At 42.2% G+C, this 144,179-nt stretch overlaps 2 protein-coding genes, 1 non-coding gene and 2 pseudogenes across 6 annotated transcripts; 3 read left to right on the forward strand and 2 right to left on the reverse strand.

The window, feature by feature from the left end:
• Nucleotides 1–5,484: 5,484 nt before the first annotated feature.
• On the reverse strand, nucleotides 5,485–89,367 carry COG3 (component of oligomeric golgi complex 3). Its single transcript, XM_008145562.3, has 23 exons — nucleotides 89,068–89,367; nucleotides 68,521–68,667; nucleotides 64,692–64,753; nucleotides 63,206–63,371; nucleotides 62,158–62,232; nucleotides 58,090–58,182; nucleotides 57,337–57,462; nucleotides 55,495–55,575; nucleotides 53,540–53,583; nucleotides 48,969–49,095; nucleotides 48,280–48,371; nucleotides 47,079–47,218; nucleotides 45,155–45,315; nucleotides 42,482–42,587; nucleotides 39,252–39,376; nucleotides 35,137–35,226; nucleotides 28,206–28,326; nucleotides 25,709–25,797; nucleotides 25,471–25,605; nucleotides 20,293–20,368; nucleotides 14,190–14,317; nucleotides 13,312–13,410; nucleotides 5,485–8,128 (listed from the first exon to the last, which is right to left on the reverse strand). Exons 1-23 carry the CDS (start codon nucleotides 89,239–89,241, stop codon nucleotides 8,099–8,101), a joined length of 2,487 nt encoding a protein of 828 aa, XP_008143784.1. The 5' UTR covers nucleotides 89,242–89,367; the 3' UTR covers nucleotides 5,485–8,098.
• Nucleotides 65,278–65,829, forward strand: LOC129149942 (60S ribosomal protein L17-like; annotated as a pseudogene).
• Nucleotides 85,053–87,866, forward strand: LOC103289670 (60 kDa heat shock protein, mitochondrial-like; annotated as a pseudogene).
• Nucleotides 89,368–94,502: 5,135 nt separating the features above from the next.
• On the reverse strand, nucleotides 94,503–143,173 carry SLC25A30 (solute carrier family 25 member 30). Of its 4 annotated transcripts, XM_054719808.1 has the most exons (10): nucleotides 143,102–143,173; nucleotides 135,003–135,122; nucleotides 132,136–132,283; nucleotides 130,142–130,236; nucleotides 128,991–129,076; nucleotides 126,735–126,830; nucleotides 125,764–125,888; nucleotides 122,023–122,161; nucleotides 120,967–121,047; nucleotides 118,618–119,797 (listed from the first exon to the last, which is right to left on the reverse strand). In XM_054719808.1, exons 2-10 carry the CDS (start codon nucleotides 135,064–135,066, stop codon nucleotides 119,756–119,758), a joined length of 876 nt encoding a protein of 291 aa, XP_054575783.1. In that variant the 5' UTR covers nucleotides 135,067–135,122; nucleotides 143,102–143,173; the 3' UTR covers nucleotides 118,618–119,755. The 4 variants fall into 4 exon arrangements, with proteins under 4 accessions (XP_054575784.1, XP_054575783.1, XP_028007394.2 ...); XM_054719809.1 differs by lacking the exons at nucleotides 118,618–119,797; nucleotides 120,967–121,047 and adding an exon at nucleotides 94,503–94,542; XM_028151593.2 differs by lacking the exon at nucleotides 135,003–135,122.
• On the forward strand, nucleotides 134,145–134,208 carry LOC129150138 (U7 small nuclear RNA). Its single transcript, XR_008556870.1, has one exon. It is a non-coding gene; the product is annotated as a U7 small nuclear RNA (small nuclear RNA).
• Nucleotides 143,174–144,179: the final 1,006 nt, after the last annotated feature.

A 144,179-nucleotide genomic window follows, 5' to 3' on the forward strand; every position in this document is an offset into this window, starting at 1 on the left:
AATCCCCGGGACACAGCGTATTTCCCAGGGTGATCTCAACTGCAGCCTAAACCAAGGCAGGGAACCCCTTCTGGCAATTAGCCCTTCCCTGCCATGAGCCTGGTGCCTGCTCTCCTACTCTCACACGGCCTGCCTCCACCTCTCGCCAGCACCCCAGGCGCGAAGCTGCGCAGCTGGGCTGGGACGAGGGTGCTGAGGCCGGCAGGGCATTCGTTACACGGTCACTTCCACTGTTTGACTCGCACTTGTTGGTGAACAGTATCATCAGCTGAAACTACAGTTCCTACCACACATGGCGTGTAGCTTTGCAGGCCACCCCCAACATGCCCGTGCCCCGGGTTGGTTGGGCACCTCCATTCGGCAGGCGGAGAAGCCCCTTTCCTCACGGGCACTAGAGACAAAGCTCCTGCGTCGCACTTGGCAATGAGCAAGTCCTTCCAAGCTTGCAGCCGGGTCCCCAGATGTCTCTCCCGGGACTGAAGGCCTCGGACCTGAAGGCAGGTACGCCCTGGAGTCAGACAGGCCCGGCTGGCCATCTTGGCAGCACCGTTTGGCAGCTGTGGGGCCTTGGCCAAGGCAGTGAGCCCCCTAGACTCCGTTCCCCACCTGTAATAGGAAGTTACAGTGACGTGAAAGGAGATGGCATCGGTAAAGCGCTGGGCGTGGCGCTCAATAGATGCGGCTCTTTACTGTTGTCAGCCCGTTCCTCTCTGGTCTTCCTCCTTCACCAAACCTGAACACAGGCTTCCACTAGTACAGAGCTGTCAACAGGTAGCCTTGCAGAGGCATTTTGTCTCGTCAGTCCCATTTTAAACTATGTTGTTGACAACATTTTTTTAAATATATTTTTATTGATTTCAGAGAGGAAGGGAGAGGGAGAGAGAGATAGAAACATCAATGATGAGAGAGAATCATGGATTGGCTGCCTCCTGCACATCCCCCACTGGGGATGGAGCCCGCAACCCAGGCATGTGCCCAGGACCGGAATTGAACCCGGGACCCTTCAGTCCGCAGGTGTACGCTCTATCCACCGAGCCAAACCGGCTAGAGCTGCCAACATTTAGTAGATGGGAGATTTCCAGCCGCTCCTGTAACGGCTGCTCTATGCCAGTGTCAAAGCCTGGGCAGAATACCGAACTCAGGATCGTTTCCATCAGGAATCACCTCACAGACTGGGCAGTAAATACTGACAGCAGCCAACCAGCTGGCCAGGCCTGTAAATTCCCGACCCCACCCCTGTGTCTGCCCGGGCTGCTGGAGCCACGGACCACACGCTGAGCAGCTGGAGCCACGGAGACGGATGGTCTCGGCTCGGGAAGCTGGAAGCACACAGTGCAGGGCTTCCGAGCAGGTGCGCGGAGGGTGTGCAGTCGGGCCTTCCTCCAGCTTCGGTAGCTCTTTGGCTTGTGGCAGCATCACTCCAGTCTTCACATGGAGTTCTCCCTGTGTGTCTGGGTCAAATTTTCCCTCTCTATGTGGACACCACTCATAATGGGCCAGGGGCCCAGCCTACTCCAGTCTGGATTCCACGCCCCCCTCTCCCACCCCCGCAGACCCCCCGTCTCAGTCTGCTCCAGTGTGCCTCAATTCACTAGTGATTACGTCTGCAACAGCCCTTTTTCCAAATAAGGTCTGTGGTACTGGGCATCAGGGCTTCAACATATGAACTGGGGGGACACAGTTCAAGCCTAACACCATGTCTGCCTCACACCCCAGCCCTGCTCAGGCCCTGCACTTCCTGAGGGGACGAGCCCTCTTGCTCATTATCATTTTATCTTCAGTGACTTGGCAGGAAACGGTGCTTCTCCGACAAACAAAAATGAACTCAGTTGGGCTGTGGATCAATACTAACTGTTCAGTGGCACACAAGGGTTTCCGGATGGGCATCCTCATCAGTGAATGCCCCAAGGCACACGGAGGCTCGTCCAGGGCCTACAGAAATTACTAATTAATTCAGTAATCATTACACCACGTAGTAAGTATGCACTGGGCGCCCACCATGTGCTGAAGGTCCAAAGAGAACAGGTTGTCTGCCCTCGGGGATCAGCAAGGGCGGAAGGACTGCTTTGTGAAGGCTCAGTGGAAGCAGAGGCGTCACCTGGGGGAGGCGGGAGGGGTGGCAGGAAGCCTCTCTGAGCCAGGGCTGAAGAAGGACGGGGGCGGGGGGGGGCGGGGGGGGCGGGGGGGGGGGGAGGCGGGCTGGGAGTCCCCGGGAGCAGCACCTGTCCCTGCAGAGACAGAGTGAGCATCTAGGGCAGACAAAAGGCACCGGACAGGGAGACGTGTTGGAGAGTATCTTCTTCTAGCTGCACAACCCCCCAGCCCCTTCCTTTAAGGGGAAAACACTCTTCTGAGTATTTACTTGTGGGCAGCCATGCCCTGCTTGCCAGGACAGAAACCAAAAAGGTGGTATCAGTCAGGGGCCAATGAGGACCCAGGAACCACATCAGTAATTCCAACAGGGCAGGTGTAACCAAGTTTAGCAAGCTAATACTAAAAGGGACCTGAAAGAGAGCTCTAGAAACCCAGGAACAGCAAATGTAAGACACAGTGTTCTCCCTCCCTCCCTCCTCTCCCCGTCCCCTCTCTCTAGAATGTGCCGGGAAGGGAACCAAGACCTGACGGGGCAGATGTGACTGCAGCCCTGGCTGTGGGGGGTTCCGGGGCCAGGGAGCTGGAGCTGCTGCACAGGGTGTGGCCTCCAGGTCGCAGAAGCTGCTTCACAAGAAGCTTTCTGCCGAGTGCCAGGACAACTCGCCGGAGGGTGGTGCGCCAGACTCCCATGCAGTGCTGAACGCCCGAACAGAAGGAAAACGGATACGACAGAGCCCCGCCCGAGGCCTCATACACCTCCAGCACCAGCAAAGCCTGCTCCTGCACCAGCTGGCACAGGAGGCATGTTCTCAGGGCCCGGCTCGGAATCTCAAAGCCAGGCAAAAGGGTGGATTTGGAGCTGATAGGAATAAACCAGTAACTAGCCCAGAGGCCGTCTTCCTCTATGTTCCAACACTGTATTGAAGCATGGACTGACTCTCTCTCTCTCTCTCTCTCTCTCTCTCTCTCTCTCTCTCTCTCACACACACACACACACACACACACACACACACACACACACACGGGTGCCTCACAGGGAGTGACCTTGGCCAAGATGAAAGCAGTTGAGTGGTGCCCACCCAATCCGGGACTCTGCCACAGAAGGGGAAGACTGGACCAACTCTTTCTGCTTTGAAAAAAAAAAAAATGCATCTATGATGCTCCCTGTTCTTATCCCTTTGCTCCTCCAGCACCAGTCTGTCCCCAAGCCCCCACTTCCTTCCAGTAAAGCCATCCTGCTCGAGGTAGACAATGATGTCCTCTGTTGCTTACACTCAAGAACCCTGACAGATGAATAGTGAGGGCATGAGGCTGGGTAGATGGGCAGGGGCTGACTGAGACAGCGTCGTGTGCCATAGGAGTTAAAGTTTTATGTTCTGGAGAAAGGGGAGGGAAGATGTTAATAACACTGGGCTCTTGTAGTAAAGATACTTCAATATTCCAAACAAGGATATTCAAAACGAGGGTCTTGACGTGGACAACGGCAGTAGAAATACAGAGAAGGGGAGGAGATAAAGAAAGAGCTACATAGATAGGAAATAGTCACCTGGGATGGGGAGGGGAGGCTACGTGACTTTGGCAACAGAGTGGATTCTTTCATTCATTCGCCTGCTGCAGGCACTGTCCTCGGGGCTAGGTATACAGCAATAAACAAAACCAAGCTCCCCTCCATGCAGTTTACAATGGGTTGAGGAAGACAGAAAAAAAACACACACACAAATAAGCAAAATATCTCCTGTGCCGTTTGCAAACAAGTAAGCCAGGTGAGGGAAATAAAGTCTAGGGATTGGAGGTCCCTAAAGTGTATGTACAGCAGGGTTTGCGCTGGCAAAGTATTTGTGGTGAGAGGCTGTCCTGTGCATCGTAAGACATCCAGCAGTCCCGGTTACTTCTACCAACTAGGAACCAGTAATATCCCCACATACCCGTCATGACAACCAGAAACGTCTTCAGTCATTGCCAAGTGTCCCAGGGCAGGGCGAGGGAAGGTCACCCCTTGTGGAGAACCAGTGCTGTAGATCAGTTTGGGGTTTGTTTTATGGTGCAGCATATGTCTATCTTGGCAAATGTTTCACGTACTTGAAAAGAATGTATTCTGCTATGTTAGGTATTCTGAAGTTAATGAGGAAACACAGGCACATCTTTCCATAACTTGGCTACACTTTATAAAAAATGCCATGAAAATAAGCAAAACCTAACGAGGAGTTGTATAAATTAAAAAGGACTAAAGAGACACAACCACCAAATAAAATCTAAGAGCATGGATAAAAGCTATGGCACATTTTGGGGGACAACTGAAACTAAAATATGGACTATTAGAGACTACTGCATACTTTTAGGGATAGTGATGGTATTCGAGTTACGTAGGAGAATGTCCTTAGTGTTTGGAGATGCTGACGTATTTTAGGATAAAATGTCTTCAACCTACTTTCAAATCATTTCCACATGCATGTGTATACACTGATAACTAAACCCACTTGGTTGAACTGTGTGAAAGAATTCAATCTTGTAAGAAAAATTTTTAGAGTATACATAGACAAACCCAGATGCTATATGCCAAACATTTCATAGCAATTTGCCTTTCAGGGTTTATTTATTAAAGACTTTCACAGTTTATGTTAAAATTCAAACACTACAGAAATGTCTAATACTGAACATTTTTAAAATCAGAAATAGTTTTAAAAACTATTTCAAAAAAGAAAAAAATGTATTCATCGGGTCACTATTTAACGGGTGCCACTATTTCAAGTTCCCAGCAGCTGCCGGGCCGGCTGCTGAGGGCGAGCAGGCGGCGAGCTGGTTAGCGGGAGGAGCGCCGAGAAGGGCGCCCAGGAAGGAGGCAGGGAAGCCAGTGCCTCTGAGTAGCGTCTCTCGCCAGCATCCCAGCTGCCTTTAAGGAACGGCCTGTGACAAACTGCGGTGACACTATTCTTTCTCACTTATAAGGCAGTAAAAGAAGAGAACTTAAGCTATGGAGTTGTTAAACCAGGGGGAAATACACATTTGTTGTTATTGCTACCTCAATAATGCTAAATTTCAACACAACCATTTGTGCTGACAGTACTGGGGAAATTGGCAGTTTTGTAAACAAAGAAAAATTTAAATTCCTTCAACTAATGAAGCATTAAGATGCTTCAGAAATGTCTTTCCACAATATTCATCTTGCCAAAAGAACCCACACTGCAAGTAAAAGTGGGGGAGTCGGAGTAGGATTGGCGGAGCACACCGACGTCAATATCCTGCTTGTGATGTAAAGTGTTACAGTTTTACAAGATGTTACCACTGGGATCTGTCTGTATTATTTCTCACCACTGCACATGAATCCACAAGTTAGTGCAATAACAACTTCAATTAAAAAATTTTTTAAAGAATCCACACACAACACACACGTTAGGAAGCAAAAATCTTTGTTTTTTTAAAAATTCACATTTCTTAAAAACAGCAATTTCTAGCTAAATAATATAAAGCCTTTTAAATTAATTATTTGAAAGTATGTACACTCTTTGTATAAGTAAACACTTGAAACTGTACAGATTTAAACAAATATTCATTTAGCAAACAAGTTGGACCACTACCACCTACTCAGCACTTGGTAAGGTGTTTGAGTGTTTCAGAAATAAGATTCAACACGAGAACAAGTGCTGTCAAATATTTTGATCCTTAAGAACACACACTGCTCTGTACATCAAATTACATCAATCATAGTATAGTACATTAATCATGCCCTTATTTCTTTGGAAAGGCTTTTTAAAAATCAAATATACAACATAATACACAAAACTGGGTATTTTACAGTATATTTCATTAAACATGTATTTTAAATAGTAAATGGAAGTAGATTCAATCTTCCTATTTCATTCATTTCATGTCAAAGAATGAATATGGATCTTCTTTACCTTCCCAAAATATAGCCCTATCAAGCAACATACATCACTAACTTAAACTGAGTTGAAAAACGAGTGACCTGTTTAAAATGACAGACATGTAACCTACCTACACACTGCGGGCATCTGCTCTAAGGGGATGAGAAAGCCTGCTAGTCACGCAGAATGAGGTCTGCTGGCCACATTCCACAACACCTGTCAGTGCTCCATCTCTAGGCTAGTGTGTGAATGCTCAAAATTCCTTTCAATCTAAAAAGCAGGCTGCATTGACTCTCAGAGGCAAAAGTAACCCACCCAGGAAATAGGTATTTGTAGGAAAATTCAAAGAAGTGCATAATGTATTTGACGATCCCTGATACAGTGTGGTAGATGCTAAGGGTGGGCCATCCTCATCCTCCTTGTCTTTGTTAGTAAAATGTATTTGCTGTAGCGGGTACAGGCACAACCACTGAATATAAAGAACTACTAAACCTGAAGGCAGTGTACAGAAGGCTGGTAACCTTGACCTGCAGGCATGAGATATGCTATTCATCAGGTTTCCTTCTCTCCTGTGTGTACAGTTAGCACACATGACAGTACTTCCCAGGCACAAACACTGGCTGTTGTGCCATGAAAATTCACACTAGATCCTGCACATGTGCAGGCTGCAACCCCCTGCAATTCAAGGAATACAGACACTGGGACCTTCCCTGAGGTCCCTGACTCTTGAAACTAACACATCAAAAACACAGGAAAAGGGGTGGGAGGAGGTAGAAGAGGGCAAAGGGAGGGCAAAGGGTGGCAGAAAGAGACTTGATTTTGGGTGGTGAGCACACGATGCAGTGTGCAGAGGACATTACAGAGTTGTACACTTGAAACCTGTATGATTTTGTTAATCAATGTCAACCCAATAAATTCAATAATAATAATAATGATGATGATGATATTTTACCTTCCCAAAATAGAGCCCTATTGGCGTGGCTCAGTAGTAGAGCACTGGCCGCGCACCAAAGGGTCATGCATTCAATTCCTGGTCAAAGGCATGTACCTGGGTTGCAGATTTGTTTCCCAGCCCCATTTCAGGAGCATGCAGGAGGCAAACGAGTAGTATATCTTTTTCACATCAATGTTTCTCTCTTCCCCTCTCCTGCCCCGCCTTTCAACTCTCTAAAAAAAAAAAAATCAATGGAAAAAATATCCTCTGGTGAGGATTAACAAAATAACAATCTATATATATATAAACGTCAAGCGACTGCAACGACCAGAACTACCGGTCGCTATGACGCGCACTGCAGCCAGCCAACCAGCCCGATCGGGGGCGGGGCCGGCCGGCCAACTCCTGTGGCCCCTCCCCACAGGAGGCTCCCCCTACCCCTTGCCAGCCCAGCCCTGAATGGACCCCGATCAGGGCCAGGGCCAGCAGCCAACCTCCCGCAGCCCCTCCTCCCGGCCAGCCCAGCCCCAAACAGCCCCAATCAGGTGGGCCGGCCGGACCCCACCCATACATGAGTTCGTGCACTGGGCCTCTAGTAAAAATGTATTTTTTAAACACAGGAGATAACACCCTGAATTCCCAGAAAAGCAGCATGTGTTCTCAGAAGCATCCAATCTACTCCTAACTAAATTTCAATGTGACAGGAGAAACATTATATTGAATGTAGAAATAACATTTCTAGAAGTAAAAAAATAATAATAATCACTGTGGAATGCTCAGTGGTTAAAAGTGTTGCAGTGTTTCACGCGTTAAGAAACCTTACTCTTAGAAGCTTCCTAATTAGCAGTATTTCCATAAAGTTCTTCTCCACACTATCTATTGCAACCTATTTTCATTGCACATCTTTTGCAGAGAACCATTTCACCGCGTGCTCACCATGGTTACCTCTTAAAAACTTACATTTCTTGAGGCCATTTAAATGAAGCAAGTACTGCTGCTCATAGATTAATCTTTGGCATTTTGATGTTTTTACAAGGGAAACAGCCATTTTTAACCCCCTGCTTGTATGTCACCCTGCAGTCCGCGGGGAGGAGCACGCCTGAGTGGTTCTCGGGGACATTCCCAGGACAGTGCCTCGCGTCCGCAGCCGCCTGCCTCTCAGCCGCTCCTGGACAGACCACTTACAAGCTCCGCCGGACTGGTCTGGTTACTTAGAAACTGACAGTAAGAGGTTCAGCTGTAAAACAAGGTGAAAGGCGACGTTAGTTCTGCTGTGGAATACCACGGGAAAGTTGTTTAGAGCCTCAAAAACAGGATGAGAGGAAAAGTCTAAGATTTTTAAGAGAACGGGTAACATGGCTGTAAGGTATGAACTGGACCTGCGATGCTGACCTGATTGCTGAAGCTGCCACTGGGCACGGAGTTTGATGGAGGCCCGTGGGGAGTTACACACATCACCTAATCCAGACCCTCAACTCATTCAGAGTCCAACGAGGACGACAGAAAAAACTACAGACCGACACTGACAAGGGACAGAAATGCACCTAAATCATCAACTCCACCTTTTTCTGTGCAGAGTGTGCTTTCAGAGGAGTTGTATGAATGACAAATTCTTTGAAAGACTCTCAAAAGCATAAGAACAGGCATGACAAGTGAATTTCCGCTCACACGCTCATTCTTACTGAACCCAGGAGCAGGGGCCCTGGCCACTCTGTAAGGGGGCTGTGACACGGAGCCTGCCAGAAAGCCAGAGACATCCACCTGGTGACAAAGGGGAAATGACAGCCTGCACACGGCAGGTCACCCAGGCCCTAGCAAGACTTTCAACTAAATGAACAGAGCAGTGAACCCTTCTATAAACTATTTTGATAATCAAAATAATCATGCATCCCTGGCCAGTGTGGCTCAATTGGTTGGAGCGTTGTCCTGTGCACTGAAGGTCGCGGGTTTGATTCCTGGTTGCAGGTTTAATCCCCAGTTGGGTGCGTACAGGAGGCAACCAATCCATGTTTCTTTCTCACATTGATGTTTCTCTCTCTCCCTCTTCCTTATTTTCTCTAAAATGAATATTTTAAAAAAAAATAACCCTATAATCCAGTACAAGGAACACAAAATCACCTCTGTGTTTTTCCTGACCAACATATAAAACCTGGATCTAACCATGAGAAGAAAGACAACTTCAAATTGAGGGACATTCTACAAAACAACTGGCCTGTCAAGGCAAAGAAAGGCAAAAAGGCTACAGAACTGCTCCAAATTAAGAGAAACTAAAGAGCTGTGACAAGCAGCAGCATCTGGGCTGGAGCCCTGAATATGGACTGTGGGTTAGATAATAGTATCAACGTTACATTTCCTGTTTTGAGCATTGTGGGAGGGCAGAGTAAGAGAATTCCTCATTTTTAAGAAATACACTGAAATATTTCCAAATAAAGGAGCACAGTGTCTCCCAACTTCCTCTCAAATGACTTAAAAAGAGGGGCAAGGAGGGAGAGGAAAGGAGAAAGCAACAATAATAAAGCAAACTAAACAGCTGAGTCAAGTTCCTTATTACCATTCTTGCATTTTTCTGCAGGTTTGAAATTATAAAATAAAGTTGCAAAAATATTTGTACAGATGCTCCTCGACTTACAATGGGGTTATGTCCTGATAAACCCACTGTAAGTTGAAAATATCGTTAAGTTAAAAATGCATTTGATACACCTAATCTACCAAACATCACAGCTTAGCCTCGCCTACCTTCAACGTGCTCAGAACACTTACATTAGCCCACGGCTGGGCAAACGCATTTAACACGGTGCCCACGGTAGAATGTCGGTTGTTCACCCTCGTGATCTGGGAGCTGTGGCGCTCTGCCCCTGACCAGCAGCATGAGAAAGTATTGTGCCACATATCACTAGCCCAGGAAAAGATGAAATTCAAAATTCCAAGTACAGTTTTTACTGAATGCATATCACTTTCACACCATCGTAAAGTCAAAAAATCGTAAGTTGAACTATCATAAGTCAGGGACCGTCTCTACTGCCATACATTGGGTCTTAAGAAAACGGGTCATTGGAAGGAGACTTGACTTAGGGTGGTGAACAGAGTACAATATACAGTTGATGTATTATAGAATTGCATCCCTGAAGCCTATAGAATTATATAAACCAATGTCACCCCAATAAATTCAATTATTTTTAAAAAGGAAATGGGTCACAAAAATTCAATTTCCAGGGAAATTTAAAATGAGCAAGGAAGTGAGAGTAAACCAGATGGTTCCCTCCAGGAACAATGCATAGCATGGAAATACAAGGTTCTGGTTTCCACCAGGCAGTTCTTAGCCAAGTGACTTAACCTCTCAAGGGCACAGCTTCTTCATAAATAAAATGGGGTAAATATAGGAAGGTCAAGCGAAGATTAAATGAGATGATACATGGCAAATGCTTAGGACAGCACTTGGCAGCAGGCAATAATACCAGCTATTATCTAGAAAATGTTAACAGTTCTGAAACAGAATCAAGGCACAGAAAAAATGAGGGTCACAAAAAAAAATGTTTTTCAAACTGTAGGTTTCAATCCACTGGGAAATCATGAAAATAATTTAGTGGCTCAAAAGAATAAGGAACACAAAGACGAAAAGCAAAGCAATTGAGTTGCACAAACTGTAAATCTTTTAAAGTTACAGATATATGCACACATACACTAAAGCATGCATCTCGCTGACAGGAGTCACGTGAAAACTCAGGAATTCTGTTCTTAATAAGTCCTGCCCCGCTACTCCCCACTTACAATCATGCAGCTGACTATGACTGAAGGAAAAAAATTAGACAACTATGTTGAATGGTCTCTCTTGGATTTGTAACCACTGAACTCAACTGAGCCTTCCTCCTCACAGCTTTAGCACCTCACTCTCAGCGGTGACCTTCCTGTTTCACTCACACACGTGAAGCAGAGGACAGCTTCCATGAGCTCCCAAGACATCCACTACTCCCGCACATGTGCCCCCCGCTCAGCCTTCTCTCCTTTTCCACAGACGGAACCCCAGGCATCTAACAAAGGCTCCACCTCCCAACAGCTCCTGAGATTCCATCCCCCTTCTCTACTCAAGGACGTTTTTCCAGCATAACTTTTTCCCTCTCTTTGGTTCTTCCTCATGAACAAATAAACATGCATTTCCCCCATTTTTCAAAATAAAAAAGGAAGGTTAATAACAATGACAAATAAAAAGTTACCTATAGTTCAATAACAAAAATATTATCTACAGGGGGGAAAAGGAAAAGGCTGTAGGGTCCTGGAATGGGAAGCAAGACATCTCCAGATTTACCTTGTCTATAATTCTGACTTGGAAACCATGTAAATATTTTATCTAATTAAAAAACAAAATTAAATCAAAATGGGGGAAAATATCTCTAAATATTAAAAACAAACCTAACTAAATTATAGTTAATAATATAATCACAGAATATAATTACTTCAAATAACTTATAAAAAGTCTATTAATGTACAACCCTAGAATTACAGAGATAGCTTTTAAACTATGATCCATTTTATCCATACAAAGGAATATATACAGCCATGGGAAAAAACAAAGTTCTGATGCATGCTACAACATGGATAAGCTTTGGAAACATGCTAAGAGAAAAAGACCAGTCATAAAAGGCCAGAGTAGGCAAGTACATAGAGACAAAAAGTAGATTAGTAGAAGAGTAGAGAATGGGGAATCTGCTAATGGGTATGGGATTTCTTGGGGGGGATTAGGAGGGGGGGGGCATGAAAATATTCTGGAATTAGCCCTAGCTGGTTTGGCTCAGTAGATAGAGCGTAGACCTCCAGACAGAAGGGTCCTGGGTTCGATTCCAGTCAAGGGCACATACCCAGATTGTGGGCTCAATCCCCAGGAGGGGGCATGTAGGAGGCAGCCAATCAATGATTCTCTCTCATCTTGAAGTTTCTCTCTCTCTCTCTCTTTCCCCCTCTCTCTTCCTCTCTGAAATCAATAAAAATATATTTTTTTAAAAAGGAAGGAAGGAAGGCAGGAAGGAAGGAAGGAAGGAAGGAAGGAAGGAAGGAAGGAAGGAAAGAAATGTTCTGGAATTAGTGGTGAAGGTTGTATAATTCTGTGACTATATGAAAAACCAATAAACTGTCCACTTTAACGGGTGAATTTTATGGTATATGAATTATATTTCAATAAAAAATGACCCATTTCTCCTCCAACTACCACCCCATCTTTTCTCTCTCCATATAAAAAATCCCTCAAAAGATTTACCCACACGCTCTACCTCTAATCTCTCTCCTCTCAGTCTCCATCCACTCCAATTAGGCTCTCACCAACCTTACCACTTTCTCCCAAATTCTCTAGTTCTTACTATACTAAAATACTAAACTTAAAATATCATCTATAGAACCAGCTTACTCTTAATACATAATAGGTTAAAAACTTGCTGACTGAACCAAATGAATCACAAACTAAGTTCTATATTGAGTTTTCTAAAAACAAATACTTCTAACATCTTATCTCTAAAATAACATTTTCATTTGAAATGTGGGCCTCTTTTCATAACATTGCAAACAAAATTATTCAGCAACCTAAATACCACTATTTGAATCTTTCACAAACAGTTCATTCATCTTAAACACACCAACTTTCAATACTAGAAAGGATTAAAAAGCAACTGAAAATTCTAAAACTGAAAGGGGGCAGAAATAGAATGTTGGGGAACCAGCTAGTACTGTAATAAATATTAATCCTGCTCTGTTAACTGTGATTGTTTTGTTCTGACTAAAGAAGGCACATTCTAACTTGGCTGGCAGCTGCACACAGGACCTGGGAGCTCACCTGGAAATGTAGCCCGCCCCCTCCCCCCCTATTTGGAGCTGCCCATCATCATGGAAAGATTAACAACTTTATTGTAGAAACCAGAGCCAGAAACCAGAATCGCCAGCCCTTTGAAGATCCCCAGACCTTTTGCATACCTGCAGGCCTTTGCAAATCTCCAGCCTACTTACCTGTTAACTGCTCATTCTGCATACCCTTGGCTATTTCCCCATGTAACCCCAGCCCTTGCATATCACTAGGCCCTTTGAAGATCCCCAGTCCTTTTGCATATCTGTAAACTGCCGATTTGCCCTTTTGCCTACTTTCCTTTGTACTTCCACCAATATAAGCAGCTGGCTTACGGTGGGCTGCAGAGCCGATTTTTGTGGATGACCTGCTACTCTCCCATGCTGCCGGCAATACTGGAATAAACGCTCATATATGACTCAACCCTGTCTCTGCTTAATCGGCTCGGGTAGTGAGAGGCAGCATGGACCCATTGTTTTATTATAAAACCATCACCAAAAATTTGACAAAGTTTGAACTCTTGCTCATCAGAATAAAATATTATACAATATTTACTCAAAAAACTAAATAACAAGAATCTTCGGACTATGGATTACCTGTTCCATAGTAGGACAAGCAATGATGTGGATATCTTCAGGACTGAACTCTTCCTTTAACAAAACATGGAGCTTCTGGAAGACTTGCTGAACATTATTCTGAGAAAGAGAAAAGGCAATCATATTAAGTGAGTCACTAAAGACATCTACAGCCATCTTAAACATGGAGCACTAAGAAAGTTAAATCGTAATGATAATTGCCAAAACGAGTGAAGGAAATGTGTCTTTCATGGGATTACCAAAGACATAGTTTGCACTTAATATTTCACATGCTAGCACAACCCAAGTAAGACTTATCATAGAATGCTTCCTGGAAAAACCAAACCATAGCAAGTCCTGTCCCCCAGAGAACCTTCAGCAGCAATTTCTTAACAAAAGACAATCAAGTTCCTAGACACAAACTGTACTTTAAAAATCAGCCAACGCCTTGGGTAAGGATGTGAGCCCGAAGTAGAGCTGGAAGTTATGAGTTCTAAATTTGCTCTGACATTTAATACCTTAGTGGCTGCTACAAGCCATTTATTTCCATTACTCACCAGTAACACAGGTGTAATCCCTTAAAGACTGCTCTTTCAAGTGTTGGGCCACACATCCAATGTGAAGGTCTAATTATTTATTTATGTATTTATTTACTAATTTCTACTTTTAGGGAGAAAGTACTTCAGTGACAAAGTGAGGGGGATGGCAGGTATAATCAGATAAATGCCTCTTGTAAACCTTTCAAGAATCACAGAGATTATTAGTTAACTTCACCAGAATAGTATGCCAACAGGAAGTTATAGTATTTTTAAGTATCTACAGGAAGAGGAAAATGGTAGACAAGGCCAGAACACTTGAAGAGACTGGCCAACATTCAAATAAATTATCATGATACTCACCCTAACAGGTTTAAACAAGATGAACTCGGTATCTTTATTGGATAGGTACAATGACATACTTCTCAAGGTCAGAGGCAGCTTTGCTTTTATGGTCTTGTAGACACTTGCCACAAGGTCACTGACCTTTGCTGGAAAGAAATTAACCTCATTTGTGTCACAAAGAGAAGAAACATTTCCATTTTAATTCAGAGGGGAATATAGGGAGAGAAAAATAACAAAAGACTCTTCATTTCCCCAAAGAATTCTTTCACTTTTCTTGTTTATCAAGTTTAATCACAAACTCTATAAACAGTAATAAACTTCTAAATACAAAATCCTAATCCCCAGGGCTAAGGTAGCAAGAAGAATTCCTTGGCATGCGTCAGGACATTCACTGGGGCTGTAATGTGGGTGTTGCCTTTGGAACTTGGAGATTAAGTGCTAAGGTAAATGAGCTTATTCATCTGCAGAACTGACTCACAGTAAGAGATGCTCTCTGCCTTACAAGATCATTCAGAAAATATCCACATACACTGAATGGGAACTAAATATTCATTTGTTACATTCTTATACTGTATTATCAAAAAGGGAATAGAATTCCAGAAAATTCTAACTGAAATAATTATGTAGCCAAAGTGTAGTGTCTGAAAAAAAAGTTAAAATAGAAAAGAAGAGTAGCAATCTGTACAAAAGTATTTAAGAGAGGAAATTAACCTAGAAAGCTACAAAGGAAAAAACTGATTAATAATTCAAAGATGCTCAACCTCACTCATAATTAAAGAAATGCATATTAATATATTTTCAGATTAGCAAAAATTAAGATTGTGAATATCCACATTTGACAGGGGTATGGGGAAAGACTCCGTCATCCACTGATGATGGGAGTACAAATTGGTTCAATCTCTTTGGAGGGATATTGAGCAATGTCTAGCAAAATAAACAATAACCTTTCTACTGCTAGAAATTTACCTTGGATGTACTCACAAAATAAAATATGTGTGTACAGGGACATTTCTTAAAGAGTGTATGGAAAAACAAAAATACTAAAAATAACTTAAGTACCATTAATAAATGTATTAAAAGAAATTGTGCTACAGGGATATATTCTGTGCATCCATTAAACTGAATGGATGGAGCTGGATAGATTGGTACAGAAAGGACCCAAGCTACAGAGTAAGTTAAAAATGCAAAGAATAAATATAATCTTATTTATACAACATGTTTTAAGTCCATATAAGTTAGTATATACATAAATAATATGGGGAGGCCCAGCTGGCGTGGCTCAGTGGTTGAGCGTCAACCTATGAACCAGGAGGTCATGCTTCCATTCCCGATCAGGGCACATGCCCAGGTTGCAGGCTCAATCCCAGTATGAGGCATGCAGGAGGCAGCCAATCAATGATTCTCTTATCATGACTAGAGGCCTGGTGAACAAAATTCATATACGGGTAGGGTCCCTAGGCCTGGCCAGCGATCAGGGCTGATCTGTGGGGCAATCAGTGGGGCGATCGAGGGGCCCCCGCTGGCACCTGCCTTGGCCGGCCTGGCCCAGCCCGCTTGCCAGCCCCGCCCCCTCTGGCACCCACCTTGGCTGGCCGGGGGGCCTGCGGGCTGGGGGCAGCTCCTGCGTTGAGCATCTGCCCCCTAGTGATCAGTGTGTATCATAAGCGACCAGTTGTTCCACCAGTCATTCCGCCATTCGGTCGATTTGCATATTAGGCTTTTATTATATAGGATGTTTCTATCTCCCTCTCCCTTCTTCTCTGAAATCAATAAATATATTTAAATAATAATAATGGGAGGAAATCATTACTCATGGTTACCTCTGAGAGGATTAGTATGGAGGTGGAGAACAGAATTACTTTTCATTTTATACTTTCTCACAATTCAAATTTTATATCATATCAAAAAAAAACTTTTTTTTTAATTGAGGACAGTTGTGGTAGAGCTGGATAGGAAAGTGCCAATGCTCTCAAGAAGAACAAATAATCCAGAAAGGGGTTATTTTTCGTAAAATACATGAAAGCTCCTTTAAGACCATTAATTCCACAGGCTCTTGTTCTGTCATTACTAACACACTTCAAGGTTCACTAACAGTTTTCAGAGCTCTTGATCACCAAAAGGTGTGTCTGGAGCCTGGTAAATAAAGTACAGTAATCCTCCCTTATCTGAGGTTTCACTTTCCACATTTCAGTTACCCTCAGTCCACCAAGGTCCAAAAATATTAAATGGAAAATTCCAGAAATAAATAATTCTTAAGTTTTAAATTGCACACCATTCTGAGTAGTGTGACAAACTCTCGCCATCCGAGCCAGGACATGAATCACCCCTTTGTCCAATATATCTACGCTGTATTTGCTTGTTAGTCACTTAGTAGCCATGTCCGTTATCAGACTGACTTTTGCAGTATGGCAACGCTTGTGTTCAAGTAACCCTTATTTTACCTGCAGTGATGCTGCTAATTTGGATATGCCAAAAAGAAGCCATAAAGTGCATGTAGGAAAAAGCATAGAATTTACAGGGTTCTGTACTATCCTTGGTTTCAGGCATCTACTGGGGGGTCTTGGACTGTATCCCCGGTGGAAAAGGGGACTACTGTATCCTCCAATTCCTAAAAAGACATTATTTCCCAGAGTAAATTAACAAAATGACATCCTAATTTATAACTGGATCTCCTGTGAGTTTATCATGAAATGAACCCTGTAACCTGATCAATCTCATGAACCAGTAACGCTGGGTTTCTAGAGGCCCAAAACAACTCCCTCAATTGTTTTTGATGCTCCCATCTCAAAAGCTACAAAACCTGTCTTTGACATTTAAGTGTGGGCTTCTTGTATTACAGAGCAAGAAAAAGCAACTCCACAGCCAGCCCCAGTGGCTAGTCAGAAGATACAAGTAGGTAAACTGAAGTCCTATCATTTGCCAAGATCTCCTCACTTAGAAAAAAACAAAATGGGTTAATAACAAAGCAGCAAGCCCGATTTTAATCTGTTTTTCTGTCAGCTCCCTTTCAGCGACAACTCTAGTGATGCTTAAGAGCACAACACACCAACACTGGGGGGTTCTATTCAGATTCCACTTGAGGAAAGGACCTTTCCAAAGGGCACCATGCATCAAGCCCCTGGGCGTGGCTGCACTAAATATAAATATGCCTGGGCCTACTTGTTGGTTTCTATCTATCTGAAGGAAGATTACACCCAAGAGTTTCATTTACTTAAACACTCAAAATAAAATCAGCTCCTATTTCGAGATAAGCTCTGTAAGTGATTGAACCTTCGCCCAATTAATCCAAAGATGATTAGAACTCTTTCTAGAACAATGCTGAATAATGCACTAACAAATCTGCTCCTGAGCGTGAGGGGTCAAACATCTGGTCGCCACCAGGTCAACCATGCTTAGAATTTCCAGTACTGTAAGAGAATCTGGCTTTGCGTCTTCTGACAGAATGTGCTGCGGCATCGAGTACGCTCTCTGTCCTTCAGTAAGGTGGCAAAACCCCAAACTCATACAATAAATTGAAGGCCTAAAGCATGTCACAAAGTTCACTTGCAATAAAGCAAATCAATGCAAACTTATATTGACATCAACAAAGTTCACATTGCAAATTTTTGAAATAATACCCTGTCTTCCTTTCAGTACAATTGATAATTCTCTACATTTACAAATCTTCCTAAGAGATACAGAGCTACTCTTTCAACTTCTTAGTTCTAATTCAACTTTAAATTAACATGAGGCAGCACAACTGGCATGACTCAGTGGTTGAGCATAGGCCTATGAACCAGGAGGTCATGGTTCGATTCCCCACTGGGACACATGCCCCAGGGTTGCAGGCTAGATCCCCAGTGAGGAGGCATGCAGGAGGCAGCTGATCAATGACTCTCTCTCATCATTGATGTTTCTATCTCTCTCTCCCTCTTCCTTCCTGAAATTAATAAAAATGTATTTTAATTAATTAGTTAATTAACATGAGGCAAATTGACCATCACTCCAACAAACAGGATGGCCACCCCCATGGCCATCCTCCCCAATAATATGCAAATTGACCATCACTCCAACAAACAGGATGGCCACCCCCATGTGGACACAAGATGGCTAGCAAAGGAGGGCAGTTGGGGGGGACCAGGCCTCTAGGGGAGGGCAATTGGGGGGGACCAGGCCTGCAAGGGAGGGCAATTAGGGGCAATCAGGCCTGCAGAGGAGGGCCGTTGGGGGTGACCTGGCCGGCAGGGGAGGACAGTTGGGGGAGACCAGACCGGCAGGGGAGGGCAGTTAGGGGCAATCGGGCTGGCAGGGGAGCAATTAGGCATCGATCAGGGTGGCAGGGGAGTGGTTAGGGGGTGATCAGGCTGGCAGGCAGAAGCAGTTAGGGGCAATCAGGCAGGCAGGCAGGTGAGTGGTTGGGAGCCAGCAGTCCTGGATTGTGAGAGGGATGTCTGACTGCCTGTTTAGGCCCGATCCCCTAAACGGGCAGTCGGGTATACCTTGAGGGGTCCCAGATTGGAGACGTTGCAGGCTGGCCTGAGAGACACACCGCCCGTGCATGAATTACGTGCACCGTGCCTCTAGTCTATATATATAAAAGCCTAAGGGACTGAACGACCGAACAACTGGTCAACCAGTCTCTATGACACACACTGGCCACCAGGGGGCAGACGCTCGATGCAGGAGCTGCCCCCTGGTGGTCAGTGTGCTTCCACAGTGGGAGCGCCGTTCAGCTGACCGACGGGCACCAGACGCCAGGCTCACGGCTGGCAAGCGCAGCTGTGGCGGTGCGAGCCTCTACTGCCTTCGCAGCAGCGCTACCGAGCGGCAGCTGTGGCAGGAGCAGTGGGGCCAGGATGAGCAGGAGCGGCGTGGGGCCCAGCCCAGGTTCAGGCTCCTCCCTGGCTGCCTGCTGATTCGCACACTACTACATCCCTCAGGGGATGTTGGACTGCCGGTTTCGGCTCAATCCCTGCAGGCCAGGCCGTGGATCAGGCCGAAACCAGCAGTCTGATATCCCCAGAGGGGTCCGGATTGCGAGATGGCACAGGCCAGACTGAGGGATCCCACTGGTTCATGAATCTGTGCACCGGACCTCTAGCTAAATAATAATAACTGAAAATTTTAGAATGGCATCAGTTCTTTTTCCCAAAAGAAATACCTGACAGACATAACATTCATTTATGTGGAAAACCAATCATATTAAAAACCTAATTCTAGATTATATGCTTATCGACAGCCAATTCTTTGTAGATGCTAAACCAGAATCATTCTTTGGATCTCCCTCACAGTGAGCAAAAAGCTTCCCTACCAATCTGGACACAGATTATCCCAAATTAAAACACTGATTTTTTTCGCCATTTTGCCCTTTTCAGTTTCAGAGAATCACTATCACGGTATGAGCCGGGGACAGCCAAATATACCATCTAACAAAATTATTTATTCAGGTTTATTGGCAGCTTAAAATATCACAAAATGTACCTAAAATAACTCACAAAGTTAGTCATGATTTTAAATGTGTAATGTCTAATGCTAAAGATAAAAAACAACAAAAATAACCTAGCACACATAAAAATGTACATTTAAGAAAGAGTAAGATTGGGAACATTTCAAGCGTATCTGCCCACTCCCAACTGACACTACATTTTTTTACCATTTTTCTCAAACACTCTAAAACACTGAACAGAGGGTGCAGCTTGCATAAAATGATGAACAAAATAATGTACCACATTCCTTTATAATACTTGAAAAATAGTAGCATTCATTCTATATACTATCATCTACAGTATTTTCATCAAAAGTGTATAACACAATGAAAAGTGGTTGTATAGAAACCAGCAGCCTCAGTGACTCCATCTAAGCCACATTTTATTTTTAACTGTGTGTGTGTGTGTGTGTGTATGTATGTGTGTGTGTGTGTGTGTGTGTGTGTAAAAGTCTTCCTTCCTTGAAATGCTTGTTGAAATGCAGGTAGTGGTGGCGAATAAAAAAAGACCTGTCAGCTCGAAACTGCATCTTGTATTAAGCCAAACCACAGTAAGAGCAGGAAACCTGCTCCAAGCTGTCAGAGCAAGGACTATATAAATGGAAATTAATCAATATCCTAAAAAAAAAAAAATCCCAAATAGCAAAATGTGAATACCTGGTTGTGCCCACGGCTGCTGTGAGAGAGTGTACTTGGGTCCTCCCTGACTGGCCATTGTTTTTAATGCTGAAACCTAGCAAAAGAGACAAAGAAAAAGTTTCATTTCATTGATGACAAATTAAACTAGTACTTCTCTCAAAAGATACATACCACTATTTGAACCTATCTATATATATTCTATATATATAAAAGCCTAAGTGACTGTTACGACCGAACAACCAGAACAACCAGACGACCGGCCGGTAGCTATGGCGCACACTGACCCAGACCTTGCTGCTGGGGCCCTGACAGCCCCGAATCCGGTTCACCCGCACCCAGACCCAGACAGGAGGGAGGAGGGAGCCCGATTCCTCACAGAATTGGCCTTTGGTTAGTGTGCTACTGGGGCCTGACAGCTCCGAATCCGGTTCACCCGCACCTTGGACCCAGACAGGGCGAGACGGCCCCCATCAGCCCTGATCGCCAGCCAGGTCTAGGAACCCCACCTGTGCATGAATTCGTGCACCGAGCCTCTAGTTAAAACATAATGAGTCTGGCCAGTGTTACTCATGGTTGAGTGTTGACCTATGAACCAGGAGGCCATGGTTTGATTCCAGGTCAGGGCACATGCCCAGGTGGCAGGCTTGATCCCCAGTGGGGGCAAGTGCAGGAGGCAGTCAATCAATGATTCCCTCTCATCATTGATGTTTGTATCCCTCTCTCCCTCTCCCTTCCTCTCTGAAATCAATAAAAATATATTTTTAAAAAATAAAAAATAAGTCTTCTGACAACCTAAGAATGTTCTCTACACACTCACACATTTTATTTTACTATGCAAGCCCATATCCTATGTAATAAAAGCCTAATATGTTAAGTGTCTGGTCGTCCGGTTGTCTGTTCAACCAATCAAAGTGTAATATGCTAATGATATGCTAAGGTCACTCAACCACTAGCTATGATGTGCACTGACCACCAGGGGGCAGACAGTCAACCAGTCAACCAGTCGCTATGACGTGCACTGACCACCAGGGGGCAGATGCTCTGACCGGTATAGCTTGCTGCTGGGGTCCAGCCGATCGAGACTGAGCAAGATGGGCTGCACACACGCTGGAGCCCTCCTGCAGTCCCTCCCCAGCTGGCCAACCTCCCACATCTCTTCCTAGCCCTGATCATGCATCAGTGGGGTCCCTCGGCCTGACCTGCGCCTTCTCGCAATCCAGGACCCCTCAGGGGATATCAGAGAGCCAGTTTCAACCCGATCCCGCAGGCCAGGCCAAGGGACCCCAGTGGTGCCTGAATTTGTGCACCAGGCCTCTAGTATATTTATAAAATCTGTCCAAGCTTTAAAACAAGCTGAGGACATTTTGTTGATGAGACTTAAATCCAAATGGTAAGTGCTGAGACCCACAAGAAATACATCCAAATGAAAGATGAAATACTGTTTCCTTTCTGTACCTACGGATGCTGTTTTTCTTATAATTATTTATCAAGGTGCAAGCACTGGTTGCCTTATAAAATGCCAACTATAATAAAAAAGGCACAAAAAACTTCACTTACAGATTTGCTTTTAAAAATCATTTTAGCCCAGCCAGCATGGCCAGAGTGATTGAGCATCGACCTACGAACCAGAAAGTCATGGTTCAATTCCCAGTCAGGTCACATGCCTGGGTTGTGGGCTCAATCCCCAATGTGGGCGTACAGGAAGAAGCCAATCAATGATTCTCTCTAATCACTGATGTTTCTATCTCTCTCCCTCTCTCTTCCTCTCTGAAATCAATAAAAATATATTTTTAATAAAAAATTAAAAATCATTTTAAAGTTTTTCAATACAACACTCACTAGGAAAAAGTGAAAATTTGCTCCACAAATTCTAAGAAGCCACGTCTTAAATGATCACATATATCTATGTGAACTCTAGTGCTTACATTTTATGCTTGTGTGTATGTGTATGCATGTGTGGACATGCACATGTGTCTATGGTGTATATCTTTAACTCTGACTCACTCTATGCCAACAGGACAGAGGAAGGGACCTAAATTTGGAGTAAGATAACATAGAAGGGATGCTCAGTCCTCAATAAATATGTTGACGGGAAATTCATTAAGGAGCAGTGAAGGGCCAGGGTTGGAAAAGGAAAAATTAGGCACCATAGAATGAGGAGAGGGGATGAATTGTCTTCTCAATGACGATTAGAAGAGGGCCGTTCCCTCACAAATCCCACAGTGAGGAGAATATAAAAAGAGATACATGAGCCCTTACTGGTCTGGCTCGGTTGGCTGTGTGTCTGGTCAGGGCACATGCCTGGGTTTAGGACTTGATACCCAGTAGGGGGCGTGCAGGAGGCAGTTGGTCAATGTTTCATTCTCATATCAATGTTTCTCTCTCTCCTTCTTCTTCTTTCCTCTCTCTCTTAAAATCAGTAAAAATTTTTTAAAAAAAGGAGATGCATGACCAGCATAGCTATATTTAGGTCTCCACTAGAGACACACAATATGTCCATGGAGAACCATTATATAATTCAGACTTGGAATACATACATATATATATATATATATATATATAGATATATAGAGAGAGAGAGATAGAGAGAGAGAGAGAGAGAGAGAGAGAGAGGCAATATGCAAATTAGGCCGGGATGCCGTAATGTTCACGACCAGCTCAGGAGGAGCTGCATCATGATGGCTCAGGAGGAGCTGCACGCGCAGATGGGGGGGAGGGGACTGCGTTTTTCCCCCAGCCCCAGCAGACACACACAGGGGGGTGGGGGGGGCGTGCTCCAAGTGGCCGCAGCACGGCTCAGAGCACACCCTCAGTGGGTGGCGTGGCAGCCGGAGCAAAGCAGCCTGGGTCCCAGGTGCCTGGCAGGGGCAGGAGCAAAGTAGCCCAGGTCCCGGTGGGTGGCCGTGGCAGCCGGAGAGAAGCAGCCCGGGTCCCAGATGCCGGAGGGAAGCTGGTGCTGGCAGCCAGGGGAAGGAAGGCCTATTCTTGCACGAATCTTCGTGCATTGGGCCTCTAGTTTCTACATAAGCCTCTAATGTTTAAAAAATGTTCATCATGTCCAGAGTCTTTTAAAATGTACAACTGTATAGTTCTACCAGATTTATCAAACTTACACTAATGTCAGCTTGGAGGATCACATCAGTCAATTTTCATTCTCTTTATTTCAAGGAAACTGTACTTTTCTAGAAAAACCCTTTAACCCTAGATTTCATCATAATCAACTTGTTTCTATGGGAAGTTTCACTCTGCTGCTGTTATTGCAAAATATTCATCTACAATATTTCCCACCAGCCGAAACCGGTTTGGCTCAGTGGATAGAGCGTCGGCCTGTGGACTGAAGGGTCCCAGGTTCGATTCCGGTCAAGGGCATGTACCTTGGTTGCGGGCACATCCCCAGTAGGGGGTGTGCAAGAGGCAGCTGATCGATGTTTCTCTCTCATCGATGTTTCTAACTCTCTATCCCTCTCTCTTCCTCTCTGTAAAAAATCAATAAAATATATATTAAAAAAAAAGAAAAAAAAATATTTCCCACCAGTATTAATGTGGAATCTTCTCCCAAAAATACAGGGTGGGGTAAAAGTAGGTTTATAGCTATGAGTACACCAAACAGGTTATTTTTGTATTATTATTTATTAACTATTGTATTATTTTCCATACAAACAACTATAAACCTACTTTCGCCCCATCCTGTACAAACTATAATCTACAAACTGGTTTTACATTAGTAAAAACTATGATGACTTATGAATAAATTACAAAGTATCAATACTTGTACCATTTTTTAAAAGTTGAAACCTAGGGAAAACATTTCCACCATCTCTTTTTAAATTTACATGGTAGAAAACTCTCTCTCTCTCTCCAAATACTTGACATGAGTGGACTAAAATCCACTAAATAGTAACATACCGTAATGATAAATAGAGTAGTTTGACTGGTTTAACATTTCTATATTTGCTTTTTTGGTAATTATTGTTTTTTAAAACTAATCTATTCTGTTTTTATCACAAGCTCAGGTATTAGTGTTGATGCCTGCAACAAGTCACTAATGAACAATTTGCTTAGCTATCTTCTGTTCATTTCATAGATACATCTTGTCTCCCAGTTAAGACTTCGTTAAGTAAATTTGAGAGAAAAGTCTGTGAGACTTCTATTCTTTTTATGATGTTTTCTAATAAAAGTCTGGACAAGCAGTAAAGGCTCAATAAATTACAGTTAATTTCAAGACTTTTTAAACATCTTTATGAGGCAAGTCCTTAGTAACAACACTTAAATTTTTTTAATGATTAGATTGGAACAGGAAAGTCAAAATAGTCATGATCTGAATTTTTCAGTGGCTGGCAATAGATAGTTAATGGATTTTAACTAGGAGACAGAGAGATAAACAGATGGTTATAAACTCATATATCTGGTGATTAACAACGCAATGAGCCCTGACCGATGGTGCTAAATGGTTAGAGCATCTGCCTGTGCACTAAAGGGTCTCGGGTTCGATTCCTGATCAAGGGCACGTACCTGGGTTGCAGGTGTGATCCCCAACCCTCAACCCCAGTCAGGACTCACGAGGGAGGCAACCAATCAATGTGTCTCCCTCACACCGATGTTTCTCTCTTTCTTTCTCTCTCTCTCTCTCTCTCTCTCTCTCTCTCTCTCTCTCTCTCTCTCTCTCTCTCTCTCTCTCTCTCTCCCCTCCCTCCCTCCCTCCCTCCCTCCCTCCCTTCCACTCTCTAAAAATCAATGGAAAAAATAAATATCCTCCAGTGAGGATTAACAACAACAACAAAAAACACAATGCAATGATACAAAATCAATTTTCAATTATCCGTGCAAAGGGAAGGGAGAAATAGCATGTAAGACAAAGAGGAAAATAGTTCACCCACTTAATAGGAAACCCTGATAAGCAGGACTGCCATGCAGGTCCTAATCTAGGAAAAGTGAGAGTCCCAGATCACATGCAGATGCTCTCAATGTGGACAACAGAACATAGGTAACCAGAGGTCTGCTATAAGCAGTTTTTATTTAAAAGTTCAAAGCAGAAAGCTTGTATAAAAAGAAACAAGGTGATGTCCTAGACGAAATCATTAAGACTTGGGCTTACCATCTCTTTCTGCCAGAGTTTCACAAGAGAGTAATTAGTTGAAAAGGAAATCTAGGAAAGAATTCAAAATTACTTTACTGAATATGCACCAAGGTCTATACCTTTGTCATGAACTCCTCCAGCTGCTCTACAAACTGCTTGGTCTGCTGCTGAATGAACTGTTCACAGGCCGATTTCAGATGACGGTCTACATCTTTTTTAGAGTCGAGATAATGTTCTCTTATCTCAGGAGTGCCCTAAAAGAGACAATTTCCTCCTGCTTTTATATGCTTAAAAATTACCAGATACGTAAAGAATGCCGCTTATCTCCCACCACAAATGAAACAGATTCCTTCTTACCTCCAACAAGAACTCTATCAAGGCATTGTTGCTATTCAGCCTAAAAAATCTTGGAACAGTCATAGGGTTCAGGATTTTAAATGCTGCATCTGTGAAACAAAATTACTCATCCAGTGAATATGTACAATTTCAAAAGAAAAACTGAGTTACTGTTTCAGTGTTAATAACACACACTAGTTCTCTATTACCACAAAGCAAGAACAGTTTCGTTTTCACCAACTCATCTCCATGATGACATTGAGATTAGTGCCAAGATGGCCACGGTACCCACATATCGTTATTTTCTAGAAGTCAGAAGTGCAAAATGACCATTAAACTTAATTATTCACTTATAGAAAAAAAGAAAAATGATAATCAATACCTGAAAATTTCGCTGCTTTACTCTTACGATGCTTAATAGTTTGTTTTTTAAATATTCATATACTTACCCAGCTTCTTTTGTTATGATCCTGGCTGGCACAGAAATTTATTCATTTGAAGCAGAGTGAATAAACTAATGTGTCAGCCAGAAAGAAAACACCAAAAGGACATATTTACCCCTTAACCTCTAGACCAACTAGATCTATATGAAGTATTAATTGAGGTCTCATTGATGTTCAAATGCAATAAGATATAACGTTAGTTGTGAAAGGTTAGAGGCTTAAAAATAAAGATAGCAAATATTATTAAGGGATAGTCAGAAAAGACCATTTTTTTTGCTTTGCTTTGCCAGACTGGAGAAAGCAGAGCATGCAATGCTTCCAACTGCGGTTTTACCACAATTGCACTTACTGCCCTGACCCTGATCTTACTGAAAAAGAACCTCGCTATCAGATCCAGTGTTCAGAGTAAGGTTTTAGTAAATGCCTCTTTGTGTCTGCTCTCTTTCCTACAAGATACCTGACCGAGTGTCTGCAATAAACAGAATCAAATCAGCATATGGTAGAATTACATATACTTTCGAGAAAACATACTTTAAACCAATATTTGCCAAATTTTAGTATATTTCATTTTTTCACACCTCAGTGGATCTATACTAGAACCCAGCAGCAACAAATTATGAACTTTAAAAAGTGCCAGAAAGTAGATCAGCCCTGCTTTATCCCACCACGAAAATAAAGTAAGGACTCTCAGCGCCTGGCATTCTTCAAGGTTAAGAGCACTATTCCCACATCTCACACTGAAAAGAAAGAAGAAAATCAACTAGAATGGTTGAGAGACAGAAGCTTCTGATGAGAATAAGCTCTAGAAAAAATATGCATTCTCTGAGGATAAAAGCCAGGAAATTGGGCTGCTGTTTAAAAAAAAAAAAATCACCAAATATATGAATAACACACAAGTTTACTATCCAAATTCCAACAGACTCAAAGAGCATTCTTTGTGGTGGAAAGAAGACCGCATTAAGAAAAAGAACAAACTGTTTTAATATGATTCATGATAAGACCACGTTGGTTCTCAGGTGAGTTAAATAAAGTCTACTAATTTATAGACAGTCATTAGGGAACGTCCTACTACGACCCTTGGAAATCCTGAACTTGGAGTTCCACTGAACCACAGAATACAGAAAATAATCTGAGTGGCTGAATTTTCTCAATTCCCCCAAGACATAAGAGAGAAGTTCATCATTACATAAATGTATGGCTTAAGTCATTAGAGTTGAATTCTCTTGAAAATGATTAAGAAAGGTAACGTTTAGATAATTTTGTAAGTAATTAAGAAAAATGAAGGATATGTGTGGTATACTCTTCACTGCTTAAGATCAACATCTTAGAAAATAACTACTTTGGTCTTTTAGAAATCATCACTTATTAATTCAGAGACAAATGACTAGGATAGATGAGGCATCTTTCCCAAGATGATCCTATATTACCAACTCAAAGACCCTATCTACATTACTTAACAACAAACTGATTTAATAACACCACTTACATTAAACGCCTTAAGCTTACAAAGCACTTTACATATATTTTCATTCTTAACAATCTTAATTGATTTGATAACCTGCTAAAGGTATGATATGTTGATTATGCTCTTTTTACCTGGCATAGGAAAGCTAAGACACCTATTCAAGATCACGCAAGAGCCAGGAAATGATGAGCCAGGAACAGAACCCGACTTTTTCAGACTCAAATAAACATTCTTCCCTTTTACCCAGCTGCTTTCTGAATTTTAATGGACTGACAAACTCAATGTTTAAAGCCATTCCAATTAGCTGACACTGTAGGTAGCTGTTATACTGATCTTCCATTTCTTAACTGGTTATGGTAGTAAGTGGCAGAGTCTAAGAGAGGTAATGATATAATACAAATTGAAATGCTCAGATATAGTTCCCTTCATAAAGGAAATACAGCAAGTTAGATGTAATCAGGATGCTAAGTTTAGTATAAACAAGTGACATGCTTAGCAAGCACAGCATGCAAAAAAATTGCAGATGAACATAAAATAAACCTATAACCTGTGCTGATACATTTGGACAGGTTGAACACACCCAACTGTGCCAGCCAGGACAATAAAGTACCTCTAGTTTTCTTGAGGTCCAGGGAAATTTCCTTAATGGTGAATTCAGTGTGAAATGGAGCAATTTGTTCACGAAGAATCAAAAGATGCTTTATTAAAAAAAGTTGTCCATCAATCTGAGTCTAAATGATAAGACAGAAAATGGATATTATCACAGATTACATAAAAATATGAACATATAAAATACATATGTTATTAATTAATATTAACCTAAGTTTATGGGCCCTAACCTAACTTTTTACTCTTAACATAACTTTATGGCACCAAAACTCCTTTGTTGTGCAATGAATTTTCCCCATATTATCCAGATTAGAATTATCTGGAAAAATCTCACTGCAAACTGTTACTAACACTGTTACCAGCTCTACTTAGCATATTCTAGAAAGTAAATCTGACAGAAGGTTGTAAAGCAACACAGAAAGAGAAGTCAAACCTATTTTAACTTGGTGCAAAAGCAGAAGAGAACACGCAGCCTAACAGCACAGAGCAGGAAGTAAAATAAAAGTTCTAAGTGTGAGCACAATTCTGTCCTCTTGTGCCTTTCTAGCTTCTCTTCAGTAACACGGCTTTCACTATTTGGTCAAAGTGGTTTCAAAATCCAGAACATCAGAAATAATCATATTTATACAAAAGTACAAAAGGAGCCTCCAAACGTACAATGATTTGGGCTTGCCATTTTAGATTATCCTGCCACCAACAGAGCACTGGCTACCTGTACCCCTGAAAGTCTCTGCATCTCCTTTTGTCCTCTCAGGACCCATCCACAAGAGTCTGTGATTCACCCTGAGTTCTCAAAGCTCTGACCCAAAGAGTGAATAATCACAGCTCTCACTTCAGAAAAGAGTCACTATAAAGCAAGAGCAAGGCTGGTTGTTCCTCCTCAAAACAGAACCCTACTTTGAAAATATTTCAATGAAATTATACTACACTAGAAGCCCTGAGCACGAAATTCGTGCCTGGGGGGAGGGGTTTCTGGAGCCCTCAGGGATGTCTGACTGATGACTTAGCGAGGCCACGGAGGCAGTAGAGACTCCCACCACCACCGCTGCGCTTGCCAGCCGTGAGCCCAGATTCTGCCATCAGAAGGCAGCTCCTGTGTTGAGCATGTGCCCCCTGGTGGTCAGTGTGCATCATAGCGACCAGTCATTCTGCCTTTCGGTTGATTTGCGTATTAGCCTTTTATTATATAGGATAGGGAAAAAATAAAGGGGTTGTGAAACAAAGTGACTCCTTTCTGGCCTCTCCCCACCTTCTAAGTACACACATAAGTATGACATATGGAAACTACCTTTGCACTTGGAACAGAGCATTAGGTAAGTGGGGAATGCTGCACATTTTGAATACTTGCTCTCCTTTTAAAAGAACTAGCAACTCCAGCCCTGGCTAGGTGGCTCAGTTAGTTGGAGCATTGTTGCGTACACCAAAAAAAGGTTGCAGGTTCAATTCCGGTCAGGGCTCATACCTAGGTTGTGGGTTCAATCCCCAGCGGGGGCAAGTTCGGGAAGGCAAGCAATTGATGTTTCTCTCTCACGTCGAAGTTTTGTTTTTTTTTTCTCTCTCTCTCTCTCCCCCTTCCTCCCTCTGAAATCAATAAACATATCCTTGGGTGAAGATTTAAAAATAATAAAAAAAATAAAATACAAAAGAACTAGCAACTCCAATGGACAAAATAGTATAATATCGATTCAATTTACTTTACTAAATCTGTTGTGATCCAGAACAGTATCATTTTAGTTTAATGATATAGTGGGTGCTCAATTTAAGTATACAAGAACAATTTCTTGCCTTAAAAAACTCCAAGACATTAAGTGATCATTTTCACTGATCACTTTTTAAAAAGTTGAGGAGGAATTGGGATCTGGTTCTCTAGCATATTTGTCAGTTTGGTTCAAATAAACTCGTATAAAAACGTTGTACAGATTTAGATGTTTTCTCTTCATCAACATTTACTCGGCATCGTCAGCAGCATTCCAAAGGAGCCCACCAGGAGCACCCTGCGGATCTGGACCTGGTGCTGGGTACAAGCCAGGGCCCCTGTGCCCCACCAGCTCCCCACTTGGACCGGGTGAACTTGGGTGACTCTCTCAGAATTCCGGGCCTCCTTGCTTCAAGTAGCGGTCATGACTTTATTTGAACTGTTCTTAGAAAACCCTCAAGGTGGTAAGGGTTGAGATAACTCAAGGAAAGGGGGGAAATGGGGTACTGCTTTTAATCTCGGCTTTTTAATTGGATTGCTTACTGAGAATGTGAACAAAATCTTCCCTGGTTAAAGAGAGACTGAAATCTCTTTAGCTCCAAAAGAGAAAGGACACTTGCTTCCCCAAACCAAGTAGCCATTGGGGTGATAACAGTTGTTCAGACCCCGAAACCAGAGTGCGGAGATGGGCGCCGGGAGTGGCCCCGTGCAGTAGTGTAGTTGGCCCCAGAGAAGCCTGGGAAGAAGGGCAGGGGGTCCTGCAATGAGTTCACCCTGAGAAAAGGGATAGAGAAGGGCCTGTGCCTTGGAAAGAGTCGTGTTTCTCGCAGCATCTGTTAACCTCTCTCTGGCCCTTGCTTGGGTATTCTTAGGTGACTAATAAACTTTGTGGGGTTGCCCGAGAAAAATTTCCTCTAAGGTGTAAAGCAGTCCCTACAGGGATATACCCTGCATTTGCCTCGTGCACATAAGGGCTAGTTTTTCATAGATGTTTGTTCAGACTTTACAGATCTCAAAATTAACAGAGGAGCCCTGGCTGGGTAGGTCAGTTGGTTAGAGCATCATCCTGTACACCAAAAGGTTACAGGTTCGATTCCCAGTCAGGGCACATACCTGGGTTGCAGGTTCAATCTCCAGTAAGGACGCATACAGGAGGCAACTGATTGGTGTTTCTCTCTCTCTCTCTCTCTTTCTCTCCCTCCCTCCCTCCTTATATTTCTAAAATCAATAAAAACATATCCTCGGGTGAAGATAAAATATTTTTTAAAGCCCAGCCGGTATGGCTCAGTGGTTGAGGGTCAACCCACGAACCAAGAGGTCACTGGTTCGATTCCGACTGAGGGCATATGCCCAGGTTGCAGGCTCGATCCCCAGTAGGAGGTACGCAGGATGCAGCTAATCGATGTTTCTCTCCCATCAATGTTTCTATCTCCATCCTTCACCTTTCCTCTCTCTCTAAAAATAAATAAAAACATATTTTTGAAAAAAGAAAAAATAAACAGCCCTGGCCAGTGTTGCTAGGTGGTTAGAGCATCGGCCCAAGTGTCATAGGTTCCATTCCCAGTCAAGCTGGGTTGCAGGCTCAATCTGTTTAGGAGGCAACTAATCGATGTGGCAATACATGAATGTCTCTCTCTCCCAACCTCCCTCCCACTCTCTCTAAGAATCAATGGAAAAATCTCCTCGGGTGAGAATTAACAAAAACAAAACTAACAAACAAACAAAACACAACAAAAAATTAACAGGAGAAATCATGCCTCTGAGGCCAACAAGTCCCACAACAGTCAGCCTCCTGTTAATACTAAGACAGCCAAGATGAGGATCCTCTGATACTTCTAATCCTTGCACTCACTATTAGAAAAAGCCGGCTATGAAACTAGGCAGAAAGAATGGAAAGCACATTTAATTGGTCTCTCAAAGCTTCAAAAAGAGGATTTACATAAATGAATCAACCTATGATGTCATTTAGGTGTCAACCCATTCCTTTGAGGTATTAAAATGCCTGTGCTATTTTAAAAGGGGACCCAGCCAGTGTGGCTCAGTGGTTGAGCATCGACCCATGAACCAAGAGGTTGCTGGTTCGATTTTCCGTCAGGGCACATGCCAGTTGGAGGCTCAATCCCCATGGGGGCCGTGCAGGAGGCAGCTAATAGATGTTGATATTTCTTTCTCATCAATGTTTCTATCTCTCTCTCCCTCTCCCTTTCTCTCTAAGTCAATAAAAACATTTTTTAAAAGGGGGGGATAGGTCATTTGGAACTTGACTTGTCAAGGACAGATAGAAATGATAAGTTTCTCCAAAACAAAACTTGGATCCAACTGTTCTCTGTCTGTGTCTGTCTATGTATGTCTATATATGTAGTAAATGTGAAATAATTTTCTACCTCCGGATGGTATTGTTAAAATCGACTTAAAAGCAAGTGCTTGTAGGGATTGGGTATTCTAAAATTCTCAGAAATACAGAAAATAATTCAAATGCTTTTCAAGTTCACATATCTAAAATTAATCCTTAGTAAATAAAAGCTAGTTTAAGTTTGTTGGTTTAAGTAAAACAGACATGTCTTTATTTTACCTGGGCTTTACAAAACTAAGTCCATGTTAATAACTGACATTGATATCTATGAAATATGTTTCTAGAGGTTATAAAATGTCCTCATAAATCAGCTAAGCTAAAGAATGCAAATTGCTTACTTCTTAATTTTCATTAGAAATTGAGTTTTAGGGTTAAAATCTCAATATACACAGGGATAACTTTGCAGTGTACCAGAAGGGCCCCGGGAACACCTCAAAGGATCTGTTTTTTATGTTAAATTGTATGAGAAACATCGTAAAATAACTGATGAAAACTTCTAGGGTATATTATATGGGTAAACAATGACTGTAAATTAAATACTAGTCGAGGCTACAGGAAACTCACAAGAGCTGGTTGGTTCTTTTCCCAGCTCCCTGGCAAACCCCATTATTTGTTTTTTATAATCCTTTATGCATCATTGTGCATTTAAGCTGAACTCAAATGAAGGAACCTATGAGCTGACATTATTGAAAGGAGACATCTTACGCTATTGCCAAGGTTTGATAGAGTCACTTAAAGAAAATGCCAAGTTGATAATGGCTTCCTTTCACAGTGAGCTCCCAGGAGACAAAGATTTAGATATTGTTTTTTACAAAGAACATCAAATAAAAGACACTCTCCAATCTCGCTGGAAGAGAATTTATCAGGAAAATAACCACAAATGGACAGCTACCCATCTCTGACACTCACCTCCACCTACAATGGACATCAAAGACTCCTCAAGGATGAGAATTGCTAACATCAGAGATAGACAGCTATCCCAAGACATCAACAAGACCTGTACACCTACTGATTGATATTGAACTCAGGATCCATTTTGCTTCATTGTCTTTACTTGTATGCTAATGATATTAGTCATAATAACAGTTACTGGTATAGTTGCCCTAGCTGGTTTTGCTCAGTGGATAGAGTGTTGGCCTGTGGACCAAAGGGTCCCAGGTTCAATTCTGGATGCATAAAAGAAACTTCAAAACTGTTATTTTTCAGAGCATTTGAGAACTTACTCCCTAACATATATCATCTATTTGGCTCAAATAAACTCATTTTTTAAAAACCTGAAAGGCAAAAGTATACAAACTCAGCCATGAAAATAAATTAGCTAATGCTTACCAAAACTGAGGGCTCCCTCATACATACTTACACTCCTTATAATATGTAGAAAACAGAATGAGATATTACTGGCAATGAGGGCAAAGACTGACTAATCAAAAGGCTCTTAGCCTCCCTTAAAAAAAGAGGTACAAAAGGACATAAGCATATGAACTTTTTTAAAATTAGGACTTTTTTTTCCTCCTGATCCAATAAATGCATGCTCATTGTAGAAAATTTGAAAAGTTAAATGAAAGTGTAGGGGAAAGGAGGAAAAATTCACAGTCACTCAAAAGCTTTCAATGTTACATTTTTCTAATGTATGTTTTCATTACATACTTATGTATATTTCACCTATTATAAAAAATAGGGCCCTGGCCAGTGTTGCTAAGTGGTTAGAGTGTTGGTCAGCATACCGAAGGGTCACAGGTTCAATTCCCGGTCAAGGGCACATCCTTGGGTTGCAGGGTTGCAGGTTTAATCCCCAGCTGTGGTTGGGGTATGTGCAGGAGGCAACCAATCAATGTGTCTCTCTCACATCGATGTTCCTCTCTTTCTCTCTCTCTCTCCCTCCTTCTCCCCCTGTCCCTACCACTCTCTCTAAAATCAATGGGAGGATTAACAAAATCAGACTTGGAAATACTTTTAAAAACTCAAACCTGCCTGTCTATAACTTAACTTTCCATCCTCTTGTAGTGCCCGTATCAACATGTCATTTCCTTCTCCATTCCACAAATGGGAGAACACAGTGGTCACAAACAAAGGTAGAACTTTTCTAGCAACTGGGTCCCAATCTCTTTTGTGAGAAGATACTTTTTTAAATTTGTCTAAAGCCTTGAAATCAAGTTTATAAATCTGGAAGACCAGAAAAGTTAACAAGGTTTGAACACTCCAGGCAGCATAGAAATCTTAGCTGGAAACAGCCGCACAGCTCCCTCCCTGTAGGCAGCAGTATTTTAAGTGAAGAGTTAGCAGAGCAACACTTCCAACCATGCTGTACTTCTGGGGAAAGTCTCAGGGGCCGTGGAAGAAGCACATGGCAGCCGTTTTCAGCCCCAGATCCCTTACTGATTAAAACTATAAGCCACAAAGTCATGGCAATGGACTCTATCAAATAGCTCATGAGCCACAAAAGCCTGTCTTCCAAACCAACTGGCTGATTTCCTCCAAGTGAGGCCATTTAAACTATTTAAAACACCAGTGTAAAATAAAACATCACTGCAGGTATTATTATACTAGTCATTTGCTATGTTTCCTTGAAAACCCCGTTTTGGTATTCTAAGGAAAACAGCAATCCAGCACCTCCCCAGTTGCTAAGGCTATAACAAGAAACTTTTATACTACAGAATTTATAACCTAATTATTATTTTTGGTGCTTTAGCAAACTTAGAGTTCTCTTACACAGTATCATCTTTATTTAGCACTACAATGAAATACTAGCTTCTCTCAAAATTAAGTCATCAATCAAAGAAATCCTCCGGCCAAATTGCCTTTAAATGTATGTGCCTATACATAAATGCTGAATTCCCCAATATTATTATAGGTAACAAGGTTTCACCTAACACTTCATCAAACCTTGTTTTTGCTGATAGATTCTGATGCTCCAAGTAACGACTGAATGCAGGCAGACAAGGCTTCCTGTGATAATCCTTGGAACACCGCCCTCTGGTGAAATAAAAGAGAAACATCACCCTGTAGCACTTCACAAACAAACAAAAAATCATAGGTTGAGTACAGGGAGGGATTGGAATCATTTATATTACTGGCAACATTCCTCCTGGAATTTCCTATTCCCATGCAACCTTTCTAGACCAACACAAAGTTTTGTAATTTGCATTTCTCAAAACACTCATGTGACCCTTTACGGATATTTCCTGAGCACCTATTTCATGCCAAACTTTGTGCTGTTGCTAGAAGTACAATCAGTGGTGGGGAGACAAGGCTGACGTGGTTCTGACCTCATAGAGCTCTCACTCCAATATGATCTCATGTTGCAGGCGGTTTTTATAAACATAAAGCCAAGCCGGCCGGCGTGGTTGAGTGGTTCACTGTCAACCTGTGAACCAGGAGGTCACGGTTCGATTCCCGGTCAGGGCGCATGCCTGGGTTGCAGGCTTGATCCCCAGTGGGGGGCATGCAGGAGGTAGCCAATCAATGACTCTCTCTCATCATTGATGTTTCCATCTCTCTCTCCCTCTCTGAAATCAATAAAATATAAATTTTTAAAAAACATATAAAGCCAATTTTAAAACAAACCCTCAATAAATCTACTTCTAAAAATTTATCCCAAGTAATTAATGAGTAGTGTATTTTAGGAGTCATGTATGTGGCTCTTCATCACAGTATTATTTAAAAGAAAAAAAAAACTGAAATAACTTAAATGTTCAATAATGAAGGGGCTGACAAATAAAATACAAGTAAATCTAAATTATAGAACACTGAGCATGAAATCAAAAAATGCTAGCCCTGGCCGGTTTGGCTCAGTGGATAGAGCGTCAGCCTGCAGACTGAAGGGTCCCGGGTTCGATTCCGGTCAAGGGTATGTACCTTGTTGTGGGCACATCCCCAGTGGGGGGTGTGCAGGAGGCAGCTGATTGATGTTTCTCTCTCATCAATGTTTCTAACTCTCTTTCCCTCTCCCTTCCTCTCTGTAAAAAAATCAATAAAATATATTTTTTTAAAAAATTTAAAAAAGAAACAAAGAAAAAAGAAGAAATCAAAAAATGCTAAAGGAAGTCATGTAATCTTATAAAATATAATTAAGTTTTAAAAATCAGGTTACAAAATAGTTTGTTAAATATGATTCTTTTTTTTTAATCTTTATTGTTGAAAGTATTACATATGCCCCTTTCTTTCCCCCATTTCACCCCTCCAGGCCTGCCCTCCCCCCGCCCCAGACCCTCACCGCCCCGTTGTCTGTGTCCTCGGGCCATGCATATATGCACCCACCCACCACCATTAACTTATGATTCTAAAATTAATTCTGTCATTTCTCTAGCTTCCCAGAGGTGTGGCATGCTGGTCTGGGCAGGGACTCCTGTCAGTGCCCTTGCTTCCCTCCCTGCATCCATTCCCCCCAAGATGGACTTAAGATAGGTGAGTATGAGAAAAGTATGTATTAGGCCACAGTCCTGGGCCCTGGTCTCCTTCTTTATGCTATGGTCTTTTTGGTCCCTCTCTTTTCTTTCCATGTTACTGTAGTAAGAAGAGATCAGGGCTCCCTTTGCTAGGTCACTGGTCCTACTTTAAGGAAGACTGAAGACCCTCTCTTTCCCCTGCTCAGCCTTCATGGGGTTTTCACTGGATTTGTCTTCCCTTGTCTTTGATGGGTAAGACCGAAGGGATAAGACTGGATTTAAGCTAGGTGAAAAAATAATAGGCAGGCCTAGGGCATAACATAAATGCAGGCACAGTAGCATCCCCGGGCCTACTGTTTGGCTAAAATCCCTGTTAAGGACTTAAGAGGCTTCACTAGGGCCTGTGATGACAATGGGTTCTATGTGGAATATGCCCCCTGCACATTTCCCTTGGGATCCTGGCTCCACTGTAGGAAGTTTCTGCATCCAGCATAATACCACCATTCAATACACCTACTGGGGAACCTGGGGAAAAGTAATGCCAGTGTCCAAACCTCCCTCTGGAAGAGACCTCATCAGCTGGGCAAAAAGGCTGAGACATCTAACTCTGTACTCCATAGAGGAGACCTGACCTCACCTCTAAAAGTCCCAAAACTGGGCAAAAGGCACGTCGTGGTTGAATTTCAAAATCTCTATTGAGTAGTGTGCACTATACTGAGCCAATGAAACAACTACGCAACTTTGTCAGGCCTACGCTGAGGTGGAGCATCTTCACAGTGAGAGGGATGCACAGACCCCTTTGACCATACTCTTAAGAAACAGTGGCATCTGGACAACAATTACATGACTTGTATTTAGTAACTTCTCTATATGTATATATGCTATTTGGATTATAACAAATTAACTTTTTAAAAATGAATTAAAACCACTGAATTTTGACCTGGTTGGTATGACTAAGTTGGTCCTATCCATGAAGAGGTGGAGGGTTTGATTCCCGGTCAGGGCACATACCCAGATTGCAGGTTCAATCCCTAGTCTGGATACGTGGGAGGCAACCAATTGATGTTCCTCTCTCACATCGATCTCTCTCTCTCCCTCTCCCTGTCCTTCTCCCACTCTCTAAAAATCAATAAAAATTAAAAATAAAACACTGAATTTTACAAACTATTTTGGTTCAGCAACAAACACTAGCCATAAACAACTGTAGACAAATCTGATCTTTCAGGGACTGATAATCAGAAACTGCAATGCTTAAAATAACTGTTACCTGAAATCAATGCACAGTATAAGTTGGTGCTAAAAAAAAAAAAAAAGTAGGGGAGAGGAGGTACTGCTAATTTCAGCAAATAACTAAAATCAGTCCATGATTAGAAAAGCATGTAGTCTTAACACTACTTGTTAAGGAAGGTGATTTAAACTGAGTGCAAAACTAAAGTAGTTGCATTTAATACCTAATCTAAATACTAAATGTATATTATACCTATGTAACATTGTACATATCACTTAACTGTCTACATCTCTTTTCCTTCATCTACAAACTAAGACAAATGAATTAAGTTTAATTCTGAATTTATTTGTCACCCTCTTTATAGCTCTATAGCCCTTCTCCTCAGAAAGACACAAATGTAAGTATACACAATTTTACCCACAACATCAAAGTGTTCACAGACTGTCCAGAGCCCAATAGTGGAGTCTAAGGGTCTACAGAATGCTCAGGTTAAGAATTCTTAAATTAGACTGATCTTAAATTTTACCTAAAAACTGTATGATTCTAACCTAAATATCAAACAAAATACTGTATCAAGATCTTAAAATAGCCCTAACCGGTTTGGCTCAGTGGGTAGAGCAACAGCCTGCGGACTGAAAGATCCCAGGTTCGATTCCGGTCAAGGGCATGTACCTTGGTTGCGGGCACATCCCCAGTAGGAGGCGTGCAGGAGGCAGCTGATCAATGTTTCTCTCTCATCGAAGTTTCTAACTTTCTATCCCCCTCCCTTCCTCTCTGTAAAAAAAATCAATAAAATATATTTAAAAAAAAAAAAAAAGATCTTAAAATAACCTTTAGAAATATTTCTAATGAGCCCAGCTGGCATGGCTCAGTGGTCGAATGCCGACCTATGAACCACAAGGTTCAATTCCCAGTCAGGGCACATGCCTGCATCCTCAGTGTGGGGTGTGTGGGAGGCAGTTGATCCATGATTCTCTCTCATCATTGATGTTTCTGTCTCTCTCGCTCCCCCAACCTTCCTCTCTGAAATCAATAAAAATATATTTTAAAAAAATATTTCTAGCCCTAGCCAGTTTGGCTCAGTGGACAGAGTATCGGCCTGCGGAGCAAAGAGTCCCAGGTTCAGTTCCAGTCAAGGGCACGTACTTTGGTTGCAGGCTCCTCCCTGGCCCAGGCCCAGGTCAGAGCTTGTGCAGGAGGCAACCAATCAATGTGTTTCTCTCACATCGATGCTTCTCTCTGTCTTTCCCTCTCTCTTCCACTCTCCCTAAAAATCAATGAAAAAATATCCTTGGGTGAGGATTAACCAAAAAATAATAATATATACAGATATATGTATGAAAACAATTTACAGTACAGACAAGGATAAAGCAATTTACACGTACATCTATGCATCTGTACAATTTAGAGAGACAGACAAGAGTTCGTCGAACTGTAGGATACCACATTCCATGAAGATCTGCTGGAGAAATTGTGGTCTGTGGTCTAGGATTGAGAGATTCTGTTGAACCTAAAAACCCAAATGGAAAAGAAATTGCATTTCACTCACATGTAGATTTGTCTTATTTACACAGCAACTATAAACTGTTCTCATTAGCTACCATTAACTAGACGCATCCACTTTCTCTAACCTCACCTTCAATCAAGAATGCCATAAGAAACCTAAAACACTGACAGGTGAGATTTATCACAGTATGTATATACTAGTACTAGAGGCCCGGTTCACGGATTTGTACACCAGTAAGGTCCCTTGGCCTGGCCTTCAGGGATTGGGCCAAAACCAGCCGGGTGCATGGATTCATCCAGGGCATGTCTGGCCCATCTCGCCCAGTCCCGATGGGGCCAATCGGGGCCAGGGAGGGACTACGGGAGGGCTCCAGGACATGTCTGGCCTGTCTCACCCAGTCCCGATTGGCTGGACCCCAGCAGCAAGCTAACCTACCAGTCGGAGCGTCTGCCCCCTGGTGGTCGGTGCGTGTCACAGTGACTGGTTGAACGAATGGTCGGACCCTTAGCATATTAGGCTTTTATTATATAGGATGTATGTATTCACGTGTGCTCTCACATACTCAACCTAATTGCTTTTCCCAAACTGTGATCAATAATCTTTATGGAGTAAGTGAACAGTATACACATGTTATGAATACCATGCAGCCATTAAAAAGGAGTTAGATCTATATATAGTCACATGGAAGCAAGTGGGAATCCATGGAGGTCAGGGAGTGACAAGCAAACAAAGCATTGTTAAACAGGAATATTAGTCAAAGCTGTTTTGTCCAACAGCTTGCCTTCCATGCTTTAAGCAGTATCATTTATAGACCTTCCCAACTCCAAAGATCTTCACTTCCATCCCTCACCACCTACCATGCAGACAGATTTTCTTGACTTTGTTTCAAAATTACTCTCTACAGACTTTCTTATTATACTCCAAAATACCTCGCCTCTTAATTGTTAAATCTTAGAATCCTACTCTCTGACCACAACGTGTTCGTGATTTTCTATTTCTCACCTGTTTACTCAAAATATACTGTCGACTCCTCCTCCTCTGACTTCAATCACACCCTAGACTCTTGCCTGCTTCTGACCTCTCTGACTACTCTTTGTCAGTGAACCCATAACATTCCTCTACCTCCATTCGCTCCTTAATGTCAGCATCTGCTGAGACACTCTCCCCAGATCTGCTATTATTACTCTCTGTCTCGGGGTGATCAACTACCTCAATCTTTATCTCTAAACCAGTCACCCTCTTTATAGCTCTAGAGTAGCCTTTCCAACAGAAATATAATGTGAGCCATAAATGTGACATTAAAATGCTACATTAAAAAAAGTAAAAAGAAATAAATGCAATTAATTTTAATACATTTTACTTAATCCAATATATCTAAAATATAATCATTGTAACATGTAATCAATGTAGAAATTACTAATAATATATTTTCCATTCTTTATTTTATACAAGTCTTTGAAATCTGGTGTGTATTTTACGCACTTGTGCACATTCAGACTAGTTATATTTCACATACTCAATGCCAGGTGGCTACCATACTGGACAACAGTCCTAGATCCATATAGCACAGATGCTCTGTGTTATTCCATATGGACCTTACTCAATCTTCTTCAGGCCCACACCTAGAGTGTCATCAAATTCTCTTGATTCAAACCTCAACCATATCTTTTATCTATACACTTCTCTTCATCCCCCTGTCACACCCTGGTTCAAACCACCTTTCTTTCAAAAGAAACAACCTCCTAACCAGTCTCTACAGTTCTGCCAACAATACCTTATTATAAAGCCAGCTATCAGTTAAAGAATAGGCTTCTTGGGGGAAAGGGAAAACACACAAGGACAGGGTTGGTAAGACAAAAATGTATTCTAGTCTCCAATAACTCTTGAAGAGATTTACTAGGATTAAGGTGAATACTAGGACTAAGATATATACTAGCACCAAGAGAGGTACACTAGGATGTGCCATAGACTCTATTTCAGAGGACAAAATTCCAACCCCTGTGGGTCTCTCTTCCTAGCAAGCATAATAAAATAGTTTGGGGCAGAGGTCACCAACCGGTGGTCCATGGACCACTGGTGGTCCGTGAGGCCCGAAAGGTTGGCGGCCACTGGTTTGGGGAATACCCAGGCTGCTCAGCAATCTGGGTATGGAGCTGACTCAGAATACTTAACACACTGTGGACCAGTGGTTTTATTGCTGGCTTTACCCAGTGGCCAGATAAGTTTCTATTGAACGAGTACAAAAAACATTTTACATAAATGTTAAAGGCATGCTTTAAAATTAAATACCCATTGCATTTTGAAGTTATTTATTACATGTTCTTACAAGCTAATTATCTTCTAAAGTAGGATACTTTCTAAAACACTGTGTAATATGAAGTGAGAATTCTCATGATCCATCCGCCATGTGTTCATAATACCCTAAACCTGGGGGTTTGGGAGGCTTGGGCTCTTTTAAGTCCATGAAGTTTCAGTGTCCCCCACTCACAGCCAGTACAAATGAGAGCTGAGCTTTAGTGTTACCTTTACATCTAGGGGTGGGGAGAAAGGATGCCTTACTTCCCGTCTAGCTTGTTGTCTAGGTAACTCTTGAGTACCCAGAATTACTATTGGACAAGTGTGCTCCTTGCATAACCCGAGTCCAAGTTATCCCCTACATTTCCATTAATTTTTTCTACCCCAGTCCCAGGCCCTGACTTCCCAGAGCAGCCACCGTCTTCCAATCCCACATGCCACCCTCCATCCTATTCCATCTTAACCTTACTTCACCTGGCTTTCTCACACTCACCTTTATAAACACTACAGCTTTCAGACACCACACCTCTCACTGAACCAACCTTCCTGCACTCAAATTTCATCTCCCCTCATAATTTTTTTCCCCTTTATAATTCTGATGGCCCTTTTACATGGTCCAAGAGTGCCCTGTGCATACCTTTAGCATGTCACCACTGAATTACTGGTATGTCTGTGGATTGTCAATCTCTCCCCACTAAAGAGTGGGCTCCACAAAAGCACAAGCTGTTTTTCATGCCTGGGATATGACAAGTCCTCAATCAAAGTTTTTCAAATGAATACATAAAAGTTGGAAGTTAAAATATTACAACATACCAGATTTTGTCAGATTATTAGACTCTGTTTCTTCTAACCGAACATCTGAAAATGAAGCTTCTGAAAGTACCTTCTTCTGTTCATCTTTTAAACTCTGTGCAATTTGCTACATAGAGAGATCAGAAGAAACATTAAAGTGTAGTTTTCAGCTGCTTGGCAACATGAACATAACTATTTCTATAAAGTAAAAAAATACTAATAAATAAATGGACTAATTAAGAGAACTATGCCAAAACAAAACTTGGAAAAAATTAAATTAGTATATAGAGTAGCTCTGTTCTCATAAGCGTATACATAGCCTTTTCTGAACCTCTAATTTCAGAACTACTACAAGATACCCAGTAAGAGCTCCAATATACAAGATTCATATAAGAAAGACAATTTTCAACTTTAAGTTCAGAAACAAAGTATTCAAATTTCAAATATCATAAAGAAAACAAAGGAGGGAGGGAGAAATGAGAGAGAGCACAGATCAGGCTGAGAAACAGACATAGTCCTCATCATATCCACTTTGTGGCCTTAAGAATCAAGGTAACTCCTGCAAATGGACTGTCCATCTGCTCCCTGGAGTTACTATTAGCAATCCCCAGACACCAGAAGATAATTTCTATTACGAGCCTGCAGAATAATAAAAGCTGTTTCTATCTCTCCCTCTCCTTTCCTCTCTAAAATCAATCAAAATAAAAAAATTTAAAAAGATACCGGGACATGTTAAAAGGACAAAGAAGCCAATCTAAAGGGGCTTCCACTCATCAAATTTGGGACAATTTTAAGCATAAAAAAGAATAATGATGGCAATGAATTATAACGCCTCTTTCTTAAAAATCCACTAGTGTACAGATGGGGAAGGAAAGGAAGAGACGGGGACAGAGAAATTGATTCTTTACAACAGAAGGCCAACTAATAAATGTAGAAGAAATGGCAGATATAAAAATCACCATTTGCCTGGCTAGTGTGGCTCAGTTGTTAAGCATCGACCTATGAACCAGGAGGTTATGGTTCCATTCCCAATCAGGGCAAATGCCTGGGTTGTGAGCTGGATCCCCAGTGGGGGGCGTGCAGGAGACAGCTGATCAATCTCTCATCATTGATGTTTCTATCTCTCTCTCCCTCTCCCTTCCTCTCTGGAATCAATAATATTTTTTAATCACCATTTACTACCCTCAACATAATAACTGGTTCAGGAAAAAATCATTAATAGTTGCAAAAACTTTTTGGTGAAAAGATGTTGGGGAACTCACATAATTTCATAGTGGAGAGAGTTAACAATCACTACCTTAAACAATAGTATAACAACCTGACATTATGTGCCATTAATGCAATAAAGTCAGAAGTACACAACATCAACTATGCAGTATTCTTACAAACAAACAAACAAATAAACAAATAAATAAATAAATGGTGTTTAACCTTGACTCTAAACATGAGGAAAACAGGCAAAGCCAGAATGTGGTACATTCTACAGTAAAACTGGCTTCCTCTCTTCAAAAATGTCAGTGTCATAGGGGAGGGGAAAAAAGGTAGGGCAAAGAGTCTGGGTTTGATTTAAAGAGACATAAAAACCAAATGCAACACAAAAACCTTGACTGGATGCCAAATTTTTAAGTTTTTGATCCAATTAGAAGGACAACTGGGGAAATGTGAATATGGACTGTACATAAATAATATTGTTGAATTCATGTTAATTTTCTTAGCTATAAAAACTACATTGTGATTATGTGGAGAATGTTTTTATTCTTAGGAAAATAAGAACTGAAGTACTCAGGAGTGAAGTATCATGATGTCTATAACTTATTTTCAAATAGTTGAGCAATAAAACACAAACACAAAAATTAAGTAAATGTGACAAGACTTCAAAACTGGTGAATCTGAATAAATTCTAGATTCAACTGAATATTTAATGATATGAAGGAATTATAAATAATATTTTAGATGTGATCATTGTATTATGGTTGTGTTTAAATAAAAAAGTGCCCCTACCATATAGTTACCTACTAAAGTATTTACTAATGAAATGATGTTTAGAATTTGCTCTAAAATAACTAATGGTGGGGAGGGGAAGCAAGAGAGGTCTAAGTGAAACAAGATTGGCCATGTTGAAGCTGGGGTAAAGATATGCAGGAGTTGATTATGTTATTCTACTTTTTCTTACATTTAAAAATTCCACTTAAGAAGTTCTAGGTTCTAATTCCAGTTTAGCACTAATATCCTAAGCATTATTTAAACTCTGTCTAGCACTCAAAGAAAGATTAGTGAGATAAATCTTAGTCTTCAAACCATAAATTGAATAGCAGTACTGTATAATTTTGAGGAGATAATCTCCAGGGTTCTGTGAGACAATGACATGGGGTTACTACATAACCATTAACTGTGGTGGCTCCTATGTTATCAACACACTTATAAAGAAAAAAGAAAAATCACAGGAAGCACTAATTCAAATTAAAATTTGAGAATGCATATTTCCTGGAAATGGGGAAAGAAGTGAATAGAATGTTTATCAAATACAACTTGAAAGAGAAATAACCTAACAAATTATTTGTTCAATTTTTTCACATTTTATTTCCTATGATTTTGTGGCAGGTTTATCTTTATTTTACATTTTAAGTGAGAATTAAAAAGAAAAATCCTGAAAATAGTGAAGGGGTAGGGATGAGATCAGTAAGGAGAACCCACCTCCATCATTACTAACTTATCAGGATATGCCAGATCTCCAGGAGCCGGCTTGTAGCCAATGATGTCTGTCTGAATGTAGATGTGGGTTCTGTAGACGAGCCGCTCTTGTACATCTTCCAACATCTGCTTTACTCCAGCTGCAAATGCCCCTAGTTGTTCAGCTGATTTTAAAAAAAGTACAATCACCCATTCTTTCAGATTTAGAAAAATACTTTCTTTAAAAGCAAATATATTACTAAATTGTCTAGTAACAGTATGAACCACTTTTGCTTCATGGCCTGAGGTTGTACATATCTATTCTATTTCAGTGTGACTCAATGACCTTAAAAAATTTAATAAATGTCTTTCAATTTCCTCAAATTTACAACTGGGAAATAACTTTGCCCTTGCATCATCTTCCTGGGACTCTGTGGAATTATTTCTATTATTAATATGCATGAATAATAAAATTTGACTTTTAAAGTGTTTTGTACTTTTTAAGATATCTCATATAGCTTCAGACCAATCCTGAGAGATAGCTAAGCCAGCTTATTAATTGGGTTATTATCCCCATTTTATAAATAAATTGAGTCCCACAGATATTAAATGACTTGTTAATATTTTCACAAAAAATGATTAAAAATAAAATGAGATATGATTTTATATAGAATTTCTTCATTTCTAAGATGCCATCAATGTTAAAACACACCAGTAATTCAGTAACAGCTTCCCAACAGCTGGGGAGTTGAAGACACTACACAATCACATAAATATTCACATTAATTTTTAAAATCATCTTTAATTCAGAAGCATTAAAACGTAAGAACATGCCCTCCTTAATTTCAAATGCATAAAAGAAACTGCAAAACTGTTATTCTCTGGAGTATTTGATCTTGCTCGCCAGCATATGTTATCAGTTTGGTTCAAATAAACTCATAAAAACATTAAAAAAAATGAGAACATGTATGTATTTGAATAAAGTAAATGCAGTAGAATAAGAAACTTTGGAAGAGTAACAAACCTATAGTATCTCCTAAGGAAAGTCAAATAATTTCTGCCAGTAAAATGATTACTTGAAGGCTATTTTTTTAAAGGGACCTATGTATCATTAGGAAAATCATTTGACAAATCAAATATTGAGGAGTGTACCACATATATAAAACAAATCTGTTTTAGAGAATAGCTTTTCTTTATTTGTAATTTCAAAAAAGATGAATCATTATTATGTATGTATGCTGAAATAATTCCTGTTTTTTAATCAAGAGTGTACAATATAGCCCTGACTGGTGCTGCACAGTGGTTAGAGCATCAGCCCTCGCACCGAAAGGTCGAGGGTTTAAAGATTCCTGGTCAGGGGCGGGGCAGGTTCCTGGGTTGCAGGTTTGATCCTTGGCCCTGGCCCTGTCAAAAGACATTTTTTATTATTTCCAGCCAATAAACATAGTAAAAAATCTACTAGTGCAAGAGGCAGCCAATCAATGTCTCTCTCAATGTCTCTCTCTCTCTTCTCTCTCTCTTCTCTCTCTCTCTCTCTCTCTCTCTCTCTCTCTCTCTCTCAATGGGGGGGGGGGGGGAGGGAGAAGGGAGGACAGTATACAATATAGTCAATTACTTTATGTATTCTGGTAACTGTGTACTAGAAATGCCTAAACCAAAACTGATGGTCCGTTCTCTCTGGATTTCAGATGCCAGAAAGAAAAGTAACTATAATTATTTTATTACTAATTTTATTCAGATTTAAAATGCTCTCCCCATTCAATTTGTACATTTAGTCACAGAATAAGGTACATCTTAATTCAGAAAGAGACATGGCATCAGTCCAGGCTTCAAAATGTTAAATTTATATAGGTGGGAAGGTAGAGGGAGAAAGAATTAATCTTTTTCAAATTCACTGAGCCACAGATATAAAAGGCCTTTGAAATTATCACTTGTACTTATCATTTACCATTGTTCTGTACATGATCTTCCAGCACCTCATTTTTAAGAATCCCACAAAGTTCTGAAAGCGTCTCTAAGTGAATAACATGAATGATCAATGGCCTGAAGACATCATACAATGACACACACAGTTTCTCCAAAAGTTCACTAAAATAAAGAAATAAAACATGGTTTAGTAGCAATCTTTCCAGTTTAAAAGACATTTTTTATTATTTCCAGCCAATAAACACAGTAAAAAATCTACTAGGAAATAGTATGGGGAACATTATATAATGAAGATGAAAGGCTGAAAGTAATTCTGTAAAGTGATATTTTAAAAGCCAAGAATCAATAAACAATGAGCAATCAATTCAAATTAGCTGCCTCCAGCCAAATGTCAATTTATTACAACTTTTACTTATTTCAGTAATAACTTTGTATATGTCCCTTCAAAAACAATAAAAAGTAATCAGTAGACTTAATTATCCTTTTATATTCTACATCACTGTGAATCAAATGGTAACATTTTCCCCAGGAAAGATACGTTCAGAATTCTTGAATACTTGCAGATTCAGATAAACAAAACGCAAAGTACTCTGTACATACAAGTATTTTGACAAAAACATTTGAAAAGAAAAAACTATGTTGTCTACATTATTCATACTGTCAATAGTATTCTTCTATATGCAGTGTTTCATCAAAAGTGGTCAACCCAATCAAAATAGTATGATACACTTGTCTCTTCACCATTACAAGAATCACAGTCTTGGACTCTTTATAGCAGTCCAAGCTGCCAATAAGAAGAAACCAAAAGTTAATAGTAGTGGATTGGAAAGACACTTTGGGAAAATTTTTTAAAAAGGATATTAAATAGTGTCTGTATTTTTAAGTGTCTTTCATTAGTTAGAAACACAGAATATTTTAACTAGAAGGATTTATTTACTTGGTGGAGATAAAGGGATCCCAAGACTTAGTTCTCTATATAGAATTCTTACTATCATACCATACTATCTCCATAATTATAACAATATGAAAGCACGTTGGCCTTTAAATTACACATTCATCTTAAAATAAATAAACACTGTCCCACTCGACAGTATTCTGTTCACACACCCATAAAAGTTAAAACTTAAAAGTAATTTAAGAATACTCCCATATAATAATAAGCCATTATGATCATTAGCAAATTAAATCTTAAAAACACAAGTTACACTCTGTGTACTACCTACTCTAATTTTGATGTTGGTTTTGTGAAAAATTCATTGTAAAGTTGGTGCTCATCCTGGCACACATGGACCATAAAGGCACAGCCACTGCGAATCTGCAGGAAACAAATACACACCACCTACAGTTAAAGATACACAACAATTCTAGTGTTCATGAAACAAAGCAAGTATTTTATTGATAAAGAGATTATGCACATATATGCATAAAACAACATATTTAAGCACAGAAAAGTATTGGTTTTCAATAGCTGACTGCATAATGTGAATATGGGTGATTTTTATTTTCTTCTTTATGCATTTTCTAAACTTTTGACAATGAAAATAAATTACTTTTCTAGTTGAATAGGGGGTACTTAAAAAGAATCTTTATGTACTTTTTTAATAGTGTAAACTGAAATCACACTAAACAAGAAAGCACTTGTGCAGCAAAAGCTAAGATAAATCCACAAACTTGAAACTTCATCTTTCAAGGAACAATACTTGTTTGTGAAATTTCATACATCAAAAAGTAGATCAAAATGAGAATATTTTGCCAAGTTGAATGCTAATTACTAAACTAGATTTGTCATAACTGAAAGAAAAACTCTCTAAGTTTGTATATATGGAAAGCAAAACTTATTTAGCTAAATATAGCTTCTAGGGTATCAAAATATTTCAGAGGAAGGGTTAAAACAAAACAAGCAGAAACTTACCAAGGCACAATGATCTCTGTTATTCTGGCTGGTTAACTCTGTTACAGTACAAGTAATACTAGGCCCCAAAAGGAGCTCCCGCTGATCAAGGTAACACTGATGGATGTCATTTAGCACTTGTTGGTATCTGATGAAAAACAAATGAGATGGGTATAAACTTTTGATTTCAGATACATAAATTAAATCTGATCTTAAGTCCCAGATTAGGTTGCCAAACCTTTAATGCTATAAGGTCACCTCTCATTTGCCCACATTAAATACTAGAAATATTTATGTATATATATATATAAATATATATATATATATAAAAAGACACACATAGCCCTAACTGGTTTGGCTCAGTGGATAGAGCGTCGGCCTGTGGACTGAAGGGTCCCTGGTTCGATTCCAGTCAAGGGCATGTACCTTGGTTGCAGGCACATCCCCAGTAGGGGGTGTGCAGGAGGCAGCTGATTGATGTTTCTTTCTCATTGATGTTTCTAACATTCTATCCCTCTCCCTTCCTCTCTGTAAAAAATCAATAAAAAATTTTTTTAATTAAAAATAAACAAACAAATAAAAAGATACACATAATAAACTATGGTGTCATGACCTTTATATTTTTGTTTTTTAAACCAAATATGAATGTGTATTCATTTTGTAAATTAAATTATCTAATCTTGGAGTTTAAACCTTTATTTTTTAATGAAAGATTTATCTTCCAAGAGTAGACATCTTACATCTACCCAAATGAAAAGAAAATCCTGCTATGGGAAAGAAGAGATGCCTTGCTGAAATGTACAGCATAGCAATTATAGTTAACTAGAGGCCCAGTGCATGAAAATTCATGCACTGGAGTGGGGGGTCCCTCAGCCTGGCCTGCCCCCTCTCACAGTCCGGGAGCCCTCAGGGGCGGGAGGTGACCCAGCGATCAGGGGAAGGCGACGCCCCCATCACACCTCTGCTGCTGCCACTGCCGGCAGCGTAAGCCTCGGCCGGCTCTGGTTACCTGAGCCTCGGGCGGCCCTGGGCAGCTGGGCAGCCACCATCCAAGGCTTGCCTCCACCTCAGGCATCGGCTGGGCAGTCGCCATCCGAGGCTTGCCTGCGCCTCGGGTCGGCCCTGGGTGGCTGGGGGGCTGAGAGGACTGGGGGACTCCAGAGTCCGGCGCGCAGAGTGGCCGGGTCTGCCTGGGGGCAGGCCCGGCCTTGCCACATGCCTGCCGCCCCGGTGGGGCTGAGGGGACTGGGCACCGCCATCTTCTGGCCGTGGGATCTGCCATCTTTGAGGGCATGGCAGTCAATTAGCATATTCCCTCCTTATTGGCTGTGGGCACCACCATCTTTGAGGGTGTGGCAATTAGCATATTCCCTCCTTATTGGCTGTGGGGGCCACCATCTTTGAGGGCGGGGCAGTCAATTAGCATATTCCCTCCTTATTGGCTGTGGGTGCCACCATCTTTGAGGGCATGGCAGTCAATTAGCATATTCTCTCCTTATTGGCTGTGGGCGCCACCATCTTTGAGGGTGTGGCAGTAAATTAGCATATTCCCTCCTTATTGGCTGTGGGCGCCACCATCTTTGAGGGTGTGGCAATTAGCATATTCCCTCCTTATTGGCTGTGGGCACCACCATTTTTGAGGGCATGGCAGTCAATTAGCATATTCCCTCCTTAATGGCTGTGGGCGTCGCCATCTTTGAGGGCGCGGCATTCAATTAGCATATTCCCTCCTTACTGGCTGAGGGCGCGGCCATCTTTGAGGGCGGGGCAGTCAATTAGTATATTCCCTTCTTATTGGCTGTGGGCACCACCATCTTTGAGGGCATGGCAGTCAATTAGCATATTCCCTCCTTATTGGCTGTGGGCGTCGTCATCTTTGTGATGACGTGAGGGTCAATTAGCATATTCCCTCTTTATTAGATAGAATGCTATTACACTGCATATTTAAAAGTTGCTGAGAGTAAATCTTAAAAGTTTTCATCACAAGAAAAAAATTAAGAAACCAAGATGGCGGCATAAGGTAAACACCTAATTGTTGCCTACCACAACAATTTTAAAACTACAACTGGAAAACAGAGCGGACACCATCCAGAACCACCAGAAAGCTGGCTGAGTGGAAAGCCTACAACTGGAAAAAAAGAGAGGGGAACGCTGAGCCTCAGGAGCTGTGGAGGTGCGGAGATCCGTGAGCGCGGAAAGGGCGGGCGGCTGAATACGCAGCAGGCTTGCTCGCGGCGCGCGGAGAGGGAGGACAGCAGACGCGTGGCTAACTTTCTCGTTAGGGAGGAAAACAAAACCTCCCGACTGCACTGATATCCAGCTGTGGTCGGGGAGAAACTGGTCTGTCTGGCAGTGGGCGAGGCTCGAGAGCAGCCTTCTCTCAGAGGTGCGTAGCCATTGTTTCGGGACACGGAGAAACAAGCCCTTTTAGGGCAGGGCTGATGGGAAACCAAAGTTTGTCTGCGCCACCCTGAGACTCCACCCCATCCAAGCTGAGCACAGCCGTCCCAGTGGCTAGATTTCTCATTCGGGAGAAAAACAAAACCTCCCGACTGCACTGATATCCAGCTCCAGTCAGGGAGAGGCTGGTCTGTCTGGCAGCGGGCGAAACTCAAGAACAGCCTTCGCTCAGAGGTGTGCAGACATTGTTTCTGGACACGGAGAAACTGGCTCTCTTAGGGCGTGGCTGACGGGAAACCAAAGCTTGTCTGCACCGCTCTGAGACTCCGCCCCATCCAAGCTGAGCACAGAAGCTCCCCCAGCAGAGACACTGCTGATCCTCACAGCCAACTGGCTTGGAAAGCAACTCCCCCCAGTGATATCAACAACAAGCACAGCTTAACTACAACAAGACTGCACATACAGCCCACAAAGGGGTGCAACAAGAGGGTCCACCACAGATAACTGGGGAGGCTGAACTACTGGGCCCTGCTAGGACACCTAACACACAAAGCAACTCCATCAACTCAGGGAAGCAGCCAAAATGCGGAGACAAAGAGGCAGGCCACAATTGAAAGAAATGGAGGAAACCAAAACACTGGACATAGAGTTCAAAACCACAGTTATAAGGTTTTTCAAGAATTTCCTAGAAAAGGTCGATAAGTTAAATGAGAACCTCGAGGATATTAAAAGGGATCAACTAGAAATTAAGCATACACTGACTGAAATAAAAAATATTATCCAGAGACCTAAAAGCAGACTAGAGGATCGCAAGAATCAAGTCAAAGGTTTGGAATACCAAGAAGCAAAAAACACTCTTCTGGAAAAGCAAAAAGCAAAAAGAATCCAAAAAGTTGAAGATAGTGTAAGGAGCCTCTGGGACAACTTTAAGCGTACCAGCATCCGAATTATGGGGATCCCAGAAGAAGAGAGAGAGCAAGATACTGAAAACCTATTTGAAGAAATAGTGACAGAAAACTTCCCTCACCTGGTGAAAGAAATAGACCTACAAGTCCAGGAAGCACACAGAACCCCAAACAAAAGGACTCCAAAGAGGACCACACCAAGACACATCATAATTAAAATTCCAAGAGCAAAAGACAAAGAGAGAATATTAACCCTTTGCACTCGCTTGCTTTTTTCTCAATTCCTTTATTCTAATGCTAACTGTGTCGAGTCACACTCGACATCCGAGTGCAAAAGGTTAAAAGCAGCAAGAGAAAAACAGTTAGTTACCTACAAGGGAGCACCCATACAATTATCAGCTGATTTCTCAACAGAAACTATGCAGGCCAGACGGGAATGGCAAGAAATATTCAAAGTGATGAATAGCAAGAACCTACAACCAAGATTACTCTACCCAGCAAAGCTATCATTCAGAATTGAAGGTCAGATAAAGAGCTTCACAGATAAGAAAAAGCTAAAGGAATTCATTACCACCAAACCAGAATTATATGAAATGCTGAAAGGTATTCTTTAAGAAGAGGAAGAAGAAGAAAAAGATAAAAACTATGAACAACTAATACGTAACTATCAACAAGTGAATCTAAAAATCAAGGGAATAAAAAATCTGATGAACAGTATTAACTGGTGAATATAATAGAATCAGGGGCATAGAAAGGGAGTGGACTGACAATTCTCGGGGGAAAAGGGGATTGCGGGGTACGGAAAAAGACTGAACAAAAAGCGTACAACTATGGAGGAGGACAGCGAGGGGGGGGGGTAAGGGCAGAGGGTGGGGTAGGAACCTGGTGGAGGGGAGCTATGGGGGGAAAAAGAGGTACAATTGTAATAATCTGAACAATAAAGATTTATTATTTAAAAAATTAATTTTATAACTATGCATGGTAATGGATGTTATCTAGACTTACAGTAATGACATATTGAATCATTATGTTGTATACCTAAAACTAGTAAGTTGTGTATCATTATTCCTCAATAAAAATAAGTAAATAAATAAACAAACAGAGAGAGTGCACCTTGAACATTCACTATATCAGGTCTCCAACCGCTCCCCACAATAAGGGATGTGCTACAAGAAGAAGCTTGTGTAGTATGCAAGGTAATTGCTCAGAAAATTACGTAACAGACTGGGGGAAATAGTACTTCAAGAGGAAGGTAATTTGGAAACTGAAGAACATCTAGGTACTCACTCAGGTATTTTTTCAGATCGCTGTTCTATTTGTTCAATAAGAGTCTGCAGAATAAAGAAAAACACATTAAAAATCTATCTGTTTTAGCTATGGACTATTAACTACTTTCTGATTATAACACATGCTATTAGAAAATCTGTAAATTCAAAAAAGTTGAAACATAAATATCACCTGTAATACCACAAAATAATTAGTTAATATTTTAGAATAATCTTTCCGGTTTTTTTGTATATACACACTATAGTTAACTATATTTTTCTTTTTTTAAATCCTCACTGAGGATATTTTTCCACTGATTTTTAGAGAGAGTAGAAGGGAGAAAGCAGGGAAAGGGGGCGGGGGAGAGAAACATCAGTTGGTTGCCTCTCGCACGGGATCAAACCTACAACCCAGGTACATGCCTTTGACAAGGAATCAAACCGGGGACCCTTTGGTTGACACTCCAACCACTGACCCACAATGGCCAGGACTATATTTTTCTTTTTTTAAACAAAACTATAATTATACTAAATATCCAGCTTTATAATCTGCTTTTAAAAAATTAACTGTATTTCAAAAAACATTTTCCTATTATTAAATAATTTTCATTATCAGATGAAAATGTACATAGAAAACCTTAGCATAATGCCTGGGTATCTAGGAAACACTCAGTGAATCATCATTATAAATATTATTTAAAACATTTGTTTAGCCCTAGCCAGCTTGGCTCAGTAGATAGAGCATCGGCTTGCGGACTAAAGGGTCCCAGGTTCGATTCTGGCCAAGGGCACATGCCTGGGTTGCAGGGCTCAATCCCCAGTGTGGGGTTGTGCAGGAGGCGGCCCATCAATGATTCTCTCTCATCATTGATGTTTCTATCTCTCTCTCCTTCTCCCTTCCTCTCTGAAATCAATTAAGAAATATATGGAAAAAAAATTTTTTAATAAATAAACATTTGTTTAGTCCTAGCCAGTTTGGCTCAGTGGATAGAGCGTCAGCCTGCGGACTGAAGGGTCCCGGGTTCAATTTCAGTCAAGGGCATTTATCCGGGTTACGGGCTCAATCCCCAGGTTACGGGTTCGATCCCCAAGTTATGGGGTGTGCAGGAGGCAGCTGATCAATGAATCTCTCTCATCACTGTTATTTCTCTCTCTCCCTCCCTCTCCCTTCCTCTCTGAAATCAGTAAAAATATATTTTTAATGAAAAACAAAAAACATTTGTTTAATGACTACATAATATTCCCTAGGGTAGATGTACCATAAAGCAACCATTCTTCTACTGTTAGACATCTTGGCCAGTGGTTAAGAGCTCTGGGTCTAGAGAAAAACTGAAGGGTCTGAGTGCCACCTTCCCAGTAGCTGTTTTGAGCCCAGGAGAGCTAGTTCACTTCTCTGAGATTCCACTTTCTACCACATAAAGCTGATATAGTAATAGTTACCTACTATCCAAGGGGGAACCCCCAACACTGGGTCATAAGAGATAAATATTTTTATAGGCCCAAAATATTTTTGAGAAATTGCTTTACATCCCTATTAGCAGTATTGCCTATCTCATTAAATCCTCAAAACCACTATTATACCTTAACCTCCCAGTTTCTAACAGACAAAAAAAAAAAATGCCACCTAACCTTAAATTGAATGTATTCTCCACTGAAGCTAAACACGAGCTCATATTTATTAACCATTTGTATTTTCTATAAGTAATCCCCTCCAATCCACTATAAATCTGAGTAGTTTAAGCTCAAATATCTCCTTCATCTAGAAACATTCCCTAAGCATCTTAGGAGGTGTTTCCTGCTCCGTGTTCTGAAGGCACTCTAAGATAATGCAATGTAATGTGGAAGGACAATGCCTACCTTTCTTTCATTTATGTTCATTTTCCTGGTATAAGCAAAGGGCCTAACATACAGTAGTACTTCAAAAGGGCTGGCTAAATAAATTTCATATCACTATTCTATTTATAACAACAGACTTACTCTGACTTTGGGAGCAGCAGTTCGAAATTTCACATAAAATAGTGTGAAAGCATTGTCTGCATTAGGTACAGATGAAGGATCCTAAAGAAACATGGGGGAGGATAGGGAAGGAAGATAATTAGCAAACAAGTATTCAGAAAATGTGATGCACATCATTTCAAATAGCTACTTCTTGGCCTATACACCAACCAAAAGATTAGAGAGAAAAATCTCAGAGAGAGATTAATATTATTATTACTACAAATGAGAAATAATTATGAGGAACCATCATCTCTCTTTTATAACTAAAACTTACCCCATGTTACATGAATTTTTGGCAGTAAAGAGACCTGAATTCAGCTTCATACTCAGTCATTTACTGAGGGTAGGACATTAGCCAAATTACTTACCCTCTCTGAGATTCAGAGCATCCATTAAATGGTGATAACCTATACTCATAAAGTCGCTATGCAGCTCAATAGTAAAGCACTATACATAGCAGGTAGTAGTACTTATTAGGTATTAGTTTACAAAACTTATTTAAAAATTTTACAAAATAGGACAACATAAACTGATAAACAAAAATAGATCCAAAGACATAGAAGCATGAACAGACTGTCAAACCTCAGAGAGAAGGCAGGGGAGGGTGGGCATGGGTGGGAAGAGATCAACCAATGAACTTGTATGCATATATGCATAACCCAGGAACACGGACAATAGGGTGGTGAAGGCCTGGGGAGGGGGCAGGGTGGGCTGGCAGAGGTCAATGGGGGAAAAGGGAGACATATGTAATACTTTCAACAATAAAGATTTAAAATTTTTTAATTTAAATTTAAAAAAATAAATTACAAAATAGAAAAATTATATAGTCTGGCTGTTACGTTAGCTAAGATCAATATGAAGAGTAAAAATGAAACCCAAAAATCAGTGGCTTTGAACTCAAAGGTCAGAGATATTCAATGTTCTTTAGAAAATAAAATAAAATGCATAATCTTTCAGGTTTTCTTTTCTTAGCAAACAAATGACCATCCTAGCTAGCTCCACTCTTATTTTCTAACTAAACACTCTGCTAATTTCCCACCTAGCATCTACTACAATCTGCAAATGATTAATTTGTTTTTCCTTCTTTATTGATTATATCTCCTGAAATAAGTTCCATGAGTGCAGAGACCTTGTTAGCTCCTTTTTCACTACTGTATAATTCCTGGAACAATGCAAAACCTTTTGGAGGTACTCAAAAAAAATACATTTGCTAAACAGAGAAAATTTAATTATCTACCACATATAAAGAAAAAAATTTCAAATTATCCATCATATGTAATCCCACCACTCAGACAGAACCACTTTTGTATTTTGGTATATTTCCTTCCAATATTTTCATGAAAAGATAAGAAAATGTTTTTAGTGACAAATAGTTTGAACCTTTATTATTTATCATTAGTACTGAATAGTTCCCACACTGTTATATATTCTTTGAAAATAAGACTGCTGGACAGATACAATACAACCACTTTTCCTATTATAAATAAAACTGCAATGCTGCTCTAGCCGGTTGACTCAGTAGGTAGAAGTAGAGTGTAGGCCTGTGGACTGAAGGGTCCCAAGTTCGATTCCGGTCAAGAACACATGCCCAGGTTGCTGGGTCAATTCACAGTAATGGGCGTGCAGGAGGCAGCGGATCAATCATCAGTGATGTTTCTATCTCTCTTTCCCTCTCCCTTCCTCTTTTAAATCAGTAAAAATATATATTAAAAAAAAAAAAAAACTTCCATGCATATTCTTATTTAACAAACAGTAAACAATGTTTTGGATTTACTAAGTACTACTCTCAGACTGAATCAAAAACCTCACCAGTTAACTCACCCTTTTTAATAACTGATTTGTGAGGTTCTGTAGAGTGTTCACAGTGTATGTCTTCATGAGGTGCAGAGCTTTAGAAAGACATTGCTTAAACTTCAGTAAATATACAGGATAATCTTTAAAATTCGGCTGTAAAGAAAAAGAAAAGATTTACAAAAAGGAAACAAATATTGACAAAGCAAACGTTCAATGAAAACCAAAACGTCCTTTATTTTAGTAAAGCTATATATGAAACTCTAAAAAAGGACTTAGGCAGATTAGAAGTGTCATGAAGACAAATACTGTGACTGTCCTGGTCACAGCCAAGTCCCCTGTGCCTGGCACAAAACAGGGGCTCAATAAATATTTGTAGTTTTTAGCAAAATATATCTTCCGTACTCCATAGACTTCAAAGCTAATATGTCAGACTCAACTAGAAAAAGAGTCTGAGTTGGAGGAAATAAATACAGCTATAAATAAATCCTTGGGGAATAATATCTAGCACAACAGTAATTCAACAGCCTGAAAACTGCTGCTCCTTTCAGATGGGATAAAACTGTGTCAGTCAGAACCTCATTCTACCCCAGGGGCTGCCTCAGCAGCTGAATATACTTCTTACATCACTCTCAATAATGACTAAGAATTTACCAGTTTTTTCTTCAAGAACATTAGAGATATTTTTTCCCTTCAGAAGAAATAATCACTTTATAGCCTAAGAAACAAATTAATAGAGTTTCTAAGGTTTCTTAAAAAACATACAGAAATAGCATAACTTACATGACATGAGATATATGTTATACAGTCATCTAACTTGGCCAGCATAGGTATAAATCCTTCACTATTCACAGACAATGTAGGAGAATTCAATTTCTTTAAGGAAAAAGAAAAGACCTTAATTCATAAAAATATATGTAGGCAAAAATTAATAATTATGTATTAGAATTATCATATCTCCCTTTAGGATATAACACAGGTATACTAATGTCTTTACTTTTTTTTTTTTTTTAGTATATTTTTATTCATTTCAGAGAGGAAGGGGGAGAGAGAGAGAGAGAGAGAGAGAGAGAGAGAGAGAGAGAGAAACATCAATGATGACAGAGAAACATTGATCGGCTCCCTCCTGTATGCCCCACACCAGGGATCGAGCCTGCAACCCGCGCATGTGCCCTGACCAGGAATCAAACAATGACCTTCTGATTCATAGATCAACGCTCAAACACAGAGCCATACCGGCCAAGCATAATGTCTTTACATTTTGAATGACCAAAATATCCTCAAATGTAGCCCATGTGTAACAATAAAGAACATCTAAAAAAGAATACTGCCCTGACCAGTGTTGCTCAGTGGTTAGAGAGTCAGCCCTCGTACCAAAGGGTCATGAGTTCGATTCCCGGTCAAGGGCACATACTTTGGTTGCAGGTTCAATACCCGGCCCTGGTTGTGCTCATGGGTGTGGCAGGCAACCAATCAATGTGTCTTTCTCGCACTGATGTTTCCCTCCCTTTCTCTTTAGCTCTCACCTCAGGTGAAGATTAACAAAACAACAAAAAGAATATTGATTTAATTCAGTTTATTCTTAGTGAGTTTTAATGGGGCTCTTGATGAATTGGCAAATATTTTCTATTACTCCATTGTACAATGTCATATTAAAATAACACATCAAGCCCTAACCGGTTTGGCTCAGTGGATAGAGCGTCGGACTGTGGACTAAAAGGTCCCAGGTTCGATTCCGGTCTTGGGCATGTACCTTGGTTGCGGGCACATCCCCAGTAGGAGGTGTGCAGGAGGCAGCTGATCGATGTTTCTCTCTCATCGATGTTTCTAACTCTCTATCCCTCTCCCTTCCTCTCTGTAGAAAATCAATAAAATATATTTAAAAAAAGAAAACCCAGTTCCTATTTTAAAAAAATAATAATAACACACCAAGTACCTAAACTTCCCATTTACTAGTACTTTACAAAAAGTAAAAAACATACATAAATTTCCTAATTTCAAACACTGGCTATTTTCCCAAGGTTAAAGGATTAAGTAGCACTCAGTCATACTACGTTTAGCAGTCATACTATGAAAGTAAAATATAATACATATAAGTAAAATATAAGTAAGCATATAAGTAATAATATTAACAATATAAGTATAGGTAATATATATGTGTGAAATTTAACACTTAATATATGATTATATATTAAAACATAAAACAATATAATATATAATATGTAATAATATAAATATATAATATAAATATATATACATATATATATATATAAATATATATATATATATAAAATAAACAGGGAATATGCTAATTAGCCAGGAGTAACGACCGCTCAGGAGGAGCTGCGCGCACAGATGGGCGGGAAGGGACTGCATGCCGCCCTCAGCCCCAGCGGCCGCAGGGAGGCTGGGACTTGGCGGTGGGCCAGAGTGGAGACACAACACATGGAGAGGCTGGGGCTGGGGGCGGGCCGAGCAGAGACACAACACACAGGAGCGCCTGCCCCCACCCCAGCGGACACAACACGGCGGCCGGCACTACACGGGTCAGGCGTGGGTCCCAGCCCCCCACAGGGTGCCTCCTCGCACGGCGGGAGGCAGGGCGCCTCCTCGCGCAATTTCAATCGCGAGCTGGACCTCTAGTCTATATATATAAAAGCCTAAACGACCGTTACTACCGGTCAATTGAACGACCAGTTGACCGGTCGCTATGATGTGCACTGACCACCATGGGGCAGACGCTGAATAAAGGAGCTGCCCCCTGGTGGTCAGTGCACTCCCACAGCCAACCTCCTGCGGCCGGCCGACCTTCCACAGTCCCTCCCCCAAGCCAGCTGGCCCCGATCAGCCCCAATCGCCGGCCAGGCTAAGGGACCCTACCCGTGCACGAATTCATGCACCAGGCCTCTAGTCTATACAATAAAAGCCTAAGCGACCATTACGGCAGAACAACCAGAATGACCGGTCGCTATGATGTGCATTAATCACCAGGAGGCAGACTCTTAAACGCAGGAGCTGCCCTTGGTGGCGCTCCCACAGGAGGGTGCCACTAAGTCAGAAGCCGGGCTCATGGCTGGCGAGCACAGCGGCGGTGGCGGGAGCCTCTTCTGCCTACATGGCAGCACTAAGGAGCAGGGAGCAGTAAGGAGTAGCAAGCAGGCAGGTGGTAAGGAGCAAGGTGTCCCAGACTGAGAGAGGGATGTCTGCCTGAGAGAGGGCACAGGCCTGGCTGAGAGAACCTCTCCGCCCCCAGTGTACAAATTTCGTGCACTGGGCTTCTAGTATAAATATAATATATATAAAATGTAAGTAAAACCAGCCAATTATTTCTTATCTCGATATACAAATAGCTTGGCAATGAACTACTTCCCATTCTATTCCAATACTAATTGACTACTAGTTTTACTTCTATCTTGTAGTAAATTATAATTATGATTAATTTAATATTTAAATAACATACTGTGCATATAGTTATGATTATTTTATGAACCAAAAATATCATTTACACAGCAGTCTTTATTGAGACTATTACTTTGGGATAAAAGAATACATTATGCCCTAACTGGTTTGGCTCAGTGGATAGAACATCGGCCTGTGGACTGAAGGGTCCCAGGTTCAATTCCCAGGTCAAGGGCACATACCTTGGTTGCTGGCACATACCCAGTGGGGAGTGTGCAGGAGGCAGCTGATCAATGTTTCTCTCTCATTGATGTTTCTAAATCTCTATCCCTCTCTCTTCCTCTCTGTAAAATATCAATAAAATATATTTTAAAAAAAGAATACGTTATGAGGACTATACTTTTCCTCACACTACATATGAGATTAGTTTAAAACATGTTTGCATTATTATTACTACTGCCCTGGTGCACGGATTTGTGCATATTGAAAGGAAATTAATTAGAAGGTAGCTGGCAGGGCGGGACTGGGCGAGACGGGCCGAACACACCCTGCAGCCAACCTCCTGTGGTCTCTTCTCAGCCGGCTGCACCTGGGTGGCACCGCGGCTCGAAGGGTGTCTGCAGAGTGAGCGGGGTCCCTCCAGCAGGTGGGGTCCCTCGAGCCGGGCCTGTGGGGATCAGCCAAAACTGGCTCTCCGACATCCCCTGAGAGGTGCCAGATTATAAGAGGGTAGTTCTCAGGTGACGCACCCCAGAATCAGGCTCCCTCCTCTCTGGTTCCGGGGTGCGTCACCCAAGAACCGCCACTGCCAAGTCACCGCAGCTCGGCAGCTCCTGCGTTGAGCATCTGCCCCCTGGTGGTCAGACACGTCATCACTACCAGTAGAATGGTCAGATGGTCACTTAGCTTTTTAAATATATAGGTAGTTCAACCATAGCAAGATTTAAAATTTGATATTTCTTCTTATAATTTTCCTCACAGCTTATAAATAAGATACTATAAGAGGTAACCAACAAAGATTTTTTTAATATTTTTAAACATATTTTTATTGATTTCAGAGAGGGAGAGAGAAAGAGAAACAATGAGAGAATCACTGATCAGCTGCCTCCCTGGGATCAAGCACACAACCCAGGCATGTGCCCTGACCAGGAATAGAACCATGACCTCCTGGTTCATAGGTCGACACTCAACCACTGAGCAACACCGACCAGACAACAAAAAGACTTTTTGTAACAGTAATACAATTTAAACAGAACTATTACTTAAATCATATTTGAAAAAAATCTGAAATGGTAATGGTATGTCCATCAGCCACAAAGAGGAATACTTTCAGCAAGCAAACTATTAAATTAAAATATCACTCAAGCCAATTTACAGGTTTCAAGATTATACTCAGAAAGGGAAATACAAAATAAAGTCACTAACTTTACAAAAAATAAAAAACATGCTTACTGTGTTAATAGTTTCCAATTCATTGAAATAGGAAAGCTTTTGTTGAATGTTTTCAGCCAGATCAACAAGTTCCGACTTGCATTTTTTAAAAGAGAAAAATCAGTTATTACGAGAACATAAAAATCAACACTCCAGTCTCAAAAATTATCTAAATTGATATACATCCTATATAATAAAAGGCTAATATGCAAATTGACCCAACAGCAGAACAACTGGTCACTATGACACGCACTGATCACCAGGGGGCAGATGCTCAACGCAGGAGCTACCCCCTGGTGGTCAGTGCACTCCATGGGGGAGCACCACTCAGCCAGAGAAGCCGGTTCATGGCTGGCCAGTGCAGCGGCCGTGATGGGAGCCTCTCCCACCTCTGTGGCAGCACTAAGGACCCCTCACGGAATGTCTGCCAAGGGGTCCCGAGCTGAGGGGACCCCCCCCCCCCCACCACCAGTGCACAAATGTTGTGCACCAGGCCTCTAGTAAGATGTAAGATTTCAGGATAATGCTCAAAGATTTTTGCAATCATGGACTAAAATTAGCAATGATTATCACAGTATATTATACAGTAACCTTACAAAATAATAAATTATTAATTGCCTTTTAAAAAACAGAACACACATAAAGAAAACTCTGAGATAAACATAGTAACGAAAATTGTCTATCTTAAGTCACAATTTAAACACTACCAACATGATTTCATCTTTTCTTAAACTCCATCATTACCCATGATCGCTATGCCTGTTTCAAAAGTATCAATGATAAAGAGCAGACAGAGCAAATTAATATATATTCTTCACCTGAAAGTGTACTGAGACCTAATAGCTCAAAACATAGGAAAACTTATCCTTGCCCCTGTTCAGATAAGCTTATTTAGAATGAAAAGAAGACTGTCAATGTAATATTTTGCACTCTTAATAGCACAGGACCTTATATAGAGCAGTGTTCAATATATAAGTTGGAGAAATTAAGGAAACTAGAATTAAACAGTATTCACCTATTTTAAAATAAAATAGTATAATCACTGACCCTCTCTCTTACTCCAAATTACCTGTTCTTTTAGGAGTTGTTCACAGGCTTCGTGTAGGGTTCCTGTCTTATTGGACACAAAAAGATACTGTTTCTGCAATGATTCCAGATGCTGAAGAGCATTGTTTACATCATTCAATATAGCATCACACTGCTCCTGAAACCCAGACAAGTAATCCCTCATCTGTCTAGAAAACAGAACCAAAAGGGGATTGGCAATAATATTTTCCCCCAATAAACATAGAAAATAAACAACAAAGTCTCATTTTTCCCCCAAACACTTGAATTTCAGGAGGAAAGTCAGGCCTATTCACTACAGTTCATTATATTCAGAAATCTACCAAAAGCTATGTTACAGACTGTTTCAATACTTAAGAAGGAAAATTATTGAAACTAAAAGGAGCAACAACAACAATAAAAACAATTAAAAAATAAAAAGCCCAGCCGGTGTGGCTCAGTGGTTGAGTGTTGACCTATGAACCAGGAGGTCATGGTTTGATTCCCGGTCAGGACACATGCCTGGATTGCAGGCTCCATCCTCAGTGTGGGGCATGCAGGAGGCAGCCAATCAATGATTCTCCCTCATCAGTAATGTTTCTATCAGTCTCTACCAGTCTCTCTCCCTTTTACTTCCTCTCAGAAATCAATAAATACTTTTTTTTTAATTTTTAAAAGAAGCAATAAAAGGAATCAGCCCTGAAGCCATAAACTGGCTTTTCACATGTAAGGCAATAAATCACCAGCTCAACTTTCAAAGTCTGGGACACAAGGGCCATCCATCCCAAGGCATCAAGTAGGTCAATCCTTCAGTTCACTTCCACCTTTGAGAGATAGTGTGATGTCATGGGAAGAATTCTGGACTCAAAATTAGAAGACCTAAGTCTAAATCCCAGCTCTGCCCAAGTCTCCATGACATTAGGCAAGCTACTTAATATCTCTAGGCCTCAGTTTGCTCATTTGTAAAATGGGAATAATATTATCTTTTCTCACAGAGCTGCTATAAAGATTAAATGGAATCATACATCAAATGCTTAGCAATTACAGTCACTTAATAAATGTTCACTGAATACAAGCCACAGTCCCCACATCTGCCAGAAACTGTATACCACCATTTCTCCCATGCTATCAATATACACAAACAGAACAACATAGTTACACCCACAGGTGGCCATCCACAAAGTCTCTTGGGTCTCCCCTTCTGAAGAACGGCAACAAACACTTCTTAGAGTTCCTGTACAATTACACTTGAACCCAAACCTTTCTAGAGTTATCTAAAAACCAATGTCTGCCCCCTCCCCAACTTATTAATTACAATGTAATTTTTTTTTTCAATTACACAGCTTCTAATATCAGTTAAACCAAATCCTCTCCCTGGCTATTTTTAAAGAAAATATTGCTGTTGGATTTTTCTTTGTACGTTAATTTTATTTAGAGACACAGGTTCCAAAATGTTTCAGATGACTGTGATCTAAAAATTAGGATAGCCAACAAATGCAAGAGCCACATACCTATATTTAGTTTCTTCATCCTGATCCATCTGAGTTTGTAGCTTTGCAAACCATGAGAAAAACTGGAAAAATAAAGAATATTATATTGTCAACAAAACTAAAACAGACAAAATGAAAAGTGGCTACATGCTAAACAGCAAGTCAAAAGAGTAACACTAATTCTTATTGTTTGGGGATCAGACATTAATAATTGGTTTTAAACCTGGGGACAATTTAATTGTATAGTCAAATCTACATGCTAGGAAAAGCAAAGGATATTAAAAACAATGGCCCTCAGACATCAATGTGGTGATTTCAGGGGAGAGGGAGGAGCAGAGAAAATGGAGAAGGGTATGGGGGGGATAAATGGTGATGGACAGAGACTTCACTTGGAGTGGTGAACACGTAGTATAGTGTACAGATAATGTGTTGTGGAATTGTGCACCTGAAACCTATATAATTTTGTTAACCAGTAACACCCCAGTAAATTCAATAAAAAAGAAAAAAAATGGGTCTTTTTCAGAGTTAATTTAAAAAGAGTATTAAAGATATAATACACAAGAAATATTCTGCTCTTCCCCAAAGCGGCCAGAGGTGACCTCTGAAAATGATTCACTATTCACTTGACCCAGAAAACCCTACAAAATCATGCAAATCAAGAGGCTCAAAACTTTGTGTTCACTTTATGAACACTCATGAAACTGCCCAAGCCACCAAGGTATGCATATTCAAAAAGCCACCAAGTATCTGAAGGATGTCACTATACAGAAGCAATGTATGCCATTCCATCGTTAGAATGGTGGAGTTGATAGATATGCCCAGGCAAAACAGTGGGGCTGGACACAGGGTCAGTGGCCCAAAAAGGGTGCTGAATTTTTGCTGCATGTGCTTAAAAATGCAGAGAGCACTGCTGAACTTAAGCTTTAGCTGTAGGTTCTCTGGTCATTGAGCACATCCAGGTGAACAAAGCTCCCAAGATGCAGTGTAGAACTTACAGAGCCCAGGGGTGGATTAACCCATACATGAGTTCTCCCTGCCACAGCGAAAGGACTCTTACTGAAAAAGAGCAATTGTTTCTAAACCAGAAGAGGAGGTGGCACAGAAGAAAGGGATGTCCCAAAAGAAACTGAAGAAACAAAAACTTATGGCCTGGGAGTAAATTCGGCATAAAATAAATACCAAAAAGTAAAGGCAAAAAAAAAATATATATATATATATTTATTTCTTCCTGAGAGGCTAAAGCCTATTTGCTAGTTTGCCAATTCTGAGTATGTAACATTGGGCTTTGAGTAAATATTAATATTATCTAGTAGGAATTGTGAGAATATAAACTCATCCTATCTAATAAAAGAGTAATATGCAAATTGACTGTCACTCCAACACACAAGATTGCTGCCCCCATGTGGACACAAGATGGCTGCCACAAGATGGCCAAAGGGGAGGGTAGTTGGGAGGGACCAGGACTGCAAGGGAGGGCAGTTGGGGGCGATCAAGCCTGCAAGGAAGGCAGTTGGGGGGGACCCAGGCCTGCAGGGGAGAGCAGTTGGGGGAGGGGGACCAGGCCTACAGGGGAGGGCAGTTGGGGGGGACCCAGGCCTGCAGGGGAGAGCAGTTGGGGGGGACCAGGCCTGCAGAACAGGGCAGTTAGGGGTGACCAGGCCTGCAGGGGAGGGCAGTTGGAGGGGGCCAGGCCTGCAGGGGAGGGCAGTTTGGGGGGACCCAGGCCTGCAGGGTAGGGCAGTTATGGGGAGGGGGGACCAGACCAGCAGGGGAGAGCAGTTAGGAACGATGAGGCTGGCAGGGGAGGGCAGTTGGGGGCGACCAGGCCGGCAGGGAAGGGCAGTTAGGGGTGACCAGGCTGGCAGGGGAGGGCAGTTAGGGGTGACCAGGCCCGCAGGGGAGGGCAGTTAGGGGCAATTGGGCTGGCAGGGGAGCAGTTAGGCATCAATCAGGCTGGCAGGGGAGTGGTTAGGGGGTGATCAGGCTGGCAGGCAGAAGCGGTTAGGGACAATCAGGAAGGCAGGCAGGTGAGCAGTTGGGAGCCAGCAGTCCTGGATTGTGAGAGGGATGTCCCAGGCAGGCAGAAGCGGTTAGGGACAATCAGGAAGGCAGGCAGGTGAGCAGTTGGGAGCCAGCAGTCCTGGATTGTGAGAGGGATGTCCCAGTAGGGTCGGGCCTATACGGGCAATCAGACATCCCTCGAGGGGTCCCAGAAGGTGCAGGCTGGGCTGAGGGACACACAGCCCCGTGCACAAATTTCATGCACCGGGCCTCTAGTAAATAATATAACAGACTGGTTTAAGAACATGGACTCTTGTATCAGCTAATCCTAAATTTGAATTCTGGCCCTATATTATGAAAATATCTATTATTAAAAAGAGATGGGAGAGGTTGACCATGACCATGACAAGCATAAGGGAACTTTCTGGGCCAATGGAAATATTTTATATCTTGTCTATATCTTACACAGGTTAAAACTCACCAAAATGTACACTTAGAATGATTACATTTTATTGTACATAAATTATAACTCAATATATTAGATTTTTCTAAATTTAAAAAGAGATATACAAGTGCAAATTTAATCCAGACGACTTTTTTAATAGTCCAAGTAAGTTCACAGACCTGGTACAAGTTATCTTCTATAATTCTCAAGTGGGATTCAAGTCAAAATATGCTTTATTCTCTCAAGATACTTAGCTTGACAAGTACCTTGGCTATCATTTACTGAACCCTGATTGTGTGCCTGCCACATACTGCATTTACATGCATTATCTTATTTAATTTTTGCAAAAATCCTATGATATAGGTATATAATTATTTTATTTACTTATAAGGAAACTAAAGACCTAAGAATAAAAAGTAATTTTCCTAAGCTCACAAGGATGATAAGCAACACAGGTGACTTTCAGATCCAGGGCCTGACTCGAGAGCTAGAGCTCTTAATCACTTTACTGCACTTCTTCCCTCAACTTACTATACATGCAGGTCAGCACATTTGCTTTATGTTTTACTCAGTAAATGCCTCAGCTTTGATTCTTCACAGAACAGAAAGAGGAGCAGAGGAAATGGCAGAAGAAACTATTGAACATATAGATTTTTAATCAGGAATAAGCCAAAAACAAGAGAAGATTACACAGGCTACATTACTAAAAGTAGCTATAAGCATTCATCTGAAGAGAATATTTAGTTGTTGTTGTTTTTTTAATTACCTAGCCATAACCCATGGACACAGACAATAGTGTATGAAGGCCTGGGGAGGCGGCAGGAGTAGAGGGGTCAATAAGGAGGGGGAGGGGGGAGGGGACATCTGTAATACTTTCAACAATAAAGATAAATTATAAAATAAATTTACCTAAAAATAGAATGGTATGTGTATGTGTCTGTGTGTGTATGTACACACACACTGCATGCTGGAGGGGAACATAACATAGACATACACTGGAGGAAGTCAAAAGTACATAAAATACTAAAACCTTAATAAATACAGTAATTTATCAACATCTAAACTTGAAATATCATATTTTTCTCTGTATTCCAAATATAATTGGGCAAAAGGTTCATTTAAAATACTTAATAGCCACAACTAACACAAAATCAAGAATGTTCCAAAAAGATTTTAACTACACAGTGGGGCAAAAGTAGATTTACAATTGTAAGTACACGAAACAGCTTATTCTTGTATTATTATTGTATTATTTTTCACACAAACAACTCTAAACCTACTTTTGTCCCACCCTGTATAGTTTCAAAAGTTCAGAACTTTTAATTAGGATCTTTTTTATTAGCCCTGTATCAAGACATTTAATTTAAAATAATCAAAATCCTTAGAAACAATATTGCCACTCACCTGCTGTGCCGTTTCTATTTTTTCTTCTTCCATTTCTAATGAAATGAAACCATTCAAGAGAATGTCTTCTGTAGATTCAGGTACTATTGAAGTCTGTGAAATGGGCAGCGACTGGGACGTTAAATTGCATAAGTCTTCAATTGGGAGCTTGAAAAAGAAGAGCCACAAAGATATTTAAATAACTTGAAAATTCACTTAACTCAAGACTGGTATTACAACTCAGTTGTTTTGAAAGATAAATGTAAGTTTTCTATTAAATCACTTGAGGTTAATGCCATGTAATGCTAACATTTATAACTAGGCTCTCTCTATATTAATGCTAGTCTCAAAACGTCAACATGACACTGACACCCACCATTAGTAAAATATGGTTTTTTAGTTACCTTTCTACTGGTGATGAATCTATGCTAATGCACACACATTTTCTTACTTGAACAGCTTGTCAACTAGCACCGAAGGCAACACCTGTGTGCTGTTGAAAGTAGGTTGCCCTCCGCATTATCTAACACAAAAGCCTGACCTCATTAACACCAACCAACAGAAAACAAATCACACCCAAGAATTAAGTACCAATAAACATTAACTCCTACCATTTCCACCACTGGCACACTTTACCCACACCTTCTTGCTGACACATTTTGAAATTACAACTACATAGAATTTCAGTTTCCCAACTGTTTCAGAAGAGTCCCACATACAAGGCCTCATTTTGATGCCATCAGACCTACAATACTTTCTAGTTCTCCACTACTACTAAAGTAGTCCAGTGCTAACTTACCTGTAGTGGAATAGACACACTATTTTTAGACCTAAAAGAAAGGGAGTGTAGATGCTGGGGAAGTTGTAAAAGGGCCTAACTGTTTTGTTTCAATTCCAGTTTTCAGCTCTCAGGGCATGGCATTTAAGGTCCAGCAATATAAAATATTGATCCAATGTCTTAAAAAAATGCCTCCCTGTCTATTTTTCTAGATATAAAAACTTCATCTGAAGACAGTATTTTCTCTTTAAAGCTAAAATAAACTAGGTGCAAATTACACCATCACTAATTTAAAAATACAACCCTTTAGCCCTGGCTGGTGTGGCTCAGTTGGTTGGAGCATTGTCCTGTACACGGAGAGGCAGTGGGTTTGATTCTCAGTCAGGACACATACCCTGGTTGTGGGTTCAATTCACAGTTGGGCACGTTCAGGAGGAAACCAATTGAGGTTTGCTTTCACATAGATGTCTCTCTCTCTCTCTCTCTCTCTCTCTCTCTCTCTCTCTCTCTCTCTCTCTCTCTCTCTCATCCTCTCTCTCTCTCAAAAAATCAAAAAAAGCATGTCCTTGGGTGAGAATAACAAAAAATACAACTCTTTAAATATAGGGGGTTTTGCACCTAGGTTCGGGGGGGTGGAGGGGGGAATACCTTCTTGCACAGAAAATAACATTATAGTGCAGCCTGGTTTGAACCTTGCTCCTGCTCATTTATAAGCTACATGATAATGGGCAAATTACTTTCTGCTTCTAATCCTCAAATTCTTCGCTGTAAAATAGGATCTACATTATCTGTATCAAAAGGCCATTGTGAAAAGAAGTAAACAGAGGTTCCACAGAAAGCAGGCTTCTAAGACTGCTAGGAAGCTGCAGACCAAAAAAAAAAAGCGGGGCGGGGGAGGGTCGGGGAAGGTTCTGGTTCTGCTTTCTGCCTCAAGAGCCAAGAGGGGCTAGATCAGCCGTCGCCAACTGGTGGTCTGTGAGGTCTGAAAGGTTGGCGACCACCGGTTTAAGGAAATCTTTGAAGCAGCAGTCGCCAACCGGTGGTCCATGGACCACTGATGGTCCGTGAGGTCCGAAAGGTTGGCGACCGCTGGGCTAGATGTATGTCAGATTAAGGGCATCACTTGTTCATATAAACTCTTCCTGAATGGTGACATAACCTTTGAGTATAAAAGGACTGTGGCGCAGTAAGAATTAAGTTTCTCAAATCCAGTGAGACTCTATCTTGAGTTTAAAGTGTCACTAGCTAGAATTGTGGAGGACAAATGAAGCTGTGCTGAGATGAGTCGCACCTGCTCATACTCTGTACAACCACCCCAATTACCAACAACGAGCTGCCTCCTTGAAGAGAGGGAGGTAAACACATCTGAGACCGATCAGAGACCGTGCTACATGCACTTAACATAATGCCTGTCACATAGTGAACACAATAAATTTGAGCTATTGCTATTTATCATATTATTAGTATTCCTATTTAGTAGCAGCAACAGAGTAATTTCATAAATCAGAATTTATACTGCTTCTTGAGCATAGAATAGTCCATAAGCTATCTTTACAAAATTATATTTTACTCATGGTAAAATTTATCTCTGAACAGATCATGACAAAATTCTATCAGCACTGTTTACACAATACTACGGGCAACAATGAAGAGACATTGATTAGGCTCAGATTTGAAAAACATACCAGAAAGCACATGGAGGCTAAGCTAAGATAAAAAAAAAGCTGGACAGTGTTGCTTGCACCCTAATAAGAAAAAGACAAATAATCTACAAAAGCATAACTATTCTTGAATCCATCAGAGGGCTGAGATTACAGAGTATCCAAGTAGCTTAAAATCCATGTGAGATGGGCACCTCCAGAGAGAGACAGAATGTGAGCATGATCATGGAAAAAGAAATAACAAGCTGCATACAAGTAGGTAAGAATTCAGCTAAAATTTCTTACAAATTGTAAAAGGCTAGGGTGTAAGTACAAAATGCCTGGAAGCCACAAACACAAAAGGATTTAGCACCCACACACCTGGTTTTCTTCACAGACCTCCATGCTCCCGAGAAAGAATGAGAACAAGTGGTGCAGGCCTCAAAAAGGAGACGGCTGTGGGAAAGCAGAGCATAAAGCCTCATCGGACCCTTCTTCCCAGTGGAACAAAACTCTAAGAAACTAAAAAAAAAAGCAGCACCCTATCATCCCTAGAACACAGAGGAAGACCCAGTAAGGCTGGAGAAAGAGAAGAGAAAACACTACTGACCCTACAAGAGAGGCAAGACACAATCCAAGACCTAGAACAACAGAAGTCTGCTACGACCAGAGGAGAGCAGAATCAATGAGAAAGCTCCATCTCCAAGACCCACGCGCAAAGCGCCTGCATCAGACCAGCTAGATATGGATGACAGAAAACTCACACCTACCACTCACTACGAGGCTAGAAAGCACCAGCATCTACTGCTATGAGATGGGCAAAGCACAGACACTCTCTGAGACATAGGCACGCAGCTTACCAAAAGCTGAGGGCAGAGGAGAAATGTTAAGAAAACCCTGCAGAAACCCAGCCCCAATGCTATGCAAAAGGTAACACTAGAGAAATTTGGAACCAGATTCCCTCTCATCACTGATGTTTCTCTCTCCCTCTCCCTTCCTCTCTGAAATCAATAAAAATATTTTTTTAAATACCCACAGTGGACTCATCAGTACATTCAACACAGCTAAAGAATCAGTGAACTAAAAGATAACCAGAGCAACAACAAAACTGAACCTAGCTCAACTCCTGACTAGACTGGTTCAACTCCCCACACTAAGAATCTAACTGAAGAGGTGTTCTTATTTCAACACACGAATACTATTTTCCTCATTCTGAACTGCCCTGAACACAATGTCCAGTATTTACTCAAAATTACATTAAAAAGCAAGGGAAGCCTTGGGTGGTGTGGCTTAGTTATTAAAGTGTTGGCCCACCCACCAAAGGGTCACAGGTTCTATTCCGGTCAAGGGCATGTACGTGGGTTGCGGGTTCAATCCCCAGTAGAGGGTGTGCAGGAGGCAGCCAATCAATGATATTTCTCCGTCATCGATGTGTCTATCTCTCTATCCCTCCCCCTTCCTCTCTCTCTAAAAGAAAAAGAATCAATAAAAACATATTTTAGCCGTAGCCAGTTTGGCTCAGTGGATAGAGTGTAGGCCTGCAGACTGAAGGGTCCCGAGTTCAATTCCGGTCAAGGGCACATGCCTGGGTTGCAAGCTAGATCCCCAGTAGGGGGCATGCAGGAGGCAGTCAATCAATGATTCTCTCTCATCATTGATGTTTCTATCTCTCTCTCCCTCTCCCTTCCTCTCTGAAATCAATAAAAATATATTTAAAAAATAAATAAAATAAAAATAACATGTATTTAAAAATAAATAAATAAAAATAATAAAAATCAATGGAAAATATCCTCAAATGGGGATTAACAAAAAAATCTATAATAATAAAAGCATAATATGCTAATTAGACCAGACAGCCGGCCAAACGACCTTCTGGATGAAGCCAGGGCTGCTGTGAGGGCCAAGCCCCTTGCACAAATTTCGTATATCGGGCCTCTAGTAATAATAATAAAGCAAGGAGGGGGGGAGGAAAAAACAACTCATTGCCAAGAGACAAAGCACTCAACAGAGACAGAATCAGAAATGACCTGAATACTCCAACTATCAGATAATGAATTTAAATAACTGTAACTATATTACTAATATGTAACTAATAGGTTAGTTATAAAGGCTCTGGTATACGATAGATTTAAAATAAATGAACAGATGCAGAATTTCAGCAGAAAAATGAAAACTTAAGTGTAAAAAATAAATATCATAACAACTGAGATAAAAAAAATACCTGCACCCTAGCTGACTTGGCTCAGTAGATAGAGCATCAGCCTGCAGACTGAAGGGTCCCGAGTTCAATTCCGGTCAAGGGCACGTGCCTGGGTTGAGGGCTCGATCCCCAGTAGGGGGCATGCAGGAGGCAGCCAATCAATGATTCTCTCTCATCACTGATGTTTCTATTTCTCTCTTTCCCTCTCTCTCCCTCTCTTAAATCAATAAAAATATTTTGTTTTTTAAATACCTGCAATGGACTCATCAATACACTCAACACAGTTAAAAGAAAGAATCAGTGAACTAGATGATAGGTCAATAAAATAACCCATAAAGAGGAAACAGTAGAAAAACAAAAACTGTGGATCCAAGAACTGTGGATGATGTCAAGTCAACTAATATATATGGAATTTGGATCCCAAAGTAAGGAGAGAATAGGGTAAAAAAAAATATTTAAAGAGATAATAGTTGAGAATTTTCCAAAAATAATGAAAGACAACAAACTACAGTTCTGAGAAGCTCAGAGAATTCCAAGCAGAATACATATACATACATCTAGACACATCATATTCAAACTCCTGAAAACCAAAGTTAAAGAGAAAATCCTGAAGGCAGTCACGATAAAGACACATTATAAACAGAATAATGAAAATAAAAATTATAGCAGACTTATCAGAAAACAATGAAGCAACATCTTTTAAGAGACAAAGCCAAAAAAAGGTAAATCATAATTCTTTACCTACTGAGAATGTCTTTTTTACAGGAAAGAGAAATAAAATGTTTAAACAAACCGCAGAAAATGCATTTCCTGCAGACCTGTACTAGAAGAAATGTTAAAAGAAGTTCTACAGACAGATGGAATATAATATGAGATGGAAACCTGGATCTACCAAAAGAAAAACCTGAGAAGCTCCAGAAATAGTTAAAATAGAGGTAAATATAATCATCTTTCTTTACTTTTAATCATTCAGAAAGACAAATGTTAAAAGCAAAAATAATAGCAATGTATTATTATGGCTTTATAGCAGGGGTCCTCAAACTTTTTAAACAGGGGGCCAGTTCACTGTCCCTCAGACGGTTGGAGGGCCGGACTATAGTTTAAAAAAAACTATGAACAAATTCCTATGCACACTGCACATATCTTATTTTGAAGTAAAAAAACAAAACGGCAAAAACACCCGCATGTGGCCCACGGGTCGTAGTTTGAGGACGCCTGCTTTATAGCATATATATGACAACAGCAGCACATAAAAGAGGGAGAAATAGGAGCATACTGTTGTAAGGTTCTTACACTATACAAGAAGTAGTATAATATTTAAAGGTAGATTATGTCTAATTAAATAAATGTTATAAACCTAGGGCAATCACTTAACCTTTTGCACTCGAATGTTAGCATCGGTAGCAGCTCGAGAAAAAGGCAAGCGAGTGCAAAGGGTTAAAATATTGAAAACATTCAAAGGACCTTGCAAAATCCAGTCCTACAAAACCATCCAGACCCATATCTATCTTTAATTCAATTTCCTTTGAGAAAAAAATATCATATCTTAAAAGTAATGTAGGTAAGTTTCAAAACTCTGGTTGTGTTATCACAGTTTTACAAAATGAAAAAATAATGTAACAATCATCCTATATAATAAAAGGCTAATATGCAAATTGTCCCCTCAACTGGGAGTTCAACTGGGAGTTCGACCAGAGGGCAGGGCTGGCCGGCCAACCACCCACGGCCCCTCCGCCAGCCGGCCTGGCCTGATTGGCCCCAATCAGGGCGGGCAGCCAGACCCCACCCATGCACAAATTTGTGTACCAGGCCTCTAGTATTCTATCATAGTTCATGAGACCTTACAGCACATACTACTAATTCTGGTATTACCTAATAACATATAACAAAGTCCAGCCCTAGACGGTTTGGCTTAGTGGACAGAGCATCAGCCTGTGGACTGAAAGGTCCTGGGTTCAATTCCAGTCAAGGACATGTACCTCGGTGGCAGGCTTCTCCCCGGCCCAGGTCAGGGTGCATGCAGGAGGCAACCAATTGATATGTTTCTCTCACATTGATATTTCTCTCTGTCTCTCCCTCTCTCTAAAAAAATAAATAAATATAAATGGAAAAATATCCTCAGAGGATTAAAAATAATAATAAAATAAATTGAGATTTAAGCTCTCTTAAAAATAATAATATATAACAAATTCCAGATATAAAGTTTCTCATTTCAAAATAATTTTTAATACACAGAACAGTCATTTTAAAAATATTTCTTTAGCCCAGCCTGTGTGGCTCAGTGGTTGAGCCTCGACCTATGAACTAAAGAGATCCCCAGTTCAATTTCCAGTCAGGGCACATGCCCAGGTTGAGGACTCAATCCCTGGTAGGGGACATGCAGCTGATCGATGTTTCTCTCTAATTGATGTTTCTAACTTTCCCTCTCCCTCTCTCTAAAAAAATCAGTAAAAACATATTTATTTAAATAGGTAATAAATTCACATGGCACAAAATTCAAAGACTATTCAGTGAAAAGTCTCCTTTGGATTGACCCTATTTCCCAACCATACAGTTTCCTCCTCAGAGGCTATCAATGTTACTAGTTTCTCATGAATCTTTCCTAAGATAGTCTATGCATATACAAAGGAAGTGTATCTTTTTATAAACCAAATAACAGTACACTATACACACCTTGCCTTTTGCATTTAATATGTAGCATTTTCCATTGTCTTTCAACAAGGTATAAGGAAAAAATGGAATTTACTTACTTTAAATTCATAACTCTCTAATTGTCATCTACATATATAAAAGCTTAAGCGAACATTATGACCAAACGACTGGAACGACCTTTCGACCAGTCACTATGACAAGCACTGACCACCAGGGGGCAAACGCTCAACGCAGGAGCTGCCCCCTGGTGGTCAGTGCGCTCCCACAAGGGAGCACTGCTCAGCCAGAAGCTGGGCTCACGGCTGGCGAGCGCAGCTGCAGCAGCGGGAGCTTCTCCTGACTCCGCAGCAGTGCTACCGAGCAGCAGCAGCAGCAGCGGCGGCAGGCACAGCAGGCCGGGCCAGGATGAGCACCAGCGGCACGACGCCCACCCCGGTTCGGGCTCCTCCCTGGATGCCTGCCACTTGGAACACTGCTACATCCCTCAGGGGATATCCAACTGCCGATGTCCTGCAGGAATCAGGCCTAAACCAGCAGTCGGACATCCCCCGAGGGGTCCCAGATGGCGAGAGGGTGCAGGCCAAGCTGAGGGACATCCCCCTCCCTCATGCACAAATCCATGCACCGGGCCTCTAGTTAAACTATTATAGGCCCATTATTTTAAAAGCCCAGGAGTGCCCTAACCAGTTTGGCTCAGTGGATAGAGTGTCAGCCTGCTGACTGAAAGGTCCCAGGTTCGATTCGGGTCAAGGGCATGTACCTTGGTTGCGGGCACATCCCCAGTAGGAGGTGTGCAGGAGGCAGCTGACCGATGTTTCTCACTCTCTATTTCTCTCCCTTCCTCTCTGTAAAAAAAAAAAATCAATAAAATATATTTTTTAAATAAAAAATAAAAGCCCAGGAGTACAAAATAATTAAGTGAAAAAGCAAATCTCCCTTCTTTCCCATCTTCTCTGTCCTTCCAATTCTTCTCTGAGACAACACCAATGTTTACAACTTAAGAAATATTTCTAAGGAATTTGAGGGTAGAATGAAGAACTTTAAAAGTAGAATGAAGTAAAGAGATAACTTGCAATTGTTATCAATCTTCTTTTATAGAAATTTTCCAAAACACACAAGCATAGTATTTTTTATTCTAAATCATGAGAAAAGCTCACATGAAAAGTAAAATCCTTCCCCGCACCCACCGACTTTTAATCAATTTAACTGTATTAATGTTTTTTATACCATCTTTGTTTTTGGTGTGCCACACATTTATTTACTATCATGTCAAAGGATCCAAGGGTATCATACACATGTGCTCAGTCTGTCATTTGAACCAAAAAATATTTATCCTCTAATTTACTTTAAAAATAAGATCACATGAAAACTCTGGACACTTGAGAAGGTACTATACAAATTCCAGTTATAATCTGTAACCTAGATGTTGTGAGTAAATATAATAGATGAAATGTATGAAAGAGCATTCTACTTTATTACTTTATGCACAAATATTAACTACTATTCAATCATAAGGATTTTTAAACACCGGAAGCAGAAGGAAGCTTCCTGTCTAGTTCCCTTGTTCTCACTAACACAAAACATTTTCTCTCAAACCAAGCAAGAGAGAAGCCACAATGCAATCACTTCTAACAAATGATTTTTTAAAGTAACAAAACAAGTTGTTTTTAAGAGCATATGAAAAACTAGCACCCATTTATGATTTTTTAAAAACTCTCAGCAAAGTGGAAACATACCTCAACATAATAAAGCCCAGGTATGATAAAATCACAGCCAACATCATACTCAATAGGCAAAAATCCCTTAAGATTAGGAACAAAACAGGATGACCACTCTTAGTCAACATAGTACTGGAAGTCCTAGCCAATCAGACAAGAAGAAATAAAAGGCATCAAATTGGAAAGGAAGAAGTAAAACTGTCATTATTTGCAGATGACATGATATTGTATATAGAGAACTCTAAAGATTCCACCAAAAAACTACTAGATCTGATAAATGAATTTAATAAAGTAGCAGGATACAAAATAAATATCCAGAAATCCGTGCAATTTTATACACTAATAAAGAACTTTCAGAAAGGAAAACTAAAAAAAAAAATCCAATTCACAATTGCTTCAAAAAAAATAAAATACCTAGAAATAAATTTAATCTAGGATGTAAAAGACCTGTACTTGAAAATTATAAGACTGAAGAAAGAAACTGAAGAAGACACAAATATGTGCAAGAATATACCATGTTCATGGATAGGAAAACTTAACATCATGAAAATGTCCATACCCCCCAAACAATCTATATTCCAAAAATTTATATAGAACCTCAAAAGACCCCAAATAGCCACAGCAATCTTGAGAAAGAACAATAAAGTGGAAGGAATCATGATATCCGATATCAAACTATGCTACAGGCCATAGTAATAAAAACAGCATGGTACTGGCATAAAAACAGAATTATAGATCAATGGAACAGAATAGGGAGTCCAGAAATAAACTCACACCTTTATAGTCAAATATTTGACAAAAGAGGCAAAAACATACTATGAGGTAAAGACAGTCTACTCTATAAATGGTGCTGGAGAAAATGCAAAAAAATAAATGAAACTAGACCACCTTCTTACACCATACACAAGAATAAACAGAATGGACTGAAGACTGCCCTAGCTGTTTTGGCTCAGAGGACAGAGCCTGGGGACTGAAGGGTCCCGGGTTCAATTCTGGTCAAGGGCACATGCCCGGGTTGCAGGCTCAATCCCCAGTGGGGGGCATGCAGGAGGCAGCCAATCAATGATTCTCTCTCATCATTGATGATTCTATCTCTCACCCTCTCTCTTCCTCTCTGAAATTAATAAACAATATTTTTTTTAAAAAAGATTTCTTTGTAAAAAAAAAAAATAATGGATTGAAGACTTATATGTTAGGCTCGAAACCATAAATATCCTAGAAGAAAACATAGGTAGTAAAATCTCAAACATTTCTCATAGCAATATTTTTCCTGGCATATCTCCTCAGCAAGGGAAAACAAAAGAAAAAATAAAGAAATGGGATTACTAGTACTTCAAACTAAAAATTTCTTGCACAGTGAAAGAAAGCATCAACAGAGGGTCGGACCTGCATTACCACCATTTGTCCACCATCCAGAACTGAAAAGTCAGTGCTGACGTGTACACATAAGGAACTGGTGGACATTGAAATTGGGTCTCAAAAGAACTGTTGGCCCAGAAAGAAACTCACTACAGACTGATTCATTTGCCTTTCAGCATAATCATTATTGCTTGTCTCATTTTCGGTTCTTATAAGTGTATTTCTAGTAGCACATGATCTCACTCATCTAGGGGAAATGATGAACAACATAGACATGAACAAGAACAGACCCAGAAACAAGGAGGAATGGACCAGACTGTCGGGCCTCAGAGGGAGGGTAGGGGAGGGTGGGGATATAGGGGAGAGATCAACCAAAGGACTTGTGTGCATATGAGCCTAACCAGTGGTTAAGGACAACAGGGGGGTGGGGGCATGCGTGGGGAGGGGTGTGGGATGGGAATGGGGGGATGAGGACAAATATGTGATACCTTAATCAATAAAGAAATTAAAAAAAAAAAGAAAGCATCAACAAAATGAAAAGACAAACCACTGAATGGGAGAACATAGTCACCAACAATACATCTGATAAGGAGTTAATATGCAAAATTTATAAAGAATTTATAAAACTCAACACCAAAAGAACAAACAATACAATTAAAAAGTGGGCAAAGAACCTGAAGAGACATTTCTCCAAAGAGGACATTCAGATAGATGGCCAATAGACCTATGAAAAGAGGCTCAATGTCACTAATCATCAGAGAAATGCAAATTAAGCCACAATGTGATATCACCTCACACCTGTAAGAATGGCTCATTAATAAATCAACAAACTACAAGTGTTGGCAAGGATGTGGAGAAAAAGGAACACCTTGTGCACTATTGGTGGAATGCAGACTGGTGCAGCCACTATGGAAAGCAGTATGGAGTTACATCAAAAAATTTAAATTGGGGGTGGAGGGGTCAATCGGGGAAAAGGGTGACAAATGTAAAACTTTAGACAATAAATCAAAAAATTTAAATTGGAACTGCCTTATAACCTGCAATTCCACTTCTAGGAATATAATCCAAAGAAACCCCAAACACTAATTCCAAAGAACATATGCACCCCTATCTTCATTGCAGCATTATTTATAACTAGAGGCCCAGTGCAGGAATTCATGCACAGGTGGGGTCCCTCTGGGTGGCCTGCAGGGATCGGGCTGAAACCCGCAGTCCAACGCCGCCTGCAGCTCCTACATGCTGCTCCCACTCATCCCGGCCCCGCTGTGCCTGCCGCGAACTCGCGCCCAATCAGTCCCGATTGGGAGAGGCTGGTGCTGCCACAGCAGCGCTTGCCAGTCATGAGCTCGCATCTGTCGCCCTCCCAAGGGGAGTGACCTGCGGGATTGGGCTGAAACCGGCTCTCCAACATCCCCGAGAGGGTCCCAAATTGCAAGAGGGTACAGGCCAGACTGAGGGACCCTACCAGTGCACAATCGGGCTGGGGAGGGAGGACGGGAGGGCTCTAGGGCATGTCCGGCCCATCTCCCTCCGTCCCGATCAGCTGGACCCCCACAGTAAGCTAACCTACTGGTTGGAGCATCTGCCCCCTGGTGGTCAGTGCATGTCATAGCGAGTGGTTGAGCAACCTTAGGATATCATTAGCATATTACACTTTGATTGGTTGTTCGGTTATTCTGCCGTTCAGTCTATTTGCATATTACCCTTTTATTATATAGGATAGCCAAGATTTGGAAGCAGCCCAAGTGTCCATCAGTAGATGAGCGGATAAAAAAGGTAGGTTTACACAATGGAATACTACTCAGCTATAAAAAGAAGGAAATCTTACCCTTTGTGACAGCATGGATTGACCTGGAGAGCATTACACTAAGTGAAATGAGCTGGTCAGAGAAAGACATGTACCATATTATTTCACTCATATTTGGAATCTAACAAACAAACTGAACTACCAAGCAAAATAGAGACAGACTCATAGATAGAGAGCAGGCTGACAGCCGTTAGGGGGCGAGGGGTGAAAGCTGGAGGGGTTTGAGCACTAAAGAAAAAAGAAAAAAATCATGGACACAAACAACAGTGTGGTGACTGCTGGGGTGAGGGGGGTATAGGGGGAAGTGGAGGAGAGTATAGGGAGGATTAATGGTGATGGAAGGAGACTTGTCTTGGAGTGGTGAACACACAAAATAGTGTACAGATGATGTGTTGTGGAATTGTGTACCTGAAAACTGCATAATTTTGTTAACCAGTGTCACTCCAATAAATTCAATAAAAAGGGGGAAATAGCATATGAGAAAATCTATTAGGCACTTTTACCAAACTGTCTTCTTTTCTCAAAGCACCTGGAACAGAATGGCAAATCAGGAAGTAGGGTGGTAGTGTCACAAATTTTCCTGTCTGACCTCTCACTCACTCCGAATGTCTCTGACTTACCTGCCCTGTCCTGGATCCCAAAAGGAGCAGACATTTACCACCAGAGAGAAAAGAGCACAGATCTAGCTTCCTGATTGGCAGTCATAGAATACTATTGTCTAGTTTATGCAAATAGAGACACTAACATATTAAATACTAATTACAATAAACCATCTAGCCTTGCCTGACCAGCTGAACAGGTCCAGGAAAGAGCAAGCAAATACATCTTACTCTCCCAAACTTGACTTCTTGCACAGTTCTGGGTTAGAGAATATCACTTTTATAAACACTCTAATCAATTTATTCCCTAAATGAAACCGGACGTTACTGTCTCTATTTGCAACAAATCATTGAAAAGGTAAAGATTGAGTCTTAGAACCTTCTTTGAGGTACTAATCTCTTCTTTTCTTACCTTTGGTCTGAGTGGCACTGTACCAGCTCAGGATCATAAGATTCTAATCTATTTTTTTAGGTGTTAAACATTTGGAGGGGGAAAAGCACATGAAAAATACTAGCAGGTAGCTTGCCATGTGCACTTTACTTACATGATTTCATTTCCTTCTTACAACTCATGAGGTAAGAGTTATCATAAAGAACAAAACAGCCCGGCCGGCATGGCTCCGTGGCTGAGCGTTGACCTATGAACCAGAAGGTAACAGCTTGATTCCCAGTCATGGCACATGCCCAGGTTGTGGACTCGATCCCCAGTGTGGGGTGTGCAGGAGGCAGCCAATTGGTGATTCTCACTATCATTGATGGTTCTCTCTCTCTCCCTCTCCCTTCTTCTTTGAAATCAATAATATATATATTATATATTTTTTTAAAGGGCGACTGATTTTAAAAAAAAGAATAAAACAGGCTCAGAAAAGTTAAACATCATGTCTAAGGTTCCACAGGCTTTAGGAAAACAATTGTAACAGTAAATTACAAGTAAATTTCAGGGCAAATTATTTTAGTCTTTTATCAAGAATTACTAAGTCCAGTCCAGCCGGTATGGCTCAGTGGCTGAGCATCGACTCATGAACAAGAGATCACAGTTCCATTCCCTGTCAGAACACAAGCCTGGGTTGCGGGCCCAATCCCCAGTGCAGGGTGTGCAGGAGGCAACCAATCAATGATTCTCTCTCATCATTGATGTTTCTATCTCTCTCTCCCTCTCCCTTCCTCTCTCTGAAATCAATAAAAATATATTTAAAAAAGAAAAAGGATTACTAAGCCCAGCAGAAAAGAAAATGGCCCTCACTACTGAAAGAAAAAAAAAATGCCCTGGCTACAAGAAACCAGTCCACCTAATATCCTACTGAAAATTTTCCACCACAAATTCCCTTATCTAACACTAAATAAAAAGGTATAACTCCTTTCCAAGATAAGATTAGTTCTCCTTCATAAAAGAGAAAGCTATTTTCTAAAGAAGTTAATGGCTTTATGATATTTGCAGAGTTAGCTGGACTCTTGCTATTCAACTAACTTGCCTACTTCCAGCTGTTCAGGATATAATTTATTTCATGAAAATTGTGAAACACTATGGAAAATCCTTTAGAGATATACTGTTTGGACAAAGTAAAAATTTAGGCATTCTTTTTTCAGCACCACTGTTAAAATGAGTGGTAATGGGGGGAAAGGGAGAAAAAAAATCAATTCTAAGTCTTCCCACCAGACATATAAACACTTTAGTAAAAGGAAATAGGGCTATGGAGAGCTGAAGAGCAATGAGAACTTCCCCCTTAAAGATTCCAGGTTGGGTAAATAACAGGTTATTTCATTTTGCATGTACCAGAAGACCCTCACTGAATGCTTGAACTTGTCAAGCTCATCCCCTACCCATGACTGCACTACTTTTTCCTCCAGCTTAAATATTATATTTAATACTTGTCTTTGCAAGACTAGCTTCTTGTTTTCCATCATGAGTTCTCATCTTAGACTGTTACTCTCTTAGAAAGACCTTCCTTCCTTGCCTAAAGGCACACCTCATCCCTTAGTGTCATACCAGCCTGGTTTTTTCCTTATGTCATGGATCACCATCTGAAATTACCTTTCTTGTTCTTTTATACATGCTCATGATCATCACAATTATGTCAGCAACATGAGGCTAGGGATCTTTTTTTTTAATATTTTATTGATTTTTTACAGAGAGGAAGGGAGAGGGACAGAGAGTTAGAAACATCGATGAGAGAGAAACATCAATCAGCTGCCTCCTGCACACTCCCTACTGGGTATGTGCCTGCAACTAAGGTACATGCCCTTGACTGGAATCGAACCTGGGACCCTTCAGTCCGCAGGCTGACACTCTATCCACTGAGCCAAACCAGTTAGGGCAAGGGATCTTGACTTACTTATCTTTCTATCCTCAATTCTTAGCCCACAGTATATCTGTTCAATGACTGCATTAAGGCTAATGATAGGTATTATATTGCATATTGTGAAAGAATGGGATGAAAATGAAGATTCCATTTACTTCACTCAAAACCCTTTCCTTTAAGTTCAATGAGAATAAGAAATAAAAGTTTATGACCCATGACAAAAACAAATTGGGTTATATTTCTTGTGAAATACCCTCACCCCTGCTGTGATGTCCATCCTGCTTCAGTATCAGGCCAAATCAAACCGACTAGAATATTTACAGAGCAAACAACTTCCATTGTCCAGAGCATAAAAGACTGTGATCATCAAACCAAAGAAATTTCTACATACTTCCTCATTTATTTCAAATCCACTTCCAGCATAGCATCCCAGAGGTGGACAGAGAAACCCAAGAAAGAACACCTCTATTTTATGACAAAGCATCCTATCTAATAATAGGGTAATATGCAAATTGACCGCACCTTCGCTACACCCAAGCCACGCCCACCAACCAAGCCACGCCCATCAACCACGCCCACCAGGAAACCGTTGCAGGGAAGCTGGGGTGTGGCAGAGCCCAAGGCCGGGAAAGCCGCCCGAGGCTTTCCCGGCCTTGGGCGCCAGCAGGGTGCCTGCGCCGATCGCAGGGACGCTGGGGTTGCGGTGGAGCCCAAGACCGGGAAAGCCTCGGCGGCTTTCCCGGCCTTGGGCACCAGCGGGGAGCCTGCGCCGATCGCAGGAGACCACTGGGGGTCGGCTCCTGCGATCGGTCGCAGGGACGCTGGGTGCGGCCGAGCCCAAGGCCACCGCCCAGGGCCAAGCCCAGACCCTGAAAGAAGGCAGAAGGCGGTGGCCACAGCCAAGGCCTGGGTCCCCGGTGCCGGCAGAAAACTGGTGCAGGCAGCCAGGTGAATGAAGGTCTATTGCACGAATCTTCGTGCAAACGGGCTACTAGTCCTATCTAATAAAAGGGTAATATGCAAATTAACTGTCACTCCGTCACAAAGATGGCAGCACCCATAGCCACAAGATGGCAGCACCCAGTCCTCTCAGCCCCGCCAGAGTCCCCCAGTCCCAGGGGGGTGGCCACTGAGAGCATGAGCGGCCTGGTGGAATGCTTGCTTTGTTGCCCCGGTGACGAGGCAAGTGTTCCACGCCCAGCCGCAGATGGGCCTCTGGGCCACGGGGAGCCTCTGGGCAGCGGGCATGGAGCGGCCAGGCCCCACAGAGAGCTACTGGCGCACGGATTCGTGTGCAGGGCTACTAGTGAAATAATGAAAGTGAAGCAACTTTCAAATCAGAGTTTTTAACCTCTAAAGTTTGAGGGCAGAAAAAAAAGTTAAAGTCTCTAGAGATTTAATCTGCCTTTGGACACAATTCCAAATCATATAAAATAATGCTTTCATCCTCACTTGCCACAGCCTGCCTCACTGATCACATGCCCTGCTAACCCCACAGAAATGCTTCGATTACATGAAGTCCTTCGCCAGATTAGGCCAGTGTCCAGGGCACTGGCTCCTTATCGCACTCGGGCTTATGCCAAAGATATAAAATTTGGTGCAGATGCTTTAGCCTTAATACTTTAAGGTAGGGGTGAGGAATGTCCAGCCCCTGGGCCAAAATCATTTGGTCCGGCCCTGCCAAGGCATTAGGGGTGAGTTAACCAAATGTCTAACCAAATATAGCATGTTAATTTTCAAATTGATAATTTTGTATGGCCCTCAAGTGATGTTATGAGTATACAAATGGTCCTTCGCAGAAAAAAGGATCCCCGCCGCTCCCAGCTGTAAGGTGTAGACCAGGGGTCCTCAAACTTTTTAAACAGGGGGCCAGTTCACTGTCCCTCAGACCGTTGGAGGGCCAGACTATAGTTTAAAAAAACTATGAACAAATTCCTATGCACACTGCACATATCTTATTTTGAAGTAAAAAAACAAAATGGCAAAAACACCTGCATGTGGCCCGCGGGCCGTAGTTTGAGGACGCCTGGTGTAGACCTTTTAGCTAATGCTGTAGCTGTTACTATGGGGCCAAAGGGAAGAACAGTGATTACTGGACAGAGTTAGGAAAGTCCCAAAGTAACAAAAGATGGTGTGATCACGCCCTAATTGGTTTGGCTCAGTGGATAGAGCATCGGCCTGTGGACTCAAGGGTCCTAGGTTCGATTCCGGTCAAGGGCATGTAGCTTGGTTGCAGGCACATCCCCAGGAGGGGGTGTGCAGGAGGCAGCTGATCAATGTTTCTCTCTAATCAATGTTTCAAACTCCCTATCCCTCTCCCTTCCTCTCTGTAAGAAAATCAATAAATAGCCCTAACTGGTTTGGCTCAGAGGATAGAGCATCGGCCTGCAGACTCAAGGGTCCCGGGTTCGATTCCGGTCAAGGGCATGTTGTACCTTGGTTGCGGGCACATCCCCAGTGGGGAGTGTGCAGGAGGCGGCTGATCGATGTTTCTCTCTCATCGATGTTTCTAGCTCTCTATCCCTCTCTCTTCCTCTCTGTGAAAAATCAATAAAATATATATTTTTAAAAAAGAAAATCAATAAATATATTTTTTTTAAAAAGATGGTGTGATCATTGCTAAGTCCATTGACTTTAAAGATAAATACAAAAATATTAGCACTAAATTTGTTCAAGATGTTGCCAATAATACAAATGAAGAAAAAAAAAATACAAATGAAGGAGCTGGGGATGGCACCACTGCTGCTACTGTACTGGTACATTCTGCTGCCAAGGAAGGCTTTGAGAAAATTAGCAAAGGTGCTAATCCAGTGGAAATCAGGTGTGATGTTAGCTGGTGATGCTATAATTGCTGAACTTACGAAACAGTCTAAACCTGTGACAACCCTGAAGAAATTGCTCAGGTTGCTATGATTTCTGCAAACGGAAACAAAGAAATTGGGAACATCATTTCTGATGCAATGAAAAAGGTTGGAAGAAACGGCATCATCACAGTGAAGGATGGAAAAATACTGAATGATGACTTAGAAATTACTGAAGGCATGGAAATTTGATCAAGGTTATATTTCTCCATACTTCATTAATACATCAAAAGGTCAGAAATGTGAATTCCAAGATGCCTACGTTCAACTGAGTGGAAAGAAAATTTGCAGAGTTCAGGCCATTGTACCTGCTCTTGAAACTGCCAATGCTCACCGTAAGCCCCTGGTCAAAACTGCTGAAGATGTTGATGGAGAAGTTCTAAGTACACTCGTTTTGACTAGGCTAAAAGTTGGTCTTCTGGTTGTAGCAGTCAAAGCTCCAGGTTTTGTTGACAATAGAAAGAACCAGCTTAAAGACATGGCTATTGCTACTTGTGGTGCAGTGTTTAGAGAAGAAGAATTAACCCTAAATTTTGAAAATGTTCAGCCTCATGTTAGGAAATATTGGAGAGGTCAGTCACTGTGACCAAAGATGATGCCATGCTCTTGAAAGGAAAAGGTGACACGGCTCAAATTTAAAAACATTCAAGAAATCACCCAACAGTTAGATATCCGAAAAGGAATATGAAAAGGAAAAACTAAATGAATGTCTGGCAAAACTCTCAGATGGAGTAGCTGTGCTGAAGTTTGCTGGCACAAGTGATATGGAAATGAATGAAAAGAAAGGGTAACATGCCCTCAATGCTACACAAGCTGCTGTTGAAGAAGACATTGCCCTGGGAAGGGGTTGTGCCCTGCTTCAGTGCATTAAATCCATGAAAATAAAAAAAATTGGGCCGAAACCGGTTTGGCTCATGGATAGAGCGTCGGTCTGCGGACTGAGGGGTCCCGGGTTCGATTCCGGTCAAGGGCAACATTGGTTGCGGGCACATAGGGGGTGTGCAGGAGGCAACTGATCGATGTTTCTCTCTCAATGTTTCTAATCTCTATCCCTCTCCCTTTCTCTCTGGAATCAATAAAATATATTTAAAAAAAAAAAAGAATATAAAAAAAAATTGGTATAGAAATTATTTTTAAAAGAGCACTCAAAACACCTGCAATAAACATTGCTAGAAATGCAGGTGTTGAGGGATCGTTGATAGTTGAAAAAGATTATGCAAAGTTCCTCAGAAGTTGGTTATGACACTATGCTTGGAGATTCTGCGAATATGGTATAAAAAGGAATCATTGATCAAACTAAGATTTAAGAACTGCTTTATTGGATGGTACTAGAATGGCCTCTCTGTTAACCACAGCAGAAGTTGCAGTCACAGAAATTCCTAAAGAAGAGAAAGACCCTGCAGTGGGTGACATGGGTGGGGTGGGAGGTGGGATGGGAGGTGGCATGTTCTAATCCCAGGACAGTGCTTTACCATTATCAGTGAGAACTATGAGCGGACGCTCAGGTAGTGCTTCAGAGAAGTCACTTGAAGAAAATGACTGAAGAAAAGGATGGCTAATGTTTAAGAAAACCACTATAACCATCAGTTACTGGTTTTAGTTGACAACATACATAAAGATTTACTGCTGTCATTATCCATGCCTACACATCATTTGTTTTGTATTTTTTTATAAAAAGGTATTTGTACATTCCAGATAAGTGTAAGAGCCATGCACCAATATACATCTTTCAACTTAAATCAGAGGCATTTTTACTACTCTTCTGTTAAAATGAGGATTTTCATGTTTGCCATCATGCAGTGAAAAGTTAAGCAGCCTTTCTGTGGCGAGTAAGAATAATTGTGTACAAAGTAGAGAAATATCCAATTATGTGACCACCTTTGTGTAATAACAATTTTCTTAAAATTAAAAAGAATGCTTCCAACATCAAAAGTAACTATCATCCCTAATAAAATAATCCTCCTAAACCTGGCCTCACAACTAGAAAAGGGTTGTCAAACACCTGACAATACATAAAACGCTATTATAACTAACTGAATTGAATCACACTAGCAGTAATATGCATACTATCCCAAAGGTAATTAGGATTAAAAACACTGACACTAAATCCAAAATCCAGTCTTATGGAATAATGTATTGACCCAGCTTTCAAAGAAAATCCATTTCCATTGCTTTCCAATAGGTACAATAAATCGACCTCCCCTAACCTGCACTCTTCAATGTGCGATGAATGAACTGTCACTCGGGATCAAGTTTTGGTCTGCCCCATGGAAAAAGGACGCTGCGCTACTCACGAAGGTGGTAAACGAGTGCCAACAGGAGGCTGTTCGGAAGCACAGCATTTCGAGTTCGGTGCCCTTTCCTTCTGCGAGATGGGGGGCAGCAGAACTCTGCCTCGCTGACATCAGGGACACCGGGGCAATCAGCCGGGGCAAGGCTCCTGGCCAACCGCCCCGGGCCGCAAGGGGAGGGCTGGGTGCCGGTGGCAGCCGTCCCCGCGCGGGAAGGGAGGGTGTGAGGCCGACGGCCCGGGGCTGTGAGGGGCCCCTCCCACCCGAGCCGCCGCCGTGACCGGGGAGGCGGGGGTCTGCAGGGCCAAAGTCCACCCGCGCGCCGGAGGAACACCTCAGCCCAGCCCCGGCCCGGCACCTCACCTCGGCCGGCACCGGCAGGTTCTCCGCCGCCGCCTTCAGCTCCAGCACCGAGTCCGTCTGCCGGGCGGTCAGCGGCGCCGTGGTGTCGGGTCTCCGATCCCAGAGAGCCAGCCTCTCCCGAGCGTCCGACTCCGCCGCCGCCTCGGGCAGCAGCAGCAGCGCCGCCTCCGCCATCGCCGCCGCCCCCGGGGCCCTCAGCAGCAGCGGGCAATGGGGACCCCGAAGGACTGGCCCGGGCCACTTCCGGGAAAGACGGGCTTCCAGCAAAGCACCGGCTGCAGGGCTGGGCGTACCGAGAGGAACAACCTGAACCCGGAAGCGCTTCCACAATGTGTGGGCGGGACCGAGGTCAGGACAGACGTGGCTTTAAACCGGTACAAATACTTCCGGTTGCGGTGTGGACGTGGAGGGAGAAGGCTAAAAGACCCTGACGGAAATAGAAATGCCCCTACCGGAAGTCTTTTCCTCAACATCCATAACTTTATTGTTACGTGTTGCTCACGACAGTTGTACTAAGTTACTCTGCCGGCAGGGGCTTTCTGTGAGCTCCCGGATCGTACTACTTACTGCCTCTGCTCACAGCTGGGTAGTCTGGGTGGAGTGTGTGTACTGTGTGATTGCCTTGGTGACCTGTTGGTAGTTTCGGTTACCTGGAACAAAACTAGGAATACAAACATTTCCAACATCCAATAACTCCGCTGAAAACTAATTTATGAAAACATAAAAATTCAAAGATTTGTGTGCAATGAATATCATTACTAGTATTATCAAATAATCGGAAACAATCTAAATGTCCAACATTGAAGAATTCGATCAATAATTCATGGCACAGACATGTAATTGGAATATTATTCTTCCATTTAAATCATGTTGTAGAAGGCCTGGGGCAAGGGGGCGGGGGGGGGTGGGCTGGAGGGGATCAATGGGGGGAAAAGGGACATATGCAATACTTACAAGAATAAAGAATTATTTTTTTTAATCATGTTGTAGACTTGAACAACAAAAATACAATAGTATTGGATCATAATCTATACTAATAAAAGGGTAATATGCTAATTAGACCGGGTGACCAGACATCTTCCGGACAGTTAGGGGGCAACCAGGCCGGCAGGGGGGCAGTTGTGGGGCAACCAGGCAGGCCAGCAGGGGGGCAGTTGTGGGGTGGCCAGGCAGGCAGGCAGGCAGGCAAGCGGTTAGAAGCCAGCAGTCCAGATTGCGAGAGGGATGTCCAACTGCCGGTTTAGGCCGGATCCCTGATTGGAGAGGGTGCAGGCCAGGCTGAGAGACACCCCTCCATGCACAAATTTCGTGCACCAGGCCTCTAGTTTATAATAATATAAATACTCATGAGTCCATACTAATATAAATTATTGAATTATTAAATTGGGGAGAAGAAACAATCTACCTTATAGAAAAATTCCAAACAATAAATATTGAAAAAATGAGGAAATTAGTAACAATTGTAGCAGGCAATATGTAAGGATGGATGCTAAAATTAGTGGGTGAAAGTTGGAAGAGAAACAGAAATTTGCATTGGACAAATGATCTCCCCAAGATATGTATTAATAGCAAGGGGAGCTATTAGCTTTACAGTGGAAATGCCTGGCAGACATCACCTTAACCAAGTAATCAAAGTATACAGCATCATCATAAAACTCCTAACATGATAAATCAAGAACACAATATCACTTCGGTGGTATTCTTGCCAAAAATGCAAAACCACATTCTAAATATGAGAAAACATCAGGCAAATTCAAATTGAGGGATGTCCTACAAAATTCACCAGTATTCTTCAAAAGTGTCAAGGTCATAAAAAATTAGGAAAGATTGAGGAAGTGCTACATACTGGAGATGAGATATGACAATTAGATGCAATGTCGGAACCTGGATTGGATCCTCAAATAGAAAAAGGAAAAACTATAGAATAAAATACAGATATTCCAACAAGGTCTGTAGCTTAGGTAATAGTATTATGCCAATGTTAATTCCCAGTTTTAATTATTGCACACAGTTATCTAAGCTGAATAAAGGGCACACCCGAACTCTGTACTACTTTTGCAACTTTTCTGAAGTCAAAAATTATCTCTCAAAGTCAAGAGTTAAAACTCTAATGTTTAGGGAATATTTACCTATTTGGAAAAATTATTGTGATATAATTAAGAAGAACTATAGTGTATGATCCTATTGCCCAAAAAAAAACACTCCCAAAACATTGACAAATGGTTGGGATTACTAATAAGTAATTTTCTTCTTTTCCTCTACCTCTGTCTCCTCCTCCTCCTCATTTTGCAATGAATTCTGCACTAAAGAGTAAGGTTTTTGTTTTAATTATTCAACCCAGCTTCAGAGTATTGTTTCTCCATCACATCAATCCACCACTATTTCCTAAAGAAAGTTATCTTGTAGATATGTACAGATATGTACATCTACCTGTTTAAGTAATTAAAACATACCTTCTCTTCTTCAGATCAGACTGACCTCTAGTTCCCAAAATCTCAGAAATGAAGTTAATCCTCTTGAGTTTTGTGATGACAAACATCATCCTTTAACAGCCAAATATAAACACTCTCTCTCTCCCAAATGCATTTCCATTGCAGATTTTTCCAAATCCATGATCAATCCATTCTCTTCTAAAATTGTCTAATTCCTTAAAATATTTTTACCAACTGGAGATTCATGATGCTAGAAGTTTGCAATGCAGGTCATGGTATCCCTGGAAAAGATTTGTGCCAACGCTGAATTTTTTTTTTTAATATATTTTATTGATTTTTTACAGAGAGGAAGAGAAGAGGGATAGAGAGTTAGAAACATCGATCAGCTGCCTCCTGCACACCCCCTACTGAGGATGTGCCCGCAACCAAGGTACATGCCCTTGACCGGAATCGAACCTGGGACCCTTGAGTCTGCAGGCCGACGCTCTATCCACTGAGCCAAACCGGTTTCGGCCAACACTGAATGTTTAATCAGCTACTGTGAGGTGAAATTGTTACCGGGAAACCCCAGGGTGGGCTTGGGCTGCCTGTTGCCATGTCCAATAACGAAGGCAGGGTTGATTCATATAAGGTGATTATTGGGAAGGCCAGCCAACCAAGAAGACAGGGAGCATCCAAAACCTGTCTTATGGCAAGGTGCAGGGGACAGGATTATATTGGGAAAGTGGACTAGGGTGAAGTTGGGAACAGAATGCAATTGCATTTGATCCTGGGGGCCACAGAATTCAACTATTGTTCTTGGTTGTTAAGCGATGAGATGATGTCTTGGCTCCTGGTGGGGTCGGCCTGACCATGCTGAACGGCCCTGCTTGCTTGCTGGGTACAGTGCACATTGTCCGCAGCTGAATCACATCCTCAATCACTTCGCTTGGGATCAAAGGGAGTATGCAGGTGCACCGGCCTAAGAAATGAAACTCGGAAAAACTTAACCCTCTATTCCCGTAAGTATATGTACTCTAGAATTTCAAACTGATGTGATTATCTTTCAGATTAATTCAGGCACTCTATCTACCAGATTATAAACCCCCACCCCTATCAAATGAAGGAAGAGGAAGGTATAATGCAACACAATAATGCCTGGATTATTCTTGATTTGAAGAATTGAGGAAGCTACAGGAAGCACAGCAGTGCCTAGTCACCAGCTGGCTCTGTAGGGGTGGGGAAGCAACAAGAACAGTGAAACAGAGTAATAGCAGTTTTTATGGGTGTTTTAATTTTGCAGAATACTAGCATAGAAGTTATATACATTTTATATATATTTTTTTAACTGATTTCAGAGAGGGAGAGGGTGAGAAAGATGGAAACATCAATGATGAGAGAGAATCATTGATCAGCTGCCTCCTGCACACCCCACAATGGAGATCGAGCCCATGACTGGGAATTGAACTGTGACCTCCTGGTTCATTGGTCAATGCTCAACCACTGAGCCACTCCAGCCAGGCAAAAGTTATATACATTTAAACAATATAGTGGTTGCTCAATATATAGTAGAAACTGAATTTTCTGCTTCAGACTCTAGTGCTCTTTTCGGTATGGACAAATATTATCTATATTAACCTCTCCCCCACCAAAGAAGTACAAATTTCCTACAATGAACCCATGTATATACGCTGTATTACAAGTCAAATCTCTTCCTGTTTCCAGCTGGTGATTAGCTTATTCCCAGAAGCACTGGAGGACATGACAAATATAGTTGTAGTTTTAATTTTCTACTATAATTCTTACAATATATTTATTTAATTCAAGTTTTGCTAACTGTTCCCATAAATTAATTCAAATTGATATAGTAAATACTCATATTGCATGTATCTGTGTATATGTACATATAAGATACACATACATATTCATATCGTGTGTATGCAAGTGGGGGTGAGAAGGACAATGAGAAGACACAGGCTATCTTGTCAAAAGGACAAAGATGAGGTCAAAGTTATCTCATCCCTAAAGATCAAGGTCCCCATATTACAGTAGATAACATTTTGTTTGTGAGGTGTTATTCAGATTTCACTTTTAATCACTAAATTGCAGCCCTGTAGATAAGGTAGGAGTTATTCTCTTTCATTTAGACATAAGTAAACAAAACACAGAATATGAAGTGAGTCATCAAAGATATTTGGGAGAATGAAGGGAAAAGGCCACCTTTATATGCTCTTTGTAGAGGGAAATTTGCCAACACTTATCAAAACAGAGGGTGGAGAAACAAAGAGAAAAGATAGCCCTATTATCCGGCAATTATGTCTCTGAAAATTTATCCTAGAGAAATTCTTGAATATTCAAAAAGTACATGTAAAATATAGTTCATAATGAAGAAAAAGTGGACACAACCTAAATATTTTTCAACAGGGGAATAGTTTGGTTCCTGTTATCTATTGCTATCTAACAAATTGACCCAAAAATTGTGCCCTAAAAGAACCACCATTTTGTTGTTATCTTTCATAATTCTGTGGGTCAGGAATTTCTTCAAGGCACGTAAGAAAAGAATCGTCGCCCTAGCTGATTTGGCTCGGTGGATAGACTGTCAGTCAGCCTGTGGACTGAAGGGTCCCAGGTTCCATTCTGGTCAAGGAAACATGCCAAGGTTGCAGGCTCAATCCCCAGTGTGGGGCATGCACGAGGCAGCAGATCAATGATTCTCTCTCATCATTGATGTTTCTATCTCTCTCACTCTCTCTCTTCCTCTCTGAAATCAATAAAAAATATACATATATATTTAAAAAGGAACTTTAACAACAACAAAAAAGAATCATCTCTGTTCATCATGTCTGAAATCATAGCTAGGGTGACACGAATGCCCACAGGCTGGACAGCTGGAGACTGACTGCACATCTCTAGGTCCTCATGTAGTCTCAGTGCTTTCCGGTTGGTCATTTACATGGTCTCTCAGGGGCTTATGGCTTAGAGATAAGTTCCCAAAGGCTAATGTAGAACTAGCCTCAGAAGTCACAGGAGATCACTTCTGTTGCATTCTCTGCAAAGCAAGTCACTATGGGCAGGCCAGACACAAAGGGAGGGAAATTGACTTCAATTCTCAGTGGAAGGAGGAACAAAGAACAAAATATTAGCAAACATAATTCAGCAGCATATTAAAAGGATTATACATTATGACCAACTTGGATTTATTTCTGGAATGCAAGGATGGTTCAACGAATGAAAATTAATCAATGTAATACACCACATCAACAGAAGGAAGAAAAAAGCCCACAATGAACATCATACTCAATGGTGAAAGATTGAAAGCCTTTCCTCTAAGATCAGGAACAAAGCAAGGATGTCCACTTCTATTTTACATAGTATTGGAAGTTCTAAATGGAGTAATTAGGCAAGAAAAAGAAATAAAAAGCATCCAAATTGGAAAAAAGGTAATAGCACCTCTGCTTGTGGATGATATGATCTTGCATGTAGACACCCTAAATATTCCACCAAAAAAACTATTAGAACTAATAAATGAATTCAGCAAAGTAGCAGGATACTAAATCAACACACAAAAAATAGGTTGGATTCCTCTGCATGAACAATGAACAATCTGAAAAGGGAATTACGAAACCAAATTCTATTTACAATAGCATTAAAAAGCATAAAATACTTAGGAATTAACGTAGCCAAGGAAGTGAAACACATGTACAATAAAAACTATAAAACATTGCTAAAAGAAATTGAGACATAAATAAATGGAAACACATCTCATGTTCATGAATTAAAAAGTTTAATATTGTTAAAATATCAATACTACCCAAAGCAAGCTACAGATTCAGTGTAATTCCTATCCAAATCCCAATGACAGCTTGTGAAGAAATAGAAAGACCCATCTTAAAATTCATATGGAATCTCAAGGGAATCACAAATAGCCAAAACAATCTTTAAAAAAGAACAAAATTGGAGGAAAAAATGGCGACGGAATAGAGTCGGGTTTGGAGTCTGTTCCTGGGGCGGAGAGTCGGAGCAGCAGAGGCTCGCAGAGGGAGTGTATGTGGGCAAGCCAAGGGACAGCTAAACTCCAGGAGAAGGCGGGGGAGTGCTGGGCAGTGTTCCTCTGACCGCGCAGCACCCACAGGGGCTGGGTCCCCTCCCGGAGCTGCGGGCTCACCGGGCGCCTCGCCATCTTGCAAGGAAAGGAGGATTTTAGTGGAAACCTGACTTTCCGCGACAACTGCAAACACTTAACTGCTGGGAGCACCAGACCACCGGTCCCCTATCAGCGCAAACATTTGGATTCAAAGAAACTCTTCACTGCACCACGGAAAGGTCAGATTTCGCCTGAAATGAGGGGCGGTTTCTAATCCCCGCGGTGGGTGAGGGAAGCGCTGGGTGAGGGAAGCGCGGCAGCCGCAGGACCGGCAGGAGCCGGGAGGTCTGTGCCTAGAAAAATCGGCGGCAGTTGGAACTGCCGTGATCCGTGAATGAGGAGGGGGGTCTTCTGAGCTGCTAACAGAAGTGACCTCTTGAAAGCAACTCATTTTAATCTGACGAGGAGGGTCAGACTAAGAATTTTCAAAGGAGTGCAGGCTCCTTAGCCTGGTGCACAGACCCACGGTCCGCACACTTGGGCTCTTTCCGACTCTGATTGCTAAGCCCAATACATAGAAAAACCCAGGTGGAAACCCTGAAAGACTGCAGGGGGAAGGTGTTTTTTCGGAACCTGGGGACCAGAGCTGCGTGTGACCATCAGAGAGGCAGCTCTGAGGCGCACACCTCCACAAGCCCTGAGGCGCACACCTCCACAAGCTCTGAGGCGCACACCTCCACAAGCCCTGAGGCGCACACCTCCACAAGCTCTGAGGCTCACACCTCCACAAACCGGTAGTGAGTGCCATAGAGGGAAAAAAAAAAAAAAAAAAAGAGCTAGAGAGGCCCGGAAGTCAATTCAGAAACACTGCCACCCAGGGGCTGAAACGCTAATTGTCTCTGGTGTAATAAAAAATAAATACGAGAAATTAAGACACAGCTGGCTTAAAAAGCAGGACTGGCTTCCAACACTGAGGAGCCCTGGAATGAAGCTGAACTGAAATACCGCCCAGACTGGGAAAAAGGCGTACCAAACAGAATAATAGAGGAAGTGAATGACAGCCGCTACTGCACATTTTAGTGTTCCTATTTTTTAATTTTCAATTCTTTTTTCAATTTTTTAAATTTTTTATTCTCATATTTTTTATTTTCATTTTTTGCATCTTTTACTTAAGAAACTAATTTTTTTTCTTTTTCCTCACTCGATTTTCACCTTTTTAATTATTACATTTTTATTTTCAATCAGCACTATTATTACTATTATTTTACTTTTTTTTTTTTTTTTTTTTAATGACATTTGATTTTCTCTTTCTTTTATTTTTGGATTAGTGTCCTACATTCGACTTGCATCTTTCCCTTACAATCGCTTTACCCTATCTCAAAGCTAACATTATGCCATCACTCTCCTCCTAACCTTTCCCCCTTGGTCCCCAGTTTATCTTAACCCTTTCTGGCTTTAGATTTTCCCTACTTTTTCAGTTTACTCCCTGCTAAAACTTCACCCTACTTATATATCTAATTCCCAACCCCCTGCTCCAAATCCATACAAACCTCTCTCTACGCTACCTTAAAAAAATTATTTTTCTCTCGGGCCTTTTGTTGTTGTTTGCTTGAATGTTGATTAGATTGAATTTTTATGCTTTTTTATGAGATTGTTTTGATTATTCTTTTTGTTGGTTTGGTTGGTTCTTTTGTTTGCTTTGTTTTTGTTTGTTTTTTACTTTTGCTTTCCCTTGCCTCACTTGATATTAGCTGCTGTTGCAGTTTGTATTAATCTCCAGGCTCGTGTTGCTGGAATTTGCTGGGAATAGTGGTTGTTCTAGTGGAGTTTACTCCCCATATATATAGTTTGTTCCCCTTTTCTCTCTTAGTATCATTCTTGTCTCTCTTACTTTTTTTTTCTTTTCTTTTTCTTTTCTGTTATTTCTTTTTCTTTTCTTTCTTTCTGCTCTTTTCCCAAGTTCAGATTCACACTCTTTGTTTTTTGTTTTTTTTTTCGTTGTTGTTCTTTCTTTTTACTCTCCCTCTTCCACTCCTATTTCCTAATTTGTCTTTCTCTGGTGGTTACCTTTATTGGAGGTTATTAATATCGTGAATACAATTCTGTTCAGTGCCTTGTCTGTTGTGCCTGGTTGTGTTGTATTTTATACCTTTAAATCAACGCCAGAGAGAGAAATCTATATAACCAGACATCCGGAGAAGAGAGACCATGAGGAGACAAAGAAACAGCCCCCACAGGAAAGAGAAGCAGGCATCACCAGAAAAGGAAGTAAACGATTTAGAGGCAAACAACCTATCAGAGAAAGAATTCAGAGAAATGGTCATAAAGTGGCTGAAAAGGATGGAAGACAAATTCGACAATATGAGTAAGAACCAAGAAGAAATGAAGAACCAAGAAGAAATGAAAAATGACATCGCTGCTGTAAAGAACTCAATAGAAAGCATCAAGAGTAGACTAGATGAAGCAGAGGACCGCATAAGTGAGCTAGAAGACAAGATGGAAAAAAATACCCAATTACAACAGCTTCTAGAAACAAAAATTAGAAAGATTGAGGAGAGCGTAAGGGAACTTCGGGACAATACAAAACAAAACAACATCAGGATAATAGGGGTGCCAGAAGGAAAGGAAACTGAGCAAGGAATAGAAAACCTGTTTGAAGAAATAATAACAGAAAACTTCCCTGATATAGGGAAGAAAAAACCCACACAAATCCAAGAAGCTCACAGAGTTCCAAGCAAAATGAACCCCAAAAGACCGACGCCAAGGCACATTATAGTTAAGTTGGCAAACACCAACGACAAAGTAAGAATCTTACAAGCGGCCAGAGAGAGACAGACAGTTACATACAAAGGAACCCCCATCAGACTAGCAACTGATTTCTCAACAGAAACTCATCAGGTCAGAAGGGAATGGAATGAAATATACCAAGTCATGCAAAGGAAGGGTCTAAATCCAAGAATACTGTACCCAGCAAGGCTATCAATCAAAATTGAAGGTGAAATCAGGAGCTTCACAGACAAAAAAGGACTAAGGGAGTTTATCACCACCAAACCAGCAATGAAAGAAATGCTAAAGGGTCTGCTGTAAAAAAAAAAAAAGAAAGAAAGAAATAGGAAGCAAAGAAGGTACACAGGGGTATAGAATAAAAATGGCGTCAAATAAGTACCTATCAATAATAACTTTAAATGTAAATGGATTGAATGCCCCAATCAAAAGACACAGGGTAACAGACTGGATAAGAAAACAAAACCCAGATATCTGCTGTCTACAGGAAACCCACCTCAAAAAAAAGGATGCATACAGACTGAGAGTAAAGGGATGGAAAAAGGTTTTCCAGGCAAATGGAAATGAAAAAAAAGCGGGGGTTGCAATACTTATATCTGACAAATTAGATCTCAAAGTGAAGGACATAACAAGAGATAATGAAGGCCACTTCATAATACTAAAGGGAGAAATCCAACAAGAAGAAATAACTCTGGTAAACATATATGCACCCAATACAGGAGCACCAAGATACATTAAAAAACTCCTGGAAGATATCAAAGGAGAGATTGACAGCAATACAATCATAGTAGGAGACTTCAATACCCCACTATCACCATTGGACAAATCCTCTAAACAAAAAATCAGCAAAGAAACATCAATCCTAAATGACTCACTAGAACAGATGGAATTAATCGACATCTTCAGAACATTTCACCCCAAAGCCACAGAATATACATTCTTCTCAAGTGCACATGGGTCATTTTCAAAGATAGACCATATGTTAGGACATAGGCAAAGTCTCTCCAAATTCAAGAAGATAGAAATCATATCAAGTATCTTCTCAGATCACAGTGGCATAAAACTGGAAATAAACTACAATAAAAACAACCCAAAGAAATCAAACACTTGGAGACTAAACAGCATGCTATTAAACCATGACTGGGTTACCAAAGACATCAAGGAAGAAATAAAAAACATCATGGCAACAAACGACAATGAAAACACAACAATCCAAAATCTATGGGACACAGCGAAAGCAGTCCTGAGAGGGAAGTTCATAGCTCTACAAGCCTACTGCAAAAAACAAGAAACAATGGTAATAAATTACCTAACCCAACAACTCAAACAGTTAGAGAGAGAGCAACAAGATAAGCCCAGTGTAAGCAGAAGGAAAGAAATAATAAAGATCAGAGCGGAGATAAACGACATAGAGACCAAAGAAACAATACAAAAGATCAACAAAACCAAGAGCTGGTCCTTTGAAAGGATAAACAAGATTGATGGACCTCTAGCCAGGCTCACCAAGAAGCAAAGAGAGAGGACCCAAATAAACAAAATCAGAAATGAAAGAGGTGAAATAACAACAGATCCCGACGAAATACAAAGGATTGTTACAAAATACTACGAACAACTCTACTCCAACAAACTGGACAACCTAGAGGAAATCGACATATTCCTAGAAAAATACAACCTTCCAAAACTCAATCAGGAAGATTCTAAACAGCTCAACATGCCAGTAACTATGGAAGAAATTGAAGCAGTCATCAAAAAGCTTCCGGCAAACAAAAGCCAGGGGCCAGATGGCTTCACAGGAGAGTTTTATCAAACTTTCAAGGAAGAACTAAAACCTATCCTCCTCAGACTATTCCAAAAAATTCAAGAGGAAGGAACACTTCCAGGCTCCTTCTATGAAGCCAGCATCACCCTAATACCAAAACCAGATAAAGACAACTCAATGAAAGAGAATTACAGGCCAATATCCCTCATGAACATTGATGCCAAAATCCTCAACAAAATTCTAGCAAATCGGCTCCAGCAGTACATCAGAAAGATCATACACCATGACCAAGTAGGATTTATCCCAGGAATGCAAGGATGGTACAATATCCGCAAATCAATAAACGTGATACATCACATAAACAAATTGAGAGATAAAAATCACATAGTCATATCAATAGATGCAGAAAAAGCATTTGACAAAATCCAACACCCTTTCTTGATAAAAACTCTCAACAAGGTGGGAATAGAAGGCTCATACCTCAACATAATAAAAGCTATTTATGATAAACCCACAGCAAACATCATACTCAATGGGCAAAAACTAAAACCATTTCCCCTAAGAACAGGAACAAGACAGGGATGCCCACTCTCACCACTCCTGTTTGACATAGTACTGGAAGTATTAGCTATCGCAATTAGGCAAGAAGAAGAAATAAGAGGCATCCAAATTGGAAAAGAAGAAGTGAAGCTGTCCTTATTTGCAGATGACATGATATTGTACATAAAAAACCCAAAAGATTCCATCAAAAAACTAATAGACTTAATAAATGAATTCGGCAATGTAGTGGGATACAAAATTAACGCCAAGAAATCTATGGCTTTTCTATACACCAATAATGAACTTACAGAAAGAGAGACTAAAAAAGCAATCCCATTTACCATCGCACCAAAAAAATTAAGATACCTAGGAATAAACTTAACTAAGGAGGTAAAAGACCTATACGCAGAAAACTACAGGACACTGAAAAAAGAGATAGAGGAAGACGTAAACAGATGGAAGAACATACCATGTTCCTGGATTGGTAGAATCAACATCATTAAAATGTCCATACTACCCAAAGCAATCTACAGATTCAATGCACTCCCCATCAAAATACCAACAGCATATTTCACAGACCTAGAAAGAACTCTCCAAAAATTCATCTGGAATAAAAAAAGACCCCGACTAGCCTCAGCAATCCTCAGAAAGAAGAATAAAGTAGGTGGGATCTCAATACCAGATTTCAAGCTGTATTACAAAGCCACTGTTCTCAAAACAGCCTGGTACTGGCACAAGAACAGACATATTGATCAATGGAACAGAATAGAGAACCCAGATATCGACCCAAACCACTATGCTCAATTAATATTTGACAAAGGAGGCAAGAACATACAATGGAGTCAAGACAGTCTCTTCAATAAATGGTGTTGGGAAAACTGGACAGATACATGCAAAAAAATGAAACTAGATCACCAACTTACACCATACACAAAAATAAACTCAAAATGGATACAGGACTTAAACATAAGACGGGAAACCATAAAAATACTAGAGGAATTCACAGGCAACAAAATCTCAGACATATGCCACAAGAACTTCTTCACTGACACTGCCCCTAGGGCAATGGAAGCTAAAGAGAAAATTAACAAATGGGACTACATCAAAATAAAAAGCTTTTTTACAGCAAAAGAAACCATCAACAAAACAACAAGAAAGCCCACTGCATGGGAAAACATATTTGCAAATGCTATCACTGATAAAGGTTTAATCTCCAACATCTACAGGCAGCTTATGCAACTTAATAAGAGGAAGATAAATGATCCAATAAAAAAATGGGCAACAGACCTAAACAGAATATTTTCAAAAGAAGACAGAAGGAAGGCCAAGAGACACATGAAAACATGTTCAAAGTCACTTATTATCCGAGAGATGCAAATCAAAACAACAATGAGGTACCATCTCACACCTGTCAGAATGGCTATCATCAACAAATCAACAAACAACAAGTGTTGGCGAGGATGCGGAGAAAAAGGAACCCTCGTGCACTGCTGGTGGGAATGCAGACTGGTGCAGCCACTGTGGAGAACAGTATGGAGTTTCCTCAAAAAACTGAAAATGGAACTCCCATTTGACCCAGTAATCCCACTCCTGGGAATATATCCGAAGAAACTAGAAACACCAATCAGAAAGGATATATGCACCACTATGTTCATAGCAGCACAATTTACAATAGCTAAGATTTGGAAACAGCCTAGGTGCCCATCAGCAGATGACTGGATCGGAAAACTATGGTACATCTACACAATGGAATACTATGCTGCCATAAAAAAGAAGGAATTCTCATCATTTGCAGCAACCTGGATGGAATTGGAGAACATTATGCTAAGTGAAATAAGCCTGTCAATGAAAGAACAATACCACATGATCTCACTCATTTAGGGATAGTAAAGAACATTATAAAGTGGTGAACAAAAAGATAGATACAGAGACAGTAAAGCATCAAACAGACTTTCAAATTACAGGGGGAAAGTTTGGGAAAGGTGGGGGAGTTTTGAAATCAAACGAAGGACTTGTATGCATGCATATAAGCATAAACAATGGACGCAAAACTCTGGGGGGGGAGGGCATGTGTGGGTGTGGGGTGGGGGGTAATAGTAAGATATGTACACATATAATACCTCAATAAAAATATTTTAAAAAAAATAAATAAAAATAAATAAAAAAGAACAAAATTGGAGGATTCACACTTGTCAATTTCAAATTCACTGTTGGTGAAATTGTAAAATGGTACAGTCACTGTGCAGCAGTATGCAGTTCCTCAAAAATTTAAAAATAAAATTACCATATGATCCAGCAATTCTTTCTGGGAGTATACACAAAAGAGTAAAAGCAGGGTCTCAAAGAGATATTTGTACACCCTTGTTCATAACAGCATTATTCACAGTAGCTAAAATGTGTCAGTAACCAAGTATTCATCAACAATGGATGGATAAGCAAAATGTGGTCTATACATATAATGGAATATTATTCAGCCTTAAAAGGGCAGGAAACTCTGTAATATACTACAATATGGATGAATCTTGAGGGCATTATGCTAAGTCAAATAAGCTAGTAACAAAAGGACGAATACTGAATGAGCCTACATATTGAGGTACATAAATTAGTCAAAAATCATAAAAACAGTAAGATATGTACACATATAATACCTTAATAAAAAATTTTTAAAAATCATAAAAACAGAGAGTGTAATGGTAGTTGCCAGGAGCTATTGGGAGGAAAGAATGAGGAGTTGTTTACTGGGTATGAAGTGTCAGTTCTACAAGGTGAAGTTATAGGGACGGATGGTGGTGATAGTTGCACAACAATGTAAATGTATTTAAGACCACTAAACTGTATACTTAAAAATGGTTAAGATAGTAAATTTTATGTTATGTGTATTACACTACAAAAAAAAAAAAGGATCCAGATGTAAGTTCTGGGATCTTATCTTCTAGCTTGGGCCTATAACAAGGCCATAAACATAAACACTGCTAATGAATTAAAGGACCAAGATCCACTCAAGACAATTTATCTCAAAAGTTCTGGAGATGGATGGTGGTGGTAGTTGTACTATTGTAGAAGACGGAAGAAACCCAAGCGATGCTTAGAGAAATGGAGTTACACAGCTTTATTATGCCAGCGGTCTCAGAGGAGTTGCCTCCAAAGTCTGATCAAACCAATATGGTGGAAGCTCTTCTTTTATCCCCTTTGGGTTCTTTGTTCCCCAAATATGGATGGGGCTTCCGGACCTTTTGTGGGCTTTGCAAAAAGCCCCGTGTGTTGGGATGGGGGCCTTGACGCCATATCTAAGGGCCTGGCCTGGCACCAGCGCTGATAACCCCCTCTGGGGGTTGTGTGTTATTCATGGTTTATGGCCTCTGTAAAATGTAAGCATTTAGGTAACAGGTCTTGCAAGACCAGATTGTGGAGAAAGGGGCAGTGACTTAATTATAGGTTATCAAGAATGTACATTAGGTTTCTGGCACAGATTCAGATTGCTAGCCCCCCAAACATCAGGGTTACATTGGAATTAGCCTTTTAGCCTTCTCAGTACTATAGTGTGAATGTACTTAATGTCACAGAACTGTACACTTAAATATGGCTTAAATGGTAAATTTATTTTATGTATATTTTACCACAATTTTAAAAAATCTTAGCCTGAACACAGGCTGACAGAGGTTCTGATTTCTCTGCAACTTGGTTAATAAAGCAATCAGTAGGAAATGCTACCTGGAGCACTCTCAACCCAATTCTCACTGACTCCTTGTGACCTTGAGATAACACAGCACATTAAGAATCCCAGAAGTAAAGAGCAAATCTTAGTAGGTTGCTTCCATTTAATGCAAGAAGTATTTATTGCACTATCTACTATGTGCAAATTATTATTAAAAAAAAAAAAAAAAGCACAAAATATAGAGTAGTGATGCAATTCAAGATGAAGTCTGCCAGTGGCCTTAAGCAGTTCTTGGATGTTTGTAAACCTGGCTCTAAGATATGGATTCCTTTTAAGTCTAGAATCGTCAAAACTCTCACACATACATTCAGTTGAAAATCTGCAATAGCTTATATCTAGTCAGCTTCTCTTTTCATAAAGTACTATGGAGTGTTTCAGAAATATATTTGCAAGGTTACAATTAATGAAGTAAAACCTCACAAGAGAAAATGCAGCTCTTGCCACCATATAATGCAATGAAACAGTATAATTTGAAAATAGTATGGTCAGAAGGAGACTAAGAATTATGTAAAAACACCTCAGGAGTTTACAGAATAGGTACATAGTCCACATGATGCACTCTATTTGGAGGTTTCCCCCTACTGTCAAAAAAAAAAAGTTTAAAAAAATTAAATTATCGCCCAGCCAGTGTTGCTCAGTGGTTGAGCGTCAATCTCTGAACCAGAAAGTCACAGTTTAATTCCCAGTTGGTGTGCATGCCCAGGTTGCAGGCTCAATCCCCAGTGGCAGGTGTGTGTGAGGAAGCCGATCAATGATTCTCTCTCATCATTGATGTTTCTCTCTCTCTCCTCTCTCTGAAATCAATAAAAATATATTTAAAATTTTTTAAATTATAAAATACTAGTGGCCCAGTGCACAAAATTTGTGCATGAAGGGGGGGGGGTTCCCTCAGCCCAGCCTGCACCCTCTCCAACTGGGGACCCCTTGGGGATCAGGCCGAAACCAGCAGTCGGACATCCCTTTCGCAGTCTGGGACCACTGACTCCTAACCACTCACTGGCCTGCCTTCCTGATTGCCCCTAACTGCCTCTGCCTGCCTGCCTAATCGCCCCTAACCCCTCTGCCTTCCTGCCTGATCACCCTTAACCACCTCTGCCTGCTTGCCTGATCACCCCTAACTGCTCCCCTGCTGGCCTGATTGCCCCTAACTGCCTCTGCCTCGCCCCACACCTGGGACCCGGGTTTCCCTCCCTCTGGCCAGACACAGGCACCCAGGACCTGGGCCGGCTTCACCCAGGCTGATCGCAGCCACAGGGGACCGTGGGCAGGCGGCTTTGCCCAGCCTGCAGCCGCAGGCACCCAGGACCACGGGGTGTGCAGCTTGTCCCTCTCCTGGGCTGCAGGTGCAGGCGCAGCTGCTGGCTCCCAGGACCACAGGGTGTGCAGCTTGTCCCTCTCCTGGGCTGCAGGTGCAGGCGCAGCTGCTGGCTCCCAGGACCCCAGGGCGGGCAGCTTGTCCCTCTCCTGGGCTGCAGCCCCAGCTGCTGGCGCCCAGGACTGCGGGGCAGGCGGCTTGTCCCTCTCCTGGGCCAGAGGTGCAGGCGCAGCTGCTGGCACCCAGGACCCTGAAGCGAGTGGCTTGTCCCTCTCCCAGGCTGCAGCCTGGCTGGTCCCCATTCCTCTCTCCCCAGTGTTGAGTGTCTGAGCCATTATGGTGTGATGGCATAAGGGCATGATGACTTTTTGCATATTAGCTCTTTATGATATAGGATTTTAACGTATCACGGTCTATCTTCAAGTGGATATTACACCACTTCACATCTTGTATAGAAACTTCACTGTAACAAAATTTCATTTTTCCCGGGCAATCTTTGTGCTATTATTGTCACACTAGAGGCCCAGTGCATGAAATTCGTGCACTGGGGAGGGTGTCCCTCAGCCCAGCCTGCACCCTCTCCAATATGGGACCCCTCGGGGGATGTCCAACTGCAGGTTTAGGCCCAATCCCTGTGGAATCGGGCCTAAACCTACAGTTGGACATCCCTCTCACAATCTGGACCGCTGGCTCCTAACCACTCACCTACGTGCCTGATTGCCCCCTAACTGCTCCCTTGCTGGCCTGATTGCCCCCTAACTGCTCCTCTGCGGGCCTGATAGCCCCCAAATACCCTCCCCTGCTGGCCTGATCACTCCCAAGGCTTTTATTAGTATAGATATGACCCTGCACAGAAAATTTTACTAACCCTGCTTTACAATAAGGGCTTGACGATTGAATCATTAGGACCAGACACCAAGATTTCTTTTCTTTGAATAGTGGAGGGAATACTTATCTTGTCTTTAAGTTGCCCGGAAATTAAAATGAGATAATGACTTAGAAAAGTATAAAAGCACCACATAAAGACAACTGTCTTTTTAATGAAGTGGTAAATGAAAAACACTTTTTATTCTCCCCTTCCTTCCTTTACAGCTTTTATTTAAACTTTGAAATTTATAAAAATTTCACTCCAATTTTCATTTCTTTACATTCAATATTATTTTGTATTGGTTTCAGGTTTTATATTAGTTACAGAATAGTGGTTAGACAATCATATACTTTACAAAATGTTCCCCGATATTTCTAGTACCCACCTGGCATCATACCATCATTATAACACTATTGACTATATTCCCTATTTAAGTGACAATGGGTTTACAGGTTCCTTTCAGTCTTTCTTTTGTGTTGCTCGTCCTTCCTTTTCTTTCTCACTTCTTCCCTCATTTTCTTTATATAGTATCTCAATTGGCCATCAAAGCTCAGTGAAGGCACTGGGACATGCTTCATCCATTTTACAGACCAGAAAACTGAGGCCAGTTTCAGTTGGCTGTGGAACTTGACTCAGCACACAGGAAGCCCTCAGAGCCATGCTCTTTGCGCTTCCTAAGGGGCAGCTGCCTGGCAAACAGAACAAACCTTCCAGTCAGGCTTCCGAGTCTCTTTCTCGAGCACCTCTTCATTGCGGATGCTCCACATTCTTTCCTCTCCCCCTTTACTGCCCCCCCTTCTCCGGAGCAGGTGGAAGGCTTCGCACTCACTGCCTAGGCATGCTCTGCTATGGGGCAGGGTGTAGCGAGCTTGCTTTTGGGTCAAGGCAGGAGCAGGAGTCACTGCCTCTGAAGTGTGAAGGCTGCCTGAGAAAGGCTGGTTAGCACTGGGAGCTTCTCTGAAACACGTCAGTCAGTCCAGTACCCTGCAGTGCAGCACCCCTTCACTGAGGTGGCTCCACCCCTCAACCCCCGCCTCAGGGGTGAGGGTCCTTGCCCCTCTGCCAGGAGTCCTTCCATGCCCCTTGATCCCTGACTGGGCCCACCCACGTCTTGGGGGCACTGCAGAACCTCTGTCTCTCTGCAGATGAGGCAGATCCCTGCCCTCCATCTCCACGAAGCTGTGAATCTGTGGCCAGAGGCCCATGTCTGTGTCTCAGCAACCCCATGCCTGCGATGTTCCCAGGGACTTCCAGGAGCGGCTAGGCGGGTCCAGCCTTGCCTCCCCAGGGCAGCGCTGTTCCTAGGGACCCCCAGGAGCATCTAGGCAGGTCCGGCCTCGCCTCCCTGGGGCGGCGCTGTTCCCAGGGACCCCCGGGAGCGGCTAGGCGGTCCAGCCTCACCTCCCCAGGGCCGCAATCATCCCAGGGACCCCTGGGAGCCACTAGGCAGGTCCAGCCTCACCTCCCCGGGCCGCGATCCTCCCAGGGACCCCCGGGAGGGTCTAGGCGGGTCCAGCCTCGCCTCCCCCGGGCGGCGATAGTCCCAGGGGCCCCTGGGAGCTGGTAGGCAGTCCGGCCTCGCGTCCCGGGTCCGTGATCTTCCCAGGGACCCCCTGGAGCGGCTAGGCGGTCCGGCCTCGCGTCCCTGGGGCTGCGATCATCCCAGGGGCCCCTGGGAGCTGGTAGGCGGTCTGGCCTCGCCTCCCGGGGCGGCGCTGTTCCCCGCGACCCCCGGGGAGCGCCTAGGTGGGTCCGGCCTCGCGTCTCCGGGGCCACCATTGTCCCAGGGACACCCGGAAACTGGTAGGCGGTCCGGCCTCGCCCACCCCCCCGGGCGGCAATAGTCCCAGGGGCTGCTGGGAGCTGGTAAGCTGTCCAGCCTCTCGTCCCCTGGATGGCGCTGTTCCCAGGGACCCCCGGGAGCGGCTAGGCAGGCCGTTGCCCCTCCTGGGGCCTGCGATGAACCCGGACCCCTCCTGTGCCGTCTGGCGCTGCCCACCCCACCGCCTCCCTGGCTGATGGACTGGTACCTTGTGGGCAGTGTCTGGCGCTGCTTTCAGGGCCTCCTCCGCCTCCGATGGACCCGTACCCCCGAAGCAGGCCATGGTGCTGCCCGCCCTGCCTTCGTATGCAAATTAACCGCCATCTTTGGTGGGTTAATTTGCATACTCCCTCACTCTGATTGGCTGTGGGCATAGCGAAGGTACGGTCAATTTACATATTTGTCTATTATTAGATTATATATATGTAAGTTCGGGTCTCTAGAGGGGCCTGGGGAAGAAGAGGAGTGAACCAAACCGTAGGGTCAGGACCTCGGCAGGCAATTGAGTATGGGGACAGCCAGCAGGGCCATCCCTGCAGTGGCCAGTTCATGACCAGCTGCCTGAGACTGGCTCGTCCCTGGGCTGGGGGATCTCATGCATCTGCTCCGTGCTGCCCAGCAGTGCGGTGCCCATCGGGGCTGTGCATAGCTTACGGGGAAGGCACGGCCTGGGGAGTCGGAGCCTTGATCCCGCGCAGTAACCAGATCCGGGCACTGGGAATGCGGCCAGTTCTCTGCACCCTGAGTCGCCCCACTGTTGTGTCCCCGGAGCAGTCATGGTGCCTTCTTCCATCACGGTCCCCTAAGCTCGCAGCGATGGAGGTGTGCTGTCATAGGTTTGGGTGAACAGAACATGGAAGACCCGTGGGTGAGAGCAGGCGCCGGGTGCTGGCTGGGGAGGCGGTCGTGTGGGTTTGTGTGAAGCGCTCACAGTCACAGCTTTGGAATCCTCTTTCTTAGTTTCTCAGAGAGCTCGATGGTGAGGAAATGCAGGTCTCGTCCTGCGTTGCGGTTTCCATGGGAAACCTCACCATTGGGGGTGTCAGAGGGGCAGGCCGGGAGCACCTGCGGCAGAGACACGCCCTTCTCTCGTAACCTCTTCGCAGGCAGACTGGTCTCCGGATGCCCGGGAACTGCTCAGCGGGTCCCTGCTGTTCCACAGAGTTCTCTGAGCAGCCGTCCATCTTCTGCAGGAAGAAAGGTGTGTGCTTGTGCACAGTCACTGCCCGGTCCCGGGCTGGTGGGGGCACCCTGGCCCCGGACATGTTCTCCCACTGGGTTCACAGAGGTTGGACAATCATTGTCCAGAATTCCCTTGTTTAACAAAGAAAGTTAAGTTCCCAGTGAGGCCCCTGGTTAGAAAGGGAGGGGATTGGGGAGAGGAGGAGGAGCCGAGCTGCCTCTTCCCCGCCCGCCGGAAGGTGCGGAGCCAGAGGCATGATCTCCAGCCCGCTCACCTGCCCCGGGAGGCTGCTTCCAGAGAGACCGTGAAGGCCGGGCTCTGCTCCTGTGTCCTGGTGGGTCTGAAAAGCAGGAGGCAGAGCCGTGCTCTCACCTGGGCCTCGGGGCAGCAGCCTCCTGGTTCTCAGCAGAGACAGTGGCCCTGGGGTCTGACTGCTCCTCAGTGGTTGGAACCGCGTGTAGGAGCCACCGGTGCCCCCTGGGAGGCAAATACAGCAGGCAAATCATTGGACTTCGTTGCCCAGGCAACGATGCCAGCATCCCACCCCGCCCTCGGCTGCTCAGCGCCTGTGTGTGCACGCTGCCCACAGGCCTGCCATCTTTGTCGGGTTAATTTGCATACTCACTCCTGATTGGCTGTGGGCATCGTGGAGGTACAGTCAATTTACATTTTTGTCTATTATTAGGTCAGGTTAAATTCATTGAATAAAAAGAAAATAGTTAAAACTGAAAAAGCAAATGTTTCCCATTTATTCTTTCAGCTCAATTTTAAGTTTGACAGACATCCTATCTAATAAAGATGGAATATGCTAATTGACCTCACACCGATGCAAAGATGGCGGCTCCCACAGCCAATAAGGAAGGAATATGCTAATTGACTGTCACGCCCTCAAATATGGTGGCGCCCACAGCCACAAGATGGTGGTCCCCAGTCCCCTCAGCCCCGCTTGCCTCTGGAGTCCCCCAGGCCCCTCAGCCGCCCAGCTGCCCAGAGCCAGCCTGAGGCGCAGGCAAGCCTCAGATGGCAGCTGCCCAGACGATGCCCGAGGAGCAGGCAAGCCTTGGATGTTGGCTGCCCAGCTGCCCAGGGCTGCCCAAGGCTCAGGTATCCAGGGCTGGCTGAGGCTTGCACTGCTGGCAGTGGCAGCAGCAGAGGTGTGATGGGGGCGTCGCCTTCCCCTGATCGCTGGATCGCCTCCCGCCGCTGAGGGCTCCCGGACTGTGAGAGGGGGCAGGCCAGGCTGAGGGACCCCCCTCCAGTGCATGAATTTTCATGCACCGCCCCTCTAGCTTAATATAATTTTAGATATATTATATCATTAAACTATAAACAGTATATTTACTATAACTCCCATTTTCCACCACCTACCGTAACTTGGACATCTGAATTCCAAGCTAGTCCTTTTTGCTCTAAAAATTTAGTTTTAAGTGATAAAACATAAACGTTTAGAACCAATATAATACAATTCCGCATAAAGAAAATTTTAGTAATTGCTTCCACCCTGTGATGGTTAAATTTTGTGTCAAGTTGGGACAGGCTAAGGTGCCCAGTTGTATGGTAAATACTAGTCTAGATGTTACTATGAAGGTATTCTATAGATGTTGAATAACATCTGCAATCAGTTGACTTTAAGATTATATTCCAGCCCAGCCGGTGTGGCTCAGTGGTTGAGCATCGACCTATGAACCAGGAGGTCAGGGCACATGCCTGGAATGAGAGCTCGATCTCTGGTAGGGAGCATGCAGGAGGCAGTCAATCAATTATTCTCTCTCATCATTGATGTTTCTATCTCTCTCCCCCCCTCCCTTCCTCTCTGAAATCAATACATATATATTTTTAAAAAGATTATACTCCATTACACAAGTGGGCCTCATTCAATCAGTTAAGGAACTTAAGGGGAAATAAAAACAAGGTTTCCAAGAGAAGGACTTTTGACTCAAGACTGTGACATAGAAATCCTGTCTGAGTTTCCAGTCTGCTAACCTGCTAACCTACAGGTTTCATACTTACCAGTCCTCCACAATCACATGGGCCTAATCCTTAAGATAAATCACACACACACACACACACACACACACACACACACACCTATTGGTTCTATTTCTCTGGAGAACCCTAATGCACACCCTTTAAATCCATTCCCTACTTACGTAAGTTTTATGCTTTCTTCCTAAGAAATGAGATGATGGTATACATAGGAGTCTGCATCTCAACTTTTTCCTACTTAATAACATATCATGAACATCTTCCAGGTGAGCAGGCTGAGATCTAACTCATTCTTCTCATGTGCCACACAGTAAGCCATTACATGGATGGACCAGTTTATTTAAGCTGGTCCATCCATATCGATATATTGTTTCCAGCATTTTGCTCTTGGTTCCATCATTTGCATCAAGCTTTCAAGAAACAGATTTATATACTACCCTTGTCTTATACGCCCATGCCTTGCTTCCAAATGATTTACTTATAATCTACTGATAATGTACCCTGTAGATTTTTCCAGCTAACACTTTAACAACAGTTAGCCTGGATTTAAAGCCAAATGTGTCTAACAGGTGCAATGATCAGAGTGGAAGTTCTACTGTTGAGGCACTTGGGACACACCAGCTGCCAGCGTCCTCACAGTCCATCATGCATGGGTATGTCATTTAATCTCTTAGGTAGGAGACCTGAAACAAAACGTCTCCCTCTTTGTTCCAATTCTATTTTTTCAATAAACTACTATATTTAAGTTAAATGTTAAGAAAACAGGCACCTAGAAAATACTTTTAAGTAAAAAAATTAATGTTTGTATTTCACTCACTGGCTATTTTATGCCAACCAGAGGTATCTCTGCCTGGGCCACAGTTAACCAAGCACCCCAGCTCCTGCCTCAAGCCAGAATCAAATACCAGGAGGACAGAGGGAACTTGAAAGTTCAGAGCACTGATGTAATCATATTGGTGTCCTTTTTTCTTTCTTTTTTTTTTAATCCTCACCCGAGGATATTTTTTTTCCCCATTAATCTTTTTTTTAATATATTTTATTGATTTCAGAGAGGAAGGGAGAGGGAGAGAGAAACATCAATGATGAGAGAGAATCATTGATCAGCTGCCTCTTGCACGCCCCCCACTGGGGATCGAGCCCGCAACCCAGGCATGTGCCCTTGGCCAGAATTGAACCCGGGACCCTTCAGTCCCTAGGCCTACGCTCTACCCACTGAGCCAAACCGGCCAGGGCAATTGGTTGCTTCTTGAAAGCGCTCCAACCAGGGCTGGGGATTGATGAGGGTTGGGGATTAAACCTGAAACCAAGGTATGTGCCCTTGACTGGGAATTGAACCTGAGACTCTTCTGTCCAAGGGCCAATGCTCTAACCACTGAGCAACTGGCCATGGCACATTAATGTTCTTAATCTCCACAGTACCTTGCCAACCCAACCCATGCAGCAAATTCACTGGCCTCTACTGAGTCGCAAACTATTTCAGATAATGGGTATCCAGGCAATAAGTAAGATGATCCCAATAACTTCTCTAGGCAGAGAGAAATGTCTGCAACCACTTTCCCAAATGCTATTTCTACTCCAGCCTTCTGGACTCTCTGGAGAATGTCTTAGTTCAAATGTTTCTATTTATCTGAAATAATCATAAATCATTTTTATAATTATATATTACTCCAGTTTATTAAATAATGAAACAAGGTTTATGCCACATAATCCAACAATGTTTAAATAAAGAGCTTGAAATATAAAGGCTTATGAAACTTTATAGTCTTTATATGATATATACTATTTCTAGCCCAAGAATAAATATGGAAAACAGGAGGCATTTTTTATATCACAAATCAGCAACATTTAGCTTCAATGATTACACAAACCCACGAGCAAACAAAAAAATCCTTTTTTTTTTCTTTTAGGTTATAAAAGCTAAAAATCCTTTTGCACATATAAGCAATAGCAAGGGGGCGGGCAATATCTGAAAAAAAGGGGAGCAAGTGTCCCAGAGTCTTAAGTCCTTCTTGGTTAGAAACTTCAATAATTACATTAACTCTTTCAGAAAGCAGAAAAAACAAAGCAGGTTAAGATCTTGTTCTATAAAGTGTTTAATAAATCTACACTGAAGAAATACTGTGTTTTTCTCTTTAAAACGTAAGTTTTACAGTGAGGTTTGAATTTCTTTTCAATCTGATATGAACATGTACATAATTTTAATAAATGGATATAATGAATATTGCATATTTACTTAGAAATGATATGTATAGTTAAAAAATAAAGTGTTTTCTACATTTAAAAAAGAGTGTTTCATAAGAAGTAACTCAAAACCGAAAGCCTTTCTATAGAAAGCCCTTATCACATTATGGAATGTTTGGTCTGAAGAAAAAATTTCCTTTATGAAGATATGGTTCAGTACCAGGAGAGGCCTGAATGAGTGTAGCTCTCCAGTCACCTCTAGAGGGTGCCAGGGAGATCCGGACTTTTATCTTAGTCTTTATGCAATTCACAACTACTTGCTACTCCACCACCCTTCTTTCCTCTCCTCTTTTTAACGACTTTGTCTTACCTCTTACTTTTGGAAATAAACTTTTGTTTCACAAAATCTTTTTTAAAGTCAACATTAATAAAGAAGGCCAGGTGCAAGCGACTGGGAGGAAAACTACCCAACCCACAAGAAAAACCTCTGTTCCTTCTACTGTGCTTCAGGGGAGGAAGCAGCTAGGGGCCAGACAACTGGGATGGGGCAGACACTGCATAAGTGTTTCCTTGGAGCCCCCAGTTAGTATGTATTTAATGTTCTCAAAGGGTGGAACCCAAGGTACCCAGTATCTATCTATATCTATCTATCTATCTATCTATCTATCTATCTATCTATCTATCTAAAGAGGTAATATGCAAATTAGGGAGGATGCCGTAAAGGTCACGACCAGCTCAGGAGGAGGGGCCAGGCGCGGGCTGGAGCCTGAGAGAACAACACGCAGGGGGGCAGGAGCGGAGACACAAACCCGCAGGGGGGGGCAGCAACCCCCACGGTTGTGGTGCTGGGTGGGCTGCTGGAGCCAGGCCAAGCCAAGCCGCCCAGCAGTCCCGGGACGAAGAGGCCAAGCCAAGCCGCCCAGCGGTCCCAGGATGAAGAGGCCAAGCCAAGCCGAACGGCGGTCCCGGGGCGAAGAGGCCAAGCCAAGCCGAACGGCAGTCCCAGGATGAAGAGGCCAAGCCAAGCCGAACGGCGGTCCCGGGGTGAAGAGGCCAAGCCAAGCTGCCCAGCAGTCCCAGGATGAAGAGGCCAAGCCAAGCCCAACGGCGGTCCCGGGGCGAAGAGGCCAAGCCAAGCCGAACGGCGGTCCCGCGGCAAAGAGGCCAAGCTGCCCACGGTCCCAGGCAAAGAAGCCACTACACCGACCAGCCTGCGCTATGGACCTGTTCGGGTGTGTGGCACGGAGTCCGGGGCCTCTAGCCTGCAGCCCTGGGAAGTCTCCCTCTCCCCAGAGTTAGGAGCACCAGCCCAGGTCCACCCATTGGCCCAGCCTTGACTGCGGGGGTGAGTTCCTGCAGGCTGGGGTTTGATCCCCATGCATTAGCTGTAGGAGACCAGTGCCTTTGTTATTGCTGTGTGTCCGGGTTTTAATTGGACAAATGCCCGGCGGTCCTGGGCGAAGAAGCTGCCCGGCGGACTTGGGCGAAAAAGCCGCCCGCGATCCCAGACGCCAGCTTAGCAAAATCTTGCAGGAGAAGAATTCTGTCTGGGTTTCCCCAAATTCCCTCAGCCCCTACTCACCCTCTGTACAGGTGAAGAACAAGTGAGGCCCCTTAAATACAAATCAGAGGTCTCCAGCAACAGTGGGCCTCTCTCATCACAGTCATTTGGACTGGATGGCATTTGAGTATTTATCTAGGCACCATGACAGAGAAACACAAGCTGAAGTCATGATCTGCCCTTAAATAATTCACTATCTTATTAGAGCGAGTGGATGATAAAAGCGCAGTAATGACATCAGAATGTAAGGCAATAATACAGAGAGGAACAGAATTTGCTAGAGTGATTTTCCAACAGTTAGTACAAAGAGTATGTGCTGTGAATTAAAAAATATATATAAACTAGAGGCCCAGTGCATGAAGATTCATGCACTCGGGGGTGTCCCTCAGCCCAACCACCCTCTCACAATCCGGGTCCCCTCGGGTAGGGTCCCTAGGCCTGGCCTGAGATCAGGGCCTATCGGGTCTTTCCTTCCCCGGTCTGCAGGAAGCTGGCCCCACCCCCGCCGCTGCCACTACTTGCCATCTGTGCAGCACTGCCGCCCCTCCCCTGCCACCGGTGGCCTCCCTCTGCAGGCGACAGGCTGGGGTGCAATGGCTTGGCTGGCCTGGGCTTCCTTCTTTCTTTGCTAGGGGGTGGGCCCAGCCATGCAAGGGGCTGTCTGCCTACCTGATTGCCCCTAACTGCTCGCCTACCTGCCTGATCACCCCTAACCACTGGTCTGCCTACCTGATCACCCCTATCCACTCTGCCTGCCTGCCTGATTGCCCCTAACAGCTTGCTTGGGGGCGGGGCCAGCCCAGTGAGGGTCTGTCTGCCTACCTGATCACCCCTACCGCTGGTCTGCCTACCTGATCTCCCCTAACCACTTGCCTGCCTACCTGATCACCCCTAACCACTGGTCTGCCTACCTGATCACCCCTAACCCCTCTGCCTGCCTGATTGCCCCTAACTGCTTGCTTGGGGGTGGGGCCAGCACTGACTTCCAGTTGGTCAGCCTCTGGTTGTCGCAGGAGCCGACCGCAAGTTGCCTGCCATCCATCGCAGGTTCCCCGCTGGTGCCCAAGGCCAGAGCAGGAGGCTTTCCCAGACTTGGGCTCGGCCGCATCCCAGCATCCCGGCAACGGATCTCCTGGTGCCCAAGGCCGGAAAAGCCTCCGGCAGGATGGTTTCCTGGTGGGCGTGGCTGGTGGGTGTAGCGAAGGTACGGTCAATTTGCATATTACTCTATTATTAGGTAGGATGTGTGGAAGTAGCTGGTTCATGAGTATGGCATCCCTTCCTATTTTAAAGGAAGCTGAGTTCCATGTGAACTGTGTACTATGCTATGATATCTGAGGCACAGGACAAGGGAGGCCCTAAGTGTACAATGCTTTGATATTTGAATCATTCTTTATTGTTCAACTAGAGGTCTGGTGCAGGAAGATTCCTGCAAGAATAGGGCTTCCTCGGGCCTATTCCTACAAGAATAGGGCTTCCTGCGGCCTGAGCGAAGCCCAGACACTCCAGAGGCGGCGGACCGGCGAGGTCCCTGGCCTGGCAGACAGGCCCGGACACTCCAAAGGCAGCAGAGCAGCAAGAATGGATCCACTACCAGAGTGGGCGGATCCTGCCTCGCCGCTTGGTCCCTGCGACCCCTGGCTGGGCCAACAGGCCCAAACACTCCAGAAGTGGCAGAGCGGAGAGGCTGGATTCGTTGCCGGAGTGGGCGGATCCAGCCTCGCTGCTCAGCCCCCGAGGCCTCTGGCCCGGCTAACAGGCCCGGACACTCCAGAGGCGGTGGAGCGGCAAGGCCCCTGGCCTGGCTGACAGGCCTGGACACTCCAGAGGCGGGGCTGAGGGGACTGGGCACCGCCATCTTTGTGATGGAGTGATGGTTAATTTGCATATTACTCTTTTATTAGATAGGACCAGAGGCACGATGCATGAAATTCGTGCAAGGGGCTCGGCCCTCACAACCCCAGCTGCCTCGGCCCTTGCAGTCCTGGCTCTGGAAGGTTGTCCAAACCGGTCATTCTGCTGTTTGGTCTAATCAGCATATTAGCTCTTCATTATATAGGATGTGATTTATTTCTGTACGCCTCAGTTTTGTAATAGTTAAATTACTAGAATAATATATCTTGCTATAAAATATTACTATAAGATCAAATGATCAGGTGACACTTATTGTTATTTTCTATAAATGAACACAATCTCTGGTATGCTAAAGTGATAGGTATTATAGAAATATTCAAATAGAGAGACCTACAAGCTGGATTACAAGTGAGGCTTACTATCACAACCCAAATTTATTGCTTAAAAAAAAAAAGTAGGGAGCCAACTAGAAACTGAACCAAATATAAGCCCTTGAAGGGCAAATGTAAATTGAATAAGCTTCACTATTACAAGAGCAACAAGAAAAATTTCAGACGCGAGAATGAGAAGCACACTGCATCCACTCTAAGTTGCTGCTAAAGAAAAAGAATGGTATACTATGAAAACAATATAGATTGTAAAGAGATTTGTTCAAAGAGGATTTCCTAGAGTAGTTGGTATTTCGGTTAATTTTTTAAAATGTGAAGAGGTTAGCTAGATAAGAAAAAGGTGTAGGGGTCCCGAATTGCAGAGAGTGCAGGCCAGGCTAGGGGAGCCCCTCTCCCCTCCCCATGCACAAATTTCGTGCACCGGGCCTCTAGTATATATATATTCCCTTTCCTGGAGCTGTCTTCTATTAGTGTAAAGTTCTTGGGGCTATCAAAGTCACATTTTACTTTGAACAGAGTAAGATGAAGGCAAGAAAGAAGAGGAAGAATGATTTGTCTTTAGAAGAAGATATATACCATATTTTCTGGCGTATAAGACAACTGGGCATATAAGATTTTCCTGGGTTAAAAGTCGTCTTATACGCCAGAAAATACGGTAGTCCAATATATCTAATCCATTATATCTAATCCCATCAATATAGTCCAATATACCACATTTTCCGGTGTATAAAACGACTTTTTAACCCAGGAAAATCTTATACGCCCAGTCGTCTTATACGCCGGAAAGTACAGTACCTCTTATCAGAAACTAGATAAGCAGGTGCAATACTAAAGAAATCGTTTCTGAAATTTCAAGCATTATTTGCCATCCAAGCTAATTAGGAAGTCCAAGATAGGAAATATTTAAACAAACATGGCCCAAACTAAAGTAAAAACTGGGAAATCTGGAAAAATCAACTCTTAATTCACTTTCAACACTTTGCAATGAAAACATAATAAAACCTTGCCGAAACCGGTTTGGCTCAGTGGATAGAGCGTCGACCTGCAGACTGAAAGGTCCCAGGTTCGATTCCGGTCAAGGGCATGTACCTTGGTGTGCAGGATGCAGCTGATCGATGTTACTCTCTCATCGATGTTTCTAACTCTCTATCCCTCTCCCTTCCTCTCTGTAACAAATCAATAAAATATATATTAAAAAAAAAAAAAAGAAAACATAATAAGACCTTAATTTATACAGTGTTCTTTCTTTCACAAGGCCTTTAACAACGGGCTTCCCTCGGAATTATGATGAGTAGTCCATGATAAAATGACTCTTCCATACACACAGACTGTTTATCCTCAGATTATAGCTGTATGACAGCATAATATAAACACCCTTACCAAACAAGTCAAATAGTAGCAACTAATATTTTCTTCATTTGACCCTCAATTTCCATAGATGTTATTATCCCCATTTCCAGAATGGGACATAAACTTTGCTAAAAATCATAGAACAAATTACTAACATAACCTAAGACAGAACCCAAGTTGTTTGAAACACCTCCCATCAACACAGACCTTGCCACCTTCATAGCCATCACATCACACCACCGTGAGTTTAGATATTAATACTTTGTAACAATTCCTTACAAAGGTCAAGTCTTCAAAGGCTTAAAATCACTTATTATAAGTGAAAGATCTTGCCAAAATAGGAAATTATAAAGCAGTGCAATATTCCAGGGCTCTATTTCCTATACTGTTGATACCTGGGGTTGAAAAGTCCAGGTCTCCACCTCTGAGATTTCTTCAGCTGACAAGAGGCAAAAGCCCCCAAGTTCAGGAACAATAATGCCCCCTTGGAGGCTCTATTCCACGGTTCCGGTGAGCTTCTTCAAGGCAGTCTGCTACTCTCAGCTATGAGCTGCGATGCACCAGGTGCTACTCTCCACTAAAGAGTTCCTGATCTTCTTGCAAGTTTTCTTTAACAAAAAACATGCATTTCATGTTATATTTGATGTCAAAGGGCACTTTGATGGTAAGGACTAGTGTCTGAATGTTACAGTTTATGCCAGTAAACGTTCAATGCAGAGTGGCTGATGCCAGCACACAGCAGTCGGAACTAACTCAGTCTTCATCTGTTGCTCACACCTCAGAATCTGTGATGAGCCAAGCAGTGAGAAGCAGTGGGAGACACAGGAAGCTTTACTGTTTTGGAAGTTAGCATTTTCAGAGCGATGTCTCATGCAGCCTTGACTTGTCATAAATCCAATTTCTTCAGCTGCTCATATGTCACAAAGAACTACAATTATCAGTTAAGGCTGACAAAGAAAATGCCATCTGAACCCCAAAAACATAAAAACAGATCTTCAAATAGCAAATCTACAAACAAATATATCTGGAAAGACCACATGCTATGAACATGGTTAAATATGAGGGCTCCACCCTAACCATTCCGAAAGATCTACCCATTAGCCTTCCCAAGGTCAGCTTGGAACAGAAAGATCACAGCTGAGACACACACATAAATCCCTTAGCATCAGCTCCAAGAGCTTCTTCTAAGATTATACCCACACTGCCTAGCTTTTGTGACTTTACTGAGGTGGGAAGACTTTACAGTAAATTCTGTGTGAAAGAGAAACACGGCAAACCCTGGGAGCTCTCCCCAAGGGTTTCTGCTAGGCAGGCCTCCATAAGGGGAGGGGCACAGATAAAGAGAAACAGGAGGATGGTGACACCAACATTCCCTACATTATAATTCTGCCCTTTCATGTCTAATGAACTGCCACTTCTTTCTTACCCCCCACTTTGGCATACAGGAAATAGTACTGATAGGCCAAATAATTCTAGAGCTAATAACTATTTATCCTTAGGTACTCTCTAAAATAAACATTCTAGAACACTGCAACCAAACCACTTCCTTCCTAAGGGTGGCTGGGGATATAAAATCAACCCGGCTTCTCTCTGAAATCTTAAATACTCTAAGCTTTTAGAATAGTGTCTAAATAAAAATTTTTATTGACATCATTACCTTTCAATAACACCATCATTAAACCAAGATTCATAGTGCCTAGCACAGAGATTTTAGACCTCCTGAAAAAGAAACTGAACAGCCCAGCTGGTGTTGCTCAGTGGTTGAGAGCCAACCTATGAATCAGGAGGTCATGGTTCATTTCTTGGTCAGGGCACATGCCCGGGTTTCGGGCTTGATCCCCAGTAGGGGTTATGCAGGAGGCAGCCAATCAATGATCCTCTCCCATCATTGATGTTTCTATTCCTCTTTCCCTCTCCCTTCTTCTCTCTGAAATCAATAAAAACATATTTTTAAAAGAACTGAACAGTTACTTCTTGAATCAGAGGAACATAAAAGACTAAAAACCAACTTCTAAATTATAATTAATAACATGATAGTTTACACAAACAATATTTTTAGCTATCTTTTTTCACATCTACTACAACAGAAAAGGATACAATGATATTCCAAGGACCAAGTCTCAACCAATTTGGCCAAAACCCTTTATATAGAGCAAAAAAGCCTTCTTTCTTCCATGTCTGTTATAAGGGGGGGAAAAAAGTTAATTTGCAACTTTCCAGTTATGTCAAATGCATTAATAATAGTATCCCGACTGAACCGATGTATTTTCCTTAAAAATAAAATCCTGTTTGGAAGAACTAAGAAATCATTGTCCTCTGCCTCTTTTTGGTCTTTAAAGGCTTCTGCATAGGTCACGACTAAGGCTCCATGCCAAACCATCCCACACCCAAAGCAGGCAAACAACAGTTGAATGAATAAGAAATAAGATTTAATAATTCCAACCAGAGTCTTTTGCCTCTTTTCCATTTGGGCCCACAAACAACTCAGGCATAAGGAAACAAAACAATGGTGGTAAAGACATAATTCAGAGCACCACTATTTCATGTTGTTGGATGAATTATAAATAAGTATCTTTGCTTTGTTAAAGCAATACTAAAGTCTAGCATCATGCTGGAAAAGAGAAACCACAAAAGTGCCCCCTAATCTTTGGCTGCTGGCAACTCAGTAGGGGAGACACTGGCAAACTTTTGTACACTCGTAGGCAATAGGCCCGGTTATTTAAATTAAGTATTACAGTAAGACTGATGTTGTTCCTTTGTGAGACGTCTGAATGAAGGGGACTCATTCCAGTTTGACTCAATAGGAAGGATAAATCTGCTTATTTCAATACTATCCCTTATTATTATTATTAATTATACTAATAAGACTTACCAAATTATTTCAGGCATTATGCTGTTTTATGTAGGCATTATTTTTACAATAACCCTATGATATACATGCTATTATTGTCCCATTTCACTTAAGAGGAAACTGAAGTATAGAGTATTTATCTTGACCAAAGTCACACAATTACAAGTGACAGATCCACAGGTCTATCTTACTATAAACCCTGTGTTTTAAAATTATGATAAGAAACTCGTGATAAGTGGGTCAGATGGAAGCTAATGAGCTAAAAGAGGAATTGCCAACCCTTCACAGATGGACATTCTCACCTGTAACAAGCAATCCAGGGTACCTGTGTACCCAGAGCATCTGCCATCACGAAGGACTCTCTGATTCATCATACGTGTCCTCACAACATCCACAGGATTGGAGGCCAGAGCCCCAGCCAGACCACAGGTGAAGCTTGAGCTAGGAAAGATACCATTAGAAAAACAAAAAGGTCACCACCACCACCATCAAAGACAGGAAGCGGCCTCCTCCCAAACTGTGTTAACAATGTGAAACGTATCAAAAATAAGGACCATATCTGGAGAGCTGTATAAACTTCTTAAACACCAGCACTGATTATCTTACCTATATTATCCTATATAATAAAAAGCTAATATGCAAATAAACGGAACGGCAGAACAACCGAACAACTGATTGCTATGACGAGAGCGCGGACCATGAGGAGGCATGTGCGGAACAAGGTGGGTGTCGGCCATGGCGGGATGGTGGAGCAGGTGAGCAGGGGCGCCAGACCAACGCGGGGCGCCAGTCGCTGTCATTGGGGAGAGCTTCTGGTAGTTACTGAAAATTCTTTGCTCCTGCATGCCATGGTCCTGCCCGGTGCTCACACCTGCTGCCGGTTCCGGCCCCACTCGCATCCACTGCCTGTGCCGGAGCTGCTGCTCACACCAGCTGCCAGCGCCTGGCGCCGGCCCTGATTGCTCAGCACCATCAGTGCGTAAGAGCAGAGGCTGCCAGCCCTGATTGCCCCTCAGGGCTTCTCTACCTCCCTCTGCTCCTGAGGAGCGATCAGGGCCAGCAGCTGCATCTCGCACCCACTGCCAGCAATGGTCCCACTCGCACCCACTGCCAGCACAGGCCCTGCTTGCACCCACAGCTGGCACTGCTGCTCACACCCACAGCTGGCACTGCTGCTCGCACCTGCTGCTGGCGCCTGGCACTGGTCTTGATCGCTCGGTGCCATCAGCAGGTGTGAGTGGCAGCTGCCGGCTCGGATCGCCACTGAGGGCTTCTCTACCTCCCCCTGCTCCTGAGGGGCAATCAGGGCAGCAGCCACCGCTCACATGCACTGTTGGCACCAGCCCCAATCGCTTTGTGTTATCAGCAGGTGCGAGTGGGGCTGACGCCTTCAGCATGTGGGAGCAGTGGTGGTGGGAGTGGGGCTGCCAGCAGACAAGGGACTGAAGGCCGCGGTGGGAGGGGCCGGGCAGGGGCACGGAGGATGGGCTGAGATCTGACCCTGTGCCCACCACAGCCTCGCAGCCCACAGTTTCTTTCAAGGTGCTGTGGAACAACCGGTCACCATGATGTGCACTGACTACCAGGGGGGAGGTGCTCAACACAGGAGCTGTCTCCAGTCCGCATACCCCAGGCCAGACAAGGCAGGTGCCAGTGGGGGCCCCCCCAATCGCCCCGCCAGTTGCCCCACAGATCAGCCCTGATCGACGGCCAGGCCTAGGGACCCTACCCATGCACAAATTTTGTGCACCGGGCCTCTAGTACTGGCTTATAAATTCCAACTTTGGCTAAGAATATATTGGAGGTTCTGGAATGTCAAAGAATCATAGAAACATGAAGGGACATTCTCCAAGGATGATCTATTACAGTGATTTTAAACTATTCATCTCATGGCAAACATAAACTAATTACTAAAATTCTGTGGTACATCAAAAACTTTTTTTTTTTTTTTTTTGCTGATCTGACAAAAAATAGGTATAATTTTGATTCATTCACACTGACAGCGAATGTTGTGCTGGCTGTTGTCATTTTTTTATTTGACAATCTAATGGAAAAGAAGTCAGTACCCCTGACCAAATAGTCAGGTATTGCATGTTTTAAAAATTCTGTGGCACACCCATCGAAAATTGCTGATCTATTGCATCTATTCACCTATAAGTAGAAATCAGAGTAATTTTAGTCATCTCATAACCGTATTTTTCTTCGAAATCAGAGAAAAAGATTTCCTCATTGGAATGCCCACTAGGGGCTCAGGTTCTATTAAACTTTCAGTCTCACAAGACTGCCACGGACCACACTTAGTATCAATTAACTCAGAGCAGCACTTCCCAACTTCAGCACTAAGATTTTGAACCAATAATTCTTTGTCGTGTAGGTCTGTTCTGTTGTAAGATGTTTAGAAGCTCCTTGGCCTCTACCCAGTAGATGCCAATAGTACTCCCCAAGTCATAACTATAGGAACAGTCTCCAGAAATTGCCAAATGTCACCAATGGGCTAAATCACTCCTCAGTGGATTAAACTATGATATATCCAATACTAATCTGCAGCTATTAAAAATAAATGAAGTTTGTTTGTACTGCTATGGAAAGATATTTGGAATATATTATTAAACTTTAAAAATCAAAGGGGAAAGCCCTGGCCAGGTGGCTCAGTCGGTTGGAGCATTGTCCCACACACCAAAAAGTTGTCGGCTCAATTCCCAGGCAGGGCACATACCCAGATTTCAGGTTAGATCCCAGGTTGGGGCGAGTACAAGAGGCAACCAATCGATTCTTTAACATCTATGTTTCTCTAAAAATATATATATTATATAAACATCCTCAGGTGAGGATTAAAAAGCAAGTAAGAGAGGCAAATATTGCATAGTATTACTTATACATGGAATCTAAAAACAAACAAACAAAACTACTCCAACTCGCCCAGCTGGCATGGCTCAGCGGTTGAGCGTTGATCTATGAACCAGGAGATCATGGTTCAATTCTGGGTCAGGGCACATGCCTGGTTTGCAGGCTTGGTCCCCAGTAGAGGGCATGCAGGAGGCAGCCGATCAATGATTCTCTCTCATCATTGATGTTTCTCTCTCTCTCCCTCTCCCTTCCTCTCTGAAATCAATAAAAATATATTTTTAAAAAACTACTATAATTCATAGAAACAAAGAGTACAAAAGTAGTTGCCAGTGGGTAGGGGATGGGGAAAATAGGGAGACAGTAAAAGGGTACAAATTTTCAGTTATAAGATGAATAAGGTCTGAGGCGCTAACATATAACATGGTGACTATAGTTGATAACACTGCATTTTATAATGGAAATCTGCTAAGAGAGTAGAACTTAAATGTTTTCACACACATACAAAAGGATAAACATGTGAGGTGACAGATATGTTAATTAAGTTGATGGGAAAAATCCTTTAACAATGTATACATATTAAATCATCATGTTGTACACTTTAAATATCTTTCAATTTTACTTGTCAATTGTACCTTAATAAAGATGAAAAATAAAAATAGTAATAAAGCCGAAACCGGTTTGGCTCAGTGGATAGAGCGTCGGCCTGCAGACTCAAGAGTCCCAGGTTCGATTCCAGGTCAAGGGCATGTACCTTGGTTGCGGGCACATCCCCAGTAGGAGGTGTGCAGGAGGCAGCTGATCGATGTTTCTCTCTCATCGATGTTTCTAACTCTCTATCCCTCTCTCTTCCTCTCTGTAAAAAATCAATAAAATATATTTTTTAAAAAATAGTAATAAAAAGAAGGGAATACAAAGCATGATATTTGTGTAATAAAGTACATGTAACATACTTTTGTAGACATATTTGCATACGCATAGAAAACACCTGCAAGGTACTTATCAAACTGTTAACAATTCCTATCTATTTAAACGGATAAGTCTGTTAATTTTTCCTGGCTCACTTCTGTATTGTAATTTTTCAAATATGAGGATATAATATTTTTACAATAGCTTTAAAATTTCTATAAATTTGTAGCAAATTTTCACCCTAAACTCATGTATAGCTAAAATATTAATTTAAAAATCCACAAACATACAGGAAGTGAGTATACACAGTGTCTCCCATCAGGCCCGAGAGAATCAGATGCTTCTTGGTGAGGTCGTAGACTGGTAGCTCCACACCAACAACGATAGCAGCCCTCTGAGCAGTAAGAGACACGCCCTGAGTAAAAACATTAATAATAGGAATTCAGACATTTCTCCTGGTGGGAGGTAGAAATATACAAACAGAGTAGAAAAGACCAGAGTGTAAAAAGTCAGGCGCTCCAACGTTGAATTCTGATTTTGTCACTAACTGACCTTGGCCAGGACAGTAACCTCTCAGAGCCTTCAGTTTCCTTGTACATACAGAGAGGAGAGTACTGGGTGACCTTTATGGTCTATTCTATGAACTGACAAGTCAATAGAATATCTAAGAAAGCACTAGAGCCTTGGCTGATTTGGCTCAGTGGATTGAGCGTCGACCTGCAGACTGAAAGGTCCCGGGTTCAATTCCAGTCAGGGGCACATGCCCGGGTTGCAGGCTCAGTCCCCAGTGGGAGACATGCAGGAGGCGGCCAATCAATGGTTCTCTCTCATCACTGATGTTTCTATTTCTCTCTCCCTTTTCCTTCCTCTCTGAAATCAATAAAAGTATATATATTTTTTTAAAAAGCACTAATTAACAATATTCACTTAAAAGGCATGAAACCACATAAGTCAAAAAATTCAACATAACTGGGACCCAGAAACCACTTCTCCATAAGAACTTTAAAAAAAGTAAACAAAAAGGTGCTCAACCTTCACAGAATTTCTTACATATGAATTATTCAAAAGGTGCTTTTCAAATCATGACATATTCCTTATATTTCCATTTTACAGATAAAATATCTTCAGGGGCAGATGTCTCTCTTCTTCCCTTACTCCTTTATTCCATTTGGATTAAATAAAATGATGGACACAGGAAAAATATATTCAAAAAGGGAAAAAAGTGAAGCACTAAATCAGCTGGATCCATTTTCAAGCTTACCTTCCATAGTCCTCTCGTTCCCTCTTGCTGGTAAATGTTAATGAAGTTGCCTATCATTCCTCCTTGAATGGTGTTGCTTTGTGCTTGCATCCGTATCTAGAAATTATTTTAAAGACTAACATGAGAAAGAAGCTAGCACATTTCTCCCCAAATACAGATCCCTGAAAAATCATTCAATCTATTGTTTAATAACCATTACAAGAAAAAACTACAATTATAACTATTACTATAATGCTGGCTTAAATATCCTCAGTAAACTAAAATATATATGGATTGGTTCTTAGGCACTTTGGATTCAACAAAAAGTATCTAACAGAGTCTAGAACGTCTTGCATATAATAGCTCACTAAGTGTCAAAAAGAAATTAATTTTTTAAAATAGTTTTTGTAAAGGAAAGAAAAAGGCATTTTTCCCTATAGGTTCTAAATAGGAAAGAGAGAATATGATGGTAATTCTAAAAATTTAACATTATTAGTAAGAGTATCCAATAATACCTGGCAAGACTAAGCATAAACAAGCATATTTCTTTAGTCACTCCAACTCCCTGCTATTTCCAACCAGTTGAATCAAAAGATAAGCCGGTGAGTTAGCCCCAGGACAGCCACATGATGCCCATCACACACGGTTACACCTGAACTTACAAATTAACTATACAAGGGCCACAGTACTCACATGACCAATATTCCAACATAACATATTGGATATAGCTCTCTGCATTTTTAAGAAGTAAAAGATATTTCTCACTAAAAAACATTTGTTACCTTATTTTGGTTTAGGGAGCAAATACATTACCTCTAACTTCTTAAAAGGAACTGTTATTGCCATGCTAACATGTGAAAATAAACCAAAATACAGGAACTGCCTTTTTGTAACCCTGATATATGGTTTAGAGATTAAAGGAAGTATGGATATTTTTCTCCAGCAATCTTGCACCAACACTGGGTAAAATTATGGTAAGAGTGCCTGCTCACATTGTACCTTCACCATGCATAACTAGTGTACTCAACATGCTGCTGCATAAAGTTTTGATGCTTGTCAGAATCTCCTATCAGACTGAAGGCTCTCTCAGGGCAAGGGTTTTTGTCTTACTCATTTCTGGATTCTAAACACTAAAAGTACTCCAACTGGTCCAAGGTAGAAGCATAGTGAATTCTGGTTAAATAATATGGGGGAAAAAGGGAAGGGAGGAAGAAAGAGGAATATATGAGAGGGTTCAAAATGTAACTCACAACTAATTTTTATTTTCTTTAATGAGTTTATTCCCTTGCCTTATTCCAAACAGGATTTAAGAAGGTTGTCATAGCTCTGGCTGGTTTGGCTCAGTGGATAGAGTGTAGGCCTGGGGACTGAAGGGTCCCGGGTTCGATTCCAGTCAGGGGCACATGCCTGGATTGTGGGCTCGATCCCAGTAGGGGGCGTGCAGGAGGCAGCCGATCAATGATTCTCTCTCATCATTGATGTTTCTCTCTCTTTCTCTCTCTCTCCCTCTCTCTCTCTCTCTCTTCCCTTCTCTTTCCCTTCCTCTCTGAAGTCAATAAAAAATACATTTTTTTAAAAAAAAGAAGGTTGTCATAATCCCTAGGATTGTCAACAAAGTCATTTGTTATGTCTAATTGTGGTTAAGTCAATATTTCCATTAGTATTTCCTGAAATTGAATTAACCTAACAATGCATTTAGAAATGGTCATTAATAAGCAGACTTCTGTAAAATTTGAAGCCCATGTACTTTTTAGTGAACTAATAAAACAAGGGAGGTTCTCAATGAAAAATTCAAATGGATCCAGACCTAATTATTTTTTCCCCGCTTAATCTTCAAAATACTCATCTCTAAAATGAGCTCTACTTTCGTATCAATGGGAAACCTACCTAGTGGATATTTATACGTTAGTCTTCACAACACTTAAATTATAAACAGAGACACACATACACAGTGTATGTTATATTCACAGATTTTCATTATCTGAATCTTTTTTTTAAATATATTTTATTGATTTTTTACAGAGAGGAAGGGAGAAGGATAGAGAGTTTGAAACATCAATGAGAGAGAAACATCGATCAGCTGCCTCCTGCACACCTCCCACTGGGGATGTGCCTGCAACCAAGGTACATGCCCTTGGCCGGAATCGAACCTGGGACCTTTCAGTCCACGGGCCGACGCTCTATTCACTGAGCCAAACCAGTTTCGGCAATTATCTGAATCTTGTTCTCAGTAAGAAAATGTAGATTGTATCTAGAGATATAGAGAGCACTGCTTACTTTCAAAACATCAGTTGGATTGGCAATGGCTGAGGACAGGACTCCAGAGAGAATTCCACAGACCACATTTATCAGAAGGGTTTCATCTGCAAACAAAGACATTATCTGACTTTTCATATATACAGAGCTCTTCATGTGAACACCTCAAATACAGGTGTAACTCATTTACATACCATTTATCCTTAAGAGAATAAAGCAATTTAGACCTTATGAATCAAGTAATTTCAAAAGGATTAGGAATTTTGCTGGCTAAAGGGATTTTACTTAGCAAAGTTTCTTGCAATTTGAAAAGGAATGTGGATTATCTCGAAAAGTAAATAACCATCTACCAATTCACTTTTGTGTGTAAATGCAGATCATAATAGTAATTAAGATGAGGTTTGTCTGGTAGGAGAATAAAAGAGGAATACTCCTATGAGATAACGTGGTGACAAAGTTTTAAAGCACATCTTATATATTTAATGTGAAGTATAATGAAGCACTTTCAAGGCATCTTAGCTCCTGTTCACCACTCTCACGTAACAGCTAGCTGGAGCTTGCCCCTTTGTAAAAACAGATAAGGTTCTATGGATTAAAGCAGTCACAGAGTCAACCAGCAATGGAGTATTAGAACTCAGTTCTTAATACTAAGAAATGTATTCACTGCTTTTATGAAATATAGGTGATAATTCCTATGATTTTAGGAAATTTTGCATTGGCTAGAACAGTGGTCGGCAAACTCATTAGTCAACAGAGCCAAATATCAACAGTACAACGACTGAAATTTCTTTTGAGAGACAAATTTTTTAAAATTAAACTTCTTCTAATGCCACTTCTTCAAAATAGACTCGCCCAGGCCGTGGTATTTTGTGGAAGAGCCACACTCAAGGGGCCAAAGAGCCGCATGTGGCTCGCGAGCCGCAGTTTGCCAACCACGGGGCTAGACTAACATATTCACTAGTCTAAGCATTTTGCTCCTTTTAACTGTTACTCCCCTAACTTCAGCTAATTACGGACTTGCTGTGAGCACAATTCATTTAGACTTCACCCCTAGAGCTCTCCTCAGCAGCAGTAAAGTCACAAGTGAGTCAAAGAAAATCTGATACAAAATCACTTGAATAAAAAGACAACCTACCTCCTGCCTACAAGTGGAAAAAAGATTTGCCACTGACCTTCTGGGCATTCCACAAATAATCGCTTTAAGCTCTGGTAAGTGCCTATTTTGATGGTGCCATAGGAAGCCTGGCGTAACATCGCAGGGGCAATCCTGTCAAACCAAGTATAAAGGGACAAAAAAATTCTAAAAATCACTTACAATTTTCTAGAAGACCCACAGGCAGAGATACAATCACCCATTTGCCTTCTACAAACTACACAAAACATGTCTTAAAATTAAAAATCCAACAAAAACTTGGGTTTTTTTAAATTGTTTTTTATTGATTTCAGAGAGAAAAAGGAAGAGGGATAGAAACATCAATGATGAGAGAAAATTATTGACTGGCTGCCTCCTGCATGCCCCCATTCTGGGATCAAGCCCCCAACCCAGGCATGTGCCCTGACCAGGAATCGAACCATGACCTCCTGGTTCATGGGTCAACGTTCAACCACTGAACCACACCAGCTGGGCAACATAGTTTTTAAAAATATATAGGTATAATCCAAAAAGGTTATAAATACCTGAGCAAATTATTAGCTCACTAAGTGAAAACTCAGCCCCTCATATTTATTCTCAATGAAACTGTAAGTGAACATGTGGTTCTATTTGCCCACTCATGTTAACATGAAAAAAGGCTTTGCTTTCTCGGTACAGTGCACCTAATGAAATCTGGCCTCTGGAAGCATCTAACCTTCTTGCATTGATGCTCTGGAGCTCACCTCCTACCTCCTTGGGAGCCCCGTTTCAGCTCTTTCCTCTCCCTCCAATTCCCTCCCTGACTCCAGAACCACCTGTGGCATTTGTACTCCCAGCTCTCAGCAGTTCCCACTTCCTTCTCGAACTGCAATTTGGCTTCCTTCCACCTTCTCCATCAAAACAGGTGGCCAACTGACATCTGTGTTGCTAAATCAAATGATGCTTTTCAATTAGCATCTTACATAACTTCTTGCAGTATTTGCTACTCCGCCCTTTGTCTTACTTGCACTGTCTCCTCCCTGAGTTGCCACAACATTGCCCTCTCCCATTTCTTTTCTTTCCTGTACACTACAGCATCCTACCTCTGTCCTCTGGGGTCTCCCCAAATCTGTCCTATGCTTTCATTTCCCCTTGCTCCACGCATTGCCTAGGTGAGCTCAGCTATTGCCATGGCTTTAACTGACCACTCCTAAATTCATGTTTCCAACACGGATCCAAAGATACATTTCCAACTTCTTCCTAATTTGTCAATTCACACGTACTATACCTACCTCCAATCAGGTAACCCACACTGCACTAATTATCTTCCCTGTCTAAACAATCACCTCTCCTCTTCTGTATCCTAGACAATGGCCAAAATCAGAAATCAAGATATTAGCTTTGACTCCTACTCCTCCACAAACCCCCTCATTATTATGTCAAACAACATGTCAATCCTATGCCCCAACTAGATTCCTAAACTGTCTTCTTTTTCTCCATCCCCAAAACCACCACCCAGGTCAGATCCTTGTTGTCTCTGCTTCCTACGTGACTGCCTGCTTCCAGTGTTACTAGTCTCTAATTCTTCCTCCCCACAGCAGGCAGGCATTTTTTTAACGATGAAACTTCATCACCGAAGTCCCTCTTCTCAGAACCCTTCAGTGCTCCTCTCGGCCACAAGTGTAGAAAATTCAAGTACTGCCCTAGCTGCTTTGGCTCAGTGGATAGAGTGTCAGCCTGTGGACCAAAGGTTCCCAGGTTAGATTCCAGTCAAAGGCACATGCCCGGATTGTGGGCTCTAACCCCAGCAGGGGGCATGCAGGAGGCAGCCGATCAATCATTCTCATCATTGATGTTTCTCTCTCTCTCCCCCTCTCCCTTCCTCTCTGAAATCAATAAAAATTAAAAAAAATAATAATAAATGAAAAACCTAGCATGTTACTTGCTTTTTAAAAATAAAACTCAAACTTTTACTTTTTCTCTATGAGGTCTTAGTCTGAAAGATTTTCATTTGAAAGGTCAACAGTAAAATATAAACATACAAAGGTCACTTACCCAGAATACAAAGCTTTCAGGCCTTCTTCCCTGCCTATCCTCACTAATGCATGTAACATTCCTCGATACCGAATTTCTTTAAAGTTTGCATCATTCGTCTGGCCTTGAATCTGGAGCCGTGTCTTGGTTAAATCAATTGGAAATGTACCTTAAAAATTTAAAGAAAGAAATATTTTCACTTAATGAAAAGAAAGTTCACTAAGTAAAGGATACATAGTGACATATTACTAAAGAGACATTTAGACTATAATGTAAACTAAGAAACAGAAACAGATACTTTGCAATCTTTTTTCTATTAAAAAATAGGAACAAAAAGATTTTTTTTAAGGCATAGATGCATTTTCCTTTTTTAACATTTTTATTTATGTTCTATCTTATTCTACATAGGATTTAAGGAAACCACATTGCTAAAAAGTAGACAGATGGAATTATTTAGATAACCAAAAAAATCCATTTTTAAATATGTCATTTTGGCTGTCTGGGTGACTCAGTTGGTTGAGCATCCTTCAGTACACCAAAAAAGCTGCAGGGTTTGATTCCCAGTGAGGGCACATACCTAGGTTTCAGGTTCAATCCCCAGTTGGTAGGCAACCAATTGATGTTTCTCTCTGTTTCTGTTTCCCTCTCTCAAATCAATTTAAAAAAATAGTATGTGTATGTGTGTGTGTGTGTATATATATATATGTGTGTGTGTGTGTGTGTGTGTGTGTGTGTGTGTATATGTATGTATATATACATATATATATATATACACACTAATAAAAGCCTAGGTGGTCTTCGTGCCCTCGCACGCGACGTCATCACAAAATGGCCGCCACAAGGTGGCTGCCACAAGATGGCTGCGTACACAGCGGAGGCGGGGCCCGGTGGCCACTCTGCGCAGTGAGGCCTGGGGGTCCCGCGGCTCTGCGCAGTGCAGAGAAAGCCGGTCCCAGCTTCTCCACTGCCTCGCATGGAGGAGGTAGGTCCTGGCGGAGGAGGCAGGTCATGGCAAGGAAGGGCAGTTGTGGGCAATCAGGCCGGCAGGGGAGAGCAGTTGTGGGCAATCAGGCCAGCAGGGGAAGGCAGTTGGGGGCGATCAGGCTGGCAGGAGGGTAGTTGGGGGCGATCGGGCCAGCAGGGGAGCAGTTAGGCATCAATCAGGCCAACAGGGGAGTGGTTAGGGGGCAATCAGGCTGGCAGGCAGAAGCGGTTAGAGGCAATCAGGCAGGCAGGCAGGTGAGCGGTTAGGAGCCAGCGGTCCCTGATTGTGAAAGGGATGTCTGACGCCCAGCCTGATCAATGTCTTTTATTCAGCTCACTGATTTACAATATAACAGTTTAAGGTGTACTATTTTATGACATATCATCTGTATATTGTATTGTGTGTAAACCGGCAGTTGGACATCCCCAGAGGGGTCCCAGATTGGAGAGGGTGCAGGCCGGGCTGAGGGACACCCCTCACCCCCGTGCATTTCGTGCACCAGACCACTAATATATATATATATATATATATATATATATATATATATATATATATTCATATTCATATCATACTAATATTAATATACACACACACACACACACACACACACACACACATACACATACTTATATCCATCCTGGGTGAGGATTAAAATAATAAAAATAAAGAAAATAAAACATAAGTTATTTTTTATATATGTGAAGGCTAAAATTGGGATTATGAATGAAGAGATAAATTCATTTTCAAAGCAGTTCTCACTCTATGTTCTATAGTCTAAAAGTAAATCTATTAGAGTAAAAAGTTTAATATAGTGCCTAACAGATAGTTCACCCAAACATGTGAAACTCATACTCAGTAAATGTGATGTATTATGTCAATGGGAGAGCCCACCCGCACGAGCAGCTCAACCCCTGGGCACTGGTCCTCACTGGACCCTCAGGGGCAGCCTTCGTCCCAGAACAGCAGTGACTGAGCCCTGGAAGCAAATGAAGTGTCCAGCCCAGCACCAGGCACTCGGCAGCTGCTCAATCAATATTTGTTGACTGAATGCTTACAGCTCTTTTTTAAATTTGTCCAGCAGGTCTTCTGGCTTTTACCAGAAGGCCCCCCCGCCAAAAAAAAAAAACATTTGTTGATTGAATGATTCCAGGGAATAAACAGGCCCTGATGTGGACCTCAACTAATGTGAAGAAGTCACAAAGAGGATCTGGATCATGTGCATATTCAGAAAGTGATGGCATAATGACAGAAAATTGAATCTGGCTCAGGAAGGCCTTGGAGCTCCTCAAACTCCTTTTTTTTTTTTTATTATTGATTTCAAGGAGAAAGGGAGAAAAGGAGGGAGGGAGGGAGGGAGGGGGGAGGGAGGGGGGGAGGGAGGGATGCATCAATGATGAGAGAGAATCACCGATCGACTGCCTCCTAAAGGCCCCACACAGGGGATCAAGCCCGCAACCTGGGCATGTGCCCTGACCGGGAATCGAACTATGATTTCCTGGTTCATAGGTCAATGCTCAACCACTGAGCCACGCCAGCCAGGCGCTCCTCAAACTTCTTTACAGCCAAATGTGTTAAGGGTGGGGGCAAAGTAGGGAAACATACAAGGAAAATAGGGACTGATGTAATTCAAAAATGATTCATAAAACTTCTGTTTGTTCAACAGGTTCAACTTTCTCCCCACTAAACTTTGAACTCTAAACTGCCAATAGTTGCCAAAATGACTATTTGTCTAAAAAAAGCATACCAAAAGTAGGAAATTTTGAATTCTGAGATTAATAGTCATAATCTCATATTCTATGCTTGAACTATAGTCACATCAAACACCAATTGCAACCTTAGGTTTTAAAATCACCGTCACATACAGCGGGTGAATAGACCCGACTCCAGCCCATAGGCTCCTTACCACATTCAGCTGTGATGGAGGCCAACCCTCCATACACAAAGGGCTTCCAATTGAGGGCCGACATGCTCACTCCTGTCCCTTCTCCTTTGATTCAAAGAACAGCCTCCAACAGGATCTTTCCTGGGAACAAATGGAAGATGTTTCAAAGTTGGAATTTCTCACATAGGCAGTTTCTTCTTTAAACTCATGTTTGATTTGGAGAGTGCTATCAGATGTTATCACTGAAACTCTCCTGCAACAATTCCCAACGAGTCTGTGATAGGAACCTTGCCTCAATAAGGCAAAGCACCCCTATCTATTAAACTCCAAATCAGCAACTACTATTCTCACTTTATCAGTTGCCTAATTCTCATTCAGGCCTTAGTAACCCGATATACTGATATCTTGATATGTGTATATGTATTCAGTGTAGTATAATGGAGGCTATTATACTACTTTCTGGGTAGTCTATTTTCTGTTCTTCTGTATTTTCTATTTGTCACTGTCTTAGTGAGAAGTCCCTCAGGTGCACTGGAGGAGAAAAAAAGTGCTGCAGTTCAGTGTCACAAGGTAAAATGACAATTACTTAAAAGTACCAAAATATACTTCTAGTTTACACTGTCAGCTCTCTTCTCTTACCCATAGTATGTAATAGACGGGAGGCAGCTTGGTGTGAAGGGAAGAGGCAGACTCTGGGGTCAGAGCCTCACCACTTCCTTTCAAGGCAAGTTCCTGTTAACCTCTGTGTTTTTTCTTCAGTAACAACAACATCATCATCATCATCATCATCACAGCAGCCAACAAAACCTATTAGGGGTAGGGCCAAAATTTTATTCACTAAGCTAAGTAAAATATCTAGTTTTCAGACCTATTGTGGGAATTAACATTTTTTTAAAAAAAAACTAGCACAAAAGACACTAAACAAACACTGACTTCCATCCTCCTTTCCTGTAATAGGTCCTGGTGCTCTGAGACATATATTCACATGCCTGTCACATTCATTGTATGTTCTGTAGTTTTATAAATGAAGTTGGCAAATATGGCCTCATGTCTATTAACTGGAAATACATGCAAGTTAACACACTTTTGTGTATATACTATCGAAAATCATTATTGCTGGTTTAAAATAAAACTACTTACTAGAGTCATTACTGGCAAGCAATATGCCCAATGTTTCTACTTCGAATGTTTTAGGAATTTCCCAAGTCCACATTTCCCAGGAGAAGCCTACCATTAGTCACTGTCGACAAGATTGTCAGTTCTCGACAAAGTCAAGTAGCTTCCTTAAACCAAGAGAAAACACAAGGAACCCAAAGGGGACTCTAACTAGATCTACCAATAGCTATTCCTCATTTATGGACATTAAGCAAATTCAGAATGGTTACAAATGAATTAGGCAGACACTTCCTAAGCATGGAACTAGAAAAGCATCATATGCTTTATGTATTTCAGTACTAAGAACAAGCCACGTCTTTGAAAGTTCATCTCCCTATTATCCTTGAAAACATTTAATAATATCTGTACTTAGCCTTAATAAATTCATAACTAATATAATGATTAACACTGTAAGTTACAGACTGTCCAATAATTCATTTACTATCCAGTAGTACCTTCCTTAACCCATTGTTGGATTTTGCTGACTCCAAGTTAAAAAACAAAATGATAACTACAGGCTCTGGCCAGGTAGCTCAGTTGATTACAGGTTGTCCTCATATTCCAAAGTTGTGGGTTCGATCCCCTATCAGGACACATACAAGAAACAACCAATGAATACATAAATAAGTGGAATAACCAATTGATGCTTCTCTCTCAAAAATCAATTAAAAAGGATCTTACCTAATAATAGACAAACATGTAAATTGACCGTACCTCCGCTACGCCACCAGCCAATCAGGAGTGATATGCAAATTAACCCAACAAAGATGGTAGTTAATTTGCATACACAGGCGCCGAGTGACAGAGGCGTTCTGCCCCACCCCCGGTCTCTCAGGGCCTCTGGGCAGTGTGGGAAGGCAGGGCCAGAGCAGAAAGGGGCTAGGCCGGAGTGGAAAGGCGGTGCCAGCAGCCAGGGAAAGGAAAGCCCATTCTAGCACGAATCTTCGTGCATCGGGCTTCTAGTAACTACATAACAATGACATATGGAAGTTCAGTATAAATTTTAGTGGATTCCCCCAACAAGTTTGGGATAGGAGGACCGAAAAAGAGACCAGGAAGGTAAGTCTCAGCTGACGGGGACAGAGCTGGGCTTCCAATTCCAAGAGTTTTGCTTCCAAGTGCAGGATTCTTTCTGCTGCCACCTGAGGCTGTACACGATCATAAAGGAGTGATGGCGTTTTAATTAAGGAGAAAATATTACTAGGCTTCTAAAGGTACTACTGATAAGATGCATCTTATAAACACAAATGTGCTTAATTCAAGAGAAAAGCCTAAGAAAAAATACAATAGTCAGAAGGTAATCAATTTAAACAGGGATAATTTATTTTCTAACACAACAACAAAGATAGTGTTCATATGATTCTTTTTTTCAGGGTACTTTTCCTGAGATGAAAGCCACATACTATAAAATAAACCACCTTAGCAAACACTTCAATGGCACTTATTACATTCAAAATGTTGTGCAACCACTACCTTTATCCAGTTCCAAAAAATTTCATCATTCCACAAGATAACTATTAAGCAGTTGCTCCTCATTATCCCCCTTCCCTAACCTCCATATGATTATTTTCTTAGCGTGATACTGCATATACATCAAGGATCTGTGTGGAACATAGAGGATTCCTTATCAGTAGTTCCTAACCTGGTTTCAAAGCTTCTTAAAAATGCAGACACCAGGACCCCATCAACAGAATGAGGATCTCAGGAACATTCCAACCATGTGTGTTGTTACTGAAAATCAGTGGGTTAAATATATTATAGCCAACTCAGACATTGGAATACTTATCACTTAAATTCCTGTTTTGAGTATTTAATCCTCGAAGATAACAATATAGTTCATTCTCTTTTTATATCCTATCCTATATACTAAAAGCCTAATATGCTAAGTGTCGGGTTGTCCATTCAACCAATCAAAGCATAATATGCTAATGATATGCTAAGGCCGTTCAACCACTCACTATGACGTGCACTGACCACCAGGGGGCAGAGAGTCAACCGGTCAACCAGTCGCTATGATGTGCACTGACCACCAGGGGCAGATGCTCCAACCAGTAGGTTAGCTTGCTGCTGGGGTCCAGCCAATTGGGACTGAGCGAGACGGGCCGGACATGCCCTGGAGCCCTCCCACGGTCCCTCCCCAGCTGGCCAACCTCCTGCATCCCTCCCCGGCCCTGGTTGTGCACCAGTGGGGTCCCTCATCCTGGCCTGTGCCCTCTCACAATCCAAGACCCCTCAGGGGATGTCAGAGAGCCGGTTTCGGCCTGATCCCACAGGCATAAAAGGCTAATATGCAAATCGACCAAACAGCAGAACGACCAGTCACTATGACGCACACTAACCACCAGGGGGCAGGCACTCAATGCAAGAGCTGCCCCTGGTGGTCAGTACACTCCCACAGGGGGAGCACCGCTCAGTCAGAAGCCAGGCTCATGGCTGGCGAGCACCGCGGCAGTGGCGGGAGCCTCTCCCGCCTCCGCAGAAGTGCTAAGGATGTTCGACTGAGGCTCTCGGACTGCGAGAGGGTGCAGGCTGGGCTGAGGGACCCCCCTGAGTGCACAAATTTTGTGCACCGAGCCTCTAATATATATATTATATATATTTCAGAGAGGGAAAGGGAGGAGGAGGGGAAGGGGGAGAGGAGGGAAGAAGGGAGATGGGAAGAGGGAGGAGGGGGGAGAAAGAGGGAGAGGGGAGAGGGAGAGGGAGGAGGGGTAGAGAGAAGAGGGGGAGGGGAGGAGGAGGGGAGGGGCATAATCAATGATGAGAATCATTGACAGGCCCCTACTGGGGACTGAGCCTGCAACCTGGGCATGTGCCCTTGACCAAAAGCGAACCTGGGACCCTTCAGTCCACAGGCTGACGCTGAGCCAAATCGGCTATAATTAGTTCATTATTTTTATTCATCTTATTAATGGTTTTTTTCTACAATGAATATAGTATGTGTGTCTATGCCATTTATATGGACATAAACACACATATATACACAAAAGATACCCTCTAAAATGTCAGCAAAAATTTATGGGAAATGGGATTATACTAACTTCTAACTTAAAAACAAAACATTTTTTAAAGGCAACTTTGTCATATGACCTCATGCCATCTACCTGATTAACTTCCTGGTTTCCTGCCACTACTTTTTGTTTTGCTAGTTTAGTTTTAATGAGGTTTGGCTTCTGTTGGTTTTTATATTAAGTTTTAGTTAGATTACAACCCAGAGTTTCTGAGTTATTCTCATCTGTAAATAATTAGAGCTCAAATTGTTGTGGAGCTGCCTCCCCATGGTTTTAAATCACGTGGGATGGTGCACCCACCCATTAGTTCCTATTCAGATGTATCACCACAACAATCATGTCTTCCACAAATGATGTGCATCCCGAGTTAAACTGTAAGAAAATACTTCCTGTTCAATTACAATTTTTAAAAATTAACTAGGAAGGGAGGGGGAAAACCTTTTGGGTTCTCCTTTCCTTTCTGAATGCTAAGACAGACTAGATCCATGAGCAGTTAAGACTACTGTGCTGGAGAACATATTTGCCAATGACATCACCGATAAGGGTTTAATCTCCAACATTTACAGGGAATTCATACAACTTAACAAAAGGAAGATAAACAATCCAATCAAAAAATGGGCAATGGACCTAAATAGACACTTTTTGAAGGAGGACAGAAGGAAGGCTAAGAGACACATGAAAACATGCTCAAAGTCACTAATTATCCGAGAGATGCAAATCAAAACAACAATGCGGTACCATCTCACACCTGTGAGAATGGCTATCATCAACAGATCAACAAATGACAAGTGTTAGCGAGGATGCGGAGAAAAAGGAACCCTTGTGCACTGCTGGTGGGAATGCAGACTGGTGCAGCCACTGTGGAGAACAGTATGGAGTTTCCTCAAAAAACTAAAAATGGAACTCCCATTTGACCCTGCAATCCCACTTCTAGGAATATATCCCAAGAAACTAGAAACACGAATCAGAAAGGATATATGCACCCCTATGTTCATAGCAGCACAATTCACCATAGCTAAGATTTGGAAACAGCCTAAGTGCCCATCAGCAGATGAGTGGATTAAAAAACTGTGGTACATCTACACACTGGAATACTACGCTGCTGTAAAAAAAGAAGGAGTTACCATTTGCAACAGCATGGATGGAACTGGAGAGCATTATGCTAAGTGAAATAAGCCAATCAGAGAAAGATAAATATCACATGATCTCACTCATTTGTGGAATATAATGAACAACATAAACTGATGAACAGGGACAGATCCAGAGACAGAGAAGCATCAATCAGACTGCCAGACCTCAGAGGGAAGGTAGGGGAGGGTGGGGGAAAGGAGGAGAGATCAACCAAAGGACATATATGCATGAATATAAGCCTAACCAATGGACATGAACACAAGGGGGGTGAGGGCATGAATGGGGGGTGGGGGGGTTGGGTGATTAATGGAGGGATGAGGACACATATGTAATATCTTAATCAATAAAGAAATTTAAAAAAAAGACTACTGTGCTTTCCCAAGTTAATGTTTGTTAAGAATTTGGCTTAAATAACAACCAGAGAACATCAGTAGTTAGTCAAACATCCAAACAAGAAAAGGTTCTAGCAAAGACTGGAATATTCAGTAAGCTCTACTGACCACAGCCAGCTGCAACAGGGCTTATCTTAGGCTGAAATCTCTGTTCGGTAAACAAAACCAATTCTTTGTCTTTGAGTTCTCTTTGGAGGGTTTCTTCCTCACACATATTCCTGAACTTCCTAGCATAATTGTTCGGGAAAATCACAATCCTAATGAAGTGCCATGACTGACAGGCCAACACAATCAGAGAGACTGATGTGTCCTTAGCAATCACTAGGGTTTGGGCGCATCTCAGCCTGAGATTCAGGGAAGGGATTACAACTTGGTAAAAATTCCAGTGTCAGGTACAGATAGAGGTGGCTGTCGCTCACTCTCCCCTTTGCATTTCTCTTTAGGGACACCCTTTAGCCCGAGTTAACAGCCAGAGACCACTTCTCTTTACTGCCTTCTGAACACAATACTAACAACAGTAGATGCCATTATTGACTATTTGATATGTCAGGCATTGCTGTACGTTTTCCACTGAAAGGATTTTATGTAATTATCACAACTCGATGAAACAGGTATCACTAGCCACATTTCACAATTGAAATAGTCTCAGAGAGGAAATGTGACTTTCCCTAGTCACACAACTACAAATCCTCAAACTAAGGTCTCCAAAAGAACGCATAAGCTTTCTTCTATTTACTACAAAGCCAATGCTATTTTCCAAAGGCTGTTTAAAAATATTGGCCAGTGGGAGGGTAGGGAATTCTGAATATTCAGAATAAATGTATTATTTTCTTGCAGGAGTAATACAAAACCTTTTTTTTTTTTTAAGTGTTTCCTGGCTCTAGCCGGTTTGCTCAGTGGATAGAGCTTCAGCCTGTGGACTAAAGGGTCCCTGGTTCGATTCCTGCCAAGGGCACATGCCCGGGTTGAGGACTCAATCCCCAGTAGGGGACTTGCAGGAGGCAGCGGATCAATGATTCTCTCTCATCATTGATGTTTCTATTTCTCTCTCCCACTCCCTTCCTCTCTAAAATAAGGAATACAAAATTCTTTTAAAAAGTGTTTCCTGAGTGCAAATGTCTATACAAATTATGAATTCCAAAGGATTCTCCCCACACTTAAGAAATATGCTGTTACATATCCTCTGAATTATGTTTTTTTCTTACTTAGCACTTATTTTTCTCCTCACCATATCTGTACAGCTGCAAAGAGAGGTAATTAAATACAGTAATTGCTACTGGGACTTCTGAAAGCTTCCCAAGTTTCTCTAACATTATTAATTCTGGATAAGTTTTTTTCTATTTTATTTGTGTTCCCTGTTCATTCTGCAGTCCTAAATTGTAATCACAGTCTTGAAAGTTCAGTGCGTTTATAAACCTTTATTCCCCGTCTTGCATGAACTTTTCCTATTTCCCATTCTTTTTAAGGGTATAGGACGAAAAATAAGCTCATCACAGACTTATAAATGTGAGATTTGAAAAGAATGGTAGAAACTATCTCATTTGACTTCGGGTGGTGGGCACACAGTGCAATATACAGATCTTGTAACACAGAAACCCACACCTGAAACCTATGTGTTTCAGGTCACCCCAATAAATAAAAACTACATATCATTTCACATGGGTTACCTGATCCCATGGCCACAAGACGTGGCAGCCACAAAGCAAAGACCACTTTTCTTTCCACTTTTCTCACTACTTGATGAGGATGAATCTAGAATGTGCCGGCAGTCGCAACACTGTTTTGCTATTCTTGCGCAGGAACAGCAATGCTGATCATGGCACCTGCTTTACATTAAATTACTTACACCTAGAAAGACGCTAAAACCCAGAGCTACGTTAACTTCCCAAGCAAATTAATTCGACCGGCCCTTGCGAACATCAAGCCACCTGGCCTGTCGCGGGGCAATTCAGCGCAGCGCGCCCTTTCCCGGAGCAGAGGCCGCCGGCGCCGGCTGCGCGCCCTGAAGGAAGCACGAGTGGGAGGGACGCCGCGGCGGCGAAACACACTGCGGGGGCCGGCGATGCTACGGCCCTCACACCTGGAGCTCAGCGACGCGGGCACTGAAGTCACCCCACGCCGCCGAGTGATGAGGCGGGGAGCCGGCGCTCCGCACTCCCGGGGAACCCTCCCGACCGCGAGCGGCGGCAGCCAGAGCAGCGGGGCCGGACTCCTGAACCTCGCGCCCCACCGAACCGAACCGGACCTGCACGCGCACCGCAAGGCAGAGACGGCGCCGGCTCTCCGGAACCGCAGTCCCAACCACAACCCCGAGCCCCGGCCCCGAGCCCCGGCCGTCCCGAAGAGCAGCGCCAGCAGGTGCCCGGCGCCGCGGGAAAGGGGCCGGGCCGAGGAGGGGAGACCGGAGCCTGCGCTGCGGCCAGGAACTTACCAGCGGCGGCGGCCCGGCGCACCAGCCACCCAGGGCCTCACCAGGTGGCAGGAGCCAGCGGCTGCCCGGAAGCTGAAGGGAATGCGGCCGAGCACAGGGGGCGGCCCAGAAGCCCGCGCGCAGCCCCCCAGGCCCCGCCCACAAGCTCCCTTGGTTCCCATTGGCCGCTCTAGACACTGCCCCGCCCCGCCCCGCCCACCGGATCCAGCCCCAAGCCGCAGCGGACGCTGCACCGGCCAGAGTGAGAACTGCGTGCGGCCAGACTGGGGCGCCTCCGGAGGCCTCTGAGCTCCGCCTACGTGGAAAGAGGAACTTGGGGAATGTGGGGAGAGACACGAAAGCAAGCAGCCTTCTCAGGGTGCTGATTCCTTCTGTCCGCTGAACCTCCCAATCGAAAGTAGTAAACTTGCACTTTTTTTTGCGATCTGGTTTCTCTTCAGATTGCATGAATCTGTCGCCTTTTTTTTAATAGTTGACATTTAATATTACATTAGTTTCAGATGGTTAGACATGTATATAACTTATGAAATGATCCCCCATAAGTCTAGTACCCACCTGACACAGGGCAGTTATTACAATACTAGTGGCCTGGTGCATGAAATTCATGCATGGGGAGTGTCACTCAGCCCATCCTGCACGCTCTCCAATGTGGGACTCCTCGAAGGATGTCCTACTGCCAGTTTATAGGGATTGGCCTAATCCAGCAGTCGGACATCCCTCTCGCAATCTGGGACTTCTGGCTCCTAACAGCTCACCTGCCTGCCTGCCTGATTGCCCCTAACTATTCTGCCTGCCAGCCTGCTCACCCCCAACTGACTCCCCTGCCAGCCTGCTTACCTCCCTCTTCCCTCCCTGCTGGCCTGCTCATCCCAAACTGCCCTGCCCGCTGTCCTGATCACCCCCAGCTGACCCCCACTGACAGCCTGCTTGCCCCCCTGCTGGTCTGCTCACCCTCAACTGCCCCCCCCCCCACTGGCCTGATCACCCACAACTGCCGTCCCATCCTGGCCTGATCACCTACAACTGCCCTCCCCTCTTGGCCTCTAACCACCTCTACCTTGGTCCCGCCACCATGGAT

Source organism: Eptesicus fuscus, chromosome 8 (assembly GCF_027574615.1).
Source record: "Eptesicus fuscus isolate TK198812 chromosome 8, DD_ASM_mEF_20220401, whole genome shotgun sequence".
Taxonomy (NCBI): Eukaryota; Metazoa; Chordata; class Mammalia; order Chiroptera; family Vespertilionidae; genus Eptesicus; species Eptesicus fuscus.

Excerpts from the sequence above, each read along its gene's own strand:
- COG3 (XM_008145562.3), bottom strand. The coding sequence starts at position 89,241 with ATGGCGGAGGCGGCGCTGCTGCTGCTGCCCGAGGCGGCGGCGGAGTCG. Across the intron at positions 47,219-48,279 it reads AAACCAACATCAAAATTAGA|TGAACTTTTGGAGAAACTGT; the intron begins GTAGGTAGTACA and ends TCTTTATTTTAG. Across the intron at positions 25,606-25,708 it reads TGATAGAGTTCTTGTTGGAG|GGCACTCCTGAGATAAGAGA; the intron begins GTAAGAAGGAAT and ends TGTCTCTTTTAG.
- SLC25A30 (XM_054719808.1), bottom strand. The coding sequence starts at position 135,066 with ATGTCGGCCCTCAATTGGAAGCCCTTTGTGTATGGAGGGTTGGCCTCC. Across the intron at positions 122,162-125,763 it reads ACTGTGTATACTCACTTCCT|CTCAAGCTTCACCTGTGGTC; the intron begins GTATGTTTGTGG and ends TATCTTTCCTAG. Across the intron at positions 119,798-120,966 it reads TTGGTCCTTGGAATATCATT|TTCTTTGTGACATATGAGCA; the intron begins GTATCCTTTTCT and ends TGATAATTGTAG.